At 32.7% G+C, this 144179-nt stretch overlaps 2 protein-coding genes, 2 long non-coding RNA genes and 1 pseudogene across 4 annotated transcripts; 4 read left to right on the plus strand and 1 right to left on the minus strand.

The window, feature by feature from the left end:
- Nucleotides 1-1102: 1102 nt before the first annotated feature.
- Nucleotides 1103-1942, plus strand: LOC133194314 (uncharacterized). The gene has a single exon (XM_061330296.1). The coding sequence runs from the start codon at nucleotides 1103-1105 to the stop codon at nucleotides 1940-1942; it is 840 nt and encodes a 279-aa protein (XP_061186280.1).
- Nucleotides 1943-23607: 21665 nt separating this feature from the next.
- On the plus strand, nucleotides 23608-46779 carry LOC133195458 (uncharacterized). Its single transcript, XR_009722207.1, has 5 exons — nucleotides 23608-23637; nucleotides 27795-27890; nucleotides 31160-31264; nucleotides 31482-31578; nucleotides 45918-46779. It is a non-coding gene; the product is annotated as an uncharacterized LOC133195458 (long non-coding RNA).
- Nucleotides 46780-57417: 10638 nt separating this feature from the next.
- Nucleotides 57418-63344, plus strand: LOC133195459 (uncharacterized). The gene is made up of 5 exons (XR_009722208.1): nucleotides 57418-57466; nucleotides 58470-58525; nucleotides 58807-58874; nucleotides 59211-59283; nucleotides 63251-63344. It is a non-coding gene; the product is annotated as an uncharacterized LOC133195459 (long non-coding RNA).
- A 19941-nt stretch (nucleotides 63345-83285) lies between these two features.
- On the plus strand, nucleotides 83286-84509 carry LOC133194316 (uncharacterized). The gene has a single exon (XM_061330297.1). It carries the CDS (start codon nucleotides 83286-83288, stop codon nucleotides 84507-84509), a length of 1224 nt encoding a protein of 407 aa, XP_061186281.1.
- Nucleotides 84510-85240: 731 nt separating this feature from the next.
- Nucleotides 85241-127167, minus strand: LOC133194317 (uncharacterized; annotated as a pseudogene).
- Between the last annotated feature and the right edge of the window lie 17012 nt (nucleotides 127168-144179).

Raw genomic sequence — 144179 nt, forward strand, 5'->3', positions numbered from 1 at the left:
TTTCTTAAAATCTATATTCAAAGTTTAATTTCAGAACCAAGAAATGAATGGAATCATTCAAAAACATAAAATAAACTAAATCTTGTCGTTTTTGGGTGGTATAAGTAGCTAAGTATTTATCACGGGGGTTAAATACCAAACCCATGACGTCATAACTATTGATCAAATATTTGTCGAGTGAAAATGAAACGTGACGAGAATTCATGTAAACAAATATATGAAATGGGAGTTTTAAAGCATATACATTGAATGTTATGTGTGATTCATAAGGAATTAAAGATTAAGAATCAGGTACGCTGATATATTCTTATCATGTTTTCTTATAATGAACAGAGGCAGTGCTTTGAAATCCCGATAAGCCTTTCCTCTGTCGCTCTATAACAACAAAGATGCAAAAGTTCAACACTACGCCGCATACTGTGAAACATAATTTTTGTTTGTATCGAAAGTTTGTATTCTATAGTACTTGGAAAGTGCTGCTAGAATCGTGTGGTTAACATAAATTGATGACAATTCCTGGATCGTATGTATAAAATGTAAAAAGTTTGATAAGGTTTCGTGCGAAACTTTGGAATAATTTTTTCTGTGTTTGGAGAGTAGGATTCTAGCAGCACTTTTCATGGTCCAGTGATGTTTTTACATGATTATTTTCACAAAAAAGAGATGAATTATCCCCGGGGTAGTGTTGAACTTTTCACTTTTTCATTAAGGTAATTTTCCTATTTATAGACGTCACGTGATGACGTCGTAGTGGAGTGCTTCTTTTAGCTTCAGACTCAATGACGTCTATACAATGGATAATAATAGTAAATGTTTTATCTATGGCTTTTCCGATTTATCAATGTTACATTTTACGAAAAAAAGTCTAAATTCGCCGAAATATGATCTGTGTACTGTCTTAACGTACCCGTGTATGAAACAACTCAAGAGAAACATAAAAAGTCAAATTGCAAGCATAGAGAACTATGAACCTAGATGTCAACAGTCAAAAATTAGGCCGGTAAAATTTCTATTATTCCTAAAGAAAATTCATTTCCCGAAGATTAAGGCCACTCCTAAATTTAGACAGCAGGCCCTGCTCTCCCTAACCCATAAAATTAACATGGTGGATGTGATTAATTTATTGAGCGAAATCCAAATCATAGAGACAGGCAAAAGTCAAATAAGAAATGACAGTCTGATGAAACTGATGTCTACACCTGTATTATACAGATCTGTCACAGTGACAGGTGTTTATGAAGGTGTAAGACACATTTCCTGTGTGACGTCAGACCGGGCCTGGATCAGTGATTGGTATGATAATTTCATCTTAACAAACACAAAAGGTGATACCCTAGATAGTATATATGATGGAAATGGAGCACACACAGTGACCATTACAGGTGAACTTATTTATATAGACAAGAAATATAACATAAAACTATATAAAAACGACAGGACAAAATCCGCACTGATAAAGCAGATAGAGCCATGGTATCCATGGTGTGTATACTGCTCCCCTTTCAATGGGGATCTACTGGTCGGGATGTATAGAAATGACCCAGTAGAACCAGCCAAAGCAGCACGATATAGCAACACAGGACAACACATACAGACAATACAACACGACAATACGGGTCAGACACTGTATAGAAGTCCTGGGGACATCACAGAGAACCATAATGGAGATGTTAATGTGTCTGACTCTGGTCGTGATGCTATATTGGTGACAGATCGTGGAGGAAGACATCGTTTCTCCTACACAGGACCATCAGGAGCAGAACTATATCCAACAGGAATCTGTACAGACGTGCTGTCACACATCTTGGTGTGTGATGCTTTCAGCCACACAGTGCAGATGATTGACAAGGACGGAAAATTCCTGTCACTATTTCTGACACCACAACATGGAATAGGTGCACCATGGGTTCTGAGTTATGATAACAAAACCCAGCTTCTCTGAGATGCATTTAGTAACAACAACAGAATTTGTATATACAGATATATAGAGAGGAAGGATAATCTGGTTCATTTAATATGTTCAGAAAATTTATACAGACGCTGTGCTTTCTGTTAGGTTATTGTAATTAGTTTTTATATGTACAAACGTACGCACATGGATTGATTTGAGAGGTTATTATAATTTGTAAATAAAATACATGTACATAATTGTGTTCATATATAAACAGGACTATTTGACAAGTAATTTCATTTAGTTGATAAGATACATGCACGCATACATACTGAAAGGTCAATACTCCTTATAGGCACCCAATCCCTCCTCTGGAATTTCCGGGGATCGATCGATCCGTACTTAATCTGATTTTTATAGATTTTTATTTATTTTTGGTTGATTTTTTTGGGATCACTATTTGTTATCTTCACATTTTTCATAACAATTGTTAATAAGATATAATAAAAGACAGACATAGAGACAAATAAATATCTAACAGCCAACTCTAAGAAAAGTTTTGAAATTAGGTAAGAGAGATGGAAATCACAAATATTCTATTTACTATTAGCACGATAGTTCATGCATTTACTTGCAAAGAAAAAATGGTATCCATGGATAGTAGAAGAATGCAATAGAATCTAGCAATCAAAGAAAATATGGTTTCCTAACCCTCAAAATGAATAATAAAATTGTAATTATTAGAAATAACTATTTATAATTTTATTAATATATAGGCGTTTCTTACAATCCTCCAAAAGAGATTTCAGTTTGTCTTTATTGGGCTAAACTGATCATGCACACAAACTAGAGAGTGGAGAGCAAGGAAATGAACATTTGAAAGATCTCAATCAGTGTCACCCAGGAGTTTGGAGAAGCTGACTTTCCTTAGACACTGCTTTCACAGCCTTAAAGGAAACTGTCATTCTCTGAGGTGACATGGAATCAGCTGCCCTGAGTCGTCCCTGCCACTGCTGTGTTGTGGATTCAAAATAAACAATTCGTTGTGTCTACGAATAGATCCCTGTTTAGGCCATGTGTTAGTGAATGATGGTTATGTATATATATATATATATATATATATATATATATATATATATATATATATATATATATATATATATATATATATATATATATATATATATATATATATAAAATAAAAAATCCAAAAAAAATCACAAAATATTTTTTGCAAGCGCTTTCGCCATGTTAGGCTCTTCAGGCAGTTATACAAATGTCAGGTAGGTTACCTGGTAACGTCCAAAAGCAAAAGTTCATTGTGACGTCATAATAGATCAAGGTAGCGTAAAGTTGCCGTATTAGATAATGTACAAATATTGCATTAACTTAAACACATAATATGCGTAAAATCTTACAGTATGTTATATAATAATGCATCATTTTCGATTAAGCTTTGGTTTAAAGAGTTTAAACAGAAATATCCTTATGGACGCTAAAAGATTCTACCCAATTTTAGAACAATCGGAAAATATGAAAAGTTTAATACAACCAAATGATATTATCAATAGTCGACGACAGGCACCCAATCTTAAAAAATTGTTAACCAAGGCCCGTTTTACTACACAGGAGGAAATTCCAACCATTAAAAAATGCGGAGATCCAAGATGCGGAACGTGTACATATTTAGAAGAGGGAAATAGAATCCAACTTAAATCAGGAATGGAAATTAGAACCAATTCACCAATGAACTGTAAATCCGAAAACGTTATCTACTGTGCAATCTGTCCGACGTGCAAAGAATTCTATATTGGACAAACTGTAAAACTAAATGCCCGGGTTCGTGTACACAAACAACAAATTAAAGACCCTAGTGTGCGTAATACACCATGTTGTGAACATTTTGCAAAATGCGGCAAAGGAATATTTAAGATTTTCCCTTTTTATAAACTTCCCAATGAAAATGAAAATCTACGTTTGGCAAAAGAGGACTACTTTATCAAACTCTTTAAACCACAGCTTAATCGAAAATGATGCATTATTATATAACATATTGTAAGATTTTACGCATATTATGTGTTCAAGTTAATGCAATATTTGTACATTATCTAATACGGCAATTTTACGCTACCTTGATCTATTATGACGTCACAATGAACTTTTGCTTTTGGACGTTACCAGGTAACCTACCTGACATTTGTATAACTGCCTGAAGAGCCTAACATGGCGAAAGCGCTTGCAGAAAATATTTTGTGATTTTTTTGGATTTTTTATTTTTATTTTTAATACACCCAGCAAAACTGTACCGGTTCTTCATTTTGTTTTTGAAATTATATATATATATATATATACTATTATAGATAAATACGGACAAAAACTTACAGAGAAGGAAACCGGATATCTTTTGTCATTTAACATTAAAACCAGCAACTTTTATGGTTTGCCTAAAATACATAAAAGCCAGACTATAAAAGATAGATGCAAAATTTCTGGATCAACGTACATTAGTGTTGCAAATCCAGCTGATCTTACATTAGACCCATAGTTGCGGGACCAACATGTGAAACTCACAGGATAAGTAATCTATTGGATATTCTGTTAAAACCTTATGTTACCAAAGTTCAAAGTTATATCAGAGACACTATAGATTTTCTTAATACAACTCCCGAGAAAATCAACCCTGAATCCATTTTAGTCTCATTTGATGTCACCAACCTCTATTCTAATATTCCGCATGATCTAGGACTGATCGCCATAGAACATTGGATAGACAGATTTCCTAATCTTTTGCATGACCGATTTCCCAAAGATTTTATCTTAAAAAGCCTTCAATTCATCTTGGAAAACAACTTTATACATTTTAATGAAATAATTTACAGACAAAAATTAGGCACGGCTATGGGAACAAAAGTGGCACCTACTTACGCTACACTTGTCCTCGGATTCTTAGAAGAGAAACTATTTTCTACAGTTCAAGAAAGATTCGGTCACAACTTTGAAACTTATATAAAAAAAATCGTGGAGACGCTACTTAGACAACTGTTTCATCATATGGGACAAAGGTGAAGATCAATTAATGGAATTTTTCAATATTCTCAACACTTTGAGCCCTACTTTGAAATTCACCATGGAATCGGATAAAAAAATGTTATCCTTCCTCGACGTTATGGTTATTAAAAAAGAAGACCGTATAATAACGGACGTTTTCTACAGAATAACAGATACAAAGCAATACCTTATATTTGATTCATGTCACACTAGACACACCAGGAATAATATTCCATACAATTTAGCAAGGCGTCTTTGTACAATAATCTCTGATACGGAAATCTTGGACTCTCGTCTCACAGAATTACAAAATCTACTCCTTCAAAGACATTATCCTAAACAACTGATTCAAAACGGAATTAACAAAGCCAAATCTCATGAAAGAAAGGATCTTCTTACAGTGAAAAATAAACCCGTTGATAATGTTATACCATACGTTTCAACGCACAATCCCAGAAATCCGGAAATTTTCAACATAATAAGAAATAACCTGCCTATCTTAGAAGATGACCAAGACATGAAGAAAATATTAGATACTTCACAGATTATCAAACGCAAGCGACAAAGCCCTTCTCTTAAATCTATCCTTACCAGAGCATCTTTTTCCAGTAACAGCCATGAACCAGCCATCATCAATAAATGCAACAATTCCAGATGCAGTACATGTCCATACCTGACGGAAGGATCTACATTTCATTTCAAAACCGGAAGTAAATTTAATATTAAAACCAACATGTCGTGCACTAGTTCCAATCTTATTTATGTGATTACCTGCGCCGGTTGCGGTGAAAATTATATCGGTCAGACAGGAGACACCTTAAGACACAGAATGACCGTACACCGACAGCAAATTAGGGAACCAAAATACCGATGTACCCCCGTCAGTGACCATATTAGAAACTGTGCCAAGAATAAAAGTCCCAACTTTACCGTTTTTCCCTTTTACAAGTTTCGAAGGGATACCACAGAAAAAGAACGTGAAACCAAAGAAAAACTTTTTATTAACAGATATAAACCTGTTTTAAATGCTACATAATTATATTTTGTATCAGATATATACTTTTTCCCGCAATTTATATCTGTATTATTTGTATGGAAAATTTAATTTCCCGTATCAAATTTCTTACGTTATGTCATGACGTCATAATTAACTTTATTAATGCGTAAATTCACATTAGCGCTTTTTGACGTCACAGTAAGAATATTGATTTTGTATTTATGTGTAACTAAGCAATATGTTGTCAAACTCCTGAAGATTGGAAATGAAACCGGTAGAGTTTATTTCGGTGTTGTGATTTTTTTTGATATATATATATATATATATATATATATATATATATATATATATATATATATATATATATATATATATATATATATATATATATATGTCCAACAGAATTTGTCACTCCAAGTCACAGCACGTGTAAGTGAGGTGTAGTATAACTATTCTCATTGTACAAGGAGGGACAACTCCTATTGATTATAAATGCCAGCACAGCGTTGCTGTATTGTTGTTTATAATGGCGATTTACTGATGCTACTCTATTTTTGTGTTAGTCATTGTTTTATTGTTAAAGACTAATTTAATGATGCAGTTCCTTCATGAATGTAATGTTAGACAAAAGGGGAGGATCAAAGATTCTGTGCCCTGCTGTATAGACAGGAGGGGTGGATCAAAGATTGTGTGCCCTGCTGTTTTGACATGAGGGGTGGATCAAAGATCCTGTGCCCTGCTGCATTGGTTTAGGGTATAATCCTTTACTCCTGATGTAGATGGTTTTATTTTCAAGGTCACCAGGGCAAATAAAAAAGCTTCTGCTTTTTGTTTGAGAACACAATTTTTTTCAGAAGTCGTTTTATTGGTTTTGTGATACAATGTGTTTTTTTTTTTTTTTTGGTCTTCGCTTTTCGAAGATTTTATGAACATTTATCTCATGATCATGCATTGATTATTTCATATGTAGATATTTTAACAGATTTTGTAAATATATGTCATTTTGTAAATAGTATGTATAGATAAAGCTATATATAGACTGTTAGTCATATTTACTTCACTGCAAAAGGGACACCAACGCAGTACAGTTAAGGCAACATTTTCTATAAAAAGGCACCAAAAACGAGACACTTAAAGTTCAACCGTCTTATTTTTTAGCATGAAACTCTATCTGAAATATCTTAATGGCTTTATGAAAAGTTTGTCCATCGCTTTTCACATCGGTATTTTATGTCATCATGTGACCCTCTAAAGTCACGTGAGCTCCGATTTTAGGTCAAAATATGAAATGTCAAATTTAACCAAAAAGTGCAAGGGCAAGGCAAACAATATTTGAACTGCACAAGGTTTCATTGTGTCCCTTGGTATCTATCCTATCGAAAAACTGATGCTCATTCAGTCAGATTTCTGAGATATTTAAGTTATCCATTGAAAACAAACACCAGTATTCAAAAATAGGGTATTTTTCATCATTTAATCGGAAATTTTAAATTGCCTAATGAATTACAAAGAAATGAGCATCACTTTCTAAAAACTATACAGTAAAATAAAGAATTTAAAATAAAAACCTACCTCTTGGGTTGTCGCCTTGCCCTTGCACTTTTTGATTAAAAATTGAAATCTTAACACATTCATTCTAAATATAGTTTTCAAACGCATCATTGACCCAGCATGGGAGATAACTCTGTGGTACTTAGTAGAGTTTGTGTACCTCGCAAATTTTAAACAAATACCTACGGACTGCGCTGGGTTTTATTTCACTAAATCAAAACGGTATGCATAAAAAAATCTTTGACTTTACTTTGTTTTGTATATCTTCGTTCTTTTATACGCTACACAAGACGTATTTGACACCTACCGCATTTCCTCCGTTCGCCTAAAATTTGCCGCAACATCCATCATGCAAATAAATTGGAAAATACCCATGGTTAAAAATATTGAAAGAATCAGTCATTTGTAATAAAAATAAAAAATAGACAGCGACTATCAATGATTAAACATTTATTCTTCCTCAGTAGACACACAGAAAAAATATCTCCAACAGAACTTAGTAGTTTTTTTTTTTCCATATGTGATTATTTTAGTTATCAAACCTTCAACTGTTTATGGATTCTAGACTACGTTCAAAGTTTTAAGAACAGAAGGAAGGGATTGGGGTGCTTACTCCAGTATTTAATAACCTGTTTTCCTTTCTACAGATCTACCCCCCCCCCCCCCCTCACCAGTTTGCCTCTGGCTCCTTTGATACCATATACTTACTGGCATGTTAAAAATAAATTATTAAACAGTGTTTACGTCAGGTTTTACTTATTTGGGTATTGTAGCACAAATCATATCGGCGTAGGGGTGGGGGGGGGGGCTTTAGTCTCATGTTTTTGAGTAATTATCAATCAATGCGCAAACAAGATAATCATAGTAAAAACTTTGTAATACAGAAACAGATACTCTGTTAAAGAACAGGTGAACACAATATACATGCTGAAATTTAGATCTTGTTGTACCCCAAAACACAGACAGGCGCATACCAGAATGGAAGTGAAATGTACGCAGAGAACGGCTGGGGTCCGCTTTGAGACCCCCAGTGGGTTCAGATGAGGGCCCAGGGGCGTAGTCCCTGAAGCTCATGGTTTTTATACCAAATATTTCATTCAAAATCATGCCATTTCGATTTTCTTTAGAAAATACAAGACATAGTAATATTGTTTTTAACACAGAGTTAAATACTTCCGTGCAAATTTATTGTACATGTAGAGGCTGAATATTTTTTAAAAAGATATATTGGTATCATCTTTCGGCAACACATATAATTATAATAATTTCAATTTTTAATAAAAATAATATTTCAAATCATATTCTAGTGGATCACAGCATTCAACGGTTGATATTTTCTCAAAGATCTTAAAATAAATTATCAATGTGTTGTAGAAGAATTACAAATTAATAAATGTTTTATTTGGTTTGGCAATGATTTAATAAAACATTACAATTTTTTTTTTTATTATTTTTTTTTTTTTATAAAGACATGGTAATATAGAATTTGAATTTGAATCGAAGTAGTATGAGATAAAATAATTTGAAACAGAAATATTTGCTGGATGGTATTGATATTTTTTCTCTTCTCACAAATCTCTCCCTCCCCCCCCCCATTTTTTTAAATTTGTAAACGATGTGTACGCACCTGCGTATTTGCGTATAAACAGCTACGCGCCTGTCAGAATACATGCAAGTAAAGATACTCAAATCTTAACAGCCTTCAAACTTTCACACAATTGTACTGTTAAAAATTCAAAGTATTAGTTATCTAGAAAATTTATTTAATTAAAAACAGCCTTTCAAATTCAAAAACTAGCTGTGAAGGGATTTCTGAGCAGGTGCAAATATTTCAAACAGTCCACAGTTCAAACAGTTCTTCTGGATGAAATCAATTCTGAAAACAAAATGAAATACCATTATGGAAGGTTCATTGGTGTTTTAAAAAAGTGATACTCAAAACAATGCATTGAGTAACATGGAAAGCATATACATGACTCTACTGTTTTTATTATCAAAACATTTCAATAATCTTGCTAGGAATATGTATGGTTTAGAGCTTATATGGAGCATGCCTTTTTATTTTATTGGTGGAAACACTTGCTGCCTGAATGAATTGTTCAAATTGTTTGGGAGTAGCTACAACACAATATATATGTAATGAGTGAAAAACATAATATACTAGAGATAACATTTAATTCTTTCACCTATACAACATTTTAAAAAAAATATTTAACACTGGCATACTATAGAATTAATGTGAAATGCTTTAGTGTGATCATACCCAGTGGAGAAATTGATGCATCTATTTTGATAGTTCTAGCTGATGTAAATGCTATTTTTAACCATATAAACAGTACATAAATACATGTATATACATATCAGACTGACTTAATGTACATGTAGTCAGACAAATGAAAATTCAAACATTTTATCTTCATTAATGTAGAAATTCTACAAATGTACAGCCTAGTGATATAGATAGTAAAAGTTCTATGATGAATTTAAAATATGAAGCACTGGTAAAAACTGAAATCTTAAAATTCACATATTTTTGATTGCCAGAGGTAAAAATTAAAATTTATAGGGTCTTATACTCTTGTATGTACAGTGCACATACATTGTACACTGTGCAGTTTGACTTCACAAATACACTGTAAGTGTGACAGCATCTAAATTATACTATTTGATATCATGACGTCCTGTGCTTATATTATGTTACATGTTTGTACATGTATGCCAAAGGACAACATCATTGCATATTTAAAAGTGTGCAACTTTCATAATGAGAGTGTTTTTTGTGTATGTGTGTGTGTGGGGGGGGGGGGGGGGGTACACACAAGGCACTGTATTGCAGTTTGTGACGGACTGTAACAATACATCTTATTATACATGTTCAAGGTTATTTTACATCGATGTAAAGAATAGTATGTCTACATGTTAATACCTATGCACATACCCACCTTAATGAACAGAAAGGGACCTAGGGAGGTAGTGCGGATCGTCTCAGTTTTCCATGATTTCCCGAAATAACGTCATCATCTTCTCATCAAAAAGATAAACAAGGCCAAGGTCTCTTATTTTATCCCTATTCTCTTTAAAGATTGCCTGATTGTTGCATTTATCCACTGCATATCTCAGCTGCTGTCTCCACGTTTTTAGATGTAAACAACATTCCGTGTCACCGAGTGCAAGCGCTTGGCTGAAGCCGAATGCAGCCAAACGACACAATAAAAAGAGAATTATTTCGAAGACGTGTTGTTACTATATAAGAGAAAATCACTAATGTTTATTTATTTAAACCTGAAAATACAGACATTCATTACAAATTCTCGCAATCATCATTAAATAGCTTTTTTGAGCTCTATTTCCTTATATGGATCTATCAAGGCGGAGCAACTGTCATGACGTCAAACCTCATTATGACCTCATTACCATATTATCTTCATGTGTAGCCTTAACTGTACTGCGAAGATTTTAATTATTTGGTAACTCAACATTTATTCTTAAAACTTTAAATTTAGATATTTCTTCAATCATCTTAAACGCAGGTAGGTTAAGGCTTCCCGTAGAATATCACAGTGCACTCTGTGCCTTCACATCTCTGAACTACCAAAATATGACGTCATAATGGAAAATGACGTCAAGTCACTGCAAACTTGGGGTGTTATGACGGGGAGAGTGTCATGAACTTTACACTTTATTTCAAACTGCATGTAAAATGCTAGATAGCTATTGCAAAATTCACGTGTAGTTAAAGGTTTTCTAAGTCTTATATGTCCAAATATTTTAAAAATACACCGCCTACCTACCCTTGATTGAAATTCAGCATGTTCAAAATGCTTATGAAAAATATACTTTTGAACTGTTCTCTGTTTTTTACCCGTGGTTGGAGGTAGGATTTATTTTGTTTGTATAAAAGAGTCTGGCGCAGGTGATTAATAAAGATTAATCTAAGAATTTTTGTGGAAATCTGTAAGAAGAGGTTGTTCTCTAACTGAATCTTGCTTGGGAAAAATTTGTGTTGGCTTCGTTTAAATACAGATTACGATATTTTGTGGAAAATACCCTCAAATTTGAAGGTAAGTTGAATTTCTCAGGAAATATTTTGTATCTAAGTAATACTATGACTTTTCCCAAGCACATTTCGGATACACAAGGATACGATGAGTTTACTTATATAACAAAATGTTAATAATTATTGTGTTAATCAGCTGCGCCGAAGCGATTTATATGAAACATTTCAAAAAATTATAAATGACCGTCACGTGATCAACAAAGTCATGTGATATCATAAGAAATATGCTAACATATAGCCGAGGAAACCCTCTATATAAATTGGAAGTACTTAAGTTCAATACTTATAAATTAAAACTAAAACCGACCTCGCAATGACATATTATTATTTGAGCGCATTTTAAAGCTTCGGGAAGCCTTAACATAGCTGCGAATGTCTATTTGGTTTCATATTTGCAGCTAAATGACTGCTTTTACATTATTCTTGACTTGAGTATTTGAGTTTGTGCTACAAGAGGTTTGATATTATTACGTGAAGTCGTGTATTGGACTTTATTCCTGTATACACTTGACAAAAAATGACTTCTTTTTGTTGGACATACATTAATCGGGTAAAACATTCAGTTTCTGTAATCAGTTGATATTTCCACTCTTTATGTTTACAAATACACATGGTATATCCCTGAATCAAGAAGTGCTACGCAAAGATAAATGTTCAAAATAAAACAAAAACAAAATTAAAAAAAAAAACCAAATCTGTAGTCATTCCACAATGCCAGAAAATGATTAATAGTGCTAGATTATTCTGGTTTTGAAACACATTGGTGCAAATATTTGAGTTCTCCTTTTTTTTTTTTTTTTTTTTTTTTTTTTTTTTTTTTTTGTAATAATTCCAAAAAAGTGTCTATTCAATACACAAGTGCTAATTAATCCTGTTTATTTTTAAAATTGTGACATAAATATGAAAAATTAATTTTACCTGAAAGAGGGGTGAGGGTTGGGTCTATAACAATAAGTTTTTCAATATTCTATTTTCTCTTTGTATTGTCCATTTTCTATTTTAAATGTATGAAATAAGTAACGGGTGATGCAACAATAAAAATTATTTTCCAAGGTAGAGGGATCTTTTAGCTTCAGTGTTGGATTACAAATTTATAGGTTGGCCCTTTATATGGCTATTTAGAGACCAGCAAAGAGCATCATTGGATAAATTTAATTAAAACTGTAAACAAAAACACTCCAGATATCTCTTGTGAAATAATGTTTCTCTCAGGAAATAGAAAAAATTTAAATCATGTACAAATGGAAAACTCTTCTCTCATTGTCTTAAACAATTTTATCTAAGACTGTTTTTAACGCTGAAACTGTGATAACGTTCTGTATTAGACATTGAGCCATTTTGTAGTACTCGTGAACACACCGGAGAACTGATGATACACAAATGCAAGCCATAGGCTAACTCTTTATGTTTTGTAAATGATGTTTATTTTTGAGAGGAGTGTGTGTTAGTGCAATAGAAGTAGATGAAATGTTTTTTTTTCTCATAAAAAATCTTAATATTTTGTGAACATGATGTCTATGGTCAGTCAGTTGTACAAATCGACTACAATCCCGTAACTATGTTTTGTATCCCCCTCCCCCTTTCTTTAAAATGGTAGACTGATCATAAATTTTTGATTTATTTTCAAAAGATAGAGTACAAAATCAAGAGTTTTAAAGTATTTACTGTGGTAGAAAAAGATTTATATATGTTGGAATGACAACAGACTGCCTTATGACTTTCTTCAGACCCGGTTTTGTACAGTTGCTCAATAGATTCTGAAAGATAATGATTTGTATGTGCTATATGTTTATGTATATTGTGATAATTATTAATCATTACTAAGTATTTACTAAACTCTCTGAAGAAAGGAATTTAACAAATGTTACTCTTCTGTGAAAAATATTTATTTATATCCAGTGTTTTAGTTATAATGATATAACGTTTTATTTGCACGTGTATGTTTAAAAAAAATGAATATTTTTCTATCACTAAGTTGATTTTCTTTACAAATTTATTGACATTGAGAAACATTTTTTTAATGTATTATAAATTTTTAAAAAGTTTTTTTTAGATTCTTTATTTCTGATAGTAATGGGCTGCAGTTTTGAGATTATTTTTCAGTGGGTTAATACAAAACTGCTAATACAAAACATTAAGAAATCCCAGTCGATTTTCAGACCCTGTGTAACATAATATATATATATAACGTAAGAAATACATGTTACAGAGTAACTTACGTATCCTTTGTCACATGATAACATGTTGATTTCATCATCACTAATGATTGTATGAAGTGATTTCTTGTACTGAGGCTGTCTTATTGTCCAATCATGCGTAACCTGGTGGGCGATTGTCCAATCATGTGTAACCTGGTGGACGGAGTCAATGTTTGTCCTTCATCAGCAGTGTGTAAAAGTTCACATTATCAAACATTTAGGTGATGTAGTTGTACAAAGATCTGAAGTCCTAACAATATTGTAAAACAAGCATTGTATAGCTTTTTTTCCAAATGTTAAAATATACCAAAATAAAAGAAGATGGGTGAACAAGGCGGGCGAAGTGCCTATAGTGCGACAAACATGAAGTGAAAAATAAAATCTCAATTATATCAAAATTTTCTCTGATATTTCATCTAACATTAAAGTATAATTTATGTAAAATCTCTACAATTTACAAAAATCTCACAAAGACTGAAATTATTTGCCTACGAAATAGCATACACACACTAAAGAGGACAAAAAGGATCATTTTCTCACACTTCAACAATTTTTTTTCGATATGAGTGGGTCTTCGCTACATTTTTTTGAAAGTTAATCCTAAATGTTTGCATAATTATATACATTTTTTGGTTTACAAAAACATGGAGCAAAGACCCACTATACCTTAAAAGTACACTTTTATGACAAAGCAGTCGCATCTTTCTGAGAAATACTTGAAGTCCATTAAGTCAAGGGTCATATCACAAACATGATTTAAATGCCACTGTTCTTCAGGAGCTGTGTAGCGTAGTGGTTAGCGTGTTAGTTTCAAAGCAATATGATACTTCGGATTTATATTGTTAAGGGTTCGAGTCCCACGAATACCATTTCATTTTTTTAATAAAAGAATAATTTTTTCCGATATCTTTTTTTCTCAGAAAAGTTTTGCTGATCATAATTTCATAAATTTCAATAATGAGAACTTTACCTTAAATGCTTAATTCACAAATTGAACATTATTTTTTCAATATTTGAAGTTATAGGCATTCTGCACGCCTTGTTCACCCATCTTCTTTAGATTTTGTATGAAACTATCTATTTGAAAGAAGATCTTGTGATGTTTTGGATAAATTCTGTGTGCCCCATTTCTAGTTTTAACCCATTATATTATTTAAAAAAGAGTAACTATCTCTTGCATAAGGAAATGTCTGTAAACCAGGTTATGATGGTTGGACAATATCTTCAGTAGATTTTCTATGTTGCTGTGTCTTATAATTTTACTGTCCCACGGGCCGGTGAACAGTACACATACATGTATGCTTTTTATTAAAGAAAAACATTGTATCATGGGTTTATTTCTGTTAGTGATGTCTTGAAATAAAATCATTTAAATAATTTTAAAAATTTGGTTTGTGAGATTTTTGTTTTCAGCTTAAACTTGCTTAGATCCAGAAGGATAAAACGTATGCTCAACTAAGACGTAAGGTCACCTGCACATTCACAACGTTTTATCCTCCTGCCTCTATGTGAAGATAACGAGCAGTATTCAAGCTCAAAAGGCCATTAAACATTACAAAACAGGAGCAGAGCAAACACGGACCTCCAAAACATCAGAGGTGGGATCAGGTGCCATGGAGGAGTGAGCATCCCCTGCCGACCGGTCACACTCGCCGTGTGCTCCTTGTCATGATCGGGAAATAACGGAAAAATCCGTCGACAATTCAGTGTGTAAATAATGGCCTAACAATTAGTATGAAAAACGTCAGTCAGCATTTGACGCATTGATAAATTGTATTTGCTGACAAGGTCATTGTATCGACCATAGAACTTACGAAATGATGACGTTAAACGAGACTGCTGATATTCTTGTTTCATCAACTTGTTTGTCAATAATTTACCTCGTTTTAGAAATTGTGCATACGTAGAGCATGCTCTTGCGTATCGAATCAACTGAGAGATATAAACCCCGTGTGCAGGCGATGAAGGTATATTGCTGCATAAGTAAGGGAAGTTGACGATTGAAAAGTTAAAGTCATCTCGTTTATCATAAAGATTCAGAGAACCAGAACAGTCACAACTTACAGCGACAATTTGTACCGGGACGAGCCTTTTTTTTCCTCCAGTATAATGATTGACAAAAGGTACAGTCACGTATCTTCACAATTTGTCGTCGGCGACATGTACTGTGAACATTTGTACATTTTGTCGCCGATATATTGTGTTGAAGGATATTTACTTAGGCCAGAGAGAGAGAGAGAGAGATTGACACACACAGCCTCACACATGTACACAGAAGGATCGACGAAGTATGGCAAATAAATAGCTAAACAAGTTGTATTTATCTAGCATAACTCGCAATACTGTAGGAAGAAAAGGTTTTGGTCAGAAAATTGTGTCCAGGATTAGTGTACATCATAAACTATGATATATCCAAGTACTGCAACTCATGAGATATCTGATAAATCAACAAATTATTTTTTCTTACTATATGTACTTGGAAATTGAAAAAAAATATTCAGTAGTAATGATTATTTTGAAATTATTTATTTTTTTGCGTTATTCTTCTACATGTGCCGATATAATTGGTGTCGGGGTTGATATTTTTAGCTCACCTGAGCTAAAAGCTGAAGTGAGCTTTTCTGATCATATTTTGTCTGTTGTCCGTCTCTAAATTTTTCACATTCTGTAAACCATTGGGCCAATTTCAACCAAACTTGCCACAAATCATCCGTTGATAAAGGGGATTCAAGTTAGTTCAAGTGAAGGGCCATGCCCTCTCAAGTTGTTAAAATTAGTTGTTAAAAATTAGTGAAAATTTAGTGACATCTTTTAAAAATCTTCTCAAGAACAACTGTGTCAGAAAAGTTGAAACTTATGTGAAAGATTCATTATAAAGTGTAGATTCATTTTATTAAATCATGTCCCGAGGGGAAAGGGTGGGGCTACAACAGGTGATCAAAGTTTCATAGAATATATAAGAAAAAATTCTTTCAAAATGTTCTTCTTAAGAACTACAGTGTGCTGGGTCAGAAGAGATGATAGGTAAAAACTTCATTACTTAGTGTACGTTAAATTTTGTAGGTGCTGACAAGAAAAAGATCTTTCACTGCTCAATGGCCCTGAGTGCTAACAGCAAGCATAGGTCTAAATTTGCAGCCCTCCACCAACAGGTGGTGGCGTCTCCATATGAGTGGAAATTTCTCTAAAGGGACGTTAAACAACAAAGAAACAAACAAAAACAAAATCAATTGTGTTCAAATCATGACCTCCAGGGGTAGGGTAGGGCTACAATGGGTGATCAAAGTTTTACATAGGATTATATACAGAAAATCTTTAAGGATCTTCTGAAGAAACAAAGGCGGATGAAATATGGCGATTGAAATATAGATAACGAACAGTATTCAAGCTCAAATAAATTCATTTAAACAATACATATCGGGAGCAGAACAAACAAGGACCTCCAAAAACATCACAGGTGGGATCAGGTGCCATGGAGGAGTGAGCATCCCCTGCCGACTGGTCACACCCGCCGCGTGCTCTTTGTCATGATCGAGATAAACGGAAAAAAATCTGTAGACAATTCAGTGTGTAAATAACGGCCTAACAATCAGTATGAAAAACGTCAGTCAGCATTTAATTTGACTTAATGATAAGTTGTATTTGCTTACAAGGTCATTGTATCGACCATAAAACTTGCGATATGATGACTTCAAAGGAGACTATTGATAACCTTGTTTCATCAGCTTGTTTGTCAATAGCTTGCCTCATTTTATAAATTGTTCACAAATAGAGCATCTCTTGCGTATCGAATCAACTTGGAGATAATAACCCTATAAGTTGGTGATAAGGGTATATTGCTACGTAAGTAAGGGAAGTTGACCATTGAAAAATTGAAGTCATCACGTTTATCGATGTTGTTAGGCTACCAACAAAGTCTTTTTCTAGTAAAATATTCAAACATGAAACAGATATTTCAGACTCTATGGTATCTTTTATATCAAATTCACTGTGATATATCGAATCGACATATGAATTGAGGTATCTATTGTTAATTAATGATACGTCATCGATATATCTAAATGTCGAGATGAAGGTCACAGCAAGTGTTTTCTTCTTCTCATGTAGAAATTTTTGAATAAATTCTGCTTCATATGAATACAAAAATAGGTCTGCTAATAAGGGCGCAATTGGAACCATTGGAATTCCAATAGATTGGTGGAAGAGCTGATCTCCAAAAACGACATATATAGATATTGTCAATCAGAAACTCAAGCATCATTTTAATATCAACTTCAGGGTACTTGTGTGTACATTCAGAATTTTTTAACAAAATAATTTCGTAAATGATCTAGTACGTGCACACCGCCCCCGTTTGATTTTTTTGGCTTTTGTAAACTCTGTTTGTTTAACTTGTATATACTCTCAATTTAATCCACAGGGAAAATTTCATAATTAAATAAATTACTTAATATATACAGTAACACATCTTTAAACGGATATGACATTTTTTTTTGGCTTGAAAAAAAAAATCTGAACCGTGCCACCATCCCCCTTACCCGTTCTGAAATTTCTAGATCCAACACTGAGAACAGAAGTAGGCACGTGATTAGTGATGTTACTATAGAAGCATCCTTAGGAAGTGCAGATTCAAGTGTCTTCAAATCATGACCCCCAGGCCATGGGTGGGGCCAGAATGGGAGATCAAAATTTTAGAAAGCAATACATAGGAAAACTCTTTAAAATTATTTAATTCGTTTTTTTTTTGGTTTGTTTGTTTGTTGTTTAACTTCCCTCTCGAGAATTTTTCACTCATATGGAGACACCACCACTTGCCGGTGGAGAGCTGCAAATTTTGTTCTATGCTCGGCACTTACGGCCATTGAGCAGTGAGGAATCTTTTTCGTGCCAACACCTACTTCAACACGGGACCTCGGTTTATACGGTCTCATCCGAAGGACCGGTCTCCACGTCCCACAGTGGGATTCGAACCCGCGACATAAGGATCAGCTCCTTACCTCGCGACTTCTTTAATTCGTTAAAATTAAAAAAAAAAAAACGGCAAAACAATAATTAGTCATATTTATACAGAAGCATTGTCATGCATTGTCGTGCGACATGTACGGATAGACGACAGTATGTGCAGTGAGGGTAGGTACACATTGTCGCCAGCGATACTATGAACAGGACGACAAAATGTCACAATCACGCTGCATGAAATAGCATACAAGCCACTTCAGTGTGATTTATACACCAATTACATTCACAATTCTACCAAAAAAAATCTTGAAGCAACAATATCTGGGGCGACAATATGTGCAGTGATTGAAAGGTACATAATTTCGCCAGCGACAATATGTACACGTGTAACTTTTCAGCTGGCGACATAATGTACCGATGGACGACAGTATGTGCAGTGAACGTAGGTACATATTGTCACCGCGACGACAACATGTACAAAACGACAAATTGTACCGTCACAAGGCTACTGGCAGATAACTAGATGTTATATGGCTTTCCACAACCTCGTTTAAAGACAGCATTTCCAAAAATCTATGGTCGTTATATTAACCTTGTTTGCAATTACAAACTATCATTGGCTCGTATTTTGACTGATATTTTTCAGGCCATTTGTTAGGTCGTTTTATTATCAATTACTAATTTTAACTGGATCACTTCGTTTACCTGATCAATACAGAGGGATTACGGCGGATGTGATCGACAGGGAATACCTACTCCACCTAGGCATATGTGTTCCCAGCTTTGGTGTTTATACAGTTCCGCGTTTTTAACCAGCGAACTTGAAATAAAAGATAACACAGAGTCTGACAAATCTGTTTAATATTTAAATAGTTTACTAGAAAAAGACGTTAATAATAAACTAACAACAAAACTTTATGATAAACGGGATGATTTTAACTTTTCTATCGTCAGCTTCCTTTATTTATGTAGCAATATACCCTTATCACCTGCATAAATAGTTTATGTCTCCATGTGATTCGATACTCAAAAGCATGCTCTACGCACGAATAATTTTAAAATCGAGGCAATCAATTAACAAACAAGTTGATGAAACAAGGATATCAAAAGTCTCATTTGAAATCAACATTTTGCAAGTTTTATGGTCGATACAATGACTTTGTCAGGAAATACAATCTATCATTAAGTTAAATTTTCAAACTAATTGTTCGGCAATTATTTACACACTGAATTTTCTACGCATTTTTTCCGTTTGCCCGATCCCACCTCTGATGCTTTTAGAGGTCCGTGTTTGCTCTGCTGCAGACTTGTATTGTTTCAATGGACTTTTGAGCTTGATTATTGTTTGTTATCTTCATATTTCATTGCATTGCTTATTTGGAGCTTACAGATGATTATTTCTGTTTAGGTCTCTTTTTTTTTACATGATTTCTGAGATCGATCACACTTCTGAACGTCTATGATACATTGTACAAACTGCATAAATAATATTATAAAATGTAAAAGTTTTGTCACATAAGTGCAGTCCAGTTCCAATTGAGCCAAAAGTGGTTTGAGAACCTCATAATATCCAGGTGACCGTTAAGATCCATTGGCCTCTTAAAATAGAGGACAAAAATACGTGGTTAAATTTGACTATGTGGTTAAAATTTAACATGTAAAGATATTTTTATTTTACGAATGATATTAAGCAATACAATATAAACGGACCTATGCATGGAAAGAAAAGAATTGAATTCGAAAAAATGGACATTCTTACTTTTGAAATCTCGAATATACTTCATTTTGGTGTCCTGTACCTAAAAAACATACAGAGTTCAAGAAAACAATTACATCGTTACTCGATAAGTACCTCGGAACCCTAAGACAAAAACTGCTCAGAGAGAAATTCTGTTATTGGAAAATACTCCATGTTTATGGCATGTCTAACGTTGCAATATTCGAACTTTTCTATTTATATCAATGGGTTTTTTTCCAGTTAGTATTGTATATTTTTTCATAATTTGTATTGTATAGTTATTTCTATTTGTATTCTATATTTTACTATTTATATGGCATATTTTCAGTTTGTATTGTAATAATACACCATTTGCATTCTATAATGTTTGAGCTTGTTTTCTTTGTGAAATCCATTAGTTTTCGATAATAAATTGTATTTGTATTTAAAAGAAAAGAAAGCTTTATTCTATAGATATGCTTCTTTAACCAAGAATGAATAGACTTAGTCAGATATGCATGGTTTTTACAAATATGGTCATACACACAGTGTACTTATACAAAAGACACTTAGCTGAGCTTTCAAAAAATGCTTTACAATTTTAGAAGTGTAATAATCTTTACATGTATAAAGATATAAATTTTGTTGGATTAATAAAATGTTGATTGGTTCAAATATCCAGTGCTCTATGGATTAGAGTGAGACTACAGGACCGAGCAATGACCAAGGGATACGAATAATGATACAAGCACCAGTATCAGATTCTAGAACATTCTCCATTAACCTCATCATGTAGTGTTAATTTTGCTTTTTAAAATGAGGTTTGATTTCCTGTACATAACAGTTAATAAGAAAGAAGTGGACGTGAACTGTACATGTGTACGCGTATTTATAATAATTTTGTTTTTATTCTGACTTTTAAAATTTATTATTTACAAAACGTATACGTGAGGAAATAATTATATATATATATATATATATATATATATATATATATATATATATATATATATATATATGACATATGGCTTTAGGAGACCAAGGAGGATATATTTTCTGGCTTAGGGAGACCACTGGATTAAGGCGACCTTTTTCGGTCTCCCTATTATTTTGACCTCATCAGTATTGCAAATTTCTTTTTATAGATAAATAAACAGTCTGCCATTAAATATTATTAATCTTTAACTCTGTTATTTAACATTCAAAAGTTGTCTAATTTCTATCATCTTCCCTAAAAAAGAAAAGAATTTATAACCTACGTATAATTTCAAAGGATAATTTTTCTGCATTTTGGAGACCATGAAAAACATGCAATTAAACAAAAAATCTAGCATATATATTTTTTCCGCTTTTGATTTGTTCAAATGAGTGTTTCTTTAACTTAGTTTTCCATGTTTTATGTTAAAAACCTAAAAAGGAAAAATATTGTAAATTTATGAACCATGTTTTGAATTCTTAGCAAGTGCTTTCCGTCATTTGTTCCGAATGCCATCGGAATGCCCCTTCAGTTTTCAGAAAATGACCTCTGAACACCATGGATGTTGAGAAATTTGGGTAAGTAACTAAAATGATACAGTAATAAGTTGTAATTAAGAATACACAAGACAAACATTCGTTTGGTTTTTTTGTTGTTTTTTTTTTTGCCTAGTAATTTAGCTTTCAAGAGAAAAAGTATGATTTTAAATAATCGTTAGACTATAGTTCGGTATATAAAATCCTGAAGGAAATTCGAAATAAAGTTAAATGATAGGCCCCTATATTTTTTTTAATTCTTTTATGCAAGTCCACAAACAAATTAAATATTTAAAGATTAGGCCGAACGTTGAAAAAATAGTCTCGCAAGTTGACGCAGCTATTTCGAGCTTAAAAATTTAAATTAAACTTTCTGTAAACATCATGCAGGACATGTTCATCATGATATAGTATAAATGAAACAGACCCTGTAAGAAAAAAATAGCTGTAATTTAATAATTGTTTATTAATATAATGTGGTCCTCTGCTAATAGAATATATATGCTGTAAAAAAAATCTGAATCAGGGTGAAGCAGATTTGATACAATACATGGCTGAAGGAAGGGGGGGGGGGGCAGGCCCCCTGTAATTTTGCTGAAATTTAGGTATACTATAGAAAACATTGCTCCTTTATGCTTGGGCCCCCTCAATAATAACCTCTGATGATCTATTTTTCTTTTGCTTTTGGGCCCCCTCAATAATAACCTCTGATAATGTATTTTTCTTTTGCTTATTAAAATTTTTTTTGGTTTGTAGCCTCCCCCAACCTGAAACTGAAAAATGTTGTTTGGTTGTGCTCACCCCCCCCCCTCCAACTAAATTACGTACGGGCCTATTCTCCATCCCTGAGGTTTTCTTTCACCAAAGAAAGATGAATTGGTAACAGTTCAGATATATATAGCAATATTTATGGAAGGGAATATTCTCGTTTAATTATGAAGATGTGACAGTAACTCAGTCAAAGCCACAGTGAGTGTAACATTTATTTAATATTATTGTTAATGTTTACAAATAGTGAAATACTGATACTGTGAAATTTTAATGGATATATAGAAAATATAAAAGTACAAACATTTATTGTAAATCACATACATGAAAAGCTTCTTTTTTTAAGCAATTGGAAATTCTTCATTTTTTCATGAAATTATTTTATTTCGTATGTATGATAATTTATTTCGTATTTTAATTCTGTCAACAAATCATTGTCGCAGCCTAGTTCCCTTCATTATTTTCAGCAGTTCAGTGACAGAGATAAAATAATCATTTGAGGTTTATATCCCCCCCCCCCCCCCCCACCAAATGAAACTGAAAAATGTTTGGTTTTGGTCCCCTTCAACTGAAATTGATTCCTACTTACCATGCTTACAGGCTTAACTATGAAGATGTGACAGGGAGTGTAATAACAATAATTTTTCAGACGGATACATATTAAGCTGATATACGTATCAAATTTTAATGGATAGATAGAAATTAATAAACAATTACAACCATTTATTATAAACTACATAAAGATAATTTTTCAAGCAATTTGAAATTCTTCATTTTTTATGATAATATTTTATTTCGTATATATGTTTATAGGTTTATTCGTATCAACAAATCTGTGTACGAGTTAATAACGCAGCCTGGTTCCCTGCATTTTCAGTGAACCACAGAGAACTAGAATAAGATTGTAGGGAAACAAGCCTTGTTGTTACAAGGTTTGAGGTTTGTTTATTTTATATTTTAATTTACACTTTTAAAAATTATTATTATTATGCAAAAATCTGTGTGCAGATGAATATTTACATTTTAATGTTATAAGTCGTTTTGTGGTTCATATTTGCGGTGACTGTCCCACGTGTGTTTACCTGTTTACATTCACCTACTGACCTAGAGTCTTCAAAATATACCTTCTGTAATCATAACTGTTGTAATCTTGTTTTTATGTTAGTTTACCATATGTAACTTGACTGTTGTATAGATTTATAGCGATCACAGCAAGCTTTTAATATTTAGGTGAAGAGAAATTTCAGACTATCAATCACAGGCACTTGTTTCATATACGGTGCACCCCTACTTATTTTTACCACAAGGTATCTAACTCAATTTCAGGCACCCCCGCTTCAAGCTCGTATTTTGTTCATGTATCATTATCAATCATTAACCTACTTTAAAATGACATCGTTCGCTTCAAGAGACTTTTTTCTTGCATACATGCCAACTTTTGAAAATTCCCATGGGGGATTTTGCGCGTGACGACAATTTTCAAAGCTTTAAATTCGCGACATTTTGTCGTGAAAATAAATGTTTATCCCATTTTTTTTTTATTATTTATAATATCAATATCACTTGTTAATACAATTTAAGAATAAATAATAAAAACAATTTTTTTCCTTCCAAAATTCAATATCTTTTGCTTAAATAGGTACCTCTCTCACTAAAGAAGTGATATCTGTTTAGTTTAACAACATTATGTTTTAAAAAGACACATAATTTGGTGAAAAATGTGAAAACGTACAACTTTCAGTTCAGTAAATTTTGTTGTAAAGTTTTAGAAATATATGAGGTTTTGTTACTGTACAGTTTCTGGGAAACATTTGTAAAATTCTCTATTTACATTTTACACAATTAGAATTTCCTAATTAGACATTAGATTGAAAGAAATATTGAAAAATTACAATGCACTGTGTGTGTGAGGGTGAGAGAGAGAGAAAGATAAGAAAATTTGTTTGTTTTGAAGTGTCATTTTATTCCCTTTTAATAAGTAGACATCATGATGATTAATTTAATCACACACACAAAACAAGTTGAAGAAATAAATTTACTCTTGAGATCATCAATTATTTAAAACAAGGATACCCCTATCCCAAACAAAAATTAAAATTGTTATAAGCATGATGAACTTTTGCATAATATTGGCAGTGTCATGTGGGTATTCCGTTGTCATATTACATTGGGGGGGGGGGGGCGGGGCGGGGGATTCAGTGTACTTGAGGGTATAAGACTTTGTTGTTTCATCTAAATTATTTTCATCTTATTTTAACCGGTAAACTTTACAATATCTTAAAATCAGCAGCTATGCTTTGTTGTTTTCTACTTTCGTTTTTAAAAAACGAAACATGGATTAATTCCGATTTTGTTGTTAGTTTATCATATCACTGTATTCAATTTTTGTTTTTAATAAAATGATATTTAATTATACCCTAAATCTATGTGTTTCACTATATGCATACCCCTTCTGACTGAAAAGTTTAATCCTCTAACTGCTCCAGGCTATGTTACCTGTACCTGGACAGCTGTGTGCGTTCAAGCGAGAAGTGATTTCCTGTAGCTAATTAACACCTCTGCATGCGTTAAATAAACACAGAGACTAATCTGTGTGCATTGAATAAACAAGTCTGATATTCTAATCCCGATTGACAAAATATTGCAGTAGGGAAACTCAGAAAATCGGAAATTTTAGATTGAATATTTTCAAATCGGGATTTTTGGGCAATTTTGCTTTCCCGATCGGGAGAGCGGGATCAAAGGGTAAAATCGGGAGGATCCCGCCTAAATCGGGAAAGTTGGCATGTATGTTCTTGTCAAATAAATCGTTTCAGACATCTCTGGTCGAGTCTCTTTATTGTAAAGCACTCATTTATTCCATGAAAATTACCTCGATACATTTTAAGACTTTAGATTGGATACAACTTCCAGTTGGGGGTAGAATAAAACCAGAGACTTCAGAGTATTCCATTCCGAGGTCTCTGGTTTTATCCTTCATTTATAACCCCAACCGCATTTTTGTATCGAAAATTACCTTGATACATTTTAAGACTTTAGATGGGATACAAATTTCATTTTTTTCACAGGTCACGAGGTTTCAACTTAAAAAATAAAAATTCTCACCGTTAAGATATGTTGGAAATTTTAGCTTGATGTGTTGATAATTTGCCAAATTATTATGTAATATAGGGGACTTTATATGATCACCCGGCGCTGTCGCTTTAGTTCAGTCTTCACAACAATTCTTTTTCAGCACATGCCCTTCGGGCATGTAGACCTATCATTTTTACCCAGCCCATTCAAATTTGTACATGTCCTACTCAAAATTCTTACATTTACCAGTATTGTGCAACAAAAAAAACCCATTAGGTATAAAGGTTTTATATTAATTTTTTCAGTCGTAAACCAACCATGGCCTGTGATTGCCATTTTCTAAAGCGTTTTTGTTCATAAATAACTTTTGAGTTGCATGCTGGTCATTTGTTGGCCGGTTTAGCTGAACTGAATTTCAGAAATGGGATCATGACTGTAGTGCCACAGTATGTGGCATGGATGAACATCTCGTAATTTAGCAAGCAACTTCGAGAAAACAAATAGGTTAAACTAAACACTTCAATGATTAGATTGACAATCATTTGACAGGTCGTATCGAGAATGTAGACAGGCAATCCATCGACATTACATATAGCAACGTTTAAGCGAATAATGGGGGTAGGACAGAGTAAATGGCAAGTAAAGATCGTACAATGAAAGAAGATTCACATATGCCCTCTTCGGACATGTAATTTGGCAATTTTTACATGCCCGGCTGCAAATTTAACAGGTCCCTGGCATTGGACTCCCGGGTTATTTGGAAGACTGTTAGTTTAGTTTCATGAGGTCCGACAACATTGATTCTCAATGTCTGCTCCCTCTACCCCATACACTTATCTTGATAAAATTACATAAATTATATTATTAATTATATAAATTGATATAAATTATATAAACCGGTCTTGTTTATATAATTTTACAATGTCATAAACAGCTGCTTAAGTGCATATAATATTGTACTAAATGGATTTATATATAGGATTAGGGAAAGATCCTCACTTGATTATGGCAGCATATTTAGCCCGTAGGAGTTTATTATCTACCACACATGATCAATGTCACTTTTGGATGTGAATGACTTTTGACACCCTAACTTCAGTTCAAATCAACGTTAACTTTATGTGACGTCTCTCTGAATCTTTTTTGGCATGTAACTTGGGTAAAAACAATTAAGTACTCTTGATGCATTTGATTTCTCTTAGCCCGTTTAAACATATCCAAGGTCTATACCAGTTTTTGCAGGGGCGAAACTATGTAGAAGTTGGAGAAACCCATCCCCTTTTAGACGTATTTGGTTTTCGAGGGGTGAAAATTTTCAATATTACACTCAACTACATGCAATATTGATTATATTATACTGAATGTTTTATACAAATACAAATAATAGTGAACCTTGAGCGCATAAATCTGCGCAGTCACTATTTTTTGGAATATCACCCGTCGTCAAGCAATGTTGACTGTTGTGACACTGGGCGTGGCTTCATTATTCAGCGGATAATAGTGCTTTTTAACAAATGTTTCTTGACGAATCAGATTAATTCATCTAATATACCTGAAAGTACAATATTAATTAATTGTCATCATTTTCCTATATTAGCATTTTTACTGGTAATGGTTTTGAAATGATAGGAACATGCACTGTTCAAAAAGTCTTAAAATGTTGTTTTGGATCAATTTCTTTGTTAAATTACTGTGTTGAACTAAGGCAGGTCAATTAAAGTAACATGATCCTATAGATTCCATGTACATTTAGTACTGTAAAGTAGACAAATTTATTGTTCTCACAAGTAGTTCTCAAACATTGATTTAAGTTGGTCTCCTGAAGGATGTAATAATGCAATTGGTCTGCTTAAGGTATAGTGTATAATATAGACATGCATATTTTATTTTGAATTTGTATTATGTCAATCATTAGAAATATATGGATCTTAATTAAAAAACATTGTTTTCATTAGAATTTAAGATATGTATAATAGGCATATATTCTTCATGCTTTTCCATAGTTAAGTCCTTTTTTACAGGGTCTCTGCTAGTATCATGTGGACCCCAGTGTAACAAATCTATGGAAAGAGAGAAAATCTCAGCTCAAGGGTCAACATGTCTTTATTCCAAGAAAGGTAAATTGATAATTTTTTCTGCTAAAATACTCTTTTATGAAATTATAATATCAATGCAAAAGAGTGAACAAACAATGTACCTAACAACATTTTGAAAATGAAAGTGCAATAACAGTTAATAATCATGATAATTATGATCAATCGAATGAATGTTAATAATCCAATCAAAGTCCTTGTTGTATATCATTTTTGCTAGGGCTGTGTATTGAGCAAAAAAAAAAAAAAAAAAAAAGAAAGACATTTTTTAATGCGATATGCAATATATTGAATTCTTTAACAATTCTATCAAAAAAGTCTTATAAATCATTATGCATGAATTTTATAAAAATAATAATTGTTTTTTTCTCGTTTTTAATTTTTTGTCTCACCGTCTTTAAAAATTACACTTCAAATTCAAACTTTTCTTGACTGTAAAATCAAAATGTTAAGTAAAGTTGTCTATGTATTTTTATGATTTTGTAATAATCATTTAAGATGTGCTACCTCCTTAATGATTATATCATTTTTGATCAGTTTTAATTCAAAACAATTACCGGTAAATATAATCTTTGGTGATTGAAATTCCCAAGTTTTTCACAGAATTACATAAAAAAACTGCCTGCCCAAAATGTATTGGAATTAAGTTATTTTTAGCTCACCTGAGCCAAAGGCTCAAGTGAGCTTTTCTGATCAAAATTTGTCCGTTGTCTGTCGTCGTTGTCGTAAACTTTTCACATTTTCATCTTCTTCTCAAGAACCATTGGGCCAATTTCAACCAAACTTGTCACAAAGCATCCTTGGGTAAAGGGGATTCAAGTTTGTTCAAATGAAGGGCCACACCCTCTTTCAAGGGGAGATAATTAAGAATTAGTGAAAATTTAGTGGTATCTTTTAAAAATCTTCTTCTCAAGAACCACTGGGCTGTAAAAGTTGAAACTTAGGTGAGACCTTCATTACATAGTGTAGATTCAAGTTTGTTCAAATCATGACCCCCTGGGGTAGGGTGGAGCCACAATGGGGGATCAAAGTTTTACATAGGAATATATAGGAATAAATCTTTAAAAATCTTCTTCTCAAGAACAACAAAGCCACGATTAGTCATATTGATATGGAATCATCCTCAGGTAGTGTAGATTCAAGTTTGTTCAAATCATGACCCCTCGGGGTAGGGTGGGGCCACAAGGGGTGATCAAAGTTTTACATAGGAATATACAGAAAAAAAAATTGAAAAATCTTCTTCTCAAGAACAACAAAGCCTTGTTAAGTCATATTGATATGGAAGCATTCTCAGATAGTGTAGATTTAACTTTGTTCAAATCATGACCCCCAGGGTTAGGGTGGTGCCACAATTGAGGATCAAAAACTTCAAATATCTTCTTCTCAAGAACAGCAAAGTCATGTTTTGTCATACTGATATGGAAGCTTCCTCAGGTAGTGTAGATTCAAGTTTGTTCAAATCATGACCCCTGGGGGTAGGGTGGGACCACAATGGGGGATCATAGTTTTCCATAGGAATACATAGGAAAAAACTTCAAAAATCTTCTTCTCAAGAACAGCAAAGTCATGTTTTGTCATACTGATATGGAAGCATCTTCAGGTAGTGTAGATTCAAGTTTGTTCAAATGATGGAGGGGGGGGGGGGGGTTAGGGAGGGTCCACAATGGGGGATCAAATTTTTAACAAGGGAATATATAGGAAAAAAATCTTTAAAAATCTTCTGCTCAAGAACAGTAAAGCCATTTGTAATATTGATATGGAAGCATCCTCAGGTAGTTCAAAATCCAAGCCCCCTCCCCTTTAAACTTTTCAATACTGAAGTGATTTGTGCTTTTTCCTAGCCAATGTGCTCAGGTGAGCGTTGTGGCCCATGGGCCTCTTGTTTTTGATACGATATATTCATTAATCTAGATACGTATCAATATACAGGTAAACTTCGGTATCTCGAACACCGGTATGTCGAATACCACGGATATCTTGAAGTGAATCAACGGTCCCAGCCGTTTTTATTATATTTATGATTTTAAAAAACCCCGGTATCTCAAACATGGAAATCTCGAATACCTCGCTTATCTTGAAGTAGATTTACGGTCCCAAGTGCTATAAACACATGCGTTATCTCGAAGTCCAACAAATTCTCGCTCCACTGAATTCACACCTTAGTACACAATAATCCCATTATGCTAATTTTACGGTCTGTTGAACGTTTCCGTTAGGTCTAGCACAGGCTTCATGGGACCATTGCTGATAATCACACCTTATTAGTCCCAAGCTGTTGTTTTTGGTAGTTAAATTTAATTACGCAGGCCAGGTGATTTGGAGGTGTTAATAAAATGCACTCTCAGAGATACTATGACACGATAATGAAACAGCAGCTTGGGGACGATTACTGTACTAGAAATTTAAATTATCGAAAATACACGCTTATACACATCATTACATATCAAAGTAAACACTGAACACATCAAAGTGATATTGACCTCAAGAAATTAAACAATTAAAGACATTATTTTGAGTATAAAAGTCAGTACCAAAAATCAACTCTTCAGTAAATATCATGTCCGATAAGGCAGTCTAACGAAGGACCCGGTAGCCAACCAGGGGGGATAGTTAGATTATCTGACCGTAGTGGAAAAAGAAAACTTAAAGTTCATACAATCGAAACAAAGTTTGCTTTTGTTTATTCATATTGGCAATTTCAATAAATTATTGTAGAACGATAATTCCTGTTGTTACATTTAGGCATGTGGGTATATGTACATATCCTGTTAAAGTCTTTGTGTATCACATTATATCATGATATACTTCAGACAAATTAGTACACCCGTAGTTTTGAATACAATTCATACATTGATTTCATTTGCCATAATGGTCTCTTTAATATTGCAATAATGCATTTGGTCTTCCTAATGCATGTATAATGCAGGTACTGTATATATTCTATGTCCAGCTTATAGGTGAGTCATAAAAAGATTAGTATTTTGAAACCAGGTTAAAACATCAGAGCATTGATTTGAAATTGTCAATTGATTCTGGCAAAAAGTTGTACCAATTTATAAGCGGGTCAATAGCAAATCCCTCCAAAATAACCTCAAAAAATACAACTGACTTATAGGTGGACCACCTTATAGGCAAGTATATATACGGTATAGTTTTTGTTGAATTTTGCTAACAGCAAAACACTATGAATAATGAATTTTGGAAAAAAAAGATTATTAAGTTTAATGATGCATGTATGTAGTATAGAAATATTGTTCATATGCCTGTACATGGTACAAATATGCATTTTACAGAGTGTACATATGCCAGAATCATATGGACCGCAGACTGGCCCTGGTGATTCCATTAAAAAAAAAGAGGAAAAATCAGTGCTTGTGCTCATTGGTCATTGGACAAAGGTAACTAGATTTATTTCATGAAACTAAACATGTAAATTACTAGGATATTAAAATATCACAATTAAAATACATGTACTGATTTATATATATATATATGGATATCAGTTGGTCTCCTTGATGGAGTTAAATGCATTTGTTATCCCTTTTAAGTGGATCATTTAAATATTATGCAGTTTATTTAGAAGCTCTTTATTATCTGCACTCTTCACTTTTACAGGGTGAATGCCAGAATTTTTTCAAGAACAGTCTGAATCTGACATGGAAAAATGAAGAAAAACAGCCTTCCTGTTTATAAATCTACATTCTGACAAAGGGTAATTTTGTTTAGTTCAATCAGAAGTGCACATTTAATTTCAGTTGCTTTCCTTAATGATATATTATAGCATTTTTATTCCCTTATGAACAATATGTATACTTGTAAAGCATGTATCACAAAATCTTTTGCAAACAAAGTTTTGGGTGTAGAGTGTTTGTTGTTTAACGTCCCTCTTGAGAATTTTTCACTCATATGGAGACGCCACCACTTGTCAGTGGAGAGCTGCAAATTTTTGTCCTATACTCAGCACTTACGGCCATTGAGCATTGAGGGATCTTTATCAAGCCAGCACCTACTGTGACATGGGACCTCGGTTAATACCTCTGTCTCATCTGAAGAACGGGTCTCCACGTCCCACAGTGGGATTCAAACTCGCGATGTAAGGATCAGCTTCTTTCTCCGCAACTCTAGAGTAGACGCTCTAACCACTGCATCTGCTCTACTTTGGCAACTTTGGGAGTATATAAGCATAGGAATCATCATGTCCATCTGTCTGTTCATGTGTTTGGCCACTTTTATGATTAGTTTTTTTGTTCCAATTCTGGCTGAGATAAATTGATTTAAGTCATCTAAATACAAACAAATTAAGGGAAATTACTATGGTATTGGAATGAACTTTTTGGAATACTGTCTAATTGTTCCATTGTAGTTGGTTTCTTTAATGTTGAAGTAATGCATCTGGTCTTCCTAATGCATGGCATACACTGTATGCATGTGTAATGTTAAAGTTGGCTGAATGTAAAACAGTTCTTGCGTTATGACAAAGGTAAATAGATTTAGTTCATGTAACTAAACATGTAAATTATTAGGGTATTAAAATTTTGAATACTGATTTACATGTGGAGAGTAGTTGGTCTCCTTAATGCAGTAATAATACATTTGGTCTCCCTTATGCATACTGTATATTATATAAAGGGGGAGTTTCGATAAGGTCGCTCAGCGGCCCACTTTTTTTCATAAAAATAAATTTCAATTTATTTTTTCAAAACTAGTTTAGAATTCAAGAAAAATATATTAACTTTTGTTATTTACATTTCAGAGGTTAATATGAGATGAATTCACAACGTAGCTGATACATACTTAGATGTACCCTCAGATCCGTTAACATTAGGCTTATGGGAAAATATAAGAGGGTGGCATTTAAAAATCGATGTTTAGAATATGAAGTGCATGAGGGACACTCACCTAATTTTTTTCAGTAATTAGATATACTCTGCACACTAATTTCTTGAAATATGATGAGTGTCGCGTGTGCACCCATACCAAACCATTCTCACAATTTGCTCATGAGCAGTTCACGTGAGGACTAACCAGATTTGCTCACGTGAGTTGCTCATGTGAGTCTCATGTGCAATTTAACATGCAAATTAGGTGAAATGCTCACGTGAGCAAGATTCTGCACATGAACATTTTTTGCTTATGTGAGGAATCATTTTGCTCACCTAGAATATTGCTCACATGAGGCTCATTAGTCTCATGTGCAACAATTGCTCACTTGAACAAACAACAATAGAATAAAATTTAGATTACAAACATAATATATAAATGTTTGTTTAAAATATGATTCGGTCAATAATATTGAACATTTTAAATATTCTTGAGCAACATGTAAATACATGCATAAATGTTCAGTGAACTTCATTTTTCAAACTTAAAATGAAATAAAAATCAAAATTAAATTAAATGAACAACTGGTATATCACTACATTAAACACATTTCTCTGTATTAATCTTAATTTATGTACAAAACACATTATTGTATAAATTATCAAAAAGTTAGATTTCCAGTAGTTTTCCACTAGAACATCCAATGTAAATGTCTATTCAACAGTTAATTTTGGACTGCACTAGATGGATTAAAGTTGTCTCTGATACGTCAGGATATGTAGATTTTTTTCCAATTCCTGAATGCGTGGCAATCATACTTGGGTGTGAAATAAATATTCCTGCAGTCATAAGAATCATAATCATTTCATCAAGTTCCTTTTCCTTGCGAGTGCCAACTTCAGAACTCCATGTATATGTAAGGGGCTGGGGTTAATCTGCAGATCCCTCAATCAGCAACTTTTATCTGCCAAAAATTTGAATTTATAGTTATTATATTTTTCATGGTTCAATTGGTCATGAAAGGCCAGTCAATAAAAATCATATGCATCAATATTAAGCAACTTCTCTTATTATATATAAATTATAGATTACTGCACTGAGCTGTTATGTACACTTTGACCTAATCTAACTTACCATATTTACAGTTCTTAAAAGAATCTATAGAGAATTAATTTGCAATACATAAAGGATTTTATGTTTGATCCTATATTCAGAACTATAATTATATAAACATTAATTACATTCTGTAATGACGTAAATTCATGTTCATATATTAAACTTTGATTACTGATAACATCTAAATTAAGTATTAATTAATAATTAACACACAAACATATTATGTTTTAAAATTAGTATTTATCTGAAATGAGAGGGGGATTATAATTAGCCCGTGCACTTACCCTTTTCTCAGTATACTTTAGTACCCTTTTCTCAGTATACTTTAGTACACGTACCAGCAAATCTTTGAAATTTTCCTATATATATATCACAGTAATTTTTCATTGTGGCTGCATGGTCATTCGTAATTGATCTTTAATATTTCCTCATCTCATGGACATAAGATTTTGTAACTTTTAAAATGTTGACATCCAGTTCAATATGGTGATGACGTGTATTTCCCAAAGCATATTTCACTTCTTTACTGTATAATTCTACCGGTATATACTTTCATGTCCCTCACAAACATTTTGGATTGAAATTTTGAACTGGTCTGAAAGCGCGCACAAATCCTGACTGGCTCCCCTCATTGGATACTGCCCTGGTTTTAAGCAACTGTGGGGGACACAACAGGTTGTTTAGGTAGAGGAAAGCATTTGCAAATTGATGGAATGAAGATTAGAAGCTCAAGAAATTAAGAAATTCCTGCCTCAGGCCCCCAATTATTTGTGATGCTATCATCAGGAAGCATTAATAGTTAACACATGGGCAATTGTAATGAAGGCTTGTAAAAGCTTGGACCACACAGAGTGACAAAGTATTGTATTTCCTTACGTGAGCATTTGAAATGCTCACATGAGGAAATGAGACTTGTAATTCTTTGGTTTTGGTTCTACCTGTAATACTGAATTTTGACTATGTCCAATTTCCTAACCTCTTGCTCATGTGAGAAAACTGAACTTAGAAAAATTACTACCAATGCTATATCTTTATATTAAAGGCTATTCATACGTGAGCAAATGAATAGACTTTTGCTCATGAGCATCCAAGTGAGCATTATTTTTGCACATGTGCATTTTGGTTAGTATTTTCCTCCCTAACAGAGACTAACAATCTGCAAATGAGCAAAATCCAATTCTACCTAATTTGCATACATTTCTTACTAGATTCTCATGTGAGTCTCATGAGCTGCTCATGAGCATTTGTTAGAATGTTTGGTACGGGCACTTCATATCCAAAAAAATGAAAATTGCATAAAATTTGCATATCTAAAATTAGAAGCTCCTGGTTTCTTGATCTGACTCTGTGTTAAAATACTAGGCCAAAAGTAGCATTTTTTTTTAAATCAAAGAAGATTCTCGATTATATTAACAGTGGAAAACATTATCGTATCCTATCTTCATTTCGACAGTTTTTTTTGTTGCCAACATATAACGTTAACGTCACATTTTTAGCTCACCTCCTTGAAGTTGGGGGAGCTTTCGTAATACCGTCGGCATCGGTGTTTCAGGTAAAAGTTTTTGAAGCAGATTTTTTTTTCAAGTATATCTATGCCCTATATTAATCAGAGTCACATGATCCAGCGTGTTTCCTTGTCACCAGTCAGGTTTCAGATGCTGGATTTTTAGTCAAAGAATGTCCAAGTAAATGTTTTAAAAGCAGGTTTAAGTTTTTGGAGCAGAGCAGCTGAAAGCACTTGTTGACCAGACTTGCTTTATGATGCACACTACTATATTGCTTCAGATGCTGGATATGACCTACATTTCATTAATAAGTGAGCAGGTTAAAGATTTTGAAGCTGGTCTCATTTTTATATAACTATAAGCCCCATCGTGACCAAACTTGCATTGATGATGCATCTAGGATTGCACATTACCAGACATTGTTCAGATGCTGCATCTTTCTTACATTTTCCTACTGACTGAACAAAAAATAAGTTTTCGAGCAAGTCCATTCCTTAACGTTATTCATCATGCATAGTTATATTTTTGACTTTCTTGTAAATAGAAATCCACGCTCCGACATGCTAGAGAGGCGCCCATGTATTTATGTGTGGTTGATATAGGAAACGTGGCTTGTTTTAAGTCTGGATGTCTAGGGGCATATGTCTGCTTGATTACGGATTAAACACATATCTTTGGCGTTTTCACATGTATTTCGAACTGCGCTCTGTTCTAGCAAATCATATATAATGAATTCTAGAACTCTCTAAATGAGAAGTGACTAGAAATGGTGTAAAAACTTAAGTATCTCTGGAGATTTGAGAAGCAAGAGGAATTAAGTCCTGGCTGGGATTCTCTCAGTTACGCTGAAAACATAATGCAGATCTATGTGGGCAAATACTTATAAGTTTCATAATGAGAAGGAAAATTTAATGCATTATAGATTTTTCCATCATATTACGTATCATGATAAAATACTTTTGACTGTAATCAATATCATTCATATTATCAAATACATTGCAATATACAGAAGCCAGTAGGTGCAAGGTAAAAAAATATGTTATCTGTCAGCCGCCAGATAAGTTTCTGCCATTGAAATATCTGGCGGCCGCCAGATAAAATTGTAGTGTTTTTGCCAATCAAATTGTAGCACCCAATGATATACCTCAATGCACTTGATTGACAGAGGTACACAGACCAGGTATTTTCGAAGGCGGTGCTTAAAATCTCTGCCTTTAAGGAGGCTGGGAGGTCAACAAATTAACCATCAGATATAACTTAATTTTTTAGATATGATATCTTAAGCTGTCAACTATTATTTGGCAAAGAAAAATTTCATACATTTTTGTTTTAAAATTTGATCATTTTTGTATATCTTTATATGGAGCTCTTCTTCTGAAGGAGATCAATATAGTCTGAAAATGGCCACAACCCCCCAGCCATCTTAACGACATCTACAACTTCTCTTTGAAGTCAAATCTTGGAGTTTCATGCCTTATTAGCAAAGATAAAATCTACACTTCATACAAAAATTCACTTCATAAGGTTTTCACCTCATAACTTTAGATTTATGTTTTATTAGATTACATGTCTACACCGCAAGGAACTTATTTGTCGGATTCTAGTTATTTATGTTGCGGCCAACAGATAAGTTTCTGGTCGCCGCCAGTCATTTATGTGGTGGCCGCAGGAAAACTATTTGGCCGCCGCCAATTTTTCTAGCGGCCGCCGAATAATTATGTGGCGAACGCCAGATAAAATATTTTTCTTACCTTGCACCTACAATGTACTGGCTTACCTAGCAATATGATGCTTTTAAGTAAACTTTTTATTCATGTATGTATTTAAAATATTTTTTAATCTTTTTATTTCAAAACATGTTATTTAATTTCAATTTTATGATACTAAGGTATATTTTTATAAAACATGTAGTTGTATAACCTTATTGATGAAAATGTAGTGCATATACCTGTATATGACGTTTTTACATTCACCTATCTCATGTCTACATATCTTTTCATTTGCATTTTTCGTATGGGAAAATGTTAAATATTGATTATATAGTTTATGTATAAATTGTCGATTAATTATGATGTTAAATCTTTCTATATATTTTATGTTTCATAAGTTAAATCCATCCTCTTTTAAAGAAAAGTAACATTTGACACACCAGAAAAATATCGCACCTTAAAAAAACATTCGCATAAGATAAACACCATTTTCCGTAAAAAAATTGTTGAGATTGGTTAATTTATGTCTTTATTCATATTTATCCTATTTTATTTACGATTTTGACGGTTAAAAAATCCACTTTCCCCCTATGAAAATGTCTACTCCCAAAATATACGAAATGGGGGTATACTTAAATTTTCAATTATCACGTGACCGGAAAATACGTAACATAAATTATTTTCATATTTTTAGGAAGTTTAGAAGTTTTTCTACAAAATATCAAAATTTCATAAAATTTCGTGAGGGGCCGAAAAACGGCCTTATCGAAACTCCCCCTTTAATGACTGACATGTACGAGGGTTGATCCAAAAGTTCATGGAATTTCTTCATATTTTATTTATTTATTAGTGAAAGTGGTTGAATACTGATTTACATGTGGATAGTAGTTGGTCTCTTTAATGCAGTAATAATACATTTGGTCTCCCTTATGCATACTGTATATTATATAAATTTAATGACTGACATGTACGAGGGTTGATCCAAATGTTCGTGGAATTTCTTCTAGTGTTGTACCGATAATCAGAAAACATCGATTGTCGACAAAAAAAATGCTACTGATTCCGATGATCGATTATAGTTTTTCATAATCGATCATCGGAAACATACTTCTAATACAATACATTCCGGAATTATCCATTTCTGGTTTAAAATTTATTTCTTCTTAATGAAAGAAAATGGCATCTGCATCTGATACTAGCCAACTAGCACGAAGCAGAGGTGATTAAGAACCGAAAATGCATATATAGGGCCTAAAAAAAATTATTTTTGTTTCCTGTAATAACCTGACCGACCCATTCAATTTACCCCGGGTAAATTTTTTTTCTGCCAAATCTGTGTTTGCTCTTTGGTTTGATCAATCAGCTGATTCTTTTTATTCAAAAAATATTAATTGTATCTTTTATTTGAGATATAAAATATGCAACTTAGTCAACATTTACCTTAAATATAGAGTGATCAATTCCCCCCACAGCTTTTTGAAGTTCGTTTTCTGCCGCTAGGCAGCCATGTTTGGTGTCCACTGTAAATATTTTTAGGTCTAGAAAGTGTAAAAGAAGCAAAACAACAAAGAAAATAATATATTATGTATTTTATATATTCATGTTAAAGAAATAAATGAAATTATTGTAATAGTCTGCTTTTTGTATACAAAACTATGAAGAAATCCGATTATAATCGGTGAAATCGCATCAGAAGCAGTAACCAATTCCAACCGATGATCGATTATGAAAATTAACCGATGTCTCATCACTAATTTCTTCATATTTTTTTTTATTTATTAGTGAAAGCGGTTGAATACTGATTTACATGTGGAGAGTAGTTGGTCACCTTAATGCAGTAATAATACATTTGGTCTCCCTTATGCGTACTGTATATTATATAAATTTAATGACTGACATGTACGAGGGTTGATCCAAATGCTGATGGAATTTCTTCATATTTTATTTTTTTATTAAGTGAAAGTGGTTGAATACTGATTTACATATGGATAGTGGTTGGTCTCCTTAATGCAGTAATAATACATTTGGTCTCCCTTATGCATACTGTATATTATATAAATTTAATGACTGACATGTACGAGGATTGATCCGAAAGTTCATGGAATTTCTTCTTATTTTATTTATTTATTAGTGAAAGTGGTTGAAAATTACAAATAAAAATATAGACACTTGTTGAATTTTTTTAATAAAAAAATATTTTAAATATTAATGATAGTAACTCTATGGCAGTTGCCATAGCAAAGGATGTTTTAAAATGCAGGGGAGACATTTACTCGTTCATTATCATTTTAATTCTTAATACGTGATATAAGAAAAAACCTGCGCTAAGTGGCAAATAAAATGAGAATTTTGTCATTATTACGATTGCTTGACCACTAATATATCTGTCTGTGAGAGTTTTACTGATTTAACTTGATATTTAGATTATTAGTTGATGATTTCTTGTTCATCTTTTAATTGTTAGAGAACGTCACATTTCAGTCAAGTTATAAGTTTTGTTAAAATCTTAGGAACACTCTGACTTAAAGGGGTATACTACTGATACAGGCGGGAGAAAAATGCATTTAGCAACTGATTTTCCAGTGGCGTGAGAAATTTAAGAACAATAGAACTTCCATGGAGGTTGATTAAAGGTGTGGCTGCTTTTGGAGGGTCTGTTTTTCTCGTAGACAAATTAAGCGTTGATGGATGTTGACCACTGACATACTGTGCTTGACTTTGCTACTGAAATTGGAACATCATATGGAAAGATGGGGAGTATTTTTGAAATATGAGTGTAATATAAAGATAAGTCGATTGGTGGATACCCAGGCTTTTCTTGAGAGAAAAAAAGAGAAAAAGGCAGAATATTCTGTAGAATTACTTAGTTGAATCGAACATGAGGGTGAGATGCTCCTATAACATGACATGACATACTTAACTTGACGTTACGTCGAAGTCTCCCCCGGATTTTACAACTATCAGTGTTCAGAAAGCTCATGTGACCTTATTGGTAATTGGAACGTGGTGAAATTTTCCAGTATTGTTGCATAATGACTCTATATTATAAATATGCCTATTGTTTGCTTTCATCAAATCACAATAAAATTTTAGAAATAATTAAATCCCATGAACTTTTGGATCAACCCTCGTATTAGAAAAAAGATGGATCTAAGATTGAACAGGTTATAATTCACCTGAGTCATTTAAATTACTTATTGCTATCTGTTCTTGTTCAGTCATCATGTGTCAAGTATTGTCTGTAAACTATTGAACATTTTCAGCTTCTTTTCTGGAACCAGTTTCAACTAATTTCTCGGTTGAAGTACTGTATAGGGGATTAATTTCAGGGGTTGTAATTTTCATGTTTTTCTCTCCTCTGACACGATCGCGGTTGTTGAATTCGCAGAATCGGTATATAACTAAGGTTACATGTACCTCCCTTCAATGTCTATATCTGTTTAATCCATAGCATAGCTAGAAGGCATTAATCAGCGTTATGTATTCACTTCACGAACAACAGGGTAGATTTATATATACATCAGCAAGTTCAATAGTTATTTGAATGATTTTTTAAAACCAAAATGTCGATAAAAACATGATAATGCAGGTATCAAATACACATCGTAACATAGTTACGTACGGGTATTCAAAACCCATGACCCTAGTGTTTTGATTGATGAAACATGTAGCGTTGGCTATTAAAACAGTTTTTTTTTTTAAACAAATACAGGTTATTATCTGCTGGGTTATCTAAATTAATGTCAAGCATTTTAATTAAAATAATTGAATGACAAGTACGATTCGTAATTACTGAAATGACCATGCACTGCACATATATTTACCTATAATATCGTAGTCTATTCTCAAATTTCCAAATATAACATGTAGGTTATTGAAAACTTATTCACTGTTTCTTGAATTCACAGATTTATTCACACCATGAATATAGCGAATATTAACACCGCGAGTTATTTTCCCCCTATACAGTATACAGACTTAATATAGAAATGATTTTATCGACTTTCTCAATCTATCATGAATTTAAAAATGTAAATATAAACATTTAATTGTAAATATTAAACATTTAGCATCTCATAACCAGAGTTGGAAATTACTGACTGCCCGAGGCAGTCCGTTTTTCAGGTAGGCAGGGACAAACTTTAGATTAACCTCGGTGGTCGGGGTCATTTAAACAGGTAGTTCCTGTTTTCCTCCTTTTTTTTTCAGGGTATAGTAAGTCTATAGAAATTAAGTAAAATATAGTATATCAAAGGAACACTTCTAGTTAAAAATATGAGATGACCTATAGGACCAATATTGGTTTCTGTCTTTAGAAAAAGCTTACCGATATATGTTCCGGTCACTGACTTTAGGCCACATGTGTGTAGTTTCTTGTTTCTCATGTATTGCTTTAGTTCTACATTAATGGTAATCTAACAACCAAGCTTTAAGATAAACGTGATGACTTTAACTTTTCAATCGTCAACTTCCATTACTTATTCAGCAATATACCTTCATCACCTGCATACGGGGTTTATATCTCTCAGTTGATTCGATACACAAGAGCATCCACTTTTGCCGAATGATACTTCTTGTGCTATTTTACCCGAGAAAAAAATCGAATGAAGTTGTATAGATACCTATATCCATAGTGATCAAACTAAGAAATTTGCATGCTTGCGTTTGAAATAATACAATAACTATTAACATTAGTTCCTTTAAATTTTAAAATGAAAAAAAGTGTATTTAGGTGGCTTTCAATACCAGTACCATTGTCTTGCATGAATGTTAAAAGTGTTTGACACTTTTATTTATGATGACATTTTAACGACACTAAACTCTCCTAACCATCCTGTGTTCCTAAAACCAAATACATACAAACTTCTCTATGTGGCTTGACTTCGATATAATGATACAAAACGTGGTTATGTTTTACAGTGAACATCTTTGAGGAATGTTTACCTGGGTAGAACTCACGTGACTACCAGTATTTTAAATAATTTATTCCACGGGTGGGTTCAACATAGGTCATACAGGTAAATAGCTCTTGCTTGTTATAGGAAAAACATTGAACTTTTCATACATTTTTAATATTTTAAGTACAAGCCTAATCATGTACAAATTTCCTACTTTCACACAAGTTTTATAAATGTATAATGCATTTTTTGTCAATCGCACAAGTTTGTACAATGTTAGGCTGACAATAAGCAAAAGCTTTGAAATGAATGACCGTCCTCGATTTACTATAAAAAATCACGAATGTCGGCTGACCCCTACCACATTGTATGGCTTTGCTCTTTGTATATTCATGAATTTCAGTGATAAAATTTGTTGAATCTTATGGTTTAGATATCAATTAAATGATCTGAGATGGAAAATTATGCTTAATTTAATTCTTCATTTTTTCACATTTTACCGGGGCCCATAAGTGCACTCGTTCTTTAGTGTTTATACAGGTAAAAAGTTTGAAAAAATAAAAATGTGCCAACAAATGGTTTCGAACCAGGACACTAAAAATGTTCATGGTGAGAGTCTGCGGTCTATCGTTCTGGGCTATGCTGACTATGAGGACATTTGTAATAAATATAAACCAGTATGATTGAAATAGGTTTTCACGTTTTTTGTAGTTTTTTTTTCTATGAATTTCGACCCTAGGCACCTCTAAAAGAACCTTGTTTTAAATAATTGCTTACTAGATCAAAATCTATCAAAATTTCATAATTTAATTTAGGGGCAGGCAAAGGGTGATTATATTGCATCCATCGGGTATAATTTTCTTATCAGAAAATTGTAGAGATATGCAAGGTTAATTAATGACAACATTTATTTTTCCTTTTTGCCTAATACTTTTATGATTTTCACTAATAAATTGATTATTGAAAAAAAGCCTTTAATATGACTGCTGATTTTATCTCCATCTGTTAATTTTCAACACCTTTTCTCATGATTATAGTAGATAGAGAACAGATTATGATTTCTAACATTTACTAGCTTTTACAGATCATTTCCTTGAGATAGGTGGAACCAACAGTCAAATACAGACACTTTTTAGAAAAGTAAAAATCTGGCTCAGGTTAAAAAAAAAAAAAAAATCATTTACAGTTTTAACAATTAGTAATTTTACCTTAATTAACTGGAAAAATCTTATTTGACGAAATACAGGTCAAGAATGAAGAGTTTAAAGCCTAGTAGGGATTTTGGTCACGCAGGTAGGTTAGGCTTCCCGTAGAATATCACAGTGCACTCTGTGCCTTCACATCTCTGAACTACCAAAATATGACGTCATAATGGAAAATGACGTCAAGTCACTGAAATCTTGAGGTGTTATGACGGGGAGAGTGTCATGAACACACTTTATTTGAAACTGCATGTAAAATGCTAGGTAGCTATTGCAAAATTCACGGGTCGTTAAAGGTTTTTTTAAGTCGTATATGTCAGAATATTTTAAAAATACACCGCTTACCTACCCTTGATTGAAATTCAGCATGTTCAAAATGCTTATGAAAAATATACTTTTGAAATGTACTCTGTTTTATACCCGTGGTTGGAGGTAGAATTTATTTAGTGTGTATAAAAGAGTCTGGCGCAGGTGAAGAATGAGGATTAATCTGAGAATTTTTGTTGAAATCTGTAAGAAGAGGTTGTTCTCTAACTGAATCTTGCTTGGGAAAAATGTGTGTTGGCTTTGTTTTAATACAGATTACGATATTGTGTGGAAAATACCCTCAAATTTGTAGGTAAGTTGAATTTCTCTGGAAATATTTTGTATCTAAGTAATACTATGACTTTTCCCAAGCACATTTCGGATACACAAGGATACGATGAGCTTATTTTTATAACAAAATGTTAATAATTATTGTGTAAATCAACTGCGCCGAAGCGATTTATATGAAACACTTCAAAAAATTATAAATGACCGTCACGTGATCAGCAAAGTCATGTGATATCATAACAAATATGTTAATACATAGCCGAGGAAATCCTCTATATAAATTGGAAGTACTTAAGTTCAATACTTTTAAATTAAAACTAAAACCAACCTCGCAATGACATATTATGTTTTGAGCCCATTTTAAAGCTTCAGGAAGCCTAAACATAGCTGCGCAATCATTACAGGTAATCTGCAGGCCCTCTCGAGAATTTTACACTCATATGGAGACGCCACCACTTGCCAGTGGAAAGCTGCAAATTCTGTCCTATACTCTGCACTCATGGCCATTGAGCAGTGAGGGGTCTTTTCATGCCAGCACCTACTGTGACACGGGACCTTGGTTTATAAGGTCTCATCCAAAGGACTGGTCTCCATGTCCCACAGTGGGATTCAAACCTGGGACATAAGGATCAACTCCTTACTTCGCGACTCTAGAGCAGACGCTCTAACCATGGCGCCACGCTTGTGACTAGCTCAGTTTTAAAGAAATCATTCAAGATATTTTTTATCAAACTTAATATGCTGATACATATATAATTAGTAAGACCTATTCAACTATTTCAAAAACTTTTGACCTTTCCTGTGACCTTGACCTCACTTTCCTTCAATTTGCATTTTGCATGGTTTTAAAACCATTTAAAATATTGATATCTAAGGCTATGCATCTATACATAATTTGGTGAGAATTTATCATCTATATCCATTTTTTTTAGATTTCAATTTCAATTTTAAAGAAACTTTTCAAGATATTCTCATCAAACTTCATACACTAACACAAAATTTCATGTTGCATTACTATACACTCGGCAGGCATACATGTCCTATGGACATATTTCTAGTGTATTGCTATTTCTGTTGTTTGTTTACTTCCGGTCAGTAAGTGCCCTCTAGGGGCAAGCCCCAGTCCTGTTTTCTTTTCCAGGGTTGCAACAGCGCCCCCTAGAAAAACAAGTTGCACCATCCAATCAAATCGTGTTTTGTGCTGCTTTATGCCAATGAAATTAAGGCTGGACAGCATATGTATTATATTCTGACCAATGGGGTTGCCGTATTTTCAAATAATTAGGATAGACTTACCACTTCAGCATTCCTTTCATCACTGAAGTGATATACATGGTCAAAAATTGACTAACTTTCATTTTTGTGTCAACTGCAGAGCAGAACGACACTTAGAGATCACTTTACCTGGTGTCTGTCTGTCCATCTGTCACACCTTATATCTCCAAAATTTTGAGAGGCAGGGTTTTGATAATTAGCATTTATATATGTTTTTGAGCTCATGATACTATACTTTGAAACTGTATGAAATTCAGTTACCACACAAACTTATATTTAAATACTATGAAAATACATTGGGATCAGTATTCCACAATGAATCATGTTGACTGACAAAGTGACAATTAAAGTAAAGACAGTCTGAAATTCCTTTCCTCCGAGGATTGTTGGAAGCACCTACATGTGTATTAATAAAATGATAAATAGTTATTCCTCATAATTTCAATTAAATTATTCATTTGAGGACTGGGGAACCATATTTTCTTTGATTGCCAGATTCTATCCCAGTCTTTTACTTGTGGATCCTTTTTTTCCTTGCAGGCAAATGCATGAACCTCCATGCTAATATTAAATTAATAGCTGACCACTCTTAGATTTATTTACCTCTTTAATGACGATACCTAGCAGGTGACATATACATTCCTTGAAACACTCTAGTTCCTATTTGATTTTCACTAATATAAAGATTATTGAAAATTAAGACTAAGGTGCTCTATAGTGATCAGTCTATTCATTCATCTGTCTGTCAAATACATATATCCCATGTTCAGAGTACAGGTGACTCTAAATACTTCAAACTTTATATTTTTTAATTAGATACATGTAGCTGCTTTGGAACATCTGAAAGGTCTATTACATTATCACTAGTTTTACTAGTTTTCTTCATGTAAGTTGAATATATTTTAAACTTTTAAATTTTTATTTTTTCCAGGTAAGAAAGAAATTCAGGAGTTCTTAAATTGCCCTTGGAGTTCTTGGATTGCATCAGACTGCTAAAAGACCTCAACAAAAACAGCGTCTTGAAAATAAAAATGAAAATATTCAGTGAAAAAAAAATGATGAAAGAGCCACTAAAAATCTTCAAGCCTTTGAGCTGAAATCTGGAAGTCAATCTGTGGACTTCACTAGTATGTCATAATTACTAAGTCATCATTTGTGTATAATAAATACACTAAACTGTAAACACTTGTTAAAATGTGTATAATTTTTAGATATAATTTGTAGCTCACAGACTTCAATAGTTTCATGTAATGTAAGTAATAATGAAAATTTCCTGTTGTCTAGCTAGATTAGAAACTATTATTGTCCAATTTTGGATATTGTGAAATAATTCATCTAGTATGCATACATGTGTGTACACTTACGTGTAAATTAATTGTTATAGCAAATTCAATCGATCATTAAGTTGAATGTTGACTAATGTTTTTCATCAAAATTGTTTACACTGAATTGTTTGTGGATTTTTCCATTTGCCCAGTCATGTCAAGGAGCACATGGCAGGAAATGCTTTCTCCTCCATTGCACCTGGTGTTTTTAGAGGTCTGTGTTTGCTCTGCTCTAATTATGTATTGTTTCAATGGACTTTAAAGCTTGATCACTGTTGGTAATCTTCATATTTCATATACTATTAGAGTACTTGAAGAAAACTGTAAAGATTTAACATACAGTATAATGCATGTATATTGCACTTTAAGTACAGTGTATGTGGTTAAGAAATGTTAAATCGTCTCATAGTGCATTGAATTTGTTGAAAATTAGAAAATGTGTTGAATTTTTTTTTAAATAATGTTAGATTGCAGATTTTTTAAATCATGCAAGTAAGAAATTGCTAAATATTTATTAGCTTTTCTGGACAGTCTAGATGAGTTCTTATTATATACCTAGCATTGTCATCCCAGTTAAAATTTAAGGAGCAAGGTTCATTCCTAAGCTCTACCTGGACAAACTTGCATGGATTAAAGCACATTAACAGATTTACTTCAGATGCTTGACCTGATCTACATTTTCCTCATGTGTTTTTTTTTTTGTTTTTGTTTGTTTGTTGTTTAACATCCCTCTCAAGAATTTTTCATCCATATGGAGATGCCACTACTTGCTGGTGGAGAGCTGCAAAATTTGACCTATACTTTGCACTCAGGGCCTTGAGCAGTAAGGGATCTTTTTTGTGCCCACATCAACTGCTAGGCGGGACCTCAGTTTATATGGTCTAATCTGAAGGACTGGTCCCCACAACCCCAGTGGATTTGAACCTGAGACTTAAGGATTAAATCCTTACTCGCGACTCTAGATTACAAACTCTCTCCTTTGCACCACATGGGGGACTCCACAAGATTAAGTGTTTTGAGCAGTCCTATTCTCATGTAATTATAAACTCTATGTTGAACAAACCTGCAAAGATGATGTATGTACATGTAAATGTTTCAGGGTACCAATCCTTGATTTGACTTAGATTTTCTGGATTAATGACCAGTTTTTTAAAGAAGGTTCATTCAAAGTAACAATATACTCTTTGGTGATCAGTAAACATAGATGATGTATCCTGCTTCTGATGCTGGATGTAACATACATTTTCAGGGTTATTGAGCAGTTAAATCTAACCCAGACCAACTTGCATAGATTTTGGATCCAGGTGATATACATTACCAGAGTGTTTGTTGAGTGAGACTTTGCCTTACTAGTAGATAACATTTATAGAAGTGAGCTTTGTATTCTTTGATTAGGTATGTTTTTTCTTTGCTCAGGATATATATACCATCAGTGCCAACTACCATACATTTTATATAATAGATGTAGCTGTTGTTCAACTGAATATGATAAAACTGTGGATGAAAATAATTTGATTTTTGTACCTTTGAATGTATTGAATTCATTTGTAAAAGCTGTTATGATACAATGTTTGATATTTTATAAAAGTTTTTAGCATATGCAATCAATAAATGTATCAACATTTTTATTTTATTATACTTTTTACCCTGCAAACTTCTTAAAAACAGAATAGTAATGATCCATTTAGCTGATACTAGGTTAGTGTCACATTGTACTGGTATATCATGTATACTGAACTGTAAATAAGAAACATCTAAATAGGTAAAATCACAGCATGAATCATTGGATTATGTAAGAAGTGCACTATCTTGTGCTTTGGTATGGTATTAATAATAAATGTTAAACTATCATTTTTTTTTTCAAATTAACAAAGGATATGCTTGAGTGACTGTATTTTGACTAGCAGTAAAAATAAAATGATTTTTAAGCATTTGAATTATTTTGATTCATGGTCTCTGCAAGTTTAATGATAGCAAATATGTATATTGAACATGGCATCCACATATTGCTATACTGGATGGGGCATAACTTTTACTGAATCTTAATCACAACCTTGAAATTTTATGTAGTACATGTACTCTTGGTTTCAACTGGTCAAATGTATTCTTAAATCAGAAAGAATTTAAACAAATATAGGCATAGGTCAGAACTTCATCAATTAGTTGGAAAGCGAATGCACTCAGTGACTATATGGTTTAAAAGAAGCTTGGTATAAATAGCAGGAAAAACTACTTGAAGTCCACTGTGAACTTTGTGTCCTCAACAAAACAATATGGAGTATACTATACTTGGTTTAAAGAATAATCTATGTCTGCATTCACTTTTAGGTTAAACTGTTTTGGGCATTGAGAGTTTGTTTGTTGTTTAACGTCCCTCTGGAGAATTTTTCACTCATATGGAGATGCCAACACTTGCTGATGGAGAGCTGCAAATGAGCTATGCTCGGCACTCAGGGCCAATGGGCAGTGAGGGATCTTTTTCATGCCAGCATCTACTGCGACACTGGACCTCTGTTTGTACGAAGGACCGGTCTCTACGTCCCAAAGTGGGATTCAAACATGTGAGAAAATGATCAACTAACTCCACGACTCTAGAGCATTGGCTCTTTCCACTGCACCACGTGGGCGACAGCATTGAGAGTTAAATGTGGATATCAGAACAAGCTACTCTGGGCTTATACTCTCTATATATTGATTGATTGTATGTTGTTTAACATTCCTCTCAAGATTTTTTCACTCAAATGGAGACACCACCACATGCCGGTGGAGATCTGCAAATTTTGTCCTATATCGGCACTTACGGACATTGAGCATCGAGGGATTTTTTTCGTGCCAGCACCTACTGCGACACAGGACCTCGATTTATACGGTCTCATCTGAAGGACCGGTCTCCCCATCCCACAGTGGGATTTGAACCTACGACGTAAGGATCAACTCCTTACTTCGCTACTCTAGAGCAGACGCTCTAACCACTGCGCCACTGGGGCAACTACTCTCTATTTAAGTCACTTGTGCAATGATAAACTTTAGTTTAATTCAACGTTTTGTACTGATCATGTTGAGTCACATTAGCACAAATATCTTTCTGCTGACCTTGACTAATGACCATCCGCAACTATTCTGGTTGGAAACAATATGTTAATTAATGCATAATAAGTGAAATTACTATGAAAGAAAAATGGTCTACTTAAACCACAAGTTATATTTATAAAAAATATACACTGGTCTCCTTAAGTCATATGAGAGAAACATAAAATATTAAGGAGACCATTTTTTTCATATATTTTTAGGAGGCATTTATTATGAAAAAATAAAGCAAGAGTCGACTAAATGGTGTTCTAAAGATCTTTGATCTGGTATTTCTTTTTAGAAAAAAGCAAATTTAAAAAATTTGTATATTGTCTCCTTAAGCCATATATAATGGTCTGGTCTCCCTAGTCCTTAAATCAGAGTTATATATATATATATATATATATATATATATATATATATATATATATATATATATATATATATATATATATATATATATAATTTTACTTTTTTTCATGTTTTTTTTTAAATACTGTGAAATATATAGCGATCAGAAGTAAACATTAAGTATGACAGAACTAAGGAATATCAAAGATATCGACTGTGCTAAAAGTAAAATTCCAATTAATAATCTCCTCCTCTAGTGCTTTGACTTTCGAATTTCAATTAATAATCTCATTCTGTAGTTCTTTTAGTTTATGTTAAAATTAATTATGTTTTCCGTCGACATGCTGACAGAATCATGTTTATGAGTACATTTTGTATACAGATAAGAAACACAAAGTTTTTATCTTTGTTCTTTTTCAGATGACTTCTTAGCAGAAGTCTCTGTTCATAGCGTTTAATAGAGTCTTCATCATCATTTTCCCGGACTGATGAAAGTACACGAATATTTCCTCAATAAGAGTGAAAAAACCAAAAACAAACAAACAATCATACATACAAACAAACAACGGATACCTTCTCCAGTAAAGAAAACAAAATGCTGATTTTCTAGATTTTATAATTTTAATTTTTCAACCATACTGTGTAAAAAGGATAACAGAAGAAAACGCTTATTTAATCAACTATTTGCTTCATCAGTAAGTACACAAGTTTTTATGAAAAATCTACATCTTTTTCACAAATAAATGCCTTTCGAACATTGAACGCCTGAACCCTGTTGCTAATTATTTCCCTACACCTATACATATAGTCTTATAATTATGATACCGTACAATGGCTATTACTTTAGATAGAGGAAATATCATTAAATCATGTATATATATTTTATATAACTATAAATTTGTTATCCAATATGTTTATTCTTAGCATTGTGTAGGGTAATCACATGTTTCACAGTTTCATAAGAAATGATGGACACCACTGCATCAGCAGTATCGTAGGACGTTATTCATTATTAGTTGGATTGAGTTTCACTAATGGACGTGAGACATTTAAATGAAATGTGATAATAACGAACAGTAATTATATTCAAATGTCCAATAAAACAAGAGAAATTGTAAGCAAGCAGAGGTGTGAAAGCAAAGTGGGATCAGGCAACATGACAGTAGCATATCTAAGGGGGAAAATAATCTTTTGATGATGCGAAATGCTGACAAGTTAAAGAGGCTGAACAATTACCATTAATGTACCCATGGTAAGTTTTACATTGTCCGAGTTTGTCTATATATTTTTGGGAAGAAATTCTAACCACAGATATCCCAAAAGGGTGATAAGTATTTTCTATGTTTTCTTATTTATAGATTTTACTTCCTACCTTACATCACTGTTAAATCATCTCAATATACTTTTATTTTTAAAAAGTAAATGTAGAATGGTGATTTTGACATTATTGACAAAACTAAATACTAAAAAATTTGAGCCTTCATATTTCTTAAATAACATACATGTCACAAAAAATGGGAATAATACGTCTGATTAAGAAGACTGGTTAGCTCACAAATTAAACCAAACAGATCGGCCTTAAAATATGAAATATGATTTTTGTAGCCAAATATCATCATTAAGTAAAAAAAAACAAACAAACAATAATATGATATAATTATGACGTACATGTACATGTAGCACAATGTGACCTCTTAATAGGGGATGTTCTAACATGTTTGAGAACCAAACAAGGTGAGGAAACAGTGGTAATGGAAAACAAGAGGCCCATGGGCCACATCGCTCACCTGCGCACACACTGACTAGGAAGTAGCAGAAATCAGTATATTGAAAAGTTTTAAGGGGGGGGGGGCAAACTTAAATTTACACTACCTCAGGATGCTTCTATATCAATATAACTAATCATGGCTTTGCTGTTCTTAAACAGAAGAATTTTAAAGATTTTTTTCCCTATGTATTCCTATGTAAAACTCTGATTGCTCATTGTGGCCCCACCCTATCCATCGTAAATTTGAACAAATTTGAATATACACTACATGTGGGTGCTCCTATAATAATATGACTAATCATGGCTTTGCTGTTCTTGAGCAGAAGATTTTTTCAAGATGATTCCCATATATTCTTATGCAAAACTTTGACCAACCTCTGGGGGTCATGATTTAAATAAACTTGATTCTAAAATACCTAAGGTTGCTTTGTATATATATGACTAATATTAGCTTAGGTATTTTTGAGAAGAAGATTTCAAAAATGTTTCCTATGTAATGTGTATGATCAGGTTCTTGCAAGGGATACATTGGTTTTCCTTTTACTCTTTCTGAATTAATGATTGGACAGCTATGTCTGAGGGTATATCACATTGTACTTAAATTTTCTCTTTCATCTAGAGATGGGGACTGGGTAAGGTACTACTTGCACCGTGTTCCTCCACTAGGTTCCCATTGATAGATAAGAAATTCTTCAGATTTACTACACCCAGAACTTAAGTACTTAACAAAGATTGCATTGAAGTCTATGGAACAAATCTTTAAGCATAAAAATTTAAATAATAAGAATATCATTAAATACTGTAGTGAAAAAATGCACTTAAACACCTAAGAAATAGAATAACAATTGAAAATGCTTTTTTTTTTTACCAGGTAAGATTTTTAAATTTGATTTTTTTTTATTAATTAAAAAAAAAGAGGGAGATAACTCTTACCAAAATTCAAGGTCATAAATTAGGACACATCCAAGCCTTACATGGTAATAGTAATAAATGGGATTTATATCTAAATAATTATATACTGAGTATTCAACACCTACACATGTGTTATGTATTCAATTTCATTGAATCTTTTGCTATTAGGATAGAATAACTTAACTTGTTTATTGCTGATCATCATCCAACTTCTTCAGCTACATTGACTTTCCCAAAGCTTTGCATTATATACCCTTAGACTAGTCCATTCCAAGGGTTGTCAGGTCATTCTACTATTTGAAGCCTTCAATGCGTTTTACTCCAATGCCCGTCGCCCGCGTGGCGCAGTGGTTAGAGCGTCTGCTCTAGAGTCGCGAAGTAAGGAGTTGATCCTTACGTCGCGGGTTCGAATCCCACTGTGGGACGTGGAGACCGGTCCTTCGGATGAGACCGTATAAAACCGAGGTCCCGTGTCGCAGTAGGTGCTGGCACGAAAAAGATCCCTCACTGCTCAATGGCCGTAAGTGCCGAGTATAGGACAAAATTTGCAGCTCTCCACCGGCAAGTGGTGGCGTCTCCATATGAGTGAAAAATTCTCGAGAGGGACGTTAAACAACATACAAACAAACAAACAAACTCCAATGCCCCTTAACCATTAAACCTATGTTTATATGTAAACCTTGACCCACTGTTGTGGACCCGCCCTACCCCCAGGGGTCATGAAATAAACAAACTTGAATCTACACTACCTGAGGATACCTGAGGTATTAATATGTCTAATAATGGCTTAGCTGTTCTTGAAAAGGAGATTTTTAAAGATATTTCTTATATATTCCTATGTAAAACTTTGACCCCCTGTTGTGGCCCCGTCCTACCCCGGGGGTTATGATATGGACAAATTGGAATCTACAGCATGCAATGAAGCTTTCAGGTAAGTTTCATCTTTTCTTGCCAAGTGGTTCTTAAGAAGAAAATTTTTTAAAAATGCCACCAAATTTTCACGAATTCTTAATTATCTCCCCTTGAAAGAAGGCGCGGCACTTCCTGTGAACAAACTTAAATCCCCTTCACCCAAGAATGCTTTGTGGCACGTTTGATTGAAATTGACCCATTGGTTCTTGAGAATAAGTCGAAAATGTGAAAAAATGTTTACAAACGACAGACGGACGCCGGACACTCTTTGATCAGAAATGATCAATTGAGCCTTCGGCTCAGGTGAGCTAAAATGTTCCTTTTTTCAGCTCTTCATTTTTTCGAATTTTCAACATTTCGGCATGGGCATCACTGAAGAGAAATAATTTGTCGAAATGTGCATGTGGTGCATCAAAATTGGTACAGATTTGTAAATTGGTAAGATTTACATTATGACCCCTGGGTCGAGGCCTCTGCTGGTGGACTGTTACTCCGAGCGTCTCTACAGCCTATTATCTAAGAACTTCGGTACTAGCTTGAAAATACGGTAATTTATTGCATTACTGCGGTAAAATTTAGAAATTTATTTCAAAATTAAGGATTATCTCCCTCATACATAGCTCTGATCCTTCCACGTATTTTGCTCCAGTCTTTAGTACCCCTTTTCCAGCTCTTCAAAGTCTTTTTTATTTAAATATTTCGGATTTTTGACGTTTCAGCATGAACATCACTGAAGAGACATAATTTGTTGAAATGCGAATCTTTTGCATTAAAATTTGTGCCGTTGTAACGTAGAATATTGATCCGGGTTGAAAATTGACCAGGAGTTCATTTTTTAAAGCTGAATTGAAAATTGAGATCAAACGTCGTGAAATTCATACCCGGGGTCATCTTTCAACATCTTAGTAATTCATTTTTTTCGGCACTTAAGACATAAACGCGTTGAAAATTGACCCTGTTGAATGTTGACCCCGACCACAGCGTTTTGCCCTGTGTTCGATCTGAAGTTGTTATACATGATTTATATGCACATGTAACTACTAATATATTTATCAGTTTCAAAATTTGAGTTTGAATTCATATTTCATAATTAACAATGTCAAAATATTTAACAACATTTTATCATAATATCAATCTCTAGTAAAGTAATATGCCCAGGGACTCTAGGATAAGTTAAGTTCTTTACATGGAATAAATAATATCAATTAATAAGGTCCCTGGGTCCTATACTGTGTATTTATTATGGAAAAAATTATATAATATTCAGGCAAATTGTCTAGCATGAATATCTCATTTAAGAAGTCATTTTGTCCACTCAGTCATATTTATAATTGATAAAATACAAAGGAAAAGACTGGTAAACTGTATTGGTTTTAAACAACAGTACAAATGACAAACACTGAGAACCTCGGTATACTTGGACACGTGTTTTCTCTTTGTATGAGTATGCATGATTTTGCAGTACTTGCACATCAGACAGTAAATAGATAAACAATCACTGCTGCCGCTGTTATTGTTGTTTACCGAAACGGATAAATCCTTTGTCTTCCTTTTTTTTTTACTTATAAATCTTTCGTTCTTGTCTTGACATTTCTGACAGTTTATCTTGACAATTGTTTTTAATGGACTATTATTACCTTATTTGTGTGAGGAGTTCTTTTAAAGAACATTAACTCTTCCAGGACTAGGGAAGAGTTACAAGACTTTAAAGACTTTTTTGAGTAGAAATGATATCGCTCTACAATGGCTGCGAACTCCCCCCCCCCCCCCCCGCCCGCCCAGTCCTCTTATATTTTCTAAAAGTTCTTTGGAGTTTTTGAGAATCTACAATTTGATTTACACTACTTTTAGTATATGCTTTAGCACAGCAACTGAGGTTTCTCCTTTACAGTAGTTAATATTTTTTCGGGAGTAAGGATTTTTACTGATTCTAGACTATAACAAATAAAAACAAATAACTAAACTGTATGGAAAACGGATGACCTTTTCCATCGTCATTTTCCTTAAATCATGTAGTTAATTCGAACATCAACCACCGAACATGGTGTTTTTGTCCTTTTACTGATTCACTATTCAAGAGCGTGCTCTAAGTACAATCAATGTTTGAGACAAGGCATGCTCCTGACAAAGAACTTGATGTTATAAGTATTTCAAGAACTCCATTAAAAGTCAGCTTTACGCAAAAACTAGGGTCATTATAAGGACTGAGTTTGTATACACATCCTATTTTTGGGTGGTCTATTGCCTGATATGTTTGATATCATTTGTTAGGTTTTTGCTTTCATGCATAATTTGACAGCCGATTACTCCCTCTACCTGATCAATGCATGAGGCTTACGGAGGTTGTGACCGATCAACAGAGGATGCTTACTCCTCCTAGGTACCTGATCAATGCATGAGGCTTACAGAGGTTGTGACCGATCACCAGGGGGATGCTTACTCCTCCTAGGTACCTGATCAATGCATGAGGCTCACGGAGGTTGTGACCGATCAACATGGGATGCTTACTCCTCCTAGGTACCTGATTACATGTTTAACGTTTCCAGTTGTCCGTGTTTTTGCCCTGTTCACGATTGGTATCCTTTACTGAATTTATGTGATCACTGTTCATTATCTTCATCTTTTACATCAGAAAATAATTCTATTGTATGCATGTATGTGATGGCAATAATTATATTGCATATTATATGCCGGGGTTCTACGGTACCGGTGTACTTATTGATGAAGGTTGAAAACAAAACTAAATACCTAGAATTGTAAACAATAAATGTCACTCATCAACAATAAAACATGTGTTTCAATAATGTATCGGCTTGAAATGGTTTTGTTTACTCACTAAATCTTGAAATACACATGAAAACTATCACACCTCCTAACCTTATTTGCATAAATCGGAACTTTTCGGAGATAAACGTCATAAAATATGAACAAAATCCGTAAACGTCCGAACAGCTTTCATTGCGAGAACTCTCGAGAATTAGATGAGACCAACACGCGAGAGGTGAAAATCGAGAGAAATATTCAACTTGAAAAAAGAGGCAAAACTTTATGTTTTCTCGATTTACAAGGTTTTTAAATTGCATAAAGTTGAAAAACAAACGTTTCTTTACATGAAAAGTGAAAGTATGTATGAAGTTTCTCATTCTGCCACGTGCTATTGTACATGAAAGTGTCAAAACAGCACCTCTCGATTTTGTAAACATTTTTCCACGTGCAAGGGAGTAGTTGTGTCGGTAAAGATTCACACACATACACTGGTTTAGGAAACAAAAGCACTCGTAAGTAGAAGTCGATTTATTTTTTCGATTACCTGTAGCACAAAATGGCTAAATATTTAAGGGCAAGTTTGTAAAATGCTGTAAAAGCATGTTTTGAATTGAAGAGAACATGTAGGTGTGCTATAGTCCGTTCCTAAACAAGCTATGTGTATTCAGAGATTGCCCAGTGATCGGTGAGAACCTTGTGTCTCTTTTTCAACATCAAAGAGACTAAGATTTAATTCTATTCATATCATAGTACATGTACATGCACACAAGCTCTGCCGAATTTCCTCTATATATGTATAGGTGTTTACATTTGTTTACATTTTGCACTTTTAATATTGTCAGTTATTTATACCAATTATGCTGTTTTCAATAGAACCTAATGATAAAAATGTTTGCTACTTCTCTTATTTATCACAGAATTCATGATCAGATGATGTCATGCAGTTCTCACATATATCAGACTATACAGACATGAATATTAATTTACACCCAAACTTTACATATGCAGTTTATGATATCTTGGAACATTTCTTGCATGTTTACCACTTTCAACTTATGAATACAATGTACTTTAAGTTAGTTGATTTTTTTCTTATAAGAATATTGTCCATCCAAAACTAACGAATGAAATGGTATAAATATTATACAGTAACATTGCAGGCATCAATCTGTAATATTGAAATAATTTATTTAAGACCTCTGTCAATGTAAACATAATTTACAGTGATGTTTTGCATTTTTGTTTGAGATATATATATATATATAATTTACATATTGTAAATATATTGTTATATGTTAATATTAAAAGTAACTATTTTTTTTTTGCTTTGTCTATTTCAGGTTTAAGTACATGTTGAACAGCCTTCTCCATAAAGCGGTATGAAAAAAAAGCACACAATTAATAATATAAAGTCATAAAGGAAAAAAAATTATTAAATTTAGAAAATCTATATTATGTAGCATAAAAATGAGACATCATTTCAGGGCTAAAAATAATTATTTTCTTTCACTGGTCACTATAGGGCTATCACCTTAAATTTTTTCCTGGTAAACTCAGTACTTCGACTGTCCCACTGAACCAGTAGATTTTAAAAAGACTGGCCCAAAACCATAAAAAAATAATAGTGATATATTTTTCGTTTATATTGCGATACTTAGAAGTTTAACTTAACAAAACAAGAAAAGACAGAACTTTGCCTGGCAAGTTTAGTTACTAGCGCAACCATAAATGAATTTTGTTACATGTATACATAATAAACAATGACCCAATGGACACGTACCCTCACAATGTACTAGCCTAAATTAAAAATTCATTGGCCCCAGTCCAGTGGGCCATTAATTATTTCGAGCCCTTCACTGTAAATTTGTAACTTACTATAATTCAATAAGTTGGCTTTTGCAAAAATCTGTGCTTTTTTTGTATGTTTTTTTTTGTTTTTGTTTTTTTTTTTTTTTTTTTTTTAATGATATGTCCATCTGCACCAGTAATGATCCCACACAAATTACACACACAAGAAAATAATTTTATTTCATTAAAAAAAAATTAAATGGGCTTTACAGATTTATCTTTTTTTGACTTTTTAAGAATGACATGTTGATTGAATTTGAAAATGAACTTCCATGTGCATGGTGCTGTAATGCACATAAATTATAAATGAGAATTTCATTCTAAAAATAATATTAGTTTATTCAGGATATAACTTTGGGCAATACAGCCCATCAGTTTACAAAAATAACATATAATAACATATATTACAAAATTTAAGACTCTCAGTGAGCCTAAATTGGGGTTGAAACCCCTGATCAAGTGTTCCTCAGTCCCAAATATAAAAATAAATAAATCTAATCAAATTATTATTTGGAAAGTATGTATCTTGCAGGATATTCTGAAGACAGCGATGACGTGAAAGTTCAAGATTTGCCTATTGTGAGCATTGTAAGGATAATTTTATAACATTTTATATGTAACATTTATTACATGTATTTAGTTATTATCATGCCTGATTGGATGAAACAAAGATAGGATATTTTAATTTTGCTCAGTTGCACCAATATCTGTTATACATGTGTATCTATGAAAAAAAAAAACTGTGGATAATTTGTCAGACAGAGAGATAGAGAGAGGGAGGGCTTTTGATAATTGAAAATCATGCATCCGTTACTTTTTTTACTTTGTTCAAATGATTTATTCACATTCTGTTTTTTTTTCTTTTTCAGCAGATACCTCGGTAATACAGAATGGGTCAAAAAACGCACAAAGGTTAATCACATCATGCTGCATTACAGTGAATTTATATGCAGAGAAATTTACCATTAAATGAGATTTAAAAAAAAAAAGAAAAAAAAAAAAAGTAAAACACACTTGGCTGTATATTTATGCAAACAATTTTTTTGAACTGCAAATTATACCAATACAATACATGAATCAGCATATTCTGCACACTTAAAATGATTTACATATTTGTATGATTTGCAAGTAGTGCAATGCAATTTGTCAGTATTGTTCATTCATGCAGTTCTCTTTGCGATCTAACTGCAAATACATGCATATATATATATTTTATTTGTACTAATTAAGTTAAGAGGATTGTATTAATTTATTATTCATATTTGTATTTCAGCTGTAACAGAACAATTTATCTGATGCAAGCATCAATCATGAAAATAAGAAAGGAGGTTAGGTCCAAAGAGAAGGTATGTTTATAAGTGGTGATGATATGTTATTGATGTAAATAGATTATAGCAATTAAATAGAAAGAACAATTGTAATTTTGCCAGTCAGAAAAAAACAAAATGAAACATTTTTTTAGCTCAACTGAGTCAAAGGCTCAAGGCATAGGGACTTGAGACAATCTTAGCAAAATCGGGTATATAGTATAAAAGGGCTCCCCTATTATAATATAGCTATATACCTGATTTTGCTAAGATTGTCTCAAGTCCTGGTAGCTCAAGGTAGCTTTTCTGATCAAAATTTGTCCGTTGTCTGTCGTTGTTGTCATTGTAAACTTTTCACATTTTCATCTTCTTCTCAAGAACCACTGGGCCAATTTCAAACAAACTTGGCACAGATTATCCTTGGGTAAAGGGGATTCAACTTTGTTCAAATGAAGGGCCACACCCTCTTTCAAGGGGAGATAACTAAGAAATAGTGAAAATTGGCTGTATTTAAAAATCTTCTTCTCAAGAACCGGAGGGCTAGAAAAAAAAATAATTTAAGTGAAAGCTTCTTGACAAAATATAGATTCAGGTTTGTTCAAATCCCCAGGGGTAGGGTGGGGCCATAATAGCCAATCAAAGTTTTACATAGAAATATATAGGAAAAATTCTTTAAAAAATCTTCTTCTCAAGAACAGTAAAGCCATGATTGGTGATATTTATATGGAAGCATCCTTAGGTAGTGTAGATTCAGATTTGTTCAAATCATGACCCCCAGATGTAGGGTGGGTCCATAATAGCAAATCAAAGTTTTGCATAGAAATATATAGGAAAAATTCTTTAAAAAATCTTCTTCTCAAGAACAGTAAAGCCATGATTGGTGATATTTATATGGAAGCATCCTTAGGTAGTGTAGATTCAGATTTGTTCAAATCATGACCCCCAGGGGTAGGGTGGGTCCATAATAGCCAATCAAAGTTTTGCATAGAAATATATAGGAAAAATTCTTTAAAAAATCTTCTTCTCAAGAACAGTAAAGCCATGATTGGTGATATTTATATGGAAGCATCCTTAGGTAGTGTAGATTCAGATTTGTTCAAATCATGACCCCCAGGGGTAGGGTGGGTCCATAATAGCCAATCAAAGTTTTGCATAGAAACATATAGGAAAAATTCTTTAAAAAATCTTCTTCTCAAGAACAGTAAAGCCATGATTGGTGATATTTATATGGAAGCATCCTTAGGTAGTGTAGATTCAGATTTGTTCAAATCATGACCCCCAGGGGTAGGGTGGGTCCATAATAGCCAATCAAAGTTTTGCATAGAAATATATAGGAAAAATTCTTAAAAAGCATCTTCTTATGAACAGTAAAGCCATGATTGGTGATATTTAAATGGAAGCATTCTTAGGTAGTGTAGATTCAAGTTTGTTCAAATCATGACCCTTGGGAATAAGGTGGGGTCATAATGGCCAATCAAATTTTACATAGAAAAATCTTTAAAAATCTTCTTCTCAAGAACAGCAAAGCCATGATTGGCGATTTTCATATGGAAGCATCCTCAGGTAGTGTAGATTCAATTTTGTTCAAATCATGACCCCCAGAGGTAAGGTGGGTCCACAATGGGGGATCAAAGTTTTACATATGAAAATGGAGGAAAAAATCTTTTTCTCAAGAACAGAAAAACTATGTTTATTCATATTGACATGTAAGCACCCTCATGTAGTGAAGATTCGAATTTTTTTAAAACATGACCCCAGGGGTTAGCGAGGGGCCAAAATGGGGGATCAAGTTTTAAAAAGTAGTATATTGGAAAAAAAGTCTTTAAAAAATCTTTAAAAATCTTCTTCTCAAGAACAGCAAAGTTATATGCTATATGGATATTGAGGCATCCTCAAGTAGTATAAAATTTCCCCCTCCCACCAAGTAAACTTGTCAATACTGAACTGATTTGTGCTTTTTTTCTAGCCGATGTCCTCAGGTGAACCCATGGGCCTGGGCCTCTTGTTAAAGTCTTAATTCTTGTCAAGAACAGACAGGTCATGATAAGTCATTATACTCATATTATCTTGCTAGCATCCTCTGAGATAGTGCAGAGCAGATTCAGATTTGTTCGAACCATATTCCCTGTGGGTAGTGTAGGGCTACAGTGGGGATCAAAGTTTTATTCTGAAATATTTAGGGTAAAAACCTTTTTAAAGTCAGGCCCACCATAAATCATATTATTATGCATGAATAAATTCATCTTAGTAAGGAATCCCATAATCTAGGGTTAAGGATAGGCCATAATTAGGGGTAAAATATTTATCTGTAAATATTTAAGGAGGGGGGATCTTATGTAAATATTGGAAAATCCTTTTTATTCATTTCATGGATCTTAGGGTAAGAGGGGGCTAAAATAAGTTTTCATAATTTTATTTTCAATTTTAAGGAGACTTAATTTTGTTTTTTTATCTTTCTGTCTATCAATTAATCTTTAAACATCAAACTAGTTGCAACTTAAAATAGCTGGTTATAAATCATCAACAGAGCTCACAAACTGTATGTGGTTAAAATATCTACAAATATCAGAGAAAGGAAAACAATATTTTGGGGCATAGAAAAGGGGCTTAACTCTTATCATTACAACACATGTGAAAAATATGTGTTGTTGAGAAACATTTGAATATAGTGCCGTCTAATTATATACAGCTAAACTTCAGTATCTTAAAATCAAACAATGTCGACTACCTGGGGTATGTTGACATTCATCAGTATTACCTAGATAAATGATTTGCTAACACTTGCATTGGAAATGCATATGATTTATTTATATTTAATTGGTTCATTTTGTACAAATCTTTTTCTCATGCATATTGTTGATGAACATTATCATACCTCTACTGATTTTTTCCCTATAGAACATTAGATCGTTAGATGTGACTATTTCCCTAGAAATCGTTAAGAATGGACTAATCCCCATGTGTTAGTCAAGTGAGCTAATCTCTGCTTCGAAAGCTAATTCCCGGCTATCCGTAATCCTCTAGGTTTTACTTTAACATTGGTATGATATGTGAATGGACTTATCCTCATGTGTTAGTTCAGTAAGCTAATTGATATCCCTGCTTTGAAATCATGCTATCTGAATCCTCTAAATTTTACGTTTGTATCGGTATAATAAAACAGTTAAAAGTATATCATTGAGGGAGTTAGCAAAATTCCAGTTCCCCTCGACCAGGACTATTTCCCTCGGCTTCGCCTTGGGAAGTAGTGCTGGCCTTGGGGAACTGGAATCTTGCTGACTCCCTCAATGATATACTTTAACTGTATAATAATAAATTGATTTTGCATCCATATATGGCATATACTACTATTCCAATAACAGCATGTCACTTTGTTTGATAAAGCATGCAGTTTCACATGTTGACCACCATATTTTTCATTGATTGGACATTTAATTTCAATGATAATAAATACTATTTTGCACATGAACAGAGAAGCCAACAATGGTTTTGACTGACCATGTGTTGTTGCTTATTACATATGCTGTCATTGTAAACAATCATTCGGTGCAACTGCTCAGTATTATCAGTTTATTGCTGGATTCTCTATTTCATATGCAAAGTAGTATTCATTTCATTGAAATTTAACATCCAGTCAATGAGAAATATGGTGTTCAACATGTGAAACTTAAGCATGCTTGATCTAACAAAGGGGCATGCTGTTATTGATATGATAGTATGATTTTTTTATATATACTCAGTTTAGGGTTAAACTTTGGTATCTCGAACACTGAGTGATATCTTGATCACTATGGAGATGTCAAAGTCATTTTGAAGTCCCTTGAACCACATTTTTCTTCTTTGTATCTTACTCTCAAGCTCTCAACCCCTTGAATATCTCAAAGTTTTTCATTGTTCCCATTGAGTTCAAGATAATAAGGTTTGACTGTATTATACTGATTCAAATTAATGGATGATGCATTATAAATAAAGCAATCTTATATATTATTGCATTTATATTTTCCAGGCAATGTAAGAAATGATTGCTGAATTCCTGAGGATTGGGATGAATCTTTTCTATTCTTACTAACTGTCCAAACATCATTTGAGGATCCCTTCCTAAGAAAGGAAGAATTTGCCTATTCAGAGCTCGAGAGTCCATAGTTTACAAAATATTATGTAACATAAAACTAGCATCTTCATATTTTATTTAATTATAAAACAGTAGTAGAATATGTTTGAAAAAAGGAGGGGGGTTATAACAAGCTCTCACTGGTACTGCATGTCTAATATACATGTATTACATATTTTAATTACACATGTATTTCAAAACAGATTATCAGTAAATGAAAGAAACACAATGTTAATCTTTCAGTGGCTTTTATTTAGATTTATCATTTTAAAAAATGGAACTTGAATCTGTTTAAATATGAAGGGAAAAAAACTAGAATTCAGTAGGTACATGTACATGTATTTAGTTCTTTTTATTATAAGTTGTTTAAAATTTAGGGAGCTTGTGAAGGATATCTAAATATTTTTTTTTAAATTTTTTTTTCATAGTTAAACAATTTAATTTTTATTATAACATATGCTCTGTAATTTACAACTTCATTTGTCGTACAACATTCCATTGTCTGTCTACCTGTAGGAGTTCATTTCTTGTAAATAAAGATGGATACATGATGTTTGTTCACATTGCCATTTTTTTTATACACGAGTCCTGAGTTATAAATTTTGTACATACCTGTATGTACATTTTTTGTTAAATAATTTAACTTTAACCAAATATTAACTGAATGTAATTTTGTAGGTAGATACCTTCCAGAAATATTTACATCTACCAGGTACATGTGAAATCAAATACTGTATACTTGAAAATCAGGATATTTATTAAATGGAAATCAAGTTGCACATTCATTTATTGTGAAATTAGACAGACTGTGTTGTTATATTTATACTAACTCAACATAAACATTGATTGGATGTGATCCTGGTTAATTAAATAAAGGATGTGAAACCATAATAATTTCTTCTTCTTTTTTTTTAACAATTAATTACACTTTTCAAATTTCAGACTTGATGTATCTAAATTGATAAAAGAAATTGACTATACCATTAAAAATTCTTGAGTTGTCTCTCTTTGTGGAAATAATTATCTGTTGCAATGAATGCTCCCTTGGGTTCATGACCCTGAATATTGATAAGGTTGGGAGGTGTGACTATACCGCGCGTAAGTTGCTAGTGTCAAGGGACGTTACTCTGATACCGGTGTATATGTATGGTGCTCTACCGGCGTTACAATTAAGCAAAATTTTGTAATAAAATTCAGTGAACAAATTAAGTTATTTAAAATGTTAATCATTTTGAGATTAATTATCTTTGAAGTGCATTTTTTTCAGAAAGTTAAGAGGAAAAACAATATTCTGATAAAAAAAATCATTTGTGAAATACTTTATTTCACAAATTCAAGAAACTGATTTTTTTTTTCATAATTATGAAACACTGAAAAGAACCTCATTCTTTCATATCCTTTACTTAACAGCAGAGTAGTAAATGGGGTAAATGTCCACACAATAACTCTTTTCCAATTTAACAAAAAGTAATCATTCTTGGCTCTTTTGGCTCACACAGTCTACATACACATCATCATAATTTCCAATTTCCAAATGTTAAATTTCACCATAATCAATACAAATTGCACCCCATTTCACTTTTGGATATTATTTTTAATGTTACTTATCTATTGTCATTTAGTATTTGCTCCATAATCTTGGAATTTTTGTTTGAACTTGGAGGTAAAGCTCTTGATGCTGAATTTTCATTTGTTGCTTGACACTCCTTTAAAAGTAGCATTATGTGCCTTTTTGAATTTTCAGACTTTTTCTATTGTATTTTTATTTTTAATTCTTTTGATTTTTTTTCCTGCACCCTTAAAACAGAAAATAATTATTTTTTTCATCAGATAACAAATAATGAAAATGTAATTGGAGAATAAGTCAGGTTAAAAAAAAAATCTTCATGCTTATCTGCAGTCATCTAATTTAAAATATTTTTTAACTCTTTCATTGGGTTAAATAAATCTTGCTGAAACTGCGTTCCATACATAACTTTTCCACAGTGGTCACATGACATATGACCCCTAAACCAGACGGCAACAAATTTGCCAATCAGTTGTAAAATGCGCCTATAAATTGACCGTTTGTTACATTTTTACAATGCAGGGTATGAGGACTGTTACAGGTAGAGTTTAAAAATGTGTCCATCCAATGTAACTTTTGATAACTTACCAGACTTTGCAACATTTTATGATCTAAAGCAATAGTAATGACAACGAGGTATCACCAATCTTTTTCTAAAAATATCTGGCCGCTAGGTGTCGCCTAAAGCGAGTGAATTTATAGATAAAGGGATACCCCGGTACCGTAGAACCACCGGTATCGTAGGAATGGAGTATATATTTTATTATAATAAAAGTTTTTTTTAATCGTATGTGTATATTTTTATGACGAAGTTATATTCTCAATAAAATGTACATCTTTCAAATTAATGCTTTTCGAACATTTCCGTGCAAATAATGATACCGTGCAATGATGAATACTTCAGATACAGATAATTTTTCATAAAAGCATTCATAAAATCGTGTATATAGATTTTTTCCTAATTATAATTGTAATACCTAGATCATGAGTACTTTTTAGCATTCTAGGTACGCACCAATTATATGCCTCATTAATGATTAAAGATGGAGCAGTTCCCGATGACCAATGGTCACGACTGTAACGTTATATCATATGACTATTTGTTATTATTTCAACTGAGTTTCACTGTTGACCTTGAGACATTTATATGAGAGTAACATATTTAAGGAGCAAATTCTCTTTTAATAATGCTTAATGCTGACAACTCTAAGGGACTGCACAACAAAATTACAAGTTGTAAGTTTTAAGTTATGTTGTCCATTTTGTTGTCTGTGTACATATTTGTTTTGATGAAAATCTTACTAGAAACAAATCATTACTAGGTGAAAAGTATATTTTCTATTTATCAAATTTTGCTTTCGGCCTTATATCATTGTTACATCACCTCAACACTTATTTAATGAAGAAGAGATGAACACGGTTATGAAAGGCCGTGTAGTTAATTTATGTACTGGGTATATCAAGCTTTCATATTTTAAGGAAAATAAGTTATTCATTTTAACTGATGAACCACCAGTTTATCTAGTAGAGGAGACTGACGTAGCTAATTTTTTGGCTTAGGTCAAATCAATATAAGGGAATCATTTATCTTTTGGAATTTGATTTTTGAAATGTAGTTTTTAAACTTTTGTACCTTCCGTGTATCCTGTAGTTTGTTACTGATTAATTGCATTCTTGTCTTGTCTAAGAACCCAGTTTCCTTAATGCTTCAACAACTCAGATCCATGTTTAGAAATATGCATTTGACAATACCCTTACAAAAATTAAACCAACTTTAGTTTAATTAATAAAGTTAACTATAATTGATACTTTGAAACCTTGATTTACTATGAAGCTTAACTCTAGATTTAGAGTCTTAATACTTCTCACATTACATAACAATGATGAATATTGAGAATAATAATAATAACAAGTATTAAGCCCTTTTAAGGATTCTGGGTGTGTCCACAAATTAAACCCAAAAGATCCGTCGAAAATTATGAAATATAAATTTCTATCCATAGATCAAAATTTACAAAAAAAAAAACAAAAAAAAAAAAAAAAAAAAAACGCCGTATATAATAATAGTAATAAAATATATCAAATTTAATCCATGTCCTATTTTTTTTTAAGTAGAACTTTCCTATTTTCCGAAAGTTTGAATATTCTAAAAATGGCCACGACCATCCAGCCCTCTTTATATAATGAAATATGGAGATAACAAACAGTATTCAAGCTCAAAGTCCATTTAAACAATACAAACCGGGAGCAGCGCAAAACGCGGACCTCCAAAAACATCAGTGGTGGATTCAGGTCACATGAAGGAGTAAACAACCCTTGCCGACCGGTAACACCCACCGTGTGCTCCTTGTCATGAAAAATCCGTAGATAATTCACCATGTAAATAATGGCCTAACAATTATTATAAAAAAAGTCAGTCAGCATTTGACTTAGTGATAGGTTGTATTTGCTGACAAGGTCATTGTATCGACCATAGAACTTGCGAAATGATGACTTCAAAGTAAAATGCATGTAAGAATCGGTGAAGATAAAATGTAACAATTAATTCGAATTTTCATGGTAAAATACTTTTTATAGTAAAACTTTCATTTAATATAGAAAAGACTTTAATACTATAAGAAACTAAAGCTTAGCAGAGAGGTTTTATTAAGGTAAGGACGGCATATTTTCCCAACAGGGGATACTTTCTCCTCCTAGGCACCTTATTCCACCTCTGGAATTCCCAGGGGTCCGTATTTAATGCACTGTTCACACACACACACACACACACACACACACACACACACACACACATATATATATATATATATATATATATATATATATATATATATATATATATATATATATATATATATATATATATATATCGATCTCTGCTCATTATCTTCAACTTTTTCATTATCGCACTCCCCCAAAAGCCCTATCAAGCTATTCAATCGTTATCAATTTTTTGGGCAAAAATAAAAAAAAAATCGTATCTATTGTCATAATGTTATTATAAAAAGTAATTTAAATTAAACTTGTAATTTGACTGAAAAACCCTGCTGTATCTAAAAAAAAATCCTATTAATATTACTTTGAAATATTCAGAGAATATATTTACAAAATTGACAACAAACACTCTATATCTGTAATTTTTTCATGAAAGGTTTTGTGAAGGGAAGTTGATGATATTAGAGTCGAAGTCATCACGTTTATCATAAAGCTTTTTTGTTAGTTTACCATTAACGTCTTTTTCTAGTAAATAGCCAAATATGAAACAGATGTGTCAGACTCTGTGGTGTCGTTTATTTCATGTTCACTGTGATATATCGAATCGACATAAGAAAGGAAGTAACTATTGTTAATTGATAATACATCGTAGCTCACTGGAATATATCGTATCGACAAAAGAATGAAAATAACCATTGCTAATTGAGAATACGTCGTCGATATATCTAAATGTCGAGTTGAAGGCCACAGCAAGTGTTTTCTTCTTCTCAGGTGAAGTTTTAGAATAAATTCTGCTTCATATGAAAACAAATATAAGTCTGCTAAAAACGGGGCGCAATTGATACCCATAGTAATTCCAACAGATTCTTGGAAGACCTGATCTTCAAAAACTATATAGATATTGTTAATCAGAAACTCAAGCATCTTTTTAATATCAACTTCAGAGTACTTGTGTGTACAACCAGAATGTTTTTTGATAGAATTATGTTGCAAATGATCAATGACAAGGTAAGTATATTTATGAGTTCCATTTTAATTGAAAAAGTAGTTCTCTATGATATCAAAAAGCCTGAACTTTAATTTATCGCGGGGAATGGTCGTATAAAGTGTTAAAAAGTCGTACGTTTTGATATTATTGATTTTGGTAAAATTTTGTGATTTCATATTTTCTAAAAGTTCCTAGGAGTTTTTAAGTATCCACATCTGATTTACACCTGTTCTGAAATATATTGTTGTACATTACTCCTGAAGTTTCTCCTTTACTGTTATAAATATTTTAGTGAGGAGTAAAGAAAGAGGCCTGGTAGAACATTTACTGGAACCCGCTATGTTCTTTGTTTGTAAGGTTTTTTAAAGAGTTTTGGAATCCAGTATAGGTTTTGTAATTCAAAATCATTTTGATTGTTGGGAATATTAAAAATATTTAAAACTGACATATGGTTTTGAAGAATTTCTTCCCTATAATGGGAGTTATGGGCGTAAGTTGGATTACCACTTGCAGTATTAAATCCTAGTTCCTCTAAAATACGATTCAATAATGGGCCTTACAAATAAAGACAGTGTTGTTACCTGCTTTGTCAGCTGGGACCAGTACATACTGATAGTGTATTCTATTTAATTCTTGTTTTTCTTCTGAATTGAGGAAGACAGAAGGATAGATGTTTTCCATATAGCCCCTCAATCGCTTAATGCGAGATTTCAACATCTATCTGTAATTTTAATCCAATCTGATAAAGTGTTCAAGTGCCTTTGATATTTTTGATACAATATTATCCTGAGTGTTCTTCCAAGGAATGGACGTGTCGCCTCTTTCATAGCATCATTAAAGATGTAAATAAATGTAGGAGTGTTCAGTTGGTGTATACAGGTTATTTTCGCCCGATGTTATTTCTCCATATCACACTTCAAAAAAATTGTCCAGTTTTAAATTCGCACCGAACAATAATTTCAAAATTATTCAACAAAATTGGGGTAACCGGAAGTTGGGTGGATTTGGTAAGGACACCAAGACACTGGATGACTACTAAGCAATATGGTAGTCAATCAGGGTATATTATTTGATTTTTTAAGCGGGAGACTGCTCCCGTCGCAATCTCACCGACCACCTTCGGTAACCACCAACTTCATATCTTGACAAAAACGGTGCGCAGTGCACGTCGGGAAATTGGTTTTCGGGCAGGAAGGTCCTTTTAGGGTTTTGTCATGACACCAAGACATTTGTCAATCCAACTGTTTTGGAAAAGATGGCATATTTTATATACTAGTACCAATCAGGCAGATGATCAATTCACAAATAAGAATAAAAAGTGGTGCGTTAGCAATTTTGTCTAGTGTAGTTAATGAATTTGGTTGAAGGGATAAAAACATCAACAGTTATAAAGCCTGTGATAGAACAGCATATATAACAGCTGTATATTGTAAATTGTGACGATCAAATAGAAATATCATTCCCAAACCATTAAAGATATAAAAGAAAAAAAAAGAATTTACATCATTAGAAATAAATATATAAATAATAATTAATATATTTTTAATTTTCCCCCCCATACTTGCTGAATTTAATAATCTCTCACATTTTCAACTAGAAAGAGATAAAAGTCTGTCTTTTCTGCAATTGTCAGTTTACAACTTTATTTGAAGTCGATCTAAATCGGTAAACAGATTTCGATTATTTTCATGCTGAAACCCTGCCTCTACAAAAAAACATAAGTTTAATTAAATTTTTTGAGTACTTGTTACAAAGTAGTCAAAGTTCAAATTCAAGCAAGTGTAATGCCGGACGGGTGTTTTTCATGGTTTATAACAAACAGTGCACTAAATAGTACAGACGTACCTCTTAAATGTAAAAAAGAACATACATACTGTATATCGCTACTCTGAACTATTTTAAAAGTAGAACAAAGGTCAAATTCAAGGATCACGAGGTCAGAAACTCTGGAATTTTACAAAAGTCATACCGCCAAGATATATATTTGGAAATTTCCAAAAATCTTAGGTGTAACAGACAGACAGACAGCTAGCTAGACAAATAGACAGACAGCTAGCTAGACAGATCCATTGCTAGCTAGACAGCTATACAGGCAGACTGATGGATAAAAAGAAAAAAGGACAGACGCTGGGTAAAGTGATCTTTAAGTGTTGCTGGTCTGTAGGCGATAAACAATTTTTATAGCACCATATAGTTCCTTGTTTTTTTTATAACCTCACGTATATCTTCTTTTAAACTTCTTTGTGTTTAATAGAGATTGTTCTATCTGACGTATCCGTATACGTATCTTATACGGATACGTGAGAAAGAACAATCTCAAATAGTGAGGGAGTTGAATTATTTACATTAAAATACTTTTAAAATCTTCTTTTATTTATTCATTTATTTATTTATTGAATACTTCAAATATTTTCTTTTTTTTCAGATTGCAATTACAATTGTATTGAGTATAAAGATAATCCAAACATATAACTGATCAAAAGATGCAAAACCACACAGAAGAAACATCATTGACCTCTCAGAGGGTGTTTTCTATTTCAGTTTGTCTGTTTATAGGTATTCCTTGTGTATGTATCAACGCATTCGTATTCATTATCTTGATAACAAAAAGAGCCCTAAGACAAAACACGTATCATTTCCTGGTCCTACTGCTATCGATCTGTGACTTTCTCGTTGGACTTGGTTACATTTCATACGCCATCCAAACGAATGTTTCACAAGGGGACAGATTTAACATGGCGATGTGTGTTATCAAAACATTTTTCTCTGTGAATGGTATTTTGTTATCTCTAGTTCAGACATTTCTAATTGGTTTACAAAGATACTTAATTATTTGTCGAACTTCTTGGAGTAATCGTTCGTTTCAAAATGGTAGAAAATACATTGTTTGCATCTCTAGTTGGCTGACAATATTAATCTTTACAGTTGGTTTGATATCCCCTCCAGATGGTCCGATGCCAGCTTGTCAAGTTCAATATATATACAAAAGACATTTTCAAATTTTCATAAATTTTAACAAGTTATTGATAGCATTACTTGTTGTGACAGTCGGATTGTATTGTGTAACGCTACGCTTTGTCATAAAACAGAACAGGGTTGTTGTCCCCAAACCTTTACAGAAGTCAAGTAAAAGCCCTGCCATAGAAATCAAGAACACAAATCAAGGTGAGAGCAGCAAAAATGAAAGTCACAAGAATATTAAGAAATCAGAAATAGAACTTAACGAAGTATCATCTGGAAACAAATTGCAGCAACCACAAGGATCAAAGAGTGAAGGTCACGTACAACAAGTTTCTACTTCCGGTTATCAAAAAATGGCAGTTTTGAAGAGGAAGAAAGTTTTGAATACTGTTGTATTGCTTGGAATTCTCCTGTGCTGCTTAATTATTTTATCTTCCCCACTAATTATTGCCTCAATCTTTTTTGATGAAGTCCCCGGTCTCTACCTTTTTGTTGCAGGTTGTTGTTGTGGAATTAATTCTATCATTAATCCTGTGATATATTGCTTAAAAATTGAAAGTGTGCGTTCTGTTGTCAAAGACTTTCTCTGTAGACGTGCTTGAAAGAAAGAAAAACAACAGATATCCTTGTATGATTTTTATGGGCATTTTGTGTGTTGTTTATACATTTAGTTGTTTTTCTTTTTAATTTGTTTAATAAAGCCTCGATATGTATTACTATTTTTAATTTTGATTTCAGTTTGGAAAAGCATTGCTTCTTAAATAAATTATTTGTACATCTTTAACAGATATAATAAGTCAAAAGCACATTTTTGTAATATTCGTATCTGAAAAAAAATTATGGACAAAAAAGTGAATAAAACAATGTTTTGAGAAACTCAACTGTACTTGAAAGCAAGGGATGTAAAATACATATATAACTGCTGGAAGACAATAGGATATAATAAATTTTAAATATACTCTTTCTACAGACATCCCAGTTCTTAGGACTTGAGACCTTGGTTACATTTTGTTTCATTCGTATAATAAAGAGGAAGGAGTGAAGCGGTTATTTCTCTTCAAAAAATAGAGTTTGTAAGGTTAAAAATCCTTAATTTATTCGAAATTTAATACTCACCAGAAATACCAAAATTCCATATTTGTCAATATTCCCGTGTTTTGCCCCACTTTGTCTCTATGTTTCGTTAACGATTTGTTAGTAGACTATGAAACTATAAATTCGTTAATTGGAAGAGTAATTGTAGAGACCATAAATTACAGACATAGAACTATGGTTTTGTCATATCAAAATTATAATCTCAATCATCGTAATATCATACTAAATGAGATGTCAATTGTCGAATAAAATGGCACATAATATAAGTTTTCTGCCTACATGGAGTTATGTATGTATTACATAAGGTTGTTAATTTTGGTTATCAATTTTCCTTGAACTATGTTTGATCTATGCATTTATTTACTGTAGGATTTTTGTCAATAGATTACTCGGTGATAAGCGGTAAATAAAAAAGTATTTCTTGATTAGGTTGATACGGTGTCCATTTTCGTAGGATATCCAACACTCAATATTCGGCCCAAATTTTTGCTAAAAACAGAGTCTTGCACATATGTTTCATATCTGGATATATTACTAGAAAAAGACGTTAACGGTAACCTAACAGCAAAACTTTATGATAAACGTGATGACTTCTACTTTTCTATCGCCAACTTCCTTTATTTTTATATCAATATAATATTATCACTTGTACATGGAATTTATGTCTCCCATTTGATTCGATATGCAAGAGAGCATGCTCTACGTACAAACAATTTCTGAAACGAGACAAGCTATTGACAAACAAGTTGATGGAAAAAAACTACTGACAAATAAGTTAACGAAAAAAGAATATGGACAACAGCGTATAGAGTCAACATTTTGCAAATGCTATGCAATGACATAGTCAGCTAATCGTCAGCTAATACAATATACATGTATCATTAAGTCGAATGTTGACTGACTTTTTTCATACAAATTGTTAGGCCATTATTTTCTCAATGAATTGTCTATGGATTATCCGTTTGCCCGATCAGGACAATAAGCACTCGGCGGGTGTGACGGGTAGAACATGTTCTTTTATAACGAATTGAGATATGAACCCGATGTGCAGGTAATAATGGATTTTGCTAAATAAAAAGGAAACTTGACGATAGAAACTTGAATTCATCACGTCTATCATGAAGTGTTGTTGTTAATTTGCCAACAGCCATCATAATCTCTTTCTAGTAATCCATCCAAATATGAAACAGATGTCTCAGACTCTATGGTGCTTTTATTTAAAGTTCCATTTGATATATCAAATCTACATAGAAATGAAAACGAATAAAATTAATTGATAAAACTTCGTCGATATTTCTAAATGTCGAATTGAAGGCCACGGAAAGAGTAGAATAAACATGTAGAGTTTTTGAATAAACTCTGCTTCATAAGAATACAAAATCAGGTCTGATAATACTGAGCCTAATTATAACCCATGGGAATGCAACAATTTGTTGGCAGAGCTGGTATACAAAGCTTACATAGATATTGTCAATGAAAAATCCAAGCATCCTTTTTATATTAATCTCGGAGTACAATATGTAGAATCAGTTTGATTTTTTAACAAATTAAGTTTAAATATCATCACTCATTAGGTATTTAAATTTACACATTCCATTTTTAGTGATTAATAGTTGTCGAATAGCCTGTTAAATAGCCTAGTCTTTAATTAATCGTGGGGAATGATTGTACAAAGTGTTGAAAAATCTTTTACGATTTAATGTTAAACATTTTACATTTAAGCCATGTAGCTTCTGTAAAACAATGTTATTATACAAATGTTGAAATAAATTTACAAAACCGTCTATCTCGATTAGAGAACTGTCAATCTCTATTATTATTACAGAACTGTCAATCTCTATTATAGAAATGCCAATCTCTATTACAGAACCGTCAATTTCTATTACAGAAGCCTCCATCTCTATTACAGAACCGCAAATTTCTATCACAGAACTGCCAATATCCATCACAAAACCGTCAAACTCTATTACAGAACCGTCAATCTTTATCACAGAACTTCCGGTTTGTTCTATTTCAGAACTGCCACACTCTAAGACAAATCCGTCGATCTCTATTACAGAACAGTCAATCTCTATTACAGAACAGTCAATCTCTATTACAGAACCGTCAAACTCTATTACGGAACCGCCAATATCAATTTCAGAACTGCCAGTCTCTATTACATAACCGCTAATCTCTATCACAAACTCCCCAATCTCTATTACAGAACAGTCAAACTCTATCACAGAACAGTCAATCTCTATTGCAGAACAGTCAATCTCTATTACAGAACCGCCAATCTTTATTACAGAACAGCCAATCTCTATTACAGAACTGTCAATCTCTATTACAGAACAGTCAATCTCTATCACAGAACAGTCAATTTCTATTACAGAACCGCCAATCTTTATTACAGAACAGCCAATCTCTATTACAGAACAGTCAATCTCTATTACAGAACTACCAATCTCTATTACAGAACCGTCAAACTCTGTAACAGAATTGTCAATCTCTATCACAGAACAGTCAATCTCTATTACAGTACCGCCAATCTCTATTACAGAACTGTCAATCTCTATTACAGAACAGTCAATCTCTATTACAGAATCGCCAATCTCTAGTACAGAACCGTCAAACTCTGTAACAGAACAGTCAATCTCTATCAGATAACCCTCAATCTTTATCACAGAACTGCCTGTTTCTATCTCAGAACTGCCAGTCTCTAACACAAAGCCACCAATCTCTATAACAGAACTGTCAATCTCTATAACAGAACTGTCAATCTCTGTTACAGAACAGTCAATCTCTATTACAGAACAGCAAATCTTTATCACAGACCGTCAATCTCTACTTGTTTAATGATTTTACCTATTTTTAAAATTATTTTCAAATTTAGTAAGATTACACATTGATTTGTAATCTGATTTAAATAAGAAAAATGACATCTTGACCGATCGAGAGACATGTTTAAATTAAAATGATTTCGTATATATTTTCTTTTTAACTTCAATGTAATAGATTAGATTGTAAGAAAGAGAAATATCGACCTTAGAAAACTCTTTTTATCATTCTATTAATTATGAGTACTTTGAATATGGCATTATTTCATATTGCAATTTCAACTCTATTGAGATTAAAGATAATCCATCACTGATCAAAGGATGCAGAGCCACACAGAAGAAACTCCATTAACTTCTCGTAGGATGTTTTCCATTTCAATTCGTCTGTTTATATGAATTCCTTGTATAATGCGCATGCGTATTCATTTTCTTGATACAAAAAGATCCCTTATACACAACGCACCAAACGTACAAATAATTGATCAAAGGATGCAGAACAAAACAGAGGAAACTTCAGTCACCACTAAGGAGATGTTTTCCATTTTAGTTTGTCTATTTATAGGAATACCCTGTGTGTGTATCAATGCATTCGTATTCATAATTTTGATAACAAAAAGAATCCTTCGACAAAATACGTATTATTTCCTGGTCCTATTGCTATCAATTTGTGATTTTCTCGTTGGACTTGGTTATATTTCATACGCCATTCAAACGAATGTTTCACAAGGGGACAGATTTAACATGGCAATGTGCGTTATCAAAACATTTTTCTTTGTAAATGGTACTTTATTGTCTCTACTTCAGACATTTTTAATTGGTTTACAAAGATACTTAATTATTTGTCGTACTTCTTGGGGTGATCGTTTGTTTCAAAATAATAGAAAATATATTGTTTGCATCACTAGCTGGCTGATAATATTAATTTTCACGGTTGGTTTGATGTCACCTCCAGATGGTCCGATGCCAACTTGTCAAGTTCAATATATCTACCAAAGACATTTTCAAATTTTCATCAATTTTAAGAAGTTATTGGTAGCGTTACTTGTTGTGACAGTCGGATTGTATTGTGTAACTTTACGCTATGTTTTTAAACAGAACAGAGTGGTTGTCTCTAAACCTTTACACAAGAATTTTGAAAAGTCGAAAAAGACCTCTGCGAGAGAAGTCAAGAAATCAGGTCAAGGAGATGGCAGCAAAAATGACATTAAGAAGGATATTCATAAAATAGGAGTAAAATCAAACGAATTATCATCTAAAAACAATTTGCAGCCCCATGGATCAAAGAGTGAAAGCAATGCACAACTTGAAGCTTTTCCTTCCGGTTATCAACAAATGGCACTTTTGAAGAGGAAGAAACTTCTCAATACTGTTGTATTGCTTGGCATTCTCTTGTGCTGCTTAATTGTTTTAACCTCCCCACTAATTATTGCCTCAATCTTTTTTGATGAAGTCCCCGATCTTTTTCTTTTTGTTGCAGGTTGTTGTTGTGGAATTAATTCTATCATTAATCCTGTGTTATATTGCTTAAAAATTGAAAGTGTGCGTTCTGTTGTCAAGGATTTTCTCTGTAGTTGCGCTTGAATGAAATTCAAATATCTTTTAAATAAGTTATGATCATTCTTTGTTTAAACTTACGATATTTTGCATTTGTCTATTTTCGTTTTAACTTTATTTGAGAAAACAGTTTGCTATCAAAATAAATTAGTCGTACATCTTAAATAGCCATAATAAGACAAAAGCATACATTTTTTAAAATTATATTTGTATTAAAAATCTATTAATATAAAAAATGAGTAAAGCAACTGGACAGTAAAGTAGGCAACGGGTGCAAAAAAGAATTAGGTGTAAAGACATATAATAGTGATGGTAAGATTTTTAAATTTTTGTTCCAGAAAGATGACCCCTTGAATAAAGAATATATCGTTGTTTTCGTGGAATTTTGCTTTTTTGGGGGGGGTCAGTTATCAATGTTTTGCTCGTAAAATAATGACCTAGTAAAAAACGAACCTCAATTATTCTATGGTTTAAAGAGTTTGTCTGGCAAGTAAATATTTCTATACATGGGTCATTGGACATTGAGAATGGGGGTTCAGACGTCCCCTCGATTCCAAACATTTTGGAAAAAATAGTGTAATTCTATCATGCATGAAGCATGGAGATACTGAACCATAATCAAGCTCAAAAGTCCAAGTAATGCAAATCTGGAGCTGAGCAACATGGACCTTTAAAAACATCAGAGGAGGAATCAGGTGCCATGGAGGAGTAATCATCCCTTGCCGACCGGTCACACCCACCGTGTGCTCCGTGTCATGATCGAACAAAACCCGTAGACATATACTTATTTAAAAGGTTTCAATACCTATTTTATAATAAATTTGCTAAATTCTTGATTTTGGGCATTGATTGTTATCACACATCTGTTTTGAAAAAAGAACGAAAGACGGAGAAGGAGCTTGTGTTAGTTGATGAAAATGTAATCCATATATAAAATATACCGTTATTTTTAGCATTCTCTCATATTCTGCAGCTGACTTTCAGCTTTCAGATCGAATGAAAATGAAAAGAAATTATTAGAATTTAACATATCTACCAGCATAGCCGGGGAAGGGGGGGGGGAGTAATTTATAATAGAGTTTATTATAATAGAGACTGGAAAATTAACGTTCAGGACTTCCTCCTTGTCGTCAGTGGTTTGCATGTTTTGTTAATTGGTTAATTTCCTTTTAAAATTTTAGCATAAAAATTGGGCAAGAGACAGATATGAAAAAAACACATCTTTGTTAAATTGAGAATAAATGGAGAACAAACGATTGCAACCATTACAAGCGAAAGACATTGTTAACAACAATGACTGCAACAGTTATTGCCAGATTTGAAAATATAAAAAAAAATACATTTTTTGATTGTATTTATATCGGAATAAATTAATTCTGGTGGTAGACCAATATCATCATTATATGATTGATTTGTACTCCGATTAATTTTTGAGATCACTTCATAAGAAACCTTACATAAATTTTGAGTTCATCGATTGATGAACAAAATCAATTTTTATAAGAATAAGAGAAAAAAAAAATTCAAGTTCATGTGTATTTATAGTAGAATGTGTATGGATTCATTTACACAAAAGGTCTTAAATACATGAAAACTTCAAATAAATGAAGTGTCGGAAGTTAGAAGTGTGAAAACATAAAAAATTATCTAGAGGAGAAACTAAAATTAACCAACTTCGTTACTGACATGTGATCAATAAATCATCATTAATTTGACAAAATGACAGAATGCATTAATAGGTAACCTTCATAATGCATTTGGTCTGTAATTTTGTTATCTATTTTTATGATCATGGACTGAGTTTTTCATTTTTATAGTATTTTCTCCAGAACCATACTAAAATAATCAAGAATTGTAAACGAAGGGGTGGTCATTTTAAAAAAAAAACAACTAAGGCCCTTAAAATGGAGGAAGTGTTTAACTAGTGGGCTGGGAAGGGGAGGGGAGGGGGCTAAAGAAAAAACACTGCTGACATATACCCCATATAAATCAAAGTATCTTTTAAATCCAAATATAGAGTTTACAAAAAACTAAAAACAATTTCTTAAAAACAAAGAATATCCGTAGCAGATATGCAAGTTTAAAATCAAGCCAGTTCCAGTACCTCGTCTTGTATGCAGTTATGTATAAAGTACCTCAGTTTTTCGGTTGGGGAGGGGATAGAGGAGAGAGAGGGTATGTTGTTTTTTTAACAAGTATATCAGAATAAAGATAAAGGAAAACATTAATGCCAAAATCTAGTAAATTAGTTTAGACAGCCTCTTGGTGCAAGGTCCATTATGCCATCATAATTATAATCTGAAGAGCCAATTGCAAAACATGGCTAAACGCACTAACAGTAAAGATTTTATATAGTTTGGACTGTAGCTATTGCTATCGAGGTTCAATGTAGAAAAATCATTTAAAACACGATGTCTAGAAAGTTTAAAATATGCATTTTCCAAATATTGACGTTTACGTCGAATATAAAGTTTATATATCTATGATTTTAGATTACCACTCCAACTTTGTTCATTCTAATGATAAAAGCATTCTCGTTCTGCCTGAAAATTCTATTTACGTCTCACTCCTCGAAGTCCAGAAGAGTTTATGCGATAGAAAGGTATCTGTCGTTTGCTTTCAGTATACTGTTTGTTTATTAATTTGTTTTTCAAAGCAATCAACAGTTTTGTTCTAAATTCAAGAAAACATACATGCAGTTCTGTAAACCAGGTCTTATTGTTATCAGCCAAGTTGTTATATTCAATTTGATTTCTTTTTTTTTTTTTTTGGCGATTCTTCAAAAATGGCTCAAATTTAGAGAACGTCAGGATACATAATTCATAAAATGTTTAAAATATCAAAAAAGATACAGCGTTTCAAGTTTCTATGCAACTTTCTCTACCACTATTTTAAACTGCAATATAAAAGAAATATAGTTCTATTAGAAATATCTTATTGATGTTAAACGCATTTGAGAAAAAGTTTCAATTTCTGTACGCGTGGGACTGCTAAGCCAGTGTATATATATATATAAAAAAATAACATCAAAGCTGAAGGAATGCATTTTTGTTTCTTATCATTTCTTTTCAGCAGACACTTTTCAATTTCGATCGATACATTGTGATGTAAAGTATCCTGACTTTGGCTATGAGCTTAACCGAACGAAAGATTCAATGAAGTTATGGTCACTTGCGCATAAACATTTTGACAAAAGACCACATCCAACTGCCAATTATTAATCAAACTTGTAAAAGGGTAGTCTTTAGCTATGTATTTGAAATTAACTTTACATAGGTTGGACCCCTTTATTTATTTAAGGAATAAGAGAAAAGGTATAGGTTGCTAAAATACCATCGAACAGAATTCAGAAGATGACATCAAAATTAGGCCTAAATGTTCTGAAGGCATTGGGAGAAAAGCGGGGGGGGGGGGGGGGGGGTCAAGGGCATGCATGCCCAATAATCAATGCAATTTTAGCTTAAATTTCCATTTTTCTTTAAAATATATTCTTATGCTACTAGGACGATGGACATATTTTTTTCTTCAGCTTTTAGTGATATTCCACGTTTCCGATGGCGATTTCACGAGTTTCACACAAAATATAATGTTGCAGAACACACTTTTATAAAAATTTAGAATGATGTGTTCCCAAATTCAGAATTTTTATGCACTTAGAAACGACGGAACGTTTTACAAACGTCCGCTTGCAGAAAACTCTTTTTTTTTTTTTTATTTCTTTATATATGTCCGCTTGCAGTAAACTTTTTTTTATGTCTGCTTGCAGTAAAATTAGTTAACGGGTTGGAAACTTTATTAACTACAGTGGAAAGTGCAAGTGTACTAGTGAGCTATACAGCGCTTGAGTGGATCCCATGCACAGGCGGTCATGAAGAGAACCGCCCATGGGTCGGAGAGAGCAATGCAGAAGTACAATTGGTAGCTGAAAGTGTAAATAGAATAATAGAACCTCCGACATGGAAAGCATGGAAAAAAAATATCGTCATATGACAAAAATATCAACTGATCACGCGCATTCTATGACGTGTACATCTCGTTCTTTTTTTTCTTCTGGACACTAAAGCGAACAGACGTGCTTTCTGTAAGTACGTAGATTTTATATATTGTAATTTTGAAATATCTGAGTATTTGTGAAATCAATATAGTGTGGTTTATTTTTTCAGTGAACTATTGATACTATTTTACATATGCCAATTGTTTAACAAAAGTTTGAGAAATTAACTTAATCCATGACCTTTGTTTAATATAAAGGTGTAAAATATACAGCAAATACAGTGACAAGATTCACTTTCCGCTTGAACGCACACAATACACATGTAAACAACAGTAAAGACGGGGTCAGGATTTGTCTTTCCAGCTAAAGTGATACAAAATAAGTCATTTGATAAAATAATTTTATTACATAATACAGCAGATTTCGCTGATTTATAAAAATGCGTGACATTATACAGTTATTTAATGTTTAATCAGTCAATAGACCAGAATGTTTTTCTAAGGGTACTGGGAACAGCTCAATGTGTTCTATTTGGCTGAGGCCAACAACCGATGGTAATAGAACACAGTGAGCTTTTTCCAGCACCGAGGGAAAATGTTCTGGTCTAAAGACTGATCAGACATTAAATAAGAGTTTTATTACCTAATATACTTAGTATATGGGCACTGTCTGTGAATATATTGCCGGTTCGAAATTTGCAAACTATTGACAGGCGATCCAGTGGAGCACTCTAAAGTTACTTAAATTGTACAGGGGAGTGAATATACGGTTACTTAAATTGTACAGGGGAGTGAATATACGGTTACTTAAATTGTACAGAGGAGTGAATATACGGTTACTTAAATTGTACAGGGGAGTGAATATACGGAAAAATAGAAATACTACATATAATTATTAAAACAATGAAAAATATTGCATTAGGTAAAATGCTCTTCTATTTTCTCTGTAATGTACACCATTTCATAATCAAAGTGAACATCACCAAATGCAGGTTTGGAAACTAATTATTCCAAGTTGACTAAAAGCCCAGTTCTTATACGATCATTTTTTTTCTCAAAAAGAAAGAAAGTATAGATAGACAGCTTTGAATTTACCTTAAGCGAAAGCTGTATTTAAATAAAGTCATATTTACTTCCGTATAATTAGAATTTTATATGTTAGATATTGCTTCTAAACTCTAAGACTAACTCATGAGAACGTCTTAGGAACATCAGTTTCTTATGCATGTTTAAATGTAGCATTTCCGAAATAACTTTAACGATTAATATTTACATTTAGTGTAATTTTATTTGTGAAATCCATTAGAAATCTACAACACTCAATATAACACATACGAAACCTTGTCAAGGCGCGGTAGAATCGAAATAGGAACTGCATATAAATGCAATGCACTAGCGACCCAAAAATATACATTGTTTTAGCTCAGTTTAACTAAAACAATTACCCTATTAAATTGTTGTAAAAGTATATCCATTGTACCTTTAGAATTAATTTGTCATTTTTTACCTTACAATATTCATCTGCATTATCTAACTGTCCACGTTAAAACGGCTGTTATATCAATACACTTCACCAATTTTTAAAGACCAACGACTTCCAAAATTAAGAATTCAATGCTTATTATTGTTGACTAAAAATTCCAGACGCCTTACAACGAGGTCTAAAAAAAGTGATTTATTGGCTGAAGGCATAGACTTAGTTTTAATAGTTCTCATTGGTATGTGTCGATTACAAGACTTGTTTTATTTTTAATTCTAAAACTTTATGTTTAATAATTTCATTAATCATTGCAGATAGCGTTTTATCAGTTATCACTCTTCACATTATGGACATTCTAGGATTCAGCACACAGTGTAAAGTACGTCAATGTTATCATTGTCTAGGGGACACAGAATTCTACTGTAACACTAGTAAAGATCATCTTTGTCTAGAGTGTAAAGAAAAACATGCTATTGATTTAGAGACAATTGACCATGTTGTAATTTACTGTGAAAAATATAACTACATCTCAAGACAAGAGTCTATGAAGAGTACTGTCATTCATGTAAACTCCCTGTCTGTCTCCAATGTAAAAAACACCTCGTACTGAATATAAGAGCAGAATATCAATCAGGGCGTCGACAAAACAGAGAAATCATTCGGAACATCAGAAGTGAGACTCTCTTTAACGGTTGCTTTCTCCTGGCAAGAATCAAAACTGATATAAAAAAAATCACTCAGAAATTCAACAATCAGAAATGACAGCAAAAGCCGCGGAAATCAAAAAGCTCACTGACATTGTAATATCTGAGGCTAAAGTCGGGCAAGAAAGTTCGATTATGAAACAACTCAAGAGAAATATAAAAAGTCAAATTGCAAGCATAGAGAACTATGAACCTAGATGTCAACAGTCAAAAATTAGGCCGGTAAAATTTCTTTTATTCCTAAAGAAAATTCATTTCCCGAAGATTAAGGCCACTCCTAAATTTAGACAGCAGGCCCTGCTCTCCCTAACCCATAAAATTAACATGGTGGATGTGATTAATTTATTGAGCGAAATCCAAATCATAGAGACAGGCAAAAGTCAAATAAGAAATGACAGTCTGATGAAACTGATGTCTACACCTGTATTACACAGATCTGTCACAGTGACAGGTGTTCATGAAGGTGTAAGACACATTTCCTGTGTGACGTCAGACCGGGCCTGGATCAGTGATTGGTATGACAATTTCATCTTAACAAACACAAAAGGTGATACCCTAGATAGTATATATGATGGAAATGGAGCACACACAGTGACCATTACAGGTGAACTTATTTATATAGACAAGAAATATAACATAAAACTATATAAAAACGACAGGACAAAATCCACACTGATAAAGCAGATAGAGCCATGGTATCCATGGTGTGTATACTGCTCCCCTTTCAATGGGGATCTACTGGTCGGGATGTATAGAAATGACCCAGTAGAACCAGCCAAAGCAGCACGATATAGCAACACAGGACAACACATACAGACAATACAACACGACATTACGGGTCAGACACTGTATAGAAGTCCTGGGGACATCACAGAGAACCATAATGGAGATGTTAATGTGTCTGACTCTGGTCGTGATGCTATAGTGGTGACAGATCGTGGAGGAAGACATCGTTTCTCCTACACAGGACCACCAGGAGCAGAACTATATCCAACAGGAATCTGTACAGACGTGCTGTCACACATCTTGGTGTGTGATGCTTTCAGCCACACAGTGCAGATGATTGACAAGGACGGAAAATTCCTGTCACTATTTCTGACACCACAACATGGAATAGGTGCACCATGGGTTCTGAGTTATGATAACAAAACCCAGCTTCTCTGGGGTGCATTTAGTAACAACAACAGAGTTTGTATATACAGATATATAGAGAGGAAGGATAATCTGGTTCATTTAATATATTCAGAAAATTTATACAGACGCTGTGCTTTCTGTTAGGTTATTGTAATTAGTTTTTATATGTACAAACGTACGCACATGGATTGATTTGAGAGGTTATTATAATTTGTAAATAAAATACATGTACATAATTGTGTTCATATATAAACAGGACTATTTGACAAGTAATTTCATTTAGTTGATAAGATACATGCACGCATACATACTGAAAGGTCAATACTCCTTATAGGCACCCAATCCCTCCTCTGGAATTTCCGGGGATCGATCGATCCGTACTTAATCTGATTTTTATAGATTTTTATTTATTTTTGGTTGATTTTTTTGGGATCACTATTTGTTATCTTCACATTTTTCATAACAATTGTTAATAAGATATAATAAAAGACAGACATAGAGACAAATAAATATCTAACAGCCAACTCTAAGAAAAGTTTTGAAATTAGGTAAGAGAGATGGAAATCACAAATATTCTATTTACTATTAGCACGATAGTTCATGCATTTACTTGCAAAGAAAAAATGGTATCCATGGATAGTAGAAGAATGCAATAGAATCTAGCAATCAAAGAAAATATGGTTTCCTAACCCTCAAAATGAATAATTAAATTGTAATTATTAGAAATAACTATTTATAATTTTATTAATATATAGGCGTTTCTTACAATCCCCCAAAAGAGATTTCAGTTTGTCTTTATTGGGCTAAACTGATCATGCACACAAACTAGAGAGTGGAGAGCAAGGAAATGAACATTTGAAAGATCTCAATCAGTGTCACCCAGGAGTTTGGAGAAGCTGACTTTCCTTAGACACTGCTTTCACAGCCTTAAAGGAAACTGTCATTCTCTGAGGTGACATGGAATCAGCTGCCCTGAGTCGTCCCTGCCACTGCTGTGTTGTGGATTCAAAATAAACAATTCGTTGTGTCTACGAATAGATCCCTGTTTAGGCCATGTGTTAGTGAATGATGGTTATGTATATATATATATATATATATATATATATATATATATATATATATATATATATATATATATATATATATATATATATATATATATATATATATATATATATATATATATATATTATATATATATATATATATATATATATATATATATATATATATATATATATATATATATATATATATAAAATAAAAAATCCAAAAAAATCACAAAATATTTTTTGCAAGCGCTTTCGCCATGTTAGGCTCTTCAGGCAGTTATAAAAATGTCAGGTAGGTTACCTGGTAACGTCCAAAAGCAAAAGTTCATTGTGACGTCATAATAGATCAAGGTAGCGTAAAGTTGCCGTATTAGATAATGTACAAATATTGCATTAACTTGAACACATAATATGCGTAAAATCTTACAATATGTTATATAATAATGCATCATTTTCGATTAAGTTTGGTTTAAAGAGTTTAAACAGAAATATCCTTATGGACGCTAAAAGATTCTACCCAATTTTAGAACAATCGGAAAATATGAAAAGTTTAATACAACCAAATGATATTATCAATAGTCGACGACAGGCACCCAATCTTAAAAAATTGTTAACCAAGGCCCGTTTTACTACACAGGAGGAAATTCCAACCATTAAAAAATGCGGAGATCCAAGATGCGGAACGTGTACATATTTAGAAGAGGGAAATAGAATCCAACTTAAATCAGGAATGGAAATTAGAACCAATTCACCAATGAACTGTAAATCCGAAAACGTTATCTACTGTGCAATCTGTCCGACGTGCAAAGAATTCTATATTGGACAAACTGTAAAACTAAATGCCGGGTTCGTGTACACAAACAACAAATTAAAGACCCTAGTGTGCGTAATACACCATGTTGTGAACATTTTGCAAAATGCGGCAAAGGAATATTTAAGATTTTCCCTTTTTATAAACTTCCCAATGAAAATGAAAATCTACGTTTGGCAAAAGAGGACTGCTTTATCAAACTCTTTAAACCACAGCTTAATCGAAAATGATGCATTATTATATAACATATTGTAAGATTTTACGCATATTATGTGTTCAAGTTAATGCAATATTTGTACATTATCTAATACGGCAATTTTACGCTACCTTGATCTATTATGACGTCACAATGAACTTTTGCTTTTGGACGTTACCAGGTAACCTACCTGACATTTGTATAACTGCCTGAAGAGCCTAACATGGCGAAAGCGCTTGCAGAAAATATTTTGTGATTTTTTTTGGATTTTTTATTTTTAACACACCCAGCAAAACTGTACCGGTTCTTCATTTTGTTTTTGAAATTTTATATATATATATATATATATATATATATATATATATATATATATATATATATATATATATATATATATATATATATATATATATATATATATATATATATATATATATATATATATATATACATATATATATATATATATGTCCAACAGAATTTGTCACTCCAAGTCACAGCACGTGTAAGTGATGTGTAGTATAACTATTCTCATTGTACAAGGAGGGACAACTCCTATTGATTATCAATGCCAGCACAGCGTTGCTGTATTGTTGTTTATAATGGCGATTTACTGATGCTACTCTATTTTTGTGTTAGTCTTTGTTTTATTGTTAAAGACTAATTTAATGATGCAGTTCCTTCATGAATGTAATGTTAGACAAAAGGGGAGGATCAAAGATTTTGTGCCCTGCTGTATAGACAGGAGGGGTGGATCAAAGATTTTGTGCCCTGCTGTATAGACAGGAGGGGTGGATCAAAGATCCTGTGCCCTGCTGTATAGACAGGAGGGGAGGATCAAAGATTTTGTGCCCTGCTGTATAGACAGGAGGGGTGGATCAAAGATTTTGTGCCCTGCTGTATAGACAGGAGGGGTGGATCAAAGATTTTGTGCCCTGCTGTTTAGACATGAGGGGTGGATCAAAGATCCTGTGCCCTGCTGCATTGGTTTAGGGTATAATCCTTTACTCCTGATGTAGATGGTTTTATTTTCAAGGTCACCAGGGCACATAAAAAAGCTTCTGCTTTTTGTTTGAGAACACAATTTTTTTCAGAAGTCGTTTTATTGGTTTTGTGATACAATGTGTGTTTTTTTTTTTTGGTCTTCGGTTTTCGAAGATTTTATGAACATTTATCTCATGATCATGCATTGATTATTTCATATGTAGATATTTTAACAGATTTTGTAAATATATGTCATTTTGTAAATAGTATGTATAGATAAAGCTATATATAGACAGTTAGTCATATTTACTTCACTGCAAAAGGGACACCAAGATTTTAATTATTTGGTAACTCAACATTTATTCTTAAAACTTTAAATTTAGATAATTCTTCAATCATCTTAAATGTCTATTTGGTTTCATATTTGCAGCTAAATGACTGCTTTTACATTATTCTTGACTTGAGTATTTGAGTTTGTGCTACAAGAGGTTTGATATTATTACGTGAAGTCGTGTATTGGACTTTATTCCTGTATACACTTGACAAAAAGTGACTTCTTTTTGTTGGACATACATTAATCGGGTAAAACATTCAGTTTCTGTAATCAGTTGATATTTCCACTCTTTATGGTTACAAATACACATGGTATATCCCTGAATCAAGAAATGCTACGCAAAGACAAATGTTCAAAATAAAACAAAAACAAAATTAAAAAAAAACCCAAATCTGTAGTCATTCCACAATGCCAGAAAATGATTAATAGTGCTAGATTATTCTGGTTTTGAAACACATTGGTGCCAATATTTGAGTTCTCCTATTTTTTTTTTCTTTTTTTTTTTTTTTGTAATAATTCCAAAAAAAAGTGTCTATTCAATACACAAGTGCTAATTAATCCTGTTTATTTTTAAAATTGTGACATAAATATGAAAAATTAATTTTACCTGAAAGAGGGGTGAGGGTTGGGTCTATTACAATAAGTTTTTCAATATTCTATTTTCTCTTTGTATTGTCCATTTTCTATTTTAAATGTATGAAATAAGTAACGGGTGATGCAACAATAAAAATTATTTTCAAAGGTAGAGGGATCTTTTAGCTTCAGTGTTGGATTACAAATTTATAGGTTGGCCCTTTATATGGCTATTTAGAGACCAGCAAAGAGCATCATTGGATAAATTTAATTAAAACTGTAAACAAAAACACTCCAGATATCTCTTGCGAAATAATGTTTCTTTCAGGAAATAGAAAAAATTTAAATCATTTACAAATGGAAAACTCTTCCCTCATTGTCTTAAACAATTTTTATCTAAGACTGTTTTTAATGCTGAAACTGTGATAACGTTCTGTATTAGACATTGAGCCATTTTGTAGTACTCGTGAACACACCGGAGAACTGATGATACACAAATGCAAGCCATAGGCTAACTCTTTATGTTTTGTAAATGATGTTTATTTTTGAGAGGAGTGTGTGTTAGTGCAATAGAAGTAGATGAAATGTTTTTTTTTTTCTCATAAAAAATCTTAATATTTTGTGAACATGATTTCTATAGTCAGTCAGTTGTACAAATCGACTACAATCCCGTAACTATGTTTTGTATCCCCCTCCCCCTTTCTTTAAAATGGTAGACTGATCATAAATTTTTGATTTATTTTCAAAAGATAGAGTACAAAATCAAGAGTTTTAAAGTATTTACTGTGGTAGAAAAAGATTTATATATGTTGGAATGACAACAGACTGCCTTATGACTTTCTTCAGACCCGGTTTTGTACAGTTGCTCAATAGATTCTGAAAGATAATGATTTGTATGTGCTATATGTTTATGTATAATGTGATAATTATTAATCATTACTAAGTATTTACTAAACTCTCTGAAGAAAGGAATTTAACAAATGTTACTCTTCTGTGAAAAATATTTATTTTATCCAGTGTTTTAGTTATAATGATATAACGTTTTATTTGCACGTGTATGTTTAAAAAAATGAATATTTTTCTATCACTAAGTTGATTTTCTTTACAAATTTATTGACATTGAGAAACATTTTTTTAATGTATTATAAATTTTTAAAAAGTTTTTTTTAATTTCTTTATTTCTGATAGTAATGGGCTGCAGTTTTGAGATTATTTTTCAGTGGGTTAATACAAAACTGCTAATACAAAACATTAAGAAATCCCAGTCGATTTTTGCTGCTGAGAACACCTGATATCCTTATATTTTCAGACCCTGTGTAACATGATATATATATATAACGTAAGAAATACATGTTACAGAGTAACTTACGTATCCTTTGTCACATGATAACATGTTGATTTCATCATCACTAATGATTGTATGAAGTGATTTCTTGTACTGAGGCTGTCTTATTGTCCAATCATGCGTAACCTGGTGGGCGATTGTCCAATCATGTGTAACCTGGTGGACGGAGTCAATGTTTGTCCTTCATCAGCAGTGTGTAAAAGTTCACATCATCAAACATTTAGGTGATGTAGTTGTACAAAGATCTGAAGTCCTAACAATATTGTAAAACAAGCATTGTATAGCTTTTTTTCCAAATGTTAAAATATACCAAAATAAAAGAAGATGGGTGAACAAGGCGGGCGAAGTGCCTATAGTGCGACAAACATGAAGTGAAAAATAAAATCTCAATTATATCAAAATTTTCTCTGATATTTCATCTAACATTAAAGTATAATTTATGTAAAATCTCTACAATTTACAAAAATCTCACAAAGACTGAAATTATTTGCCTACGAAATAGCATACACACACTAAAGAGGACAAAAAGGATCATTTTCTCACACTTCAACAATTTTTTTCGATATGAGTGGGTCTTCGCTACATTTTTTTTGAAAGTTAATCCTAAAAGTTTGCATAATTATATACATTTTTTGGTTTACAAAAACATGGAGCAAAGACCCACTATACCTTAAAAGTACACTTTTATGACAAAGCAGTCGCATCTTTCTGAGAAATACTTGAAGTCCATTAAGTCAAGGGTCATATCACAAACATGATTTAAATGCCACTGTTCTTCAGGAGCTGTGTAGCGTAGTGGTTAGCGTGTTTGTTTCAAAGCAATATGATACTTCGGATTTATATTGTTAAGGGTTCGAGTCCCACGAATACCATTTCATTTTTTTAATAAAAGAATAATTTTTTCCGATATCTTTTTTTCTAAGAAAAGTTTTGCTGATCATAATTTCATAAATTTCAATAATGAGAACTTTACCTTAAATGCTTAATTCACAAATTGAACATTATTTTTTCAATATTTGAAGTTATAGGCATTCTGCACGCCTTGTTCACCCATCTTCTTTAGATTTTGTATGAAACTATCTATTTGAAAGAAGATCATGTGATGTTTTGGATAAATTCTGTGTGCCGCATTTCTAGTTTTAACCCATTATATTATTTAAAAAAGAGTAACTATCTCTTGCATAAAGAAATGTCTGTAAACCAGGTTATGATGGTTGGACAATATCTTCAGTAGATTTTCTATGTTGCTGTGTCTTATAATTTTACTGTCCCACGGGCCGGTGAACAGTACACACACATGTATGCTTATTATTAAAGATAAACATTGTATCATGGTTTTTTTTTTGTTAGTGATTTCTTGAAATAAAATCATTTAAATAATTTTAAAAATTTGGTTTTTGAGATTTTTGTTTTCAGCTTAAACTTGCTTAGATCCAGAAGGATAAACATACACTCACCTAAGACATAAGGGCACCTGCACATTCACAACGTTTTATCCTCCTGCCTCTTGTATGATGAAATATGTGGAGATAACGAGCAGTATTCAAGCTCAAAAGGCCATTAAACATTTCAAAACAGGAGCAGAGCAAACACGGACCTCCACAACATCAGAGGTGGGATCAGGTGCTATGGAGGAGTGAGCATCCCCTGCCCGACCGGTCACACCCGCCGTGTGCTCCTTGTCATGATCGGAAAATAACGGAAAAATCCGTCGACAATTCAGTGTGTAAATAATGGCCTAACAATTAGTATGAAAAACGTCAGTCAGCATTTGACTCAATGATAAATTGTATTTGCTGACAAGGTCATTGTATCGACCATAGAACTTACGAAATGATGACTTGAAACGAGACTGCCGATGTTCTTGTTTCATCAACTTGTTTGTCAATAATTTACTTCGTTTTAGAAATTGTACATAGGTAGAGCATGCTCTTGCGTATCGAATCAACTGAGAGATATAAACCCCGTAGGTGATGAAGGTATATTGCTGCATAAGTAAGGGAAGTTGACGATTGAAAAGTTATCATAAAGATTCAGAGAACCAGAACAGTCACAACTTACAGCAACAATATGTATCGAGACGAGCCTTTTTTTCCTCCTGTATAATGATTGACAAAAGGTACAGTCACGTATCTTCACAATTTGTCGGCGGCGACATGTACTGTGAACATTTGCACATCTTGTCGCCGATATATTATGTTGAAGGATATTTACTTAGGTCAGAGAGAGAGATTGACACACACACCCTCACCCACACACACACTCACACACACAGAAGGATCGACGAAGTGTGGCAAATAAATAGCTAAACAAGTTGTATATATCTAGCATAACTCGCAATACTGTAGGAAGAAAAGGTTTTGGTCAGAAAATTGTGTCCAGGATTAGTGTACATCATAAACTATGATATATCCAAATACTGCAACTCATGAGATATCTGATAAATCAACATATTATTTTTTTATTATATGTACTTGGAAATTGAAAAAAAAGTGTTCAGTAGTAATGATTGTTTTGAAATTATTTTTTTTTTTTTTTGCGTTATTCTTCTACATGTGCCGATATAATTGGTGTCGGGGTTGATATTTCTAGCTCACCTGAGCTAAAAGCTGAAATGAGCTTTTCTGATCATATTTTGTCTGTTGTCCGTCTCTAAATTTTTCACATTCTGTAAACCATTGGGCCAATTTCAACCAAACTTGCCACAAATCATCCATTGATAAAGGGGATTCAAGTTAGTTAAAGTGAAGGGCCAATTGCCCTCTCAAGTTGTTTAAATTAGTTGTTAAAAATTAGTGAATATTTAGTGACATCTTTTAAAAATCTTCTCAGGAACAACTGTGACAGAAAAGTTGAAACTTATGTGAAAGATTCATTATAAAGTGTAGATTCATTTTATTAAATCATGTCCCTAGGGGGAAGGGTGGGGCTACAATAGGTGATCAAAGTTTCATAGAATATATGGGAAAAATTCTTTCAAAATGTTCTTCTCAAGAACTACTGGGTCAGAAGGGATGATAGGTAAAAACTTCATTACATAGTGTACGTTAAATTTTGTAGGTGCTGACAAGAAAAAGATCTTTCACTGCTCAATGGCCCTGGGTGCTAACAGCAAGCATAGGTCTAAATTTGCAGCCCTCCACCGACAGGTGGTGGGGTCTCCATATGAGTGAAATTTTCTCTAAAGGGACGTTAAACAACAAAGAAACAAACAAAAACAAAATCAGTTGTGTTCAAATCATGACCTCAAGTGGTAGGGTAGGGCCACAATGGGTGATCAAAGTTTTACATAGGAATATATACAGAAAATCGTTAAGGATCTTCTCAAGAAACAAAGGCGGATGAAATATGGAGATTGAAATATATGGAGATAGCGAACAGTATTCCAGCTCAAATTAAGTTCAATTAAACAATACATATTGGGAGCAGAGCAAACAGGGACCTCCAAAAACATTAGAGGTTGGATCAGATGCCATGGAGGAGTGAGCATCCCCTGCCGATCGACCGGTCACACCCGCCGTGTGCTTCTTGTCATGATCGAGAAAAACGGAAAAAATCTGAAGACAATTCAGTGTGTAAATAACGACCTAACAATCAGTATGAAAAACGTCAGTCAGCATTTGACTTAATAATAAGTTGTATTTGCTGACAAGGTCATTGTATCGACCATAAAACTTGCGAATTGATGACTTCATATGAGACTATTGATAACCTTGTTTCATCAATTTGTTTGTCAATAGCTTGCCTCATTTTAGAAATTGTTCATACATATAGTATGCTCTTAAGTATCGAATCAACTGGGAGACAAAAACCCCATAAGCAGGTGATAAGGGTATATTGCTTCGTAAGTAAGGGAAGTTGACGACTAAAAAATAGAAGTCATCACCCGTTTATCATAAAGCTTTTTTGGTAGGTTACCATTAAATTCTTTTTTTCTAGTAAAATATCCAAATATGAAATAGATAATTCAAATTCTATGGTATCTTTTATTTCATGCTCACTGTTATATATCGAATTGACATATGAATGGAGGTAGCTATTGTTAATTGATAAAATGTCGTCGATATATCTGAATGTCGAGTTGAAGGCCACAGCAAGTGTTTCCTTCTTTTTATGTAGAAGTTTTAGAGTAAATTCTGCTTCATATGAATACAAAAATAGGTCTGCTAATAAGGGGGCGCAATTTGGTACCCATGGAAATTCCTTCAGATTGTTGGAAGAGCTGATCTCCAAAAACTACACGGATATATCAATAAGAAACTCAAGCATCTTTTTCTTATCAACTTCAGAGTATGTGTACAATCAGAATGTTTTTGACAAAATAATTTCGCAAATGATCTAGTACCTGTGCACTACCCCCGTTTGATTTTTTGGCTTTTTTTAATTCTGCTTGTTTAACTTGTATATAATCTTAATTTAATCCAAAGGTAAAATTTCATAATTAAATAATTTACTTAACATATACAGTAACACACCTTCAAACGAATATGACAATTTTTTTGCTTGTCAAAAAAAAAAAAAAAAAAAAAAAAAAAAAAAAAAATCTGAACTACGCCACCACCCCCTTACCCGATTAGTGATGTTTGTATGGAAGCATCCTCAGGAAGTGCAGATCCAAGTGTCTTCACTGACCCCCGAGTGATCGACAGGGAATTCCTTCTACACCTAGGCATGTGATCCCAGGTTTGGTGCCCCTTAAGTTCCGCGTTTTTGTCCAGCGAACTTGAAATAAAAAATACCACAGAGACTGACATATATGTTTCATATTTGGATATTTTACTAGAAAAAGATGTTAAGTGTAATCTAACAACCAAGCTCTATGATAAATGTGATTAACTTATTTTTATTGTTAACTTCCTTTATCTATGTAGCAATATACCCTTATCAACTGCATGAAGAGTTTATGTCCCCCGTATGATTCGATACTCAAAAGCATGCTCTACACACGAATAATTTCAAAAACGAGGCAAGCAACTAACCTTGCAGAAATCATTCCTGACTTTGAAATACTTCTCAGGAATTCCTAAGATGTCCCAAGAATTCCTAGGATTTCCTCACAATCTGATTTGAGGAAATCCTAAGATTAATAATCCTGGGATTTGAATTCAGGATTTCCTGGGATCTCCCAGGACTTCTTTGTTAAACATTTCAAATCCAAATCTCGCCAGGACATTTCATTGTAAAGCCAGGAGTTACTTATTTTATGACATTCCCATTTCCTAAGACTTTTGACTTAATGTCAGGACAAATTAAAATTTATTTAAACATGCACATGCTAATAAATGTTATAACATAATGACAGGAATTTATATTGCTTTTAATGAATAATATCCAGAAAATCATAAAAAGAATAAATTTTTAATTCTCACATATTATACTTGAGACATAGAAAGACACTGACCCTAGTACAATTTATTTTTTTCTATCGAATATTTTCTGAAATACCGAAGCTGTCAGGGAAGAGTTATGAATAGGTATTACAGAAAACCATGTTTACAGACAAACAATATTATACCATTTTCAAATCGCACAAGTCTAACATTTCTGAGGTGATCTTTATCCATTAGAATTCAATTGTACTCTCTGTCTTTAGAATGCTTTGTTCATGGGACACTGAGTGCAAGCATAGTTTTCTTCAAAAGCACTGGTCATACAAATTTGGCCATCTTGCAATACAAGTAATAATACGATTTTTGCTTCCCTGTAGAAGTAATATTTTTTCCCCATAATTGTATCACCAAAGATAAGGTGTTCCTCTTTAAGTTGGTTTTCCAATGGCTTTAAATTCAGAAGACCATTAGGGACACAGGAGGATGGAGCAGTAAATTTTCTTCATCTGTCATTTCCAATGTCATTTCACATTTCATTTCGGCTAAACATATCTTGCTCAAATTATGACATAAGAAAAGACTCTCCTATATCTTCTTCATCACCTGCATACGGGGTTTATACCTCTCAGTTGATTTGATACGCAAGAGCATGGTCTACATATGAACAATTTCTAAAACCAGGAACAGCTAGTTTCAAATGTTGAACGGATGTCAGAAAAACAAATCACTGATTTGAGGTGGTTACTAAACAGTAAACTATCATGCCTGGCTAGAAGTATCATTCCTTGTATCTTCTCTTTATCAGTGTCATTTGGTTCATCAAACTGTCGTTGACATCACTATCATTATTATCTTCATCTGAATCTGTATGATTTCACTGTTGTCATCGCCCATAGCAGCCAGAGATACTGTATAAAAGAAAACTAAACATGAGTCATTGAAACAAGAGTTCACTAAATAAAATTTAAATTAATATTATAAAATGCAATTTCCAGACCTAAGAACTATATCGTCTGAATACTCAGAAAACATGACTTTGTATGTGACATCATACTTTCGTCACTTTCTGACTTAAGGGAGCCGACTGGGGTTTCATTGTGTAAAAACTACCATAGAGAAACTCTCTAATTTTATAGCATATGTACCTTACATTGACTTTAGTATACATGCCAAGTTTAGTGAAAATCTACCGTCTGGTTATTTTTGAGGGACCATCTCAAAATACAGGTACATTTACTATAGGATTATATAGGAAAATACCATTTTTTCGCACTTCGGAGCAAATTATACAAATGCTACTATAGACTTTTTGCTCAAATTATATTATTTGATGGGTAATACTATGTTGTACATTTTGTGCAAGAAACACAAAATTCTACCGTCTAGTTTTCAGAGGGGGCATCTCAAAATGTCAAAATTCATGATATTTTCCTGTTTTTATGGAGTACAACAAAACATGACAGATAACACAGATTTACATAAAAAATTACAAAAATGATTGTTAGAATCTCAATTTCCTATGTTCAAAATTTCAAGAGCATGTATTTTATACTTTTTATTTTATGGCATAATTAATGTCCCCGCTTAAAGAAGTTCGGTTATTCATAACGTCAAAAACACACTATTAGGACGTCTATCAACCCATCATTTGAAAAATCGTTTAAAAAATCAGTTATTTAAAAACATAATTAGATTTTTTAACCTGAGATTTCCGAAATTTGTTAATTTTTATAAATTTTGTAAAAATAGTTGCTTTAAAAGAGTAAATACGCTTTATTTTACTATGCTGCGCGAAGTATTGCGCAATGAAATTCCCAGTCGGCCACCTTAATTAAAAACGGTTCGGGTATATCAGATTTTGTCTGAATAATCTGAGAGGCTAGGAATCTTGTTGTATGGAGAATTTGAGAATAATATTATTTCCCATTTTGTTTTTAATACTGACTATCGTTTTTTTTTTTTAAAGATGAACCTAAAATACGCAGTAAAACTAAAAGAGTTTACTGAAAATTTTATCGTCATAAACAGAGATCATAATAACATTTCAGAGGTTTGGAGTTGTAGAATAATTATTAAAAACAATAAAACTGCGCTTGCCCTAACGGTCAGACATATTTATGTTCATTCATCACTAAGCAATACAATACTTACAAATATCGTGACAGGCTTGCAGATGTGAAAAAAAGTCGTTGTTTACTGCACAATGTGACAACAATGTTCTGCTCTACGATCCGCCATGTGTGTTGGACGGTTTCCATACAAATTGTTATTGGCATAAATGTATCATCATCGTAATTGGAAAAGTGTTTGTGCTGTAACACTTTATATCAGTGAAATTGGTTGAGCACGGTCATTTATATTTTATTTTACTAATATGCAGTTCGTTTTGTCACTGTTAAAAAAAATTATGTGTTTCTTTTCACAAGACTCGGTAAAAATGTCGGGCTATTTCTTAATGGTATACAAAATACCCCTACATCGTGTCTGCAGCATTCTCTCGCGTGAACTTCCGAGAACTGGTACAAAAAAGTGATCTTCGATCAATTAGCACACAGTGTATGAAGGGCACACCACCTGTCAACTCAGCTTTGAATATTAATTTGTCATAAAATGTTCGCTAAAAATATACTTTCTTTTTGTAGAAAAAACATAAGTTCTTATTCATCACAAATTATCATTTTCAAGAATAAAATGACAAACCGCATTTTCATGGTATGGTACGAAATCACTTTACACCGTCTTGTAAGCATCTTCTCGCGAGAATTCACCGAGAAGCGCAATATAGGAGTTCAAGGAGCGGCAATGTTTAGATACATAGTGAAAATGTAACGCAATGCCCAACGGATGCCCATCATGGACGCTTATTCTTCACTTAAAGCATGTTCTCTTTCCCAAAAAGCTTGGTCTAGCTAGGCCTACAGTCAAGGGAATGTTGGAAGAAGTATAGATATCCTGGCCAGTAGGGTAAGTGGAGAGTGGTTCTTTGTAATACTTAATACGGTGAAACATTAAAACACAAATATTGTATATAATTTAGTGCAGATGATATTTTGTATATTTCAATATTTATTAATTTTTTAAACAGAAGAAACGAATTGAATATGTGTAAAATACTTTTTGGCATACAGTCAAGTCCATGAAGACCAAACAAACATACACAGTTAAATATTTCCAGGTTTTGCATGTTAAACTTTAGTTAGTGGAAGACTATATAAACAGATATTAAGTATCAGTTAATGTTAAATTTACACTGATGTTTTGACATGGTGTATTTTTTGGAATTATACTCTTTAATAAAGTCTGCATTGTATTGTTAGTTTCTAGTAAGAACCTTGAAGCCTGGCAAGGATCATGAGACTGGAAACTACCATGAGACCACTAAATGAAGAAGGAAGCATCAGGTATTTTGTCATTTTTGTTTAAATTTTCATTTGACAACTTGAAAGTTTATGGAACATTTCAATCTGTGTATCTAGTGGGGAAAACTGAGGCAGATGTCATAGGACGCATTAGATTTACTCGCAAAATTTAACGCTGAAAAACACTAAAAAAAATCAGCAAGAAATATCAATTAACTGTCATTAAAATTTATTTCATGATTACAAAAGTACAAATATATACATGTCAAAAAATTTCATTGGTAACTTTGCAGACTGTTTAACTCAGACTAAGGGAATAAGAAACAAATGACAAGGAGAATAATGCCAAAAAGGTAAGCTGTTCAAATAATGTACGAGTTTAAGAATTTCTGTCTCCCTGGCATTAAGTTGTCCCTAATAAACATGGATTCTTAAAACTTTAAATCATATTTTTTTGGTATCAGTCATTGACTTAAGAATAAATTCATGTAAAAATACAAATGTACATGTCTTCACAATCTTTCAAACAAGACCCAATTTACAAACAAATTACAAAATTTAAATTTTAAATGGTGCATTTGGGTTTCAACACTTACTTGACATAACTTGGTCCTGTTGTCAAATAATTTACAATTTTCTTGAAAGGCAGAAATTGCATCATGATATGAGGTAGTAGAGGCCAGCATCATGCTGATGTTTGTTTAAGTGTATGTGCCAGTGTGAATAAAATAAATCTTTTGAGAAAAATGGTCCATCTCACTTGGTCTAATACATATTTTGATGGACTGGTAGAATCTGAAAGATTGATAGCCTATTTGGCTTCTAAATTTTACAAGTTTAATTTTAATCCCTTAGAAGTAATTACATATTCAGACTAAACAATGGAATACATTAAGTAAAATTTTATTATAGCGAAGACAAATGAAAAATCGAGTGAAGAAAAAGCTTACAAGCCTTCAAGAACAGCAACTAAGGCCACTGAAGAGGAAGAAAAATGTACAGCTAAAGAAGATACGTTAGGGATCAACTAAAGCTGGGTGACTTTAATCGGATTGATGAGGTGCAGGGGATATTAATTTGGGTCTGTTTATCTTTCTGTTAATCAGTCTGTCTGTCTGTATAACACTTGATTTTCTTAATATATCTAGAAAACCTAAAGATATTGCAATGAAATTTTATATCATAACCCCTTTTGACTTATCCCACTGCGGGACATGATTGATCGTCAATACAAATTTAATATTGTTTATAAATTAAACATTACTCCTATAGATTTTGAAGTGAAATGGTCAGAGGTCAATGCCCTTTTTTAAAAATTTTTGTTATGAATTGTTTCTGTTTGGTATCTGAAACTCTTTTTAGTACAGAATACTTTCAGCAGTGAAGAGCCCCCCCCCCCCCCCAGGTTTGGATTAAATATTTTTTGATATTATTGTCATTGTATATCATTAATATTCTACGAGAGTCATTTCAGAATGTATTAACATAGCTTGAAAATAAGAAAATCCGTTTTCCCCCCTTGTGTGTAAATCATTATGTTGAATCATAGTTATATAGATTCTTATAATTTCACTGTAATGTTATAGCAGTAAATTGTAAAGTATTAGTTGTATCGGATACCATCAGCATTTTTTATTATTTTATGTAATATTTTTTTCTGTGTGGCCATGAAAGTTTATAATACATACATTCATTAAATTTTTTTCAGAGATTTTATAATTATGCTTTGTTTTTATGCATAAATTTTAAAATAGATGTCCTAGGATATCCGATATCCTAGGACATTCTAGGAATTCCTGGTTTCCCGGGACAATTTTAAGTCTTGGGATATCCTGGGGAGTCTTGGCTTTTTGATTCCTGGGATTTTTGTAGAACCCTTTTATTGGGACTGTCCAAGGAAATCCCAGGAATTCCTGTTCCAAAAACATCCCAGGATATCTTAGGAACAATCCTGGGATTTTTTCAAGATATCCTAGGAATAAATCTTGAGATTATCTTAGGATTTCTTAGGATATCTCAGGATAATTCTGCAAGGGTAATACACATGTTGATGAAACAAGGATATCAAAAGTCGCATTTGAAATCAACATTTCGCAAGTTCTATGGTCGATAGAATGACCTTGTCAGCAAATACAATCTATCATTAAGTTAAATTTGCAAACTAATTGTTCGGCCATTATTTACACACAGAATTGTCTACGAATTTTTTCGTTTGCCCGATCCCACCTACAATATAAACGGACCTATGCATGGAGAGAAAAGAATTGAATTCGAAAAAAAATAGACATTCTTATTTTTTTTAAATCTCGAATGTACTTCATTTTGGTGTCATGTGCATAAAAAAACACAAGTTCAAGAAAACGATTACATCACAAGATAAGTACCTCGGGACCCTGTGAAGGCAAAAACTGTGTAACGTTTTGGGTTTTATAAGTAAATTTAAATATATACATTTGTGGTATCTCTCTATTATATAAAGATACAGCGAGAAAATATCTTCATACCTGTATGAAGTTTTTCGAAGGTCATAGGTCATTACGTGACCTAATCACACAGCGCAGTAATATCTACATAAAAAGACTTACTCTACTTAGCAAATATAGCATGTTTTTCATGCATAAAAATGTACAAAATACCCAAGTAAAATAATATTCATTTTATTTACAATATAAACGAGTAATTAATACAGTTCTTGATCAATTTTACAAAGAGAATAGAAAACTACGTGTTATAAATTTCATGTCTGATCTGCATAGTCTCAATGTTTACCCTTATTTTTCTTGTAGACCTCTGAATGCTATATTTTTTTTCATTAAACTTTACTCACAATAAATCTGAAAATCTGTTGGAAAATATCAATGTAATGCAATCACGCCACAAACAGCTGACAAACACTGCACTTCGGAACTTCGGTAGGCACACCTCCATCATCGAGATTGTTGTCTTAACAATGTAAGCTGTCGCCTGTGTCTCCGTGTCAACATCATAATAAATATTGTTATGAACCCTGTGACAGTAATAGTTGTTTTTTGATTTATTTATTGTTGATATTGTTGAAATATATAATGCAATATTAATAGGAATAATAATAGCTAATAATTATTCCTGAGATATGAAGAAGTTACAATTGTCATGTGTATTGATGTTTACTTTTGTGCGGTACTGCACTACAGTGCATGTAAACAATGATCGAACAAATCTTGTATCCAGCAAGAAATACAACCCCAAGATGATTCAACAATTAGAGGTGCAGAGACAACTATTTATCAACTTTGTCTATCAGCAACTTGTGTTATACAGAATTACTACACGTAATTACCCAGCTGACAGCCAGCTATAATTATGTCAACACGTGCTCGGCACATCGTCACCTCGGAGAGATGTTCCAGCTTTAAATACCATTTACCATGATTTATAGACATAATAAACAGAATATACACCTTTTAATTACTCACGTATGAAGGTTAAGACATCGTTAAATACTTTGTATAAGCTGCATCAGTCGTTATCTCTAAGCAGAATTCAGCAATGTTTTCATTCGCAGACGGCCATGTTCCTTCATTAATAATAATGAAGGGTCGCGTGATAAACACTATATAAGGCCGATCCCGACCTGAAATCATCACTTCGGTCACATAGCAAAATGAGTCAGCAACAACTCTTCCAGCCAGACCACCCGGCTCCGAAGGTGAATATTTTGCACCTTCTCTATTAGTTACATAGATTTTAACATACATACATTCCATTCATGATCTATTGATGTTTACTAGGAACACCATCACCACCTTCTGTATCATATTCAGCATCCCTAAGTACTCACCTTCCTTAGAAGGTGCAACTAGAGAGAGTTCAACACCTTCCATCACCTTTTATCACCTTCTACTAGAATTATAACTGCAATTATATAGCCTTTATATTATCTACACTATATGTACATGTACCTTGGTTAGGTACCATAGTTGAGTACACCTTCAGTTGATAGGTCACCTTCTACACCTTCTCTGTACCAAGTGTACCTTCTAGTTATCAACAGAGATTATCACCTTCTCAGAACTTCTACACCTTCTTATGAATAGCCAGGCATCACCCCGAGAAAATATCAACACCTAGAGACCTGTACTACATTAAAGAGCGCGTTTGACTTTGTGCTTTTTAACTTAATAAATTCATAGATATTTTTAATCATCTTTGTCATTACTTGATTTCTGACAGGTACAGGAGGGCTCACAAACTTTGAAACGTCTGCAACCTTTACTCATAAAATAGTGGGTCATTATAATACTACTGGTTTTAGCAGGTGTATGCGTTTCAATATGCCTTATTGAAATAGTAGATTTTATGTTTCTGATCAAATTTTAAACTTGATTCCAAGTTAACTGGTCCGGACAAGTGTCTCCATCCATCCCTTTCCAACCGAAACTCCTCCAACTTTTTATTATCAAACATCGGACGTGTTTCTTGTTGTTTTGTTTTTTTAACATCGAAGATGGGTTCCCACGAATACAAAAATTCTCAGACACCAATATGCTCACTATAATTGATCACAAATAGCCTTTCACAGAACATTCCCTTCAAAACAGAATCCTTTGCCAGATGAATTTGAAGCGTAAACGCTTTTCAAGCTGATTTACACCTTGCGTAATTTGTCAAAATCTACGACGAACAGTTAGTGCAATATTTATATTCGATTATATTCGATTGTCCGTCTCAAATGTATATATAAGTAATAAATAACAAGTTTAAAAACTTCACTGGGAAATGAAGTGGGTCGGTACGTGATCAAATCTTCTGAGAAGGCCTTCGGCCTTCACAGGATTTGATCACGTGACCGACCCACTTCATTTCCCAGAGAAATTTTTAAACTTGTTATTTATTTCTTAAATAAATTCGCTGCCACCAATATTGTAACGTGTAATTTTACATCAACTCGGTACCTATGAGGCACGTTACAATAGTTGGGTTCGAAGTTACCTAGTTTTAATAAAGAAAAGAAATATATATAAACAGTTAATACATATATTTATTATAGCATCAATACATATATTTATTATAGCATCAAAGACAATAAAGTTCAATAAATAATTAAGATGTCTCTTCAATGTTAAGTATACTGCCGAACTTCCACGGAGCTCGGTGCTCGGTGCTACTTGGAGTTCGGTGCTACGTGTACACGGTGCTCGGTGCTTCTCGGTGTTCGGTGCTACTCGGTTTCCGGTGCTACTAAGTGTTCTGTACTACTTCTCGATTTCCGGAGCTTCAAGATGTTCGGTGCTATCTGCTGCTACTACTAAGTGCAACCATACAGGCACAATCAGGAACTCTGATACTGTAATCAGAACTATATCTGAAATCCAAATTTCTACTTCTTAATAACAAAAACTCCACCCCATCCTATGCTAGCATGTCATGTATACATAGGTAATCCCAACCATCAATTTTAAGCTCTGCAACCGTCATAAAATTGTCTAATATCCTAGTCGTTGCTCGGGGCTACTCGGTGCTCGGGACTACTCGGTGCGACCAGGTGCACGGTGCTACCCGGTGCTCGGTGTCGCCGGTGCCAAACTGCACCGTAAGTTAACTTTAGCTAAATTTCTCAATAGAAATGGAATAATTTATTCTAAATTCATCATCGTAAACTTGCACAGTAAATAATAATAAATTTTTACTAATAAATAACACAAACTTTGGTTCAGAATCCCGCACCGAGTAGTCAATATTTGAATACTTTAAAACTTTTAAATTGCTTTTTCTAAATAGGCTAAAAACCTCTAAAACAAACTTTTCTAACTTAACTAAAATATGAAATTACCTTAATCTTGTCTGGCACCGACTGACACCGATCTAGATGTTCTTTCTAAATTCTCTGCAAGGGATCTGACAACGCTGCTTCGAGTTTGCTGCTTTTATACTGTGACGCAGTGATGCAGCGACTACGTCATATGTAAAATGAAAAACTCCAAAAACAATACTTTTATCAATAAACTAGGATAACCAACCTACTAATGATACTCCAAAAGATCTATTTTATATATCTATAGTTTTATAATTATTTTAAGCTTATCATTTCTGGAGTTATATCTTCAGAAACTATTCATCTGCTAACAATCCGGATATATTCATCTCTACCATAAAGTTTCCGCAATTACTGAATCTTATGCATTTCCAGTTGTCATATAACGAAATCCCGGTAATAAATAAATCTTTTAATGTTGAGTAAGTCACTACAAGACTTCTAATCAATCATAATAATTCTAAAGACACTAGAATGGAACATATGCTTAAATATGTAATGAAGGTAAACGTAATCCATGTAATAAAAATTAAGCACAGACGTTTGTTGTACCAAGGGTAAACATGCATCTTAGTTCTATAGCGAAAACATAACTATGAAACATACATTCTAAGCAACACTAAAGGTTTGCTATGCAGGCGCAACAACTGCTCAGAGAGAAATTCTGTTATTGGGAAATACTCAATGTTTATGGCATGTCTAACGTTGCAATATATTCGATCTTTTCTATTTATATCAATGATTTTTCAATTTGTATTGTATTTTTCACAATTTGTATTATAGGAACGGCTTCACTTTACCGGTCCCCAGAAAAACGCGCTAAAATATAGTGTCGCCGTAGGCGATTTCAATATATATGAGATCGCGTGAGCGATCGAAAAAAATTAAAATATGAGGTTTTAAGCCTGTTTGATCCCAAAATTGAATTCTACGGTTAAAAGTTTAGTTTAAAAACGAAGTTTTTAACCTCGTTCTCTGAAAAAAAGTATTAAATATTGTTCTGTTCAGTGAAAAGGAGACAAAAAATAATTGTGAACGAAGCGCGTGCGGCGCATGCTTAGTGCCGTTTCTTTCGTACTTAGCCATTTTTTCATGTAAACAAACCAACGAGATGTCGTTGAAGCTGAATTAAGATCTTGCAAAAAATACAGAGGCAATTGAATTTCTTAATTAATCTAAAAGAACAAGACACTAACCCTAATCTCTCGGATGGTATGCGAGGACTAACTCAAATCTCCCAGGCGGATGCTACAAGCATTGCTAGACCTTGCTAGACTAATTCATGTGCGAGGACTAACCCTAATCTCTTGGATGGATGCGAGACTAACCCTAATCAGTCGAAAACTTATGCAAGGACTAACCCTAATCTTTCAGATGGGTGCAAGACTAACCCTAACCAGTCGAAAATGTGCAAAACCAACGTCTGATAATCTTTCCTTGTATAAAGATATAAAATTTGTTGGATTAATAAAATCTTGATTGGTCCAAATATCCAGTGCTCTAGGGATTAGAGTGAGACTACGGGAACGAGCTGTGACCAAGGTATGCAATTAACCACACAAGCACCAGTGTCAGAATCTACAACACCATATTCTCCATTCTCATCATGTAGTGTTAATTTTGCTTTTCAAAATGAGGTTTGATTTCATGTACATAAAAGTTAATAAGAAAGAAGTGGACGTGTGCTGTACATGTGTACGCGTATTTGTAATAATTTTATTTTTATTCCAACTTTTAAAATTTATTAATTACTAAACGTATACGCGAAGAAATATGTTTTTTCCTTCATAATTTTACTTTCTTTTATTCATGTTTCGTAAATACTGTGAAATATATTGCGATCAGAAGTAAACATTAAGTATGACAGAGCTAAGGGATATCAAAGATATCGACTATGCTAAAAGTCTGATTCCAATTAATAATCTTATTTTGTAGTCCTTTGACTTTCGATTAATAACCTCATTCTATAGTTCTTTGGATCTTTATTTATGTTAAAAGTAGTTATTCTGTTTTCCGTCGACATGCACTATAATTAAAATTTGCTTTTTGTTTTTCTGCTACTCAGTGGCTGCACTCATGCTGATAGAATCAATTTCGAATAATCTGTATATGAATACAATTACTGCAGCTGACAGAATCAACTTCAAAATACATTGTATATGACTATATTTTTATCTATCTTTTATACAGATAGGAAACAAAGTTTTTACCTTTGTTCTTTTTCAGATGACTTCTTTGCAGCAGTCTGTCTGTTCATAGCGTTTAATAATGGAGTCTTTATTTTTCCCGGACTGATGAAAGTACACAAATATCTCCTCAATAAGTGTTAAAAACCAAAAACAAACATACAAACAAACAACCAAACAAACAAACAACGGATACCTTCTCCAGTAAAGAAAACAAAATGCTGATTTTCTAGATTTTATAAATTTAATTTTCAACCATACTGTGTAAAAAGGTTAACCTAAGAAACCGCTTATTTAATCAAATATTTTGCTTCACCATTAAGTGCACAAGTTTTTATGAAAAGATCTACATCTTTTTCACAAATAAATGCCTTTCGAACATTGAACGTTTGAACCTTGTTGCGCACTATTTCCCTACATATATACATATAGTCTTATAATTATGATACCGTACAATGACTATTACTTAAGATGTAGACAATATCATTAAATCATGTATATATAGTTTATATTACAATAAATTTGTTATCCATTATGTTCATTCCTAGCATTGTTTAGGATTATAGATATGCAGTAATCACATGGTATCACAGTTGGATAAGGAGCAATTCCTAAGAAATGATGGTCACCACTGCATCAGAAGTATCGTATGACTTTATTCATTATTAGTTGGATTGAGTTTCACTAATGGACCTGAGACATTTAAATGAAATGTGATAATAACGAACGTAATCATATTCAAATGTCCAATAAACAATAGAAATACTGTGAGCGAGCAGAGGTGTGAAAACATCGTGGGATTAGGCAACATGACAGTAAAAAAAATTCAAATTCTTCTGATGATGCGAAATGCTGACAACTTAAAGAGGCTGAACAATTACCATTAACGTACCCGTGGTAAGTTTTATATTGTCCGAGTTTGCCTATATATTTTTGGGAAGAAATTCTAACCACAGATATCCCAAAAGGGTGATAAGTATTTTCTATGTTTTCTTATTAGTAAATTTTACTTCCTACCTTACACCATTTTTACATCATCTCAATACTTTCATTTTAAAAAAAAAGTAAATGTAAAATGGAGATTTTGTCATTATTAGCAAAACTTAATACTAGAAATTTGAGCCTTCATATTTCTTAAATAACATACATGTCACAAAAATGGGAATAATAAGTCCGATTAAGAAGACCGAGTGGCTCATAAATTATACCAAACAGATCGGCCTTAAAATATGAAATATGATTTTCCATATATATCATCAAAGAAAAAACAATGATATAATTATGACGCACATGTACATGTAGCACTATGTGACGTCTTAATAGGGGATGTTCTAACATGTTTGAGAACCAAACAAGGTGAGGAAACAGTTGTCATGGAAAACAAGAGGCCCATGGACCACATCGCTCACCTGAGCAAACAGTGGTTAGGAAGAGGCAGAAATCAGTTCAGTATATTGAAAAGTTTTAAGGGGAGACAAACTTATATTTACACTACCTCAGGATGCTTCTATATCAATATTACTAATCATGGCTTTGCTGTTCTTAAACAGAAGAATTTTAAAGATTTTTTTCCTATGTATTCCTATGTAAAACTCTGATTGGTCATTGTGGCCCCACCCTACCCACCGTAAATTTGAACAAATTTGAATCTACACTACATGTGGATGCTCCTATAATAATGTGACTAATCATGGCTTCGCTGTTCTTGAGCAGAAGATTTTTTCAAGGCGATTCCTATATATTCTTGAGCAAAACTTTGACCCTCTGTTGTGCTCCAACCCCTGGGGGTCATGATTTGAACAAACTTGATTCTACAATACCTAAGGTTGCTTCTGTATATATATGACTAATAATGGCTTAGGTGTTCTTGAGAAGAAGATTTCAAAGATATTTCTTATGTAACGTGTATGATCAGGTTCTTACAAGGGATATATAGTTTTCCTTTTACTATGTCTGAGTTCATGATTGGGCAGCTATGTCTGAGGGTATATCACATTGTACTTAAATTTTCTCTTTCATCTAGAGACGGGGACTGGGTAAGGTAATACTTGCATCCCCGTTTCTCCCCTAGGTTCCCATTGATAGATAAGAACTTTCGTCAGATTTACTACACCAAGAACTTAAGTACTTAACAAAGATTGCATTGAAGTCTATGGAGCTAATTTTTAAAAATAAAAATTCAAATGATAAAAATATTGATCAAAACTGTAGTGAAAAAATGCACTAAAACACATTAGAAATAGAACGACAATTGAAAATGCTTTTTTTAAAACCAGGTTAGATTTTTAAAATAGATTTTTTTTTATTAATCGAAAACAGAGGGAGATAACTCTAACCAAAATTCAAGGTCATAAATTAGGACACATCCCACCCTTACATGCTAAAAGTAATAATTGGGAATAATGTTTAAATATACTGAGTATTCAACACCTACTCATCTGTTATGTATTCCATTTCATTGAATATTTTGCTATTAGGATGGAATACCTTAACTTCTTTATTGCTGATTTATAATCCAACTTTTTCAGCTACCTTCTGAATGCCTGACTTTCCCAAAGCTTTGCCTTATAATCCCTATGGCTAGTCCATTCCAAGGGTTGTCAGGTCATTCAACCATTTGAAGTTTTCATTGCGTTTTACTCCAATGCCCCTAACCATTAAACCTATATATTCATATGTAAACCTTGACCCACTGCTGTGGCTCCGCCCAACGCCCAGGGGTCATGATATGAACAAACTTGAATCTACACTACCTGAGGATACTTCTGTATTAATATGTCTAATAATGGCTTAGCTGTTCTTCAAAAGAAGATTTTTAAAGATATTTCCTATGGTAAACTTTGACCCCCCCCCCCCCTGTTGTGGTTCTGCCCTACCCCAAGGGGTCATGATTGGAACAAACATGAATCTACACTGCTTGAGGATACTTCTGTATTAATATGTCCAATAATGGCTTAGCAGTTCTTCAAAAGAAGATTTTAAAGATATTTCCTATATATTCCTATATAAACTTTGACACCCCTGTTGTGGCCTTGACACCCCTGTTGTGGCCCTTTCCCTCCCCCTGGGGTCATGGTTGAAACAAACTTGAATCTACACTACCTGAAAATACTTCAATAATAATATGACTAATCATGGCTTAGCTGTTCTTGAGAAGAAGATTTTTAAAGATATTTCTTATATATTCCTATTTAAAACTTTGACCCCCTCTTGTGGCCCCGCCCTACCCCCGGGGGTTATGATATGAACAAATTGGAATCTACAGTATGTAATGAAGCTTTCACATAAGTTTCATCTTTTCTAGCCCAGTGATTCTTGAGAAGAAGATTTTTAAAAGATGCCACCAAATTTTCACGAATTCTTAATTATCCTCCCTGGAAAGAAGGCGCGACCCCGACCACAACGTTTTGCCCTTTGTTCAATCTTATATGCACATGTAGCTACTAATATATTTATCAGTTTCAAAATTTGAATTTCTTCTTGCATAATAATAAGATCGGACTAAAATCAGGAAACCTATAGCATCCCGAAAATACAGCTTTTGTTCAGTACATCTTATATTTTATTTCATGGTTGTCTTTGACAAAAATTATTAAAGAAGAACTAAGTATTGTACTAGAATAACCATCTAAAGATCTACATACACAAGTACACTGAAGTTCATAATAAAATATGCTTCAGTTTCTGATTGACATTACTATGTAGTTTTTGGCGATCAAGTCTTCCAACAATTTGTTGGAATTCCCATGGGTCCTAATTACGCCCCGTATTAATATTTTTGTATTCATATGACGCTGAATTTATTCAAAAACGTCTACATGAAAAGAAAAACTCCCTATCTGGGCCTTCAGGTCAACATTTATTTATATGTACTTGTATGTAGAATCAGAGTGATTTTTAAAAAAGAATTTTGTTGATGACCACTCAAATGATAAGACCAACCATAAGATATACAGCCCAGTAGCGAAGTACTTCGGTATTAGCTTGAAAATACGGATATATATTTAATTGCTGTGATAAAATTAAGAAATTTATTTCAAAATTGAGGATTATCTCCTTTATGCATAGCTCTGATCCTTCGATGTTTTTGGCTCTTGTCTTAGACATCCCCCTTTTCAGCTCTTCAATTTTTTTTTTGAATTTAATATTTCAGATTTCCAACGTTTCGGCAAGAGCATCACTGAAGAGACATAATTTGTCGAAATGCGCATCTGGTGCATCAAAATTGGTATCCTATAAAATTTACATGTTGACCCCTGGGTCGATGCCTCTGCTGGTGGGCTATTAGTCCCAGGAGTCTCTACAGCCCTGTAGCGAAGTATTCGGTATTAGCTTGAAAATACGGATATATATTTAATTGCTGTGATAAAATTTAGAAATTAATTTCAAAATGAGCGATTATCTCCCTCATGCATATCTCTGATCCTTCGATATTTTGGCTCTTGTCTTTGACACGCCCCTTTTTAGCTCTTCAAAGTTTTTTCTCTTTAATTTAATATAAATAAAATCTAACAACCAAGCTTTATGATAAACGTGATGACTTTAACTTTTCAATCGTCAACTTCCCTTACTTATGCAGCAATAAACCTTTTTCACCTGCATACGGGGTTTATAATCTCTTAGTTGATTCCATACGCAAGAGCATGCTCTACGTATGAACAATTTCTAAAACGAGGTAAGTAATTGACAAACAAGTTGATGAAACAAGAATATCAGCAGTCTCGTTTAAAGTCATCATTTCGTAAGTTCTATGGTCGATACAATGACCTTGTCAGCAAATACAATTTATCATTAAGTTAAATGCTGACTGACCTTTTTTTTTATACAATTGTTAGGCCATTGTTTACACACTGAATTGTCGACGGCTTTTTCCGTTGTTACCCGATCATGACAAGGAGCACACGGCGGGTGTGACCGGTCGGCAGGGGATGCTCTCTTTTCCATGGCACCTGATCCCACCTCTGATGTTTTGGAGGTCGGTGTTTACTCTGCTCCAAAAATTGGATTGTTTAATTGACTTTTGAGCTTGAATACTGTTCGTTATCTCCGTACATTTCATATTTCAGATTTCCTACGTTTCGGCATGAGCATCACTGAATAGACATAATTTGTCGAAATGCGCATCTGGTGCAGCAAAATTGGTATCCTATAAAATTTACATATGAAAATTTCCGAGTTGCATTTTTGTTGAGAAATAAGTTGTTTATGATATCAAAACGCCTGGATTTTGATTTTTCGTAAGGAATGGTTGTGAAAAGTGTAGAAAAGTCATACCTTTTGATGTTACTGACTTCTAAAAAAATATTATTTTAAGGAGGCTGGAGGTCCAAACATTTCTCTTTTTTTTTTAAAATTCATCAAATAAGCAAAAATGCCTATAATCATCAGGTACAGTGTAGTGTAAAAGACAACTTCACAATCAACCTTACTTTTAGAATTTATTGCACGTTAGTATACCACACATCATGTCGACATGAAACAGAACCAAAAAAAAAAAAAAGAAAAGAAAAAGAAAAAAAAAATTGAAACACATATAGAGAGCGGAAAGTGGCTAAAACATAACAATTACATCAGATGAAATGAATTCAAAACCAAAACGTAGTAACAATGAATGTCAGATAAACATGATAATCTGATGAAAATACACACTTCTCATAAGTGTACATAATTATTCAAATTAAAAAAAAGGAACTACAAGATTTTATCCAAGTGTTACATAATAAACATGACAATCTGATGAAAATACACACTTCTCATAAGTGTACATAATTATTCAAATAAAAAAAAAGTAACCACAAGATTTTATCCAAGTGTTACATAATAAACATGACAATCTGATGAAAATACACACTTCACATAAGTGTACATAATTATTCAAATTAAAAAAAAGTAACCACAAGATCTTATCCAAGTGTTACATAATAAACATGACAATCTGATGAAGATACACACTTCTCATAAGTGTACATAATTATTCAAATTAAAAAAAAGTAACCACAAGATTTTATCCAAGTGTTACATAATAAACATGACAATCTGATGAAAATACACACTTCTCATAAGTGTACATAATTATTCAAATTAAAAAAAAGTAATCACAAGATTTTATCCAAGTGTTACATAATAAACATGACAATCTGATGAAAATACCCATTTCTCATAAGTGTTCATAATTATTCAAATTAAAAAAAAGGTAACCACAAGATTTTATCCAAGTGTTACATAATAAACATGACAATCTAATGAAAATACACACTTCACATAAGTGTACATAATTATTCAAATTAAAAAAAAAGTAACCACAAGATTTTATCCAAGTGTTACATAATAAACATGACAATCTGATGAAAATACACACTTCACATAAGTGTACATAATTATTCAAATTAAAAAAAAGTAACCACAAGATTTTATCCAAGTGTTACATAATAATGATCTATGTGTGTATGATATAAACCATACAAAAAAGGAGAAAAATTCTGCTGGAGAATTTTTAGAAATGGAAATGAAAACTGTCAAATTCCAACAAAATGTATGGTATATTTCTACAGTATATATGTAGTATATAACTACCTCCCTTTGCAGGTCTTGAAAATTATTTTTAAAAAGCTGAAATAATTTAAGGAAAACAATTGTTAACTCCAGTTTACAATTAATTTGCTTTTTAAATAATGATTCAATATCCTGATACGCATTCCTTTCTCGGGACATATTCAAATGTTGAAAACAGACCACAATCAGCGAACTGCATTTTTGTAAGTCATGAATTCAGACAAAACTTCTGAAGCGACTAAATGAAAAGAGAGGTGATATTCATAATTTTGGATCTTCTGTACCCTTAGGTACTGAAAACTTAGGGCTATTAATCATTGGGAGTAATTTTTTCATTAAAAAGTAATTCTTCCAAAATTAAAGTTGTAAATAGTCTTTTAGATGCAATTGTTGGTGGCAAGTACTGCATCCTCAGAATAAATGTTACTCCAAAAATACTAATGCTACCTCAACCACCTGTCAGCTTTGTTTCACTTGATTTTCCGAGAATTTTCTGAAAATAAGATATAAATGCTTATAAACTGATAACAAGTACAACATTCTTTATGTATTTAAAATATCAAGCCATATCATATGTAATTAATGATTCACTCAGTTTCTGGAATTATGAAAATTAGAGTCTAATTAACAATGTCAAAATATTTAACAACATTTTATCATCATATCTGTCTCTAGTGAGGTAATATGTCCAGGGACTCTACGATAAGTCAACTTTTTTACATGGAATAAATAATATCAATTAATAAGGTCCCAGGGTCCTATACCTTGTATTTATTATGGAAAAAATTATATAATATTCAAGCAAATTGTCTAGTATGAATATCTCATTTAAGAAGTCATTTTGTCTACTCAGTCATATTTATAAATATATGCATTTGTGTTATCTCTCTATTATATAAACATACAGAGAGCAAATATCTTCATACCTGTATGAAGTTTTTCGAAGGTCATAGGTCATTACGTGACCTAATCACACAGCGCAGTAATATCTACATAAAAAGACTTACTCTACTTAGCAATACAGCAGTTTTTCATGCATAAAAATGTACAAAATACGTAGTAAAATAATAATCATTTTCTTTACAATGTAAACGAGTAATTAATACAGTTCTTGATCGATTTTACATAGAGAATAGAAAACTACGTGTTATAAATTTCATGTCTGATCTGCATAGTCTCAACGTTTACCCTTATTTTTCTTGTAGACCTCTGAATGCTATATTTTTTTTCATTAAACTTTACTCACAATAAATCTGAAAATCTGTTGGAAAATATCAATGTAATACAATCACGCCACAAACAGCTGACAAACACTGCACTTCGGAAGTGCGGTAAGCACACCTCCATCATCGAGATCGTTGTCCTAACAATGTAAGCTGTCGCCTGTGAATCCGTGTCAACATCATAATAAATATGCCTTATTGAAATCGTAGATTTTATGTTTCTGATCAAATTTTAAATTTGATTCCAAGTTAACTGGTCGGAACAAGTGTCTCCATCCATCCCTTTCCAACCGAAATTCCTCCAACTCTTTAATATCAAATATCGGACATGTTTCTTGTGTTTTTTTAACATTGAATATGGGTTCTCAAGAATACAAAAAATTCCTAGACACCAATATGCTCACTATAATTGATCACAAGTAGCCTTTCACAGAATATTCCCTTCAAAATAGAATCCTTGGCCAGATGAATTTGAAGCGTAACCGCTTTTCAAGCTGATTTACACCTTGCGTAATTTGTCAAAATCTACGACGAACAGTTAGTGCAATATTCATATTCGATTGTCCGTCTCAAATGTATATATAAGTAATAAATAACAAGTTTAAAAACTTCACTGGGAAATGAAGTGGGTCGGTACGTGATCAAATCTTCTGAGAAGGCCTTCGGCCTTCACAGGATTTGATCACGTGACCGACCCACTTCATTTCCCAGAGAAGTTTTTAAACTTGTTATTTTTTTCTTAATTAATAAAATGCAAAAGAAAAGACTGGTAAACTGTATGGGTTTTAAACAACAGTATAAATGACATACAATGAGAAACTCGGTATACTTGGACACGTGTTTTCTCTTTGGAGAAGTATGCATGGTTTTGCAGTACATGCACTTCAGACAGTAAATAGATAAACAATCACTGCTGCCGCTGTTATTGTTGTTTACCGAAACGGATAAATCCTTTGTCTGTTTTTTTTTTACTTATAAACCGCTCATTCTTGTCTTGACGTTTCTGACAGTTTATCTTGACAATTGTTTTCATGGACTATTATTACCTTATTTGTGTGAAGAGTTCATTTAAAGAACAGTAACTCTTCCAGGACTAGGGAAGAGTTACAAGACTTTAATGTGGAAATTTTTTTGGTCCCCCCCCCCCCCCGGCCAGTCCTCTTATATTTTCTAAAAGTTCTTTGGAGTTTTTGAGAATCTACAATTTGATTTACACTACTTCTAGTATATGCTGTAGCACAACAACTGAGGTTTCACCTTTACAGTACCTAATATTTTTGTGGGGAGTAAGGATTTTTTTACTGATTCTAGACTATAATGGCCAACAAATTACTAAACTGTATGGAAAACGGATGACCTTTTCCATCGTCAACTTTCCTTAAATTATGTAGTTATATTCGAGCATCGACCATCGAACATCGTTTTTGTCCCCTAACTCATTCACTATGCAAGAGCCTACTCTGAGTACGATCAATGTTTAAGACAAGGCATGCTCCTGACAAAGAAGTTGATGTTATAAGTATTTCAAGAACCCCATTAAAAGTCAGCTTTACACAAATGCTAGGGTCATTATAAGGACTGAGGTCCTTACGGAGGTTGTGACCGATCAACAGGGGATGCTTACTCCTCCTAGGCACCTGATCAATGCATAAGGCTTACGGAGGTTGTGACCGATCAACAGGGGATGCTTACTCCTCCTAGGTACCTGATCAATGCATAAGGCTTACGGTGGTTGTGACCGATCAACAGGGGATGCTTACTCCTCCTAGGCACCTGATCAATGCATAAGTCCTACGGAGGTTGTGACCGATCAACAGGGGATGCTTACTCCTCCTAGGTACCTGATCAATGCATAAGGCTTACGGAGGTTGTGACCGATCAACAGGGGATGCTTACTCCTCCTAGGCACCTGATTACATGTTTGGCGTTTCCAGTGGTCCTCTTTTTTGTCCTGTTCACGATTGGTATTCGTTACTGAATTTATATGATCACTGTTCATTATCTTTATCTTTTACATCAGAAAACAATTCTATTGTATGCATGTATGTGATGGCAATAATTATATTGCATATTATTTATTTTATATATAATAAAAGTTTTTTTTTTTTTTTTTTTTTTTTTTTTTTTTTTTTTTTTTTTTAAAAAAAGCGTATGTGTATATTTTTATGGCGAAGTTAAATTCTCAATAAAATGTACATCTTTCAAATTAATGCTTTTCGAACATTTTCGTGCAAAATAATGATACCGTGCAATGATGAATACTTCAGATACAGATAATATTTCATATAAGCATTCATAAAATCGTGTATATAGATTTGTTTTATAATTATAATTATACCTAGATTATTAGTATTTTTTTAGCATTCTAGGTACGCACCAATCATATGCCTCATTAATGATTAAAGATAGAGCAATTCCTGATGACCAATGGTCACGACTTTAGCATTATATCATATGCCTATTTATTATTAGTTGAACCGAGTTTCACTGTTGACCTTTGGACATTTATATAAGAATAACATATTTAAGGAGCAAATTCTCTTTTAATACTGCCTAATGCTGACAACTCTAAGGGACTGCACAACTGCCAGAAAAGTTATTCCTTGTAAGTTTTAAATTATGTTGTCTGTCTAAATATTTCTTTTGAAGAAAATCTAACTAGAAAAAAATCATCACTAGGTGATAAGTATATTTTCTATTTTTCTATTTGTCAACTTTTGCTCTCAGCCTTATGTCATTGTTACATCACCTCAACGTTTCCTAAATGAAGTTTAGATGAACACGGCTATGAAAGGTCGTATAGTTAATTTATGTACTGGGTATATCAAGCTTCCATATTTTAAGGACCCTCTCTACACCAGTGCAAAATGTTTTTTGGACATCGAGAAAATTATATTGAATAAAGGTGTGAACATTGAGCTTATCTATTTAATTTTTAATATATGGTAAGTGGCATTTACCCCCAGAAAAAAATGTTCAAACACAGTACAGTATCAGTGAACAGAAATCACTGTTTTTTACTTCCATGGAGAAAATATAGGTAAATAATGTGTTAAATTAATTTATCTTGGCCTATAAAATGTTAAAAACACTTGAATTGATTAGAAATTGAGTAATATACAGTAAATTTCTATTTATTGGAATTTAGATCTAAGGGCAGATCACTCTAACTGCAGAAAAATACCACAGAATCAGAACTCTTTATTGTGCAGTGTAGAGAGGGTTCTTTAAGTAAAATAAGGTACTAATCTTAACTGATGAACCGCCACTTTACCTAGTCGAGAAGACTAAAGTAACTAATTTTTTGGTTTAGTTCAAATCAACATTAGAGAATCATTAATCTTTCGCAATTTGATTTTTGAAATGTAGTTTTTAAAATACCTTCTTTGTATACTGTAGTTTGTTACTGATTAATTACATTCTTGTCTAAGAATCCAGTTTCCTTAATGCTTCAACAACTCAGATCCATGTTTAAAAATAAGCATTTGACAATACCCTTACAAAAATTAAACCACCTTTATTTAGTTTACTTAATAAAGTTAACTATAATGAATACTTTGAAACTTTGATTTACTATGAAGCTTAACTCTAGATTTAGAGTCTTAATACTTCTTAAGTGAGTGTCTCAGAGAAAACCATGCAAAACAGTCCACAAGCAGGGTTTATTTATTAATATCAATTTTTGTGTGCGATATAGTATTGATATACCATTAAAGAACTAAGTACGTTACGTATTATTCGAAGGCCCACAATTTTTCGTATTTTGATATACAAGTTTGCAAAAATATAACTACTATGTACATGTAGAAGAAGATTGGTAGTTTTGATACATGCATAACAAAATTTCGCAAGTACGTTGATTAGAGGTATTCACAGGATTTAAAAATCCGTTATTTCCGGAAATTGCTATTTTTCCACTATTTTTACAACAAATTCCCAAAATTGAAGTAGTGCACACTCCTCGAGCAAAATAAAACATATATATTTGAAAATGATTTGATAAAAGACAAGCAAAAATAATGGTAAGAATTTGCTCGAGGAATGTGCAGTATGTTAATTTTGACATTTCATGACTATTTCCGGTGGCGGATACCAAGTTAGTCGAGAGGCGAGTTCTTATCTAGGAGCAATAATAATGGTGAATTTCGTGTAATAATGTTAAAGAAATAAATTTATCATTGATTGACCATATTTATATTGCTCATACAAATATATTTGTCATGAAAATAGCATAAAAACTAAAAAAATGTTTTATAGAAATGACAAATTACGATATTTTTCTTAAACAACTAAGCCTTACACTTGCTAAATGTTGCCAGCAAGAAGGGAAGAGATCAATTTAATATACTAAAGCAATAAAATAAAAATGTTCAGCTGACAAATGAAATCACTAAAAGTATTATTGCAGAAAAGAAAATGCTTAAATCCTAGCCTTTATTTCATCTTGCTACTGAAACGGCCTAGTTGACGTCTGCATGTATGTAAATAAATTACGCAATAAACTCAACGATGACGTCACAATAAGTTCCCTTGCAACACATTTTTTTTTTTTTTTTTGGAAAGGGGGGGGGGATAAATTCCCAATCTTTTGGATGCTGTTGGTCAGGACTGATCAGATTAATTAATATTCTGAAGTCTTGTATTTTCAGTCATTTATACAAATGCACGGTTGATGTTTCAATATATTTTTAGATTTTATAATACACGCACAATATAAGCGTGTTGCATCTGCATCTGTATATTGTAGACATTGCCGTTAATATTATGCAAAGCAATATAAAAAACAAAGGCTCATATTTCACCTAGTAAAAGAGCCACAGCGCATTTGATAGGCATTTTCGCCTACTATACTGGTGATTCCTTAAATTCATTGTTTAACCAAAATTTTGTCATACAATCTTAGTTTATACATGCGTAAAACCATACCACACATTAATGATATTTCAATATTATTAGTTTCCTCATATGATAAATTTGAAAATTATCCAGTTTGTATGGAGTATATAGTAAATATTGAGGTATCCACCTAAAGATGACAAACTGTTGTCAAAGACCACCCTTAACCAGAAAAAAAAAACTTTTGAAGGATTTTATTCGGATATAACTGCACTTCTAATTTTGGTTAAAAGGTGGTCTTCATATTGAAAATATATATTCAATTTTTCTTCTCATATAATCGTAAGATTTAGCAATCTGTCTTAAATTTATTCATTCAACGTCATTGACTTCGTTGGCGCAATGGTATGATTGCTGGAATGTAAATATGGTGATAGCGAGTTCAAGTCCCACATTTTTCCATTTATGCTTTCTTAAATTTGTTTTTCTTTGTGTATCTTTTCTACGTTTTTCTTTATTACGTTTTATGATATACATAAATTCAGAAAGTTATAATATACACAATATACACTTTGAAAGTAACTCGGGAAAAACAGTCCTAAACTATTTTATTAAAGTTTCAAATTCATAGCTACTTGTTTTATTTTTATTGATTTTATAAATCTTTTGTCTCAGAATTTGAGTACTGAACAAATTAAATGATTGTCATTTGACATATGTGCAACTACGAATTCAAAATATAACACTCGTCCTCAAATCATATTACATAGTTTGATCTTGAATTGAAAAGGTATATCTATAAATAGAATCAGGTGATTTCCTTTTACATTCTTGAGTCAGCCGTGTCGTCTGAGAGGCAGCTATGACTCTTTATTTTTTACCCGTATATTCTACTTAAGATCATTCCACATATACCAGAGTTGTAATTTCTTATCTGTCGAGGATCCAGTGAAGTTAAAAGAAGACTGGAATGAGAAAGCGACAGAAAGGTCCAAAAAGGAATTTCGGACAAAAAAAAAAAAAAATAAATAAAAAGCTGTATCGGATGATGGGTTCACTTTTCACAATGTTACCTGTATAGAAAATTCTTTCACCCCATTACGACAGTGTTAGTGTATCACACAATATAAGTACTGTGGAACAAAATTATTTGTCAGTGTGGACAAGTCTGAAAACAAGTTATTTATCAGGCACGAAGAATCAGGGACGCAGGACCCCCTCCCACTTTTTTCCGAATTTTGAAATGTTCATTAAAAGGCTACCCCCCCCCCCCCCCCCATTTGCTGTAGCATAGGTAAAGTTTAGGAATTTAGTGTATTGGGGGAAAATTGGTTGTGAAAAAAAAATGAAAAAAAGTTTGAACCTACCGTGACACGGGGCCTCGGTTTTTAGGTCTCATCCGAAAGACCCGCAACTTTCACTTCAAAGTGCCGAACGCTTGACGAAGGAACAGTTGCTACCTATTTTTTATCGACTTAGGTCGGTCGCAGCCGTGATTTGAACACACGACCTTCCGATCACGGCGCGAGAGCTCTACCTGAAATGGATTGAAAGTGCCTATATTCATTCTCTCCATAGGTTTGGTATCAAAGGCTCACAATACTTACTTAAAGATAGGCATTCATATTGAGCAAAACTTCAAGCAACAAAGTCGAAACTTCAAGCAACAGTAGTTATTTATAATTATATTTACGTATTTAAAAAAAAGATCGTAAAAGTGTTCTTCAAAATAGTAAATGTTTATACATGTTTATTTTTTTTTAATTTATTCATTTTTTTTTTTTTTTTTTTTTTTTTTTTTTTTTTTGGAGAAGCTATACTAAGTTGGTGAAAAAAGCCTCAATAAGTTGCTAAAGAAAATTCGATAGAAGGTTGCCCATGCCAACTATCCAAGAGAAGTGCTACAGCTTGTTTAGGGGGGGGGGGGGTTACTTGATTCGTGCATTTGAACAGAACCATCTGGAGACATATAAAATTATTAATCGAATGACAGTACTTTTTCAGTTTTTTTTTTTTGGAAACTTTTTCAGATGACAAGACAGAAACGTTTTAAACACACTTTGCTTAGATAAATTCGTGAATGGCGTCGCGAGAATGGGCTGGGGAATTTGCCCTTTCAATGTTATCTATTAATTAAAATTTCAAATACTTTTCGAAAATATCTTTAATGCTTTCTCATAAACTTTTATAGGGAATCTGACATTTATAAAATAGTGTTAAAAGTTTTAATGCAATCTTAAAAACAAACCAAGTAATTCGCATTAAAAATAGTCTAGCTTTTAAAAATCAAACTCTTGCTTGAATTAGAATAATCGGATACTTATAATAAACGTACTATTAAATATACGTTACGCATTTCTCTCTCACTCTGCCCCCCCCCTCTCTCTCTCGTTTTAAAATCATATAAATTAATCTTTTATTTGTACGTATATTGTCGGACCCAAAAACCAAACTGTTTGTCTAACTCTGGGGCCTTTATTTAACCGTTCGATGGGTCAACAAAACGCATTTTGCCCGAGAACCTAGTCAATAAATGTTTTGTTATACCTTTGTATCTTGTGCAGGCTTCCATGATGTAAATTTACTTAAATCACACTGCGGTTAAAATTGGTCAATTTCGTCACTGTCGAACACCAACGATTGCAAATGAAATTTAACTGATCCCGCCCACAATATTAACGTAAGCGGTCCAATTTCTCATCGACAGGTCAAATATCTTACTCCGCGGCCAAACATCGATTTTTTTTATGACCGATCAGTACAACATTAGGAATGCGTATAGATTTATATAGAAACCAATTTTAAAGGTATATATAACAAAATTTTGTGTTGTACTCTGGAAATCTTCAGAATAAACTCTGAAATATTGTAGGAAGCAAATATCAAAAGCGATCTGTGCATATGTGTACAAATGATAGAGGCTGTATTCGAATGATTAAAATTCTGTATCAGACAAGGGCGGTCAGTGAGAAAATGGATTATCTGTAAAAATCTGAACAGAAGCTTTGAGTTGCTAAAGTCATGGAAAGTGAGAGGCGCTTCACAGTTGCTGATCTTGTAAATGCACAGTTACGCGGTAAAATAAAAAAGAAATAAAACATGGACAAACAAAATTAAATTATACTGGTACGATTGTTAGCAATATAAAATAAAATTGATGGAGAAACGTTTTTAATAAGTGGCTATTGGACCAACTGAGTGAAATGTAAAGGGAGATTTTTTTTTTTTTTTTTTTGAAAACACCATGACGCAATGTTTTTTGACGTTATAATGTAGCTCCAGAAATATCAAACATGCTGATTTTAAAAATTAAGTCAATTGATTTCTGTTAAATCGAATGGAATGAAACTTCAAATAAATATTTTATATGAGAAAATGTGTTCTTTTTTAATATTTCTTGAAAGTAATATAACAAACTTTCCAACAACCCTCGTATTTGCGTAGCGTCGCTAGGTTGACGTCATAACGTCATAGTGTTATTTTCCAAAGAAACTATCTATATTCAGATAGCGTTGTAGGAAAATTGAGTTGAGATAATTACAAAAATTAAGCTGAATTAAAAAGATGACATCTTAGGCATGTTTCAAAAATATCTTCATCAGATTTGGGGACAGGGCCGATTTTGGTCCGTAACGTACTTTCTTCTTTGCCACATATATTTTTGTCATTGTTGCCTTAGTTCATGACTAAGAGGCATGTTACTAAAAATAGAACATGTAATCAAACTAGGAGCTTAAAATCATGGAATCTAGACATATTTGAGGAAGTCTCAACAAATTATGACATTTCATGCATTGAAATTAATTGATAGGCATAAAATTATGTTGCCTAAAATATCAGTCAGGATAGTAAAATTTATTCAGTACTTATCCAGTTTAAGTACAAAAAGGTCACAAATCTTCCAAAGTTCACATTTCCAAAAAATTCAAATATTTATGAACTTTCAAAGTATTTTTAGAGTCTGTAAACACTGCAATTTGTTTTATTGTAATTACATCTGTAAGTACAGACCATAAGTAGGAAAATATAAAAAAATCTATCCTTGGACTCTTTCATATAGGGCAGATATGAGGTCACGAACAATGCTATGTTTTGACGTATTGCAAATCATAATAAAAATTGTTAAAATAGCTCATATCTAGTATATCATAATTTAACTGGAAATGTTTCAGCATGTCACTTTATAATATTTCAAAACAAACAGAACAACTATAACACAATTCTACATAAAACGAACATAAAAACATTTTAATGCAGAACATATATGTTGTCACCGATAACGATATTATCTTGATATGTTTTTTTCTTTAAAAACATCAAATGACTGTTTTTCATTGAACTTAGTTTTACAGAAAAAAGTTTTATTTTGTGGTATTAATAAATATTCTATGTAAAAAGGCAAAGTGTTTAAAAATATTAAGAAATTCATTTTTGTCATTGAAATATAAAGAACATGTTGCCATGGAAATACCATATTCTTGGAGTTTTATCAATTTCTTTGAAAAGGATGAAAACTACTTTAATCAATTCATTAATCTTCGATCAGAAAATCATGAAAACAAGTCCAATATTTACAAACATTTAAAATAAAACATTGGTGTACATATACAGAAAAAAATATGTAAATGTTGCCATGGAAACATCATACAATTTACATTTTTTTTTTCAATTTTTCTGAAACAACCTCCCTGATATTGCTTATATTCAGGCAAGGTAGGCATTCAATACTCTGAGAATACTTCAAATCTTTACTTTTGCTAATACATATATAATCTAACTAAAAAGGACTATTATTTGTGTTATGAATTAGAAACAAAAGAACATGTTATACTAACATAACATGTAAGCTACCATAAAAATGTTTACCATGGTTACCAAACAAAGCAAAATATCCAGTGTTTAAATTAGAAATATATATTTGCTAATATATTCATATGCTAAGTGCATTTCATGAAATGCTGGAATTGTAACTTGTATCTTTAGAAATATCTTTAACTTTTTAGAATAAAATTGCAGAAAATAAACTTTTCACACCTACATGTTTATCAAATAGGTTGCTTTGGATACACAAAATAACGTATTTACAACATTTAACACACATAGCTGATACAGTCTGGTGATGTTCTTCTGCCTTGAGATTCATGACAATTTCTTGGAGATGTTCATCATTCACAATGCTTTAAAATAAACTTTTCACACCTACATGTTTATCAAATAGGTTGCTATGGATACACAACATTATGTATTTACAACATTTAACACATTTTCATGCATAGCTGATACAGTCTGGTGATGTTTTTCTGCCTTGAGATTCATGACAATTTCTTGGAGATGTTCATCATTCACAATGCTTTCTGTATCTGCAAATTCAACTGAAAGACTGTTGAACTGACAATTGGATTTCTTTAGCATGTTTAAGGATACTTAACTGATTTGATTTCTTTTCACTGTAAAGGCAAACAATTTTTATGGTCTTTCTCTATAGTAAATACACACAGATACACTGTACACAAAACTTAAGACAATGATATTAAAGTGTCACCTGATAAGAAATTAGCTGATCCAAATGCATACAAATGAACATGGTAATAAATTAATTGAAATAATATACACTAAATAAAATACTAAGTATATATGCTTAAGTTTATATGTAAATGATTTTTGGCAGTATCAGATACTTACAGGAAATCTCAAACTCCATGTCTGTGGTTATACCCCCTGTGAAAGTGAATTGAATTAATCATGTTAATATACATATGAATACAGTATACTGGTAGGAAAAAATTATAAATTCTATTAATTCTATTTTTTCTGTAATCAGATATGACTTTGGATAAGAATGAATTTAATTAAAATAGACCACATAACTTTTACAAACTCATGGTCAATTGTCATAAGTCAAATTAGACACAGATTAGTGTATAAAGGGAAATTTTCATCCCCGTTTTATTTTCGCCCCTTTTGCCCTACTCACGCCAGGTGGGCAAATTTAAAACGGGGCGAATTAAAAAACACAGTATAATTTCTTAAACAGAATTGTGACTGGCCGAATTTAAAACGGGGCAAAATTGTTTGCAAGTGTAAAAGGGTGAAAATAACACAGGGCAAAAATAACCCTGTATACAATATATGTTAAGCCGTACATGCACTTCATATTCTTATTAATGATTATTATTAATATTGTGAATTAACAATTTAATACAATCTGACTTATTGAGGCATTATAGAGTTAAGTAACCACTATGAACATGTTGATGGCTTTTTTTACATTTGTAAGAAATTGTTCTATTTTTATTTAAGTGTACGTACAGTCTTTTATGTAAATGTCAAATGCCATTTCTTCATTTTCAACAACTGGCTTATTGACCAAGAAGGACTGTAGACATTCACCTAATAATGTGAAGCAAATTCATTCAGTTTCATTACATTTATGCTATAAATTTACTTTATAAGTGGTTTTATTTCAAAGAGATAGAATGATAAATGGATCAGTGGACTGGTTACTGTGTAATGTCAGCTTCTGAATTTGCTAGAAATACTTTCTTATATGATTTAAACAAAGGATCTTTAATATTTAAAAGTAAATTTTCATTGGAATACAATTGGATGTCCAAAATAAAGTCATGCACTTAGAAAATAATTTCAGGTAAGAATGGCAAGAATGATGATAACACAATAGTCACATACATTATCAAAGTAAAAAATAAAACATATTTTACCTTGAATTTTTGATTGCGTGCATTTGCTTCTATGGAGAGTCCTACAAATTTGTTCACACCAATCTGAAAGTAAAATAATGTGATCTTCTAAACAAATACTTCTTTTTTTAATATAAAAATTAAATTTGTCAGGGATGGCACAAGTTGCATGTGTAATAATGTACTAAACTAGAATGGTATTGCATAACATATTACATGCAGCACTGGAGTTTCAGAATTGAATTTCATGAGTTTTACAACAAATGTACAAGTACTTTTCACCTAACAAAGGATTTTGTCTTATATACATGTAATAAAATTATTAAGCATGTTGCAAAGTCCTTGCTCATTCTCAATTTTTTTCTCAAAATTTCAACACTTTGAATCTGAAAATTGCTTCCATGTATCCTTTTGCATACTAGCTAGCTAATGTATACTTAACAAATATTATAATTACCAATTTCTTCCACAAACTGTACATTGTAAGAGTGAGAAACATCTTATGCTCCATTGAGCACCTCTTGCAATTGCTACAAGACAAGTAATTGAAATAAATGATGCACATTTTGTCAAAGTACAAGTACACTGTTATAGAACTTATGGCATATACACATCATTATGGAATTCATTTTCTTTAAATTTCCTATGCTTAATAATATATTGAATAAATAAACAAATTGTAAATAATAGTGTACCTGTTGTACTTAAACTGTTTTGAGATATAATAATTTTTTTCTATAGCTTTCTGTGATTGCCTTAATTTAGGTTACAAACAAAATTAAATGCAGATTTCCAATAATAGGCCTAAATGACCCCCCTTTTTTCATTTTTTTTTTAAATTATGATAGTTTGTGTAATTTTCAAATAAGATCCTAACAGACCATGTAAGTCTTTCTACTTGCATGCAGTGACCTGTTTGCATTTCTCAAATCACTCCATGTATACATATGTTCTTTAAACTTAACTTGAATTTATATTTAAGTTTATTCTACTGGAATAAATATTTCCTTCGTACACATAATTCAATACAACTTTTTTTTATAATCATTTTACTGAAAATTTGATAACTACTAACTAGGTTTATAATAATTATAACCAACCTGACCCTACTGGAAATATTTGTCTTGTATTTAACCAGAGTTCTTTACACATTGTTGGACTGGCTCCTCTGTCTGCTTTCATCTTTCCCTGATGACCAGGATAGGAACAGGTTCTCTTGGGTCTTTTCCATTGTGCCCCAACTCTTCACGGTGCTTTATACATATTCTCATTGAAAGAACGGTTCTATCAACCGTGAAATACCCACTTCGATATGATATTAATATATACTCAGGACATACGTGAGCATCATATACATGCTTGTCTATTATTTCCGCACCTTGTAGAGAATATAGATGCCTGAAGATATCTCTATCACATTCATAAACATAAAAAGTGTTTGCAAAATTACAATCTGATTCTCCATTATGAAAGTCACACACAGCAGGGCATTTGGTTGGCAGTGCTTGTAAATGAACATCAATTTCCATCTATAAATACATCAAATTAATCAGAAAAATCTTGGAAGTCATTTTGATTAAAAAGATCAGACCACAAAGATCAAAAAAGTTGCATCAAGCCCATTCTGATAAATCATGTTTTGACCTCTAATTGACTTCTCTTCTCTTTTCTACCTCCTTTGCCTGGAGATTGCATTTAAGGGGTGGTAAATCTTCTAAATCATTTTTCATGGAAACAAAACTTATCTACAGGATTTAGACATGGAAGATATTGATCTATCTAGTATTTGTGACCAGAAAATATATTTTTAAAATTAATTCAAAATTTCAAAAGCATTTTAAGGTCTCGATGTCTAAAATATGAATAAATTCAAGAATGACCTAGAATAGTTATTATGTTTATTTCATATATGTATAGATCAATGTTTTATCAATTATGCAGTAAACTTTGAGAGTCCAAAGATGGATTTTCTTTCAGTTTCCATTTAGGTCCTCTAATTCTATAATCATGTGAAATAGACAAGATGCAAGCGTTTACAGGTATATTTATACCTTACTCAAAGTTAGCATTTTCTTTAATATCTGGCAGTGGTATCGATATGCCAGTATTCTGAAATTTGCTTGATCTTTATAAAAGCAGTACTATCAATTCAACTTTGTTTTACTGGAAATATAGGACATAGATAACTTATATATAAATAAAAAGTTTGTATGAATTGTTCTCTTATTTTTGTATTTTGGTACTCAAAATGTATCGTTTTTGGTATCTTTTTTTTTACAATTTTCAAAGGATATTTGGGCCAATATTTAAAGTAGGTCAAAGCTAAAAATAGAAGAACATTGAGGGGCAATTGAATTCAAAATTTAGACTTTCATGGGAGGTTCTTCCAGTTTTATACCAGTTTTAAAATATCTGAGATGTAAGCTTGTGGACCATTTTTGCTATTTTGCATGGTTTTCTCTGAGACGCTCACTTAAATTACATAGTAATGATGAACATTTTGAGAATAATAATAACAAGTAATAAGCCTTTTTAAGGAAAATGAGTGGATTCACAAATTAAACCCAAAAGATCCGTCTAAAAATATGAAATATAATTTTCTATCCATAGATCATTATCTAGTAAAAAAAAATAAATAGATAAACTCCATATGGAATAAAAGTGCTAAAATATATAATATTTAAGCCATGTCCTATATTTTATGTAGAGCTCTCCTATTTTCAGAACGTTTGAATAGTGTTACAATGGGCCACGACCATCCAGCCCTCTTTATATAATGAAATATGGAGATAACGAACAATATTCAAGCTCAAAGTCCATTTGAACAATACAAACCGGGAGCAGCGCAAACACAGACCTTCAAAAACACCAAAGGTGGGATCAGGTGCCATAAAGGAGTGAACATCTCCTGCTGACCGGTCACACCCGCCGTGTGCTCCTTGTCATGATTGCAAAAAAAAAAAAAAAAAAAAAAAACTCAGAAAAATCCGTAGACAATTCAGTGTGTAAATAATGGCCTAAAAATTATTATGAAAAACGTCAATAGCATTTAACTTCGTGATATGTTGTATTTGCTGACAAGGTCATTGTATCGACCATAGAACTTCGAAATGATGACTTCAAAGTAAAACGCATGTAAGAATCGGTTAAGATAAAATCTAACAATTAATTCGAAATTCATGGTAAAATACTTTGATTTATTATAGTAAAACTTTCATTTATTATAGAAAAGACTTTAATACTGGAGTAAACCAAAAATAAGCAGAGGAGAATTCTTTGTTAAGTTAAAGACGATATTTTTCCCCTATAAGGGATCCTACCAGACAAGACACAGTTAGCGACAAAAATGATATCCACAATTTCTGCTTTATAGTCGGATTTGAACCGTCAATCTCTTTTACATGTGTGTCATTCTCAAATGGAAATGGACAGAATTGAATATAAAAAGTAATCGTGCAGAATAACATATGGACGTCAACGATCATAAAGGAGAATTTAAGCATGACACACGAAAAAATTGGTTAAGGTCAAAGAATTCCCTTGAATATTAAGAAGGTTTCACTACAAAGACATTTTTGTGAAGTGTAACGATTGCAGAAATTAAATTAAATAGGGTTTGAGTCACCCAACAAAACTGCGAAATTCATATGTGAATTAATAAAAGTAAGGGGTTTCATTTTAAGGACACTTGCTACAAACAAAAAACTGGATGCATGTACCTGTATATATTTTCTTTTTTCTTTTCTTTTCTTTTCTTTTTTTTTTTTTTTTTTTTTTTGGTTGTAAGTGACACATCTATTAAATATTCTGAAATCTTTGTCAGATTAAGGCATTGTAAATTTCTCACTTTGTTTTTATATTAAATTTGACTACGGAATATTCCGTATATTCCGTCTACCTGATCAATGCATAGGGTTCAGGCGTGTGTGACCAGTTGACAGGTGTCTTTGTTTAATGCAATGTTCACAGATTTGTATTGCTTACATCCATAAATATTATATATATATATATATATATATATATATATATATATATATATATATATATATATATATATATATGCCCCAAAGCCCTTTCAAACTATACAATCTTTATCACTTTATTGGCCAAAACTAAAAAAAATCGGAAAAAGTAATCTTTTTCCGATTAAATTTCGTATTTATTGTCATAATATTGTTATTATTATAAGTTTGTAGCAGGCGGCCTTAAGTCAGTTAAAAACTTAAAAACTTAAAAATCATTGTAATTTTATTGAACATTCCTGCTGTATCTAAAAAATCCTATTTATATTACTTTGATATTTTCAGAAAAAATATTTACAAAATTGACAACAAATACTCTATATCTGTAATATTTGTGCATTTTTTTTTTCAATTTAAAAATATTTGGGTTTAACATTATTCAATTGAGATGTTGGGATAACGAACGATGTTCATTTAATCAATACAAATTGGAAGCAGAGCAAACACGGACCTAATACATCAGAGGGGGGATCAGGTGCCATGAGGAGTGAGCATCCCCTGCCGACCGGTCACACCCGCCCTGTGCTTTTTGTCATGATCGAGAAAACCGGGAAAATCCGTAAACAATTAAGTTTGTAAATATTTGCCTACAATGCAGGAAACTAATTTTGTTACAGCATCGATGCTGATTTGAATGCTTCCTTTGCTTGCTGATTTGAATGCTTCCTTTGCTTGCTGATTTAATGCTAGTTATCCTTATCCTGATGCTGTTTTATAATTAGGTCAATGCTACCGGAAGTAGCATCATGCTACCGGAAGTAGATAATGAATTTCAGCATTGCCGTTTAAAGCAATAAAAGTGCCTTTTACAATTATTTGATCATAATATCTCACTATGTATCAATAATGTGAATACTTTAACCAATATTCTTTCTGTCTTTTTTAATTTTTTACTGAATTAAAACTCATTGATTTTCAGATGCTAGTAGGATAATGCTGATTTTATGTAGGTCAATGTTGGTTTTATCCTTTGCTTGCTGATGCTGATCCTGGTAATGCTGTTTTTCAAATGCTGATGCTGATGCTATCTCGATCCTGATGCTACTAATGCTTATGCTGATGCTGGTTTATGTAACAAAATTAGTTCCCTGCACTGTACCAATTAGTATGGAAGCATTTGAATTAATGATAGATTGTATTTGCTGACAAGGTCGTTGTGTCGACCATAAAACTTGCAAAATGATGACTTTAAAAGAGACTGTTGATTTTCTTGTTTCATCAACTTTTTTGTCAATAGCTTGCCTCATTTTAGAAATTGTTCGTACGTAGAGCATGCTCATGCACAGGTGATAAGGGTATATTGCTGCATAAGAAAGGGAATTGACGATATAAAAGTCGAAGTCTTCACGTTTATCATAAAGCTTTGTTGAAATATATGGAGGTAACGAACAGTATTCAAGCTCAAAAGTCCAATAAACAATACAAATAGGAGCAGAGCAAACACGGACCTCCAAAACATCAGAGGTGGGATCAGGTGCTATGGAGGACTGAGCATACCCTGCCGACCGGTCGCACCCGCTCCTTGTAATGATCGGGAAATAACGGTAAAATCCGTCAACAATTCAGTGTGTAAATAATGGCCTAACAATTAGTATGAAAACCGTCAGTCAGCATTTGACTCAATGATAAATTGTATTTGCTGACAAGGTCATTGTATCGACCATAGAACTTACGAAATGATGACTTTAATTGAGACTGCTGATATTCTTGTTTCATTAACTTGTTTGTCAATAATTTACCTGTTTTAGAAATTGTACATACTTAGAGCATGCTTTTGCGTATCGAATCAACTGAGAGATATAAACCCCGTATGCAGGTGATGAAGGTATATTGCTGCATTAGTAAGTGAATTTGACGATTGAAAAGTTAAAGTCATCACGTTTATCATATAGCTTGGGTGTCAGATTACCATTAACGACTCTTTCAAGTAAAATATCCAAATATGAAACAGATGTGTCAGACTCTGTGGTATCTTTTATCTCAAGCTCACCGGGATATGTCGTAAGAATGGAAGTTACAAGGTCTGTTAAAAACGGGGCACAATCGCTACCCATGGGAATACCAACAGATTCTTGGAAGACCTGATCTTCAAAAACTATATTGTCAATCAGAAACTCAAGCATCTATTTAATATCAACTTCAGAGTACTTATGTGTAAAACCAGATTTTTTTTTTTTTTTTTTTTTTTTTTCAAAATAATGTTGCAAATGACCTGTGACAAATTTAGTATATTTATGAGTTCCATTTTAATTGAAAAAGTAGCTGTCTATGATATCAAAAAGCCTGAACTTTAATTTATCGCGGGGAATGGTTGTAAAAAGTTTTGAAAAGTCGTACGTGTTGACGTTATTGATTTTGGTAAAATTTTGTGATTTCATATTTTCTAAAAGTTCTTTGGAGTTTTTAAGTATTCAAATCTGATTTGCACTACTTCTGAAATATACTGTTGCTCAGTACTCCTGAAGTTTCTCCTTTACTATTGTAAATATTTTAGTGAGGAGTAAAGAAAGAGGCTTGGGAGAATATTTTCCAAGGAATGGACGTGTCGCCTCTTTCATAGCATCATAAAAGATGCAAATAAATCTGAGTGTTCAGCTGGTGGATACAGTTATTTTCGTCCCATGTCATTTCTTCATATCACACTTCCAAAAAAATTGTCCAGTTTTAAATTCGTCCACTTGAAGCGAAGGCGGAAAAGGCGAAAATAAAATGCGATTGGCGTTTACCTGTTAACAGAATCTATTTCCTACACATATTATAGTTCATGCATTTTGTTGAAGGGACAAAAAAATCAACAGTTATAAAGCCTGGGATAGAACAGCATTTATAACATGAATTGTGACTATCAAATAGAAATATCACTTCCAAACCCTCAAAGATATAAGAGAAAAAAACAAGAATTGACATTATTAGAATAAATACATAAATTATTATTGATATATTTTTTAAAAATATTTTCCCCATACTTGTTTAATTAAATAATCCCTCACATTTTAACTAGAGAGAGATTAAAATCCGTCTTTACTGCAATTGTCAGTTTACAACTTTATTTGAAGTCGATTTAAATCAGTAAACAGATTTCGATTATTTTCATGGTATTTAAAAAAAACCCCAGTTTTTGTAGTAACTGTCTATCAAACAGTTTAAAAGTACATCGTCATGAGCTCATAAACATTTGATATATATGTTAGTTATTGAAACCCTGCCTCTACAAAAAGACACAAGATTAATTAAACGTTTGGAGTACTTGTTACAAAGTAGTCAAAGTTCAAATTTAAGCAATTGAAACGCCGGTATTTTTCATGGTTTATAACAAACAGTGCTCAAGCTAAATAGTACAGACGTACCTCTTAAATGTGAAAAAGAACATACATACATGTGTACTGTATATCGGTACTCTGAACTACTTTGAAAGTAGATGGAAGGTCAAATTCAAGGATCACGAGGTCAGAAACCTTGGAATTTTACAAAAATCATACTGTCAAGATATATATGTGCAAATTACAATTTCAAATGATTTGGGGTGTAACAGACAGAAAACAGCTAGCTAGACAGATAGACAGATGGGTAGTTAGACAGACACACTGCTAGCTAGACAGTTAGACAGGCAGACAGATGGATAAACAGACAAAAAGACAAACGCTGAGTAAAGTGATCTTTTAGTGTTGCTGGTCTGTTGCTAACCCCTCGTATATATTCTTATAAACTTTTTTGTTTTTAATAGCAAGGGAGTGGAATTATTGACATTAAAATACTTTAAAATCTTCTTTTATTTATTTATTTTTAAATACTTCAAATATTTTCTTTTTTCAGATTGCAATAACTATTGTATTGAGCATAAAGATAATCCAAACATATAACTGATCAAAAGATGCAAAACCACACAGAAGAAACTTCATTGACCTCTCGGAGGATGTTTTCCATTTCAATTTGTCTGTTTATAGGTATTCCTTGTGTATGTATCAACGCATTCGTATTCATTATCTTGATAACAAAAAGAGCCCTAAGACAAAACACGTATCATTTCCTGGTCCTATTGCTATCGATCTGTGACTTCCTCGTTGGACTGGGTTACATTTCATACGCAATCCAAACGAATGTTTCACAAGGGGACAGATTTAACATGGCAATGTGTGTTATCAAAACATTTTTCTTTGTAAATGGTACATTATTGTCTCTACTTCAGACATTTCTAATTGGTTTACAAAGATACTTAATTATTTGTCGAACTTCTTGGAGTGATCGTTTGTTTCAGAATGGTAGAAAATACATTGTTTGCATCTCTAGTTGGCTGACAATACTAATCTTTACGGTTGGTTTGATGTCACCTCCAGATGGTCCGATGAAAACTTGTCAAGTTCAATATATCTACCAAAGACATTTTCAAATTTTTATCAATTTCAACAAGTTATTGGTAGCGTTACTTGTTGTGACAGTCGGATTGTATTGTGTAACGCTACGCTATGTCATAAAACAGAACAGGGTTGTTGTCCCCAAACCTTTACAGAAGTCAAGTAAAAGCCCTGCAAGAGAAATCAAGAACACAGATCAAGGTGAGAGCAGCAAAAATGAAAGTCACAATAATATTAAGAAATCAGAAATAAAACTTAACGAAGTATCATCTGGAAACAAATTGCAGCAACCGCAAGGATCAAAGAGTGAAGGTCATGCACAACTTGCAGCTTCTACTTCCGGGTATCAAAAAATGGCAGTTTTGAAGAGGAAAAAAGTTTTGAATACTGTAGTATTGCTTGGCATTCTCCTGTGCTGCTTAATTATTTTAACTTCCCCACTAATAATGGCCTCAATCTTTTTTGATGAAGTCCCCGATCTTTACCTTTTTGTTGCAGGTTGTTGTTGTGGAATTAATTCTATCATTAATCCTGTGTTATATTGCTTAAAAATTGAAAGTGTGCGTTCTGTTGTCAAAGACTTTCTCTGTAGATGTGCTTGAAGGAAAGAAAAACAACAAATATCCCTTTATAATTTTTAGAGCATTCTGTGTGTTGTTTATAGTTGTTTTTCTTTGATTTGTTTGCTATAATAAAGTCTCGATATGTTTTAATATTTTTTATTTTTATTTCAGTTTGGAAAAACATTGCTTCTGAAATAAAGCATTTGTACAATGTACATCTTAAACAGATATAATAAGTCAAAAGCGCATTTTTGTAATATTCGTATCTGAAATAAATTTATAGACAAAAAAGTGTTTTGACAAACTCAACTGTACTTCAAAGCAAGGAGTGCAAAATACATTTATAACTGCTGGAAGACAATAAGATATAATAAATTTTAAAAATACTCTTTCTACAGACATCCCAGTTCTTGGGGCTTGAAACCTTGGTTACATTTTGTTTCATTCGTGCAAAAAAGAGGAAGGAGTGAAGCGGTTATTTCTCTTAAAAAATAGTTTTTAAGGTTATGAATCCTTAATTTCTTCGAATTTTTATACTCTTCAGAAATACCAAATTCCATATTTGTCAACATTCCCGTGTTTTGAGCCACCTTGTCTCTAAGTTTCGTTTACGATTTTTTTGTAGCTGAAACTATAAATTCGTTAATTGGAAGAGTAATTGTAGCGACCATAAATTACAGACATAGAATTATGGTTTCGTCATATAAAATTATAATTTCAATTATCGTAATATTATACTAAATAAGATGTCAATTGATGAATATATTGACACATAATATGAATTTACTGCCTACATGAAGTTATGTTTGTATTACATAAGGTTGTTAATTTTTCCTTGTACTGGGTTTGATCTATACATTTATTTACTGTAGAATTTTTATCAATAGATGACTCGGTGATACGCGGTAAATCAACAAGACGGTAAATCAACCTGAGCACTGTGGCTAGGAAAAAAAGCAAAGATCAGTTCAGTATTGAAAAGCTTTAATGCATAAGTGGTCCCGATCTACCCCTAAAAGGCGGGGTGGGGGTGGGTGGGTTATGATTTAAACAAAATTGAATCTACACTTACTAAAGATGCTTACATATTTCTTTGTCTAACAGTGACTTTTCCCCTTTCATTATGGTCCCATCCTAGCCTTGGGTGGTCATGGTTTGAACAAATCTGAATCTACGCTTTCTGAGGATGCTTCTATATAAATATAACCAATCATAGCCTTGCTGTTCTTGAGAAGAAGATCTTTTAAAAAATTCCAATGTATTTCTTTGCATAACTTGAGAAGAAGATCTTTTAAAAAATTCCAATGTATTTCTTTGCATAACTTTAATCATCAATTGTGGCCCCATCCTATTCCCAGGGGGCCATGATTTTTATCATACATGAATCTACACTACCTTAGGATTCTTCCAAATAGTTAAAAACCAATCATGGTTTTTCTGTTCCAGAGAAGATTTTTCCTATATATTCCTATGTAAAACTTTGATCGTCCATTTTGGCCTTACCTACTCCCAGGGGTCATGATTTGAACAAACTTGAATATACTCCACTTGAGGATGATTCCACATGAGTTTCATCTTTCCTGGTCCAGTGGTTCTTGAGAAGAACGCAGCTGTTAAGGCTTCCCGGAGTTTTGAAATGCGCTCACAAAATATTGTATTGCGAGGTCGGTTTTTGTTAAATTTACAAGTATTGTACTCTTAGTACTTCCAATTTATATAGAGGGTTCCCTCGACTATTTGTTATGATATCACATGACTTTGTTGATCACGTGACGGTCATTTATAGTTTTTTAAAGTGTTTCATATAAATCGCTTCGGCAATTATTAACAATTTGTTATATAAATAAATTCCTCGTATCCTTGTGTACCCTAAATATGCTTGGGAAAAGTCATAGTATTACTTGGGTACAAAATATTTCGTGAAAAAATCAACTTACCTACAAATTTGAGGGTATTTTCCACATAATATCGTAATCTGTATTAAAACAAAGCCTTCACACATTTTTCCCGAGCAAGATTCAGTTAGAGAACAACTTCTTCTTACAGATTTCCACAATAAAAAATAAATAAAAAATAAAACTCAGATTAATCCTCATTAATCACCTGCACCTGCACCATTTGAACAAACTTGAATCCCCCTTACCCAAGGATACTTTGTCCCAAGTTTGGTTGAAATTTGCCCAGTAGTTCTGACGAAGAAGATGAAATTGTGAAAAGTTCACAAAGACGACGACGACAACAACGACAACGAATACAGACAACGGACAAATTTCGATCAGAAAAGCTCACTTGAGCCTTCGGCTCAGGTGAGCTAAGAAGTATTTCTTGATTAGGTTTATACGGTCTCAATTTTCGGAGGATATCCAACACTCAATACTCGGCCCAAATTTTTACTACACTCTTATATGGAAACTTGCAATGCCTCGAGGAATTGCTTAATGCTCCAATTCTGTCGAAAACACATTTTCAATTTTCAAACACCTTATATCTACCTTTAGTGGAGAAGTGTATATATCATTCTACAGGTAAATCTGCACTTAAAGAAGACTTCAAACATTATTCTATAGACTTTATGTGGAGATTTGAGATCATGTGGAGACGTTTTTCAATTTACAAAAAAAAAAAAAAAAAAAAAAAAAAAAACCACGGAGGATGACACATCAGTTTCATATTTAAATAATTTGACAGAAAAGACATTAACGGTAACCTAACAGCAAAACTTTATGATATACCTGATGACTTCAACTTTTCTATCGTCAACTTCGGATTTATATAGCAATATACTATTATCACTTGCATATGGAATTCATGTCTCCAAGTTGATTCTACGTACAAACAGTTTCTGAAACGAGGCAAGCTATTGACAAATAAGTGAATGAAAAAAGAATATGAACAGCCGCGTATAGAGTCAACATGTTGCAAATTCTATGCAATGCCCTTGTCAGCTAATACAATATATCATTAAGTCGAATGCTGATTTTTTTCATACAAATTGTTAGGTCATTATTTTCTCAATGAATTATCTACAGATTTTCCGTTTGCCCGATCAGGACAATAAGCACTCGGCGGGTGTGACGGATAGAAAATATTCATTTATACCGAATCGAGATATGAACCCGATGTGCAGGTAATAATGGATTTTGCTACATAAAAAGGAAAGTTGACGATAGAAATTTGAATTCATCACGTCTATCATGAAGTGTTGTTGTTAATTTGCCAACAGCCATCATAATCTCTTTTTAGTAATCCATCCAAATATGAAACAGATGTGTCAGATGTCAGACTCTATGGTGCTTTTATTTGAAGTTCTATTTGACATATTAAATCTACATAGAAATGAAAATGAATAAAATTAATTGATAAAACTTCGTCGATATGTCTAAATGTCGAATTGAAGGCCACAACAAGAGTAGAGTAAACATGTAGAGTTTTTGAATAAAATCTGCTTCATAAGAATACAAAATCATGTCTGATAATACTGAGCCTAATTATAACCCATGGGAATGCAACAATTTGTTGGCAGAGCTGGTATCCAAAGCTTACATAGATATTATCAATTAATGAACAATCCAAGCATCCTTTTAATATTTATCTCGGCGTACAATGTGTAGAATCAGTTTGATTTTTAACAAATTAAGTTTAAATATCATCACTCATTAGGTATTTAAGTTTACATATTCCATTTTAGTGATTAATAGTTGTCGAATAGCCTGTTAAATAGCCTAGTCTTTAATTAATCGCGGGGAATGATTGTACAAAGTGTTGAAAAGTCGTTTATGATTTAATGCTAAACATTTTACATTTTAGGCATGACTTATTGTTATTATACAAATGTTGAAATAAATTTACAGAACCGTCTATCTCGATTAGAGAACTGTCAATCTCTATTATAGAAATGCCAAATTCTATTACAGAACCGTTAATTTTCTATTACAGAAGCCTCCATCTCTATTACGGAACCGCAAATTTCCATCACAGACCTGCCAATATTCATCACAAAACCGTCAATCTCTATTACAGAACCGTCAATCTTTATCACAGAACTTCCGGTTTCTATTTCAGAACTGCCACACTCTCCGTCGATCTCTATTACAGAACTGTCAATCTCTATTACAGACCTGTCAATCTCTATCAGAAACTGTCAATATCTATCACAGAAGTGTCAATCTCTATCAGAAACTGTCAATCTCTGCCAGAACTGTCTATCTCTATCAGAAACTGTCAATCTCTATCACAGAACAGTCAATCTCTATAACAGAACCGCCAATCTCTATCACAGAACAGTCAATCTCTATTGAAACACCGTTATTCTCTATAACAGAACAGTCAATCTCTATCACAGAACAGTCAATCTCTATCACAGAACAGTCAATCTCTATTACAAAACCGCCAATCTCTATTACAGAACAGCCAATTTCTATTACAGACCTGTCAATCTCTATTACAGAACTGTCAATATCTATTACAGAACTGTCATTCTCTATTACAGAACAGTCAATCTCTCTTACAGAACTACCAATCTCTATTACAGAACCGTCAAACTCTATTACAGAACAGTCAATCTCTATCAGATAACCCTCAATCTTTATCACAGAACTGCCTGTTTCTATCTCAGAACTACCAGTCTCTAACACAAAGCCACCAATCTCTATTACAGAACTGTCAATCTCTATAACAGGACTGTCAATCTCTATTACAGAACAGTCAATCTCTATTACAGAACAGCAATTCTTTATCACAGACCGTCAATCTCTACTTGTTTATTGTTTTTACCTATTTTTAAAATTATTTTCAAATTTAGTAAGATTAAATATTGATTTGTAATCTGATTTAAATAAGAAAAATGACATCTTGACCGATCGAGAGACATGTTTAAATTAAAATGATTTCGTATATATTTTCTTTTTAACTTCAATGTAATAGATTAGATTGTAAGAAAGAGAAATATCGACCTTAGAAAACTCTTTTTATCATTCTATTAATTATGAGTACTTTGAATATGGCATTTTTTTCATATTGCAATTTCAACTCTATTGAGATTAAAGATAATCCATCACTGATCAAAGGTTGCAGAGCCACACAGAAGAAACTCCATTAACTTCTCGTAGAATGTTTTCCATTTCAATTCGTCTGTTTATATGAATTCCTTGTATAATGCGCATGCGTATTCATTTTCTTGATACAAAAAGATCCCTTATACACAACGCACCAAACGTACAAATAATTGATCAAAGGATGCAGAACAAAACAGAGGAAACTTCATTCACCACTAAGGAGATGTTTTCTATTCTAGTTTGTCTATTTATAGGAATACCCTGTGTGTGTATCAATGCATTCGTATTCATAATTTTGATAACAAAAAGAACCCTTCGACAAAATACGTATTATTTCCTGGTCCTATTGCTATCAATTTGTGATTTTCTCGTTGGACTTGGTTATATTTCATACGCCATTCAAACGAATGTTTCACAAGGGGACAGATTTAACATGGCAATGTGCGTTATCAAAACATTTTTCTTTGTAAATGGTACTTTATTGTCTCTACTTCAGACATTTTTAATTGGTTTACAAAGATACTTAATTATTTGTCGTACTTCTTGGGGTGATCGTTTGTTTCAAAATAATAGAAAATATATTGTTTGCATCACTAGCTGGCTGATAATATTAATTTTCACGGTTGGTTTGATGTCACCTCCAGATGGTCCAATGCCAACTTGTCAAGTTCAATATATCTACCAAAGACATTTTCAAATTTTCATCAATTTTAACAAGTTATTGGTAGCGTTACTTGTTGTGACAGTCGGATTGTATTGTGTAACTTTACGCTATGTTTTTAAACAGAACAGAGTGGTTGTCTCTAAACCTTTACACAAGAATTTTGAAAAGTCGAAAAAGACCTCTGCGAGAGAAGTCAAGAAATCAGGTCAAGGAGATGGCAGCAAAAATGACATTAAGAAGGATATTCATAAAATAGGAGTAAAATCAAACGAATTATCATCTAAAAACAATTTGCAGCCCCATGGATCAAAGAGTGAAAGCAATGCACAACTTGAAGCTTTTCCTTCCGGTTATCAACAAATGGCACTTTTGAAGAGGAAGAAACTTCTCAATACTGTTGTATTGCTTGGCATTCTCTTGTGCTGCTTAATTGTTTTAACCTCCCCACTAATTATTGCCTCAATCTTTTTTGATGAAGTCCCCGATCTTTTTCTTTTTGTTGCAGGTTGTTGTTGTGGAATTAATTCTATCATTAATCCTGTGTTATATTGCTTAAAAATTGAAAGTGTGCGTTCTGTTGTCAAGGATTTTCTCTGTAGTTGCGCTTGAATGAAAATCAAATATCTTTTAAATAAGTTATGATCATTCTTTGTTTAAACTTACGATATTTTGCATTTGTCTATTTTCGTTTTAACTTTATTTGAGAAAACAGTTTGCTATCAAAATAAATTAGTCGTACATCTTAAATAGCCATAATAAGACAAAAGCATACATTTTTTAAAATTATATTTGTATTAAAAATCTATTAATATAAAAAATGAGTAAAGCAACTGCACAGAAAAGTAGGCAACGGGTGCAGAAAAGAATTAGGTGTAAAGACATATAATAATGATGGTAAGATTTTTAAATTTTTGTTCCAGAAAGATAACCCCTTGAATAAAGAATATATCGTTGTTTTCGTGGAATTTTGCTTTTTTTTGGGGTCAGTTATCAATGTTTTGCTCGTAAAATAATGACCTAGTAAAAAACGAACCTCAATTATTCTATGGTTTGAACAGTTTGTCTGGCAAGTAAATATTTCTATACATGGGTCATTGGATATTGAGAATGGGGGTTCAGACGTCCCCTCGATTCCAAACATTTTGGAAAAAATAGTGTAATTCTATCATGCATGAAGCATGGAGATACTGAACCATAATCAAGCTCAAAAGTCCAAGTAATGCAAATCTGGAGCTGAGCAACATGGACCTTTAAAAACATCAGAGGAGGAATCAGGTGCCATGGAGGAGTAATCATCCCCTGCCGACCGGTCACACCCACCGTGTGCTCCGTGTCATGATCGAACTAAATCCCTAGACATATACGTATTTAAAACGTTTCATTACCTTCTTTATAATAAATTTGCTAAATGCTTGATTTTGGGCATTGATTGTTATCACACATCTGCTTTGAAAAAAGAAAGAAAGACGGAGAAGGAGCTTGTGTTAGTTGATGAAAATGTAATCCATATATAAAATATCCCGTTATTTTTAGCATTCTGTCATACTCTGCTGCTGACTTTCAGCTTTCAGATCAAATGAAAATGAAAAGAAATTATTAGGTTTTAACATATCTAGCATACCCGGGGAGGGGGGGGGGGTAATTTTATTATAATAGAGACTAGGAAATTAACGTTCAGGACTTCCTCCTTGTTATCAGTGGTTTGCATGTTTTGTTAATTGGTTAATTTCTTTCTTAAATTTTAGCATAAGAATTGGACAAGAGACAGATAAGAAACAAATCTATTTTTGTTAAATTGAGAATAAATGGAGAACAAATGATTGCAACCATTACAGACAAAAGACATTGTTAACAACAATGACTGCAACAGTTATTGCCAGTTTTGAAAATATAAAGAAAATACATTTTTTGATTTTATTTATATCGGAATAAATTAATTCTGGTGGTAGAGCAATATCATCATTATATGATTGGTTTGACTCAGATTAAATTTTTAGATAACTTCCTAAGAAACCTTACATACATTTTGAGTTTATCGATTGATTAACAAAATCAATTTTATAAGAATGATAAAAAATATCAAGTTCATGTGTACTTATAGTAGAATGTGTATGGATTCATTTACGCAAAAGGTCTTAAATAAATGAAAACTTCAAATAAATGAAGTGTCGGAAGTTAGAATTATGAATACAAAAATTTATCTAGAGGAGAAACTAAAATGAACCAAATTCGTTACTGAATGTGATCAATAAATCATCATTAATTTGACAAGATGACAGAATGCATTAATAGGTAACCTACATAATGCATTTGGTCCGTCATTTTGTTATCTATTTTTATGATCAATGATTGGATTTTTCATTTTTATAGTATTTTCTCCAGCACCATACGTAAATAATTGAGAATTGTAAACGAAGGGGTGGTCATTTTAAAGAACGAAGGCCCTTAAAAGGGAGGAAGTGTTTAACTAGGGGGCTGGGAAGGGGAGGGGGCTAAAGAAACACACTGCTGACATATACCCCATATATATCAAAGCATCTTTTAAATCCAAAAAGAGAGTTTAAAAACTGTAAACAATTTCCTAAAAACAAAGAATGACCGTAGCAGATATGCAAGTTTTAAATCAAGCCAGTTCCAGTAGCTCGTCTTGTATGCAGTTATGTATAAAGTACAGTACAGGCAACGCGGATCCCTTATTTCCCGCGCCCCGTCGCGGTATAAACACAACGCGGGATTTGGCCAGGTGAGACAGGTAAACCGCGTTCCCTCCGCGGGAAATTCATCACCTACCTGTCCCCGCCGCGGTTAAATCATCGATCAACTAGTATCGTAAACAAACGGGAGTTATCTCCCCGAACGAGAATGTGCGAAATTTTCATGTAGTAACAAAGAATAACTACAGAGTATGTTTATTTATGGAAGTATTTTCTTTTGTTTTGCAACGATGAATAGAAAATAATAAACATACTCCTAGAAAGAATTTGTAAAGCAGAAGATATTATAAACTTTTTTAGATTTGTATTTAAAACTATTTGCATGTATCAATGCTAAGGCGACATCTTTCGTTTAAATAGAATTATAAGCTGTGTTATTTGAGAGTTTAGCATGAAACAATATTAAATGATGGGTTTATTAGCTCTAAAAAAAAGTCTTTTCAAATTATATGCGAATTGCAATAATGATGTACACGTGCTAAACAATAATCAGTGCGAATTCCGATTGACAATTTTCAACATTCCTATGAAATTAAAAAGGCACATCTTTATATTGTTTATGTTTTTGTATTTTTACCAAATTTAGAACACTATAATTCATTAAATTAATTTCGCTTTATTGTACGAATGTGCAAGCATTTTTCTGAAAATGTCAAATTACTGGAAAGCTGTAATATTCGAAGTCTCGAGTTTGCAGTTAGTGGGCACGTAAACGGTATACAAGCTATCAATAAAAAAAAAAAAACTATCATCCTTTCTTCACCTTGATGTTTAATTCTTTGGTAAACGATGATTTTTTTTTTTAAATTAATCATTTCTCCATTTACATGTTCAATAAAATAACATAGGATGTGCATGCATGGTGATGAACTCCAGAGAACAAATATAAGAAGGGAGATATTATACACTCACAACACTTTTATTTTCAATAATATTCAAGGAAAAAATCAAATGCTAACGTATACTTTGACAAATTTTGTTTCTTTGTGTATTAAGTATTAGCCGCGATCATTTCCTGTGTATAGGGATTAGCAGACCCAGAGCAGGAAACGGCATGCCCTGGGGGTTTCACACCTGTGAGTGTCCTAGGGTACCTGAGGTAAATCTCTCCGAATGCGCACATCGTTGTCTAGCCATACGACATACCAGTCCATTCAATGTCTCGTTATTTC

Source organism: Saccostrea echinata, unplaced genomic scaffold (assembly GCF_033153115.1).
Source record: "Saccostrea echinata isolate AGI-Se365-2 ecotype Australia unplaced genomic scaffold, CSIRO_AGI_Sech_v1 ptg000029l, whole genome shotgun sequence".
Taxonomy (NCBI): domain Eukaryota; kingdom Metazoa; phylum Mollusca; class Bivalvia; order Ostreida; family Ostreidae; genus Saccostrea; species Saccostrea echinata.

Bases quoted from the DNA above. Each gene is read 5' to 3' on its own strand.
- LOC133194314 (XM_061330296.1), top strand. From the start codon at position 1,103: ATGGTGGATGTGATTAATTTATTGAGCGAAATCCAAATCATAGAGACA.
- LOC133194316 (XM_061330297.1), top strand. From the start codon at position 83,286: ATGACAGCAAAAGCCGCGGAAATCAAAAAGCTCACTGACATTGTAATA.